Genomic DNA, 142,960 nt, shown 5'->3' with positions numbered 1-142,960 from the left:
AAGTTCATCTACAGCTTGGGTTTTAGATACTGGTGCCAGTTCTCACATTTCTTATGATATGCAGGAACTAGCAAATAGTAGCAGCTTACGTTCTCGAGATGTTAGACTCTGGATTGGCGATGGCTCAACTGTTGAAGCTTTAGCCATAGGATCTAAATCTTTTTACATGTCTGGACATGTTTTGTGTTTGAATAATATCTTATATGTACCTGATGCTTTTAAGAACATCATTTCGATATCTAGTTTGACTAGAGATAGTTATGAGTTTCAGTTCACAGTTAATCTTTGTAATATTTATTTTGGAAAAAAATATGTTGGCTCGGGTTATATGAATGATGGTCTTTATTATTTGGATAATAATAACAAATACAAATTGAATGCAAGTGATCTAAATGAATACAATGCCATGGTAAAAATCAACTCAAGTTCAAAATATATTTGACACTTAAGATTAGGTCATATTGCAGAAGATAGGATTGCAAAACTGGAAAAAATGGGGATTCTATCCTCATTGGGTTCTGAACCTACTCCAACTTGTGAATCCTACCTTCAGGGCAAAATGACTAGATCACCCTTTATTGGACAAGGGCTAAGAGCTGAAAATATTTTGAAGCTAATATATAGTGATGTATGTGGTCCATTTAAAGAAATGGCTAGAGGCGATTTTCATTATTTTATTACCTTTACTGATGATAAATCAAGGTTTGGTATTTGTATTTGATGAAATACAAACATGAATCCTTTGAAAAGTTAGAAAATCAAACAGAAAAAAGTATTAAAGCTCTTCGATCAAATCGTGGAGGTGAATACTTGAGTACTGAATTTGATGAATACTTGAAAGAGCATGGCATTATTTCCCAGCTAACTCCTCTAAGAACACCACAGCTAAATGGTGTATCTGAAAGGAGAAATAGTACCCTATTGGATATGGTACGTAGTATGATGAGCTATACTGATATGCCAATCTCCTTTTGGGATTTGCATTAGAATCAGCTTTGTATATTCTGAATAGGATTCCATCAAAATCAGTATCTTTCACACCTTATGAGATATGACATAGAAGAAAACCAAGTCTTAAGCATGTTAAGATTTGGGGTTGTCCCGCTTATATCAAAAAGCTGAACACTGATAAATTGGAAACCAGATCAGAAAAGGGTCGATTTATTGGATATTATTTTTATTTGCCTACATCACAAAATGTTGTGGTAAGTAGATATGCCACATTTCTTAAACAACAATTTGTTCAAGAAGGAGGCAAAGGAAGGCAAATAGAGTTAGAATTGGAAAATTTTGACCAACCAATAGATTAGATGGATATAGATCCATCTAGTTAACCTACACCTATTGATGTAACATCTATAGTTGTTCCTCGTAGATCAACCAGGGTATCTCACCCACCAGTGAGATATGATTTCCTTCATGAAGAAGGACAAGAGTTGTCTACTCATGATGAAGTAGATCATGGAGATGATCCACTTACCTATGAAGAAGCTATATCAGATATAGAATCTTCAAAATGGATTGATGCTATGAAATCCGATATTGATTCCATGTATAAGAATCAAGTTTGGGATCTTGTTGACCCACCTGAAGGTATTGTACTTATAGGGAACAGATGGATTTTCAAGAAGAAAATTGGTTCTTATGGAAAGATAGAGATCTATAAAGCAAGGCTAGTAACGAAAGGGTTTCGCCAAAGGCAAGGAATCGACTATAAGGAGACTTTCTCACCTGTTGCCATGCTTAAATCAATTAGGATTCTATTAGCAATAGCTGCATACTATGATTATTAGATTTGGCATATGGATGTTAAAACAACTTTTCTCAATGGATACATTGAAGAAAACATTTTTATGGAACAACCTAGGGGCTTTGAATCCCAAGTTGGTTCCAAAGTATGCAAGCTAAAGCGATCCATTTATGGGTTGAAACAAGCTTCGAGGAGCTGGAACATCTGTTTTGATGAAGCTGTTAAGTCATTTGGTTTTATCAAAATGAGGATGAGCCATGTGTATATAAGAAGGTTAGTGACAGTGCTATCACTTTCCTTGTCTTATATGTGGATGACATTTTATTGATAGGTAATGACACAAGTATGTTGACAACTGTAAAGGTATGGTTGTCAAATACATTCTCCATGAAAGACTTAGGAGAGACAACCTATATTCTTGGGATTCGCATCTATAGAGATAGAGCAAAAAGAATAATTGGTTTATCCCAAAGTCTATACTTGGAAAAGGTGTTAAAGAGGTTTAACATGTTTGATTCCAAGAGAGGATTGTTACCAGTGAGACATGGTATCCACCTTTCTAAAGAGATGTCTCCAAAGATACCTGAAGAAAGAGATAAAATGGTTAGGATTTCATATGCTTCAGCTATTGGAAGTTTGATGTATGTAATGTTGTGTACTAGGCTGGATATCGCATATGCTGTTAGTTTGACTAGCAGGTGTCAATCCAATCCAGGTTTGGAACACTGGATAGCTGTCAAGAATATCCTTAAGTACTTGAGAAGAACTAAGGATTTATTCTTGATATATGGAGGTGGTGACTTGCAATTGGTTGGTTACACTGATTCTGATTTTCAATTAGATATCGATGATAAAAAGTCTACCTCTAGATGTGTGTTCATTTGTAATGGAGGTACAGTTAGTTGGAAGAGTTCCAAACAGAGTACGACTGTAGATTCCACTATAGAGACTGAGTATATTGCTGCATTAGATGCTGCAAAAGAAGCTGTTTGGATATAAGGAACCCCGGTCTCACCAGAAATCCAAACACATAGAAAGGCGCTACCACATTATCAAAGAGATAGTTGGGCAAGGCGATGTAGTCATGCAAAAAATAGCATCAGTTGAAAATCCAGTTGATCCATTCACTAAGCCTTTGTCACAAGCACAGTTAGACCGACATCTTGAGAAGATGGATCTAAGATATTGTAATGAATGACTCTAGTGCTAGTGGGATATTGTTAGCAGTATGCCCTAGAGCATATCATTTTAGTATGTATCTTGTACATGTTTTATTAATAAAAGGCATTTTCACTTTTCCGTTTACATAATATATTTATGTGTAATAGAAAGGTCCATTGATATTTTGTTAGAAATTTTATTCTTAAGTTGTTAAGAATATAAGTGACAGTATTTTTAGCACAAAGTATCATAAATTGGTTCACAATCGTGGATACTTCACACAGGACATGACTTATCCAGAAAAATTGTATTTATGTTTGTTCCCAATGTATTTATATGAGATATAAATAAAATGGAATGGTGAGTCTCATGCCATATAACAAACATGATAGGCACTTATAAATGATAAGTAGGTCGAATCAGTAATATTTATGATAAGCACATGGAGTTTACTCATGTCAATGTATTGTCATAAATCATATTAATGCATATGATCTTTAGACCTGAAATAGCATAGTTATCTTGTATATAGGTGGTTTGAGTCTGATACTGCTTTCATACTTGTACTGTGTATGGGTATATGGGCATGTGTTGGCTCGTACTAGTTATATATGGAGGTAGGTGTTGATCAAGATGGAATCTGTTACCCTAAGTAAATAGGGATAAAATCCTATGTTCATTTAATTGTTCTTGATATTTCAAGTTCCTGGCCAAGACAAATAGATTTAATCAGAAAAGAGTTTCTGATGAGAAAATCTTTTTAATCAAGAACTGGAATTAAAAGAGAACATCATATTCATAGCAAATGGGGTTTAACATAAACCATGACTCCAGCTCGAATTGGGATTTTGTAACAGAGAGATTCTAGTGCATGGTAACATATGATTATAGGTTCATTTAAGGTAAACCTTATTACTGATTGGGTGGCCATGGCATGCTATGCTAGGTGTTAACCATGGTCTATGAGGTGTATAAAATGAGTTAGAGAAATCATTTATGGTAAGAAAGAGTTCTGATGATATTAAGAGTTGATATCATATCTCATTGCCAATTAGTGATGAGCCTAGTGAGTCACACGCATACACAAGTAATCACCAAGTTAAATGTGATTTAATTAATAGTTAAAGAGTTTAATTGATTAATTAAATAGGTTTGGTTTGCAATTAGATTGCAAAGTCCCTAGCATGGCTTGAAACCAAATCTAGGTTATTGGATGTATAGTATAAGTTAAATTTATATTTAAAATGTTTAAATATGAATTCAATTATGATAAATTAATTAATAGAGATTAATTAATTAATTTATATTTTATATAAATTGATTAGAAGAAGAGAAATAATTATTTTGGATTGAGAACTCAAAATTAAGACACAAGGGTATTTTGGTCATTTCACAGGGTGACATGTGGCACCATGAGATGTTGATATATGGCATTATACATAAACTTGCCATTTGTCTTTTAATCATGTAAGATGATCAAAGTCAAGATTAAATCTAAGTTTGACACTTGGCACAATGTGATTGGGTCAATTAAACTAAGAGTCAATCAGAAGTTGATATGTGACAAGGGTTTTAAGTGGTGACCTAGCAATATAAAGGAAAGGATGAAAGAACAAAACACAAGCTGCTGTTATTTCTTTTGTGCCGCCACTCAAAGAGCCTCTCCCCTCTCTTCTTCTTCATCTCTCACCAATTCAAAGAAAATTGTCAATATTTTCTTGAATTAAAATTGCTAGAAATCGTTTCTAGTGTAACACCCCCATTTGCATAGCCTGGTATATTTCACTATTCCGGTGACCGGTGTCGGTCCGGACAATTAAAGGGATTAGAACCATACTTAAGACAACTAAATAAGCCATAAACACAAATAATTAGTAATTGCCAATTAGTTAAGTATAAATAAGAAAAACAGAACATAAGAAGTTAAACGAGCCGAGAGTCACAACGATGAGTGACCTCCTCGGGAACAACTGCGAAGTCGTTTTAAACTCAAATTTCGAACCGTAAAAAGTGATGTTGCGATCCTTAGGACCCTTATGAACACAGTGAAAAAGAGAAAATCACGAAAAAGAACTGTTAAGCCAGTCAAATAATTAGGTCAGGAAGCCGAAAGAAATATTGGATTATTTACCAACCGGGATGAACCGGCGAGGGGCAATTTGGTCAATTGACCCCGAGAGCTAACTCCTGACCTAACTGTCAAATAAAATCGAAGAAAAGAAAATTTTGGGATCGAAAATTAAATTAAAGAACTAATAAAAAAAAAGAAAAAAGAAGGAAAATGAAAAAGGTGTAGGGAAATGACATCATGCATGACATCATGCATGATGCCATAAATCCCATAATTAATAAATTAATTAAATGGATTAATTGTTGTCTTCCATAAGGATAAAAACATAAAAGAAAAGAAAAAAAAATCATTCTTCTTCTTCAAAAACGTGCATCTCTCCTCTCTCTCTCTTTTCTCCTTAGTTTCCTCCATAGCCATGAAATTCAAGCTTTCAAAGCTTGAATCAACCCCATAAACTCCCTAAAAATTTTACTAAATTATGATTAAGCTTTGTTTGGGCTACTAGAAGAGGAGATTGAAGAAACAAGAAAGAAGAAAAAAGAGAAGAAAATTAGTGATTGGAAAATCAAACAAATGTTAGTATATAAATTTGAATTCTTTTACTAAATTTCTATGTTCTTAGTTTAATTAACTTAGAAAGTAACTTAAAATGAAACAAAAATAATTGTGAGGGATCAAAGCTGAATTTAGGCTAGCTAGGGTTTGATGTGTGTGCATGAATTTGATGGACTTAAAGGTGTATATGAGCTTGATAGAGTTAAAGAAGCATGTACATAGGCATTGAATTGGTTAAATGAAACAACTTAGTGAGTTAGGGTTAGGAGGCTAGGGTTTGTGAACCAAATTTTGGAGAAATGCATAAATGATGACTTTGGTCTATTGTGAGATGAAAAATGGTCAATAATGACCAAAAGAGATGTGTGGGAATTGTTGGAATGAAAACCAAATTCGTAGGTCAAATGGTTATGCTGCAAACCTACTTTGAAGGACCAAAACGGGAATTTTACAAGCCCAATTGATATGCCACCAATTGGGGATGAAAATAGACATAAAAGGGCACAATTTTCATTAAGGAACCATACCCAAAAACTGACCAAAATTTAGTGAAACAATTGACCAAAGTGAAATGAGAGCAGGCTGCCACTGCACCAAACTGACCAAATGAACAGTAATTGTTCATTTAGTCATAATTCGAGCTAGACAGGTCAAATTGACCTGAAATTTTACCAGCAATTAGGTAGGACATAGATCTAAAACTTTCATGAAGAACACCATCCCAAATTATGCCATTAACCCATTCAAATTATTGAGCAAAGTTGAGTTACTATACCTGCGATTCTGCAGAATTCCATTTGAGCAGTAATGTTTGAAGGGCTATAACTCTCTCTAGGAAACTCGGATTTAGGTGATTCTTGAACCGATGGAAACCTAAGACATAATAGAACATTTCATATGAAGAAAGTTAGATCAAATTATGAACTTAACTTGATCAAATTACTGAACAAAGTTAGACCAAAAATCTGCCAGAACCAAAATACCAGTATGAACAGTGCATGTGAACAATAATTGTATTTTGGCTATAACTTGAGCTACAAAACTCCGATTGGGGTGATCCAAAAATGAGAATACACTTAAGACAATAAGGAACATTTTCTATGAAGGAAGTTTTGCCAAATTCCAACAGTAGATTGACCAATGGAACAGTGCAACTTCGGAGCACCAAAACCAAAAATTGGCAATTTTGCCAAAATGACTTAAGCTTTGAGAAAATGACCAAAACCAACAAGTTTAATGGCCAAAATGTGGTATGTGGGTGAAGTTGGAGTTCCCATACCTATTAAGCCTTAAAAAGTCAATAATTTGACTTGAATAGTGCAGTGAATAGTAACCCGAAACACAAAATTTCAAGAACGTCAAATTTAGCACGTTAGAGCTAGATAAAAGTGAAGTTAAATTTATTTTTGGATTTATGTTAAATTATGGTACTGAAACACTATAAAATTATGTGTTTCAGTGGAAAAGAATACCGGGACAGAACCCGAGGAGTCGAGTCAAGGCCAACAGGCGACTCATTTGAGGTTTGTGTACAACTAACACTTTTGTTATTTTTCAATTCCAAATTGATTTGAAATAAATTTATTGTATGATTTATGATTTTTGTTGTGTTGAGAATTTTAACTTATTGAATGAAATTGTATAATTTGAATATAAATTTTCTTATGCATTTAAGGATTTATTGCATTGTTTTGAGGATTGTAAATATTAAGTTTGATGTGTTGCCAACCTTGAGCATGAATTTATGATGATTAAATATGTTGATTTGTAAATACTTTGTAAATAGAAATTGTTTTGAATATGATTTGAAACCACAGTTGACATGACAAAATATGTTGTGAATTCTAATTAGCTTGTCTAGTGAGATAACTCCTCCACTTGATGGGACGAGTTTCTTCCTCTCTGGCTTGCCAGTTGGGGAATGATGTGAATGAGTACTCATATATACTAGCTAGTCTTTGTTTCTCCCTTTTAGCCTCGGTTATAGGGAGTATGTGAAATGTCGTGGTGTACAACACGGCATCTGTTCGAATTTTGGGTCATGGGTTTGACTGTGTGTATTGTTGGCAACGCCCTTTAAACTATGCATGATTTGATAAATTGTGATTGAAATAAATAATTTGTCAGTGATTCAAAAATTTTTGTATTGTTTCGGAATTTAAAAGAAATGTAAATAAATAGTTACTATTTGATCAAAATGTTATTCAAATGAATAATTTGCATGAATGAAAATGTTGATTTCTGAAGGTCATGAATTTTGAAGAATTTAGAAATTTTAAAATTTTATTTGTTATGAATTGTCAAACATAAATTGTATTAAGTTTTAAATTATTAGTTTGTGCACCACTGAGTTCACCACTCAGCGATAGCTTGTTATGCTGTCGCAGATATAGAGACTAGAGGAACAGCAGATTGAGCTGCCGAGGACAGGGGAGCTACCTGCTAGAAGTTATCGGGTATAATTTATACTCTGACTGTAAATATTCATTTTGATGTATGTATTGCACGTAATTGTATGGACATGTAAAATCGGTCTTGAGCAGTTTGTATAAAATTTGTATAAAGTTGTAATATATATTGTAGTTTGAAATTCTCTTAATGTAAATTTTGTAATGTTGTATCTAAATTGTTTTATTTCTAATGAAATATGAATGGAACTATTTTATTTAATTTGAATGAAATGTATTGTTAGTATTTTGAGGATTATTGAATTTTGAACTGGAGAAATGGATTGAGTTTGATTGTGAAGTTGAAGTGGTTGTTGAGAAAAATTTTTAAAAGTGCTTTTTACAGGTATTTGAAGAACGGTTTTCTCAAAATACAGAGGAAACTCTGTCAAAATTTTTATAGAAATTGTGGAAAACTAAAATGGACCAAAAATATTAACTAGTTTTAATTTTAACTAAATGTTTTAAGTACTTACTAGAAAATGCTCACCACTTGTCAAAAATAAGAAAATTGTTTTAAAATCCCTTGTAGGGTACCTAATGAGTTATCGGTAGGTGAAGTTCGGTAGTTCATTAGGTATTCTACGGGATCATGTTATGCCTTACAGAGGAGTAAGGTGTGACATCTAGTGTCCTATATACATCTGTAATCTCTCTAAAGGCAAAACCTGAATTTCTAATTGATTGAAAAGGCTTGAGAAGTTGTTTAAGGGGCTGCCATTGGTGATCTTGTTGTGGACAAGCTAGAGGGACAACATCTGGTATCCTAGGTGCATCCCAAAGGTACCAAACACAACTACAGTGCATCAAAAAGGTTAGTGCACTTGTTTTTTATTTAATATAGGGTTCTAATGAACTAATCTGTTAATTCTAAAATCTTAAATGGAAAATGTAAATCCAAAAATATATTAAAAGTGTTTTAATATGCTTTTTATTATTGAAATCAAATAGATAAATAATGAATCTTGCATGATGCATGAGACTCTAGAAGAAAAAATTTTAAATTCAATGATCTAAACTTATGTTTTTCATGCTTCCGCTCCTTCATTTTTATTGCATTGACGTGTAGTTGCCAATAAAAGTGAAGTCCATCTTCAAGTCCATTAGAGGGATGACATTGATGGGGGACAAGTTCTTATTCTGGACATTGATTATCTGCACATCAACTTCTTATCTGCTCATCTTGCCATGGAACATTGTTGATGCTGTGAGATATCTACCATGACAATGATCAATAGCACACATCATGTTCTTGGCATCCCATTGTGTGAGTTCTATTATAGTGAGCACATGATATTGCTTGGATCCACAAGATGTGAGAGGTGCAAAATCAATTATAAAAAAGTGAAGAAAGAAAAGAATGAGGTTCATCATCTCGTTTGATCTCATTTTCATATCTAAGGTCCATTGTGATGCTCAAATTACTGACATGGGTGATTTTCATCGCCAACTTTGCCATTAATGAAACCACCACAACAACCATTGTTGCCTTAACCACCACAAGGTCCATCATATCCACACCTTTCAAGAAGCATCTCCATCTCCAAGGGCACCTTGACCAGCCAATCATCCAGTATTGCTAAATGGCATCTCCATCTCATGCGCATAAAATTGTTATTGTTCTAATTCTATTTTAACCTAGTGAAGCTAATTTAAAAGTGGTTGACATCCATTTGGGTCACCTTTTTTTGTTCAATTTGTATGATTTTTAATATTTTCGGTCCTTATATATTAATTTTAAAAATTTAAAGGACCCAATTGAGCTTGAACTTTTTTGAAGAGCTTAATTATGCTTTTAGTATACTTTAGAGGCTAATTTAAATCTTTGACCATTAAGGTCAAATAAAATCTTTATTGTAAAAAAAAAAAAAAAGAAATTAAAATATTATTTTTTCTAATTTTTAATAATAAAATATTAAAAATAATAATTTTAATATTAAATAATTTTTATTCATTATGTTCTTTAATTTTTTTATTTTATTTTAATTAAAAATAATAAATAATTTTAATATTAAAATTAAAAAAATATTTTAGTAGATAAAACTTTATTTAAAAAGTACATGAGCTTATTTGACCTAAAATTTAATTTTAAATTTATTTAACCAAAAACTAAAAGTATAACAATTTATTTATTTATTTTTTCAATGAAAATTATTTGACTAATAAAAAATATTAAAGAGAAAAAAATGATAATAGAACTCAAAACAAGAATTATACCACTAGATAAATATTCTTAATTTAAAATTTTTTAAATTATTTCTATTTGTCATTTACATTATACCAAACAACATAATGTTTTAAACTTGAACTATTTACTATTAATATTCTATATTTCGTAATTTTTTTAAGTTGAAATTTAAAGAGTATGTAAATTATATTTCAGTCCTTGAAATTTGACTTCAACTACAAACTCAAGTGACTTTGAAAAGTCTGAAAATGAAAATATTCAATTCGGTTGAATTTTATTTAATAAACTTTTATATTTAGAAAGTTTAAATTTGTTAGGATTAAGTTCTTTTAATTGATAAATAAATTATTTAAAAGAAATGAATTCACATCAAATATGGGATTTTGTAAAAATTTTAATTAATTTAACATTTACAATTATAAAAAAATAATAGTTTATTATTAAAAAATAATATTTTATTAAGTAATAATTTATTTAGCTTCAATTAAAAAATTTTAGTATTTATTTGATCAAAATTTGATTTTAAACTTATTTGACTCTCAAATAAAAGTACAAATATTACATATTTCCAAAACTTAATTTATTTAGACTGTAAATAATTTAATAAATAATTCATCAAGAGACTAAAACATCTTTAAACAAAATTTCTATAAACAAAAAAAAATTTTAATTTAATTTTAAATAGCTCTCTATATTAGTACTCTGTAGTATCTCTTATTTATATATTTAGATGAAAGAATAAAGTAAAAAAAAAATAACAATATTCTCTTTTATTATTTTAACCATTCAAATATATATACGTTGTATTCATTTAAACATTTGAATTTTCAATTTATTTTAAAAATTGTTTGCTCATGAATGGTTAAATATTTATTAATGTTAAAAAATAATTATATATAAAATAATGAGTAAATAATGCATACTTGATAATAAGAAATATAGAAAATTTATATTTATATATTATATTATATGGAAAGAAATTTGTGTTTTTTTTATGAGGGATTGTGCCATGAATACAGTTTATATATGATAACATTGCCCAATTTGGTTACTAAATTATAACAAAAATTCTTTCCATAATAAAATCCTAACCAATAAAATATTTTACTTATATATAAAATAATAAAGATTTTAATTAGATTCAAGAATAATTTTTCAGTCACTCATTAAATGATAAATCACTACAAGTAACAGAAAATTCAATATTTAAAAAATGATACCGAGGTTGGTAACATTTTTTTATGAGAACATTTATTTAGTATTTTAGTAAGTTATTCAACAATTGATAGTGGCAAGATATAATTTTTTTGGAGATATATTAATTTATCAAAAATAAAGTTGTAAAATTCTTATTTTTATATAGATTACAATTTTTTTTTAATTTAATTAAAATGATTTTAAAATTTTTCTTCTTTTTAAAGTTAGCTAATAATACTTATGGGACAAAACTAAAGTTGTATTAAAAATTAGCATTGAGATAGACGGTAAAACCAGTGTTATTAAACCTAATTTGATGATTTACTCGGCTAAAGAATTAAGTTCATAAGTCAATAATTTAATTAAATATATCGGTGTTTTAACTAGTGACTCATTAAAAATTAATTAAATATATAAAAATTAATATTTTTTTAATATAAGTACATAAATAAATTTAATTAATTGAATTTTAATTTTTTAAAATCAAACTTTAACATTTATTAGATTATATTTATGTATATCTTAGTAGTGTTTTTAAATTTTATATGAAGGTATTTAATATTAAGTTCACTATTAAATAGTTTTTTAAAAATTTGTAAGTGATATGCAAAAAATTTCTGTAGATTTATAAGTGACCAAGCATTAGAATTACAAAGAAAAAGTCAACAAACAATGTCGTTTAATGCTGTTCTAAACTGGCATATCATGTAAGATTTTATCCTACAATTAATATTACTATATTAGTCAAAATCAATTCCTTTAATGTGGCCAAATATTAATTGATATTTACTTTAATTAATACAAATCCTAATTATACTAGAATTACTTTAATTGAAGTAAATCATAATTCTAATTGTATAAGGATACTTGATGGACGTATCAGATTAAGTCTTATATATATATATATGAGCTGGTCCTCTCTCTACCCATAAGGTTACACATATTTTCTTTCACAAAGTCAAAGATATTAGGGTCATCTCAAGAAAGTCTTATATCGCTAAAGTCTTGTGTGTAAATCAAGAAGGGAGAAATCAGTTTGTTGAATCAAAGGTCTCTCTCAATTACTGCCATGACTCAAGTAAAACTCCGTATCATATACGCTTTCTAGATCTGTGAGAATTTATTTGTTCAAAATCCATTATTAGGGTGATAGTTGAATCTTACGTTTATGATTCATATTATGTTTATGATTGTTATGATCTATTAAGAATTTATTTTACATATGGTATCAGAGCCCTAGGTTTTGAACAATTAAATTTCTCCATTAAATTTATGGTGATGAACATAATATTAAAGATCTTACTTGTTATTAGATATGGGTAGGATTAAAGTGTAGATCGTGAAAGTTTTATGATTAATATTAATAATTAAAATAATTAAAATAATATTATTAAAATTTGACCCAATTAAATTTTGGGCATGAAGATTATTAACACGACGAAAAATCATGTTATAAAAGAATTTAAGTTTAAGATCATATTTTCTCAAAAAGAAATAAATTAAAAGAAACAAAAAAAAAAGTTTTCTACCCAATCTAATTAAGATTTATAATAAAACCTAATGAATGAATAAATATTAAGTTTATTAAGATACATAATTTATATGCATGCCTTATGATATTTGTTTTAATTTGTTAGTCACAAAAGTGGTCAAATTAAAATAAAATAAAAATAATAGTTTGTTAGTCACCAAAATGGCCGAACTATGAATGATGTTTACATGCATATAAAAATGATCAATTATCCATACTAATAGATGCCTATGATGAAAAGTGGATTAATTGATATCCATTAGTCATCAGAACTTAAGGATTTTACCCAAAAGTAAATAAATTATTCTATGATAGTGAGAATTATGAGGACAATAATATTTTATCAAATATATATTAGATGTCCAAAGATAACATGTATATTTGATGTAAGTTAATTATTGTCCAATCAAGTTTAAAGGCATTTAATTTAGGATAGTATATTATAGTATCTACCCAAAGGAGAACTATAATATACTCTAATTATTAAAGTTATCTGAATCTATTTTGAGCATATAAATATAATATTGCAGCTTTTTTCTTCATTCGCAAGCTTAATATGTTATTGTTTTAATGGGTTGAACTTCTTTGAATAGTGTGAGCAAGTCAAGTTCCATTTAGGTGTCTTGGACCTTGACTTTGCATTGTTAGAAAGTTAACTCGCTACTATTATGGATACGAGTAGTGAGGAAGAGAAGTTATATCATAAGCAATAAGAATTGGTAAACAAATTGAGCCTTATGTTTTTGCGAATGACTATTGCCAATGACATTAAGACTACAATTCCACAAACTGAAAATGCAAAACAATACCTTAAACTTATGAAAGATATATTTTATTCTGAAGCTAAGTCACTCATTGATATTCTAATGGCATAACTTATAACCATAAAGTATGATGGATCAAAGAGTATGCAAGAGCACATTATTGAAATTAGTGATATTGCAGCAAGGCTAAAGACTTTAAGGATGACGGTTGATGATTCCCTCTTGATGTAGTTTATTATGAATTCATTACCTCTTGAATATGGGCCATTTCAAATTAACTATAACACTATTGAGGATAAGTAGAATGGTAATGAATTGGCCAATAAACTAGTTTAGGAGGAAATAAGGTTGAAAAATTAGGGGACTCATTTTATCAACATTATGGGTCAAGAAGTTAATAAGGGACTTAAGTTAAAGCTTACAAGTTTAAGAAGAAAAAGAAAGGATCTTCAAATGTTACTTAAGCTAAGGAAAGGAATAAATGGTAGTATGACACTATCAAAAAGACTGCCTAAAAAATAAAGCTTGATTTGAAAAGAAATGTAATCTTTATGCTTATGTATGTTTCAAATCAAACTTATTTGAAGTTTCTAATAATACTTGATAGCTTGATTTTGATGCTACTATTTATGTCTCCAATGTGATGAAATAATTCCTTATAGTCCAAACAGAAAATCCAACTAAGACTTCCTATTTATGGGGAATCATATGAAGGCTCTAATTGAAGGCATAGAGACTTACCGTTTGGTCTAAGATAATGGCTATCAACTAGACCTATTAAAAACCTTCTATGTGCTTTCAATTTCTAGGAATGTCAAACTTGATGAATTTGGGTTTAATGTTAAGTTTGAGCATGGATGTTTCAGTTTATTTAATAATAATGATAATTCCATTATTGTTTTTGGAATTCTTACTGATGATCTATATATACTGAAACTTGGTGATAATTTTGCTGAATCCTTGCTTGTCACTTTTAGCAATATTGGATTTAAGCCTAGTAGACTGAATGAGAATTATATTTCTTGTGGCATAAGCATTTGGGTCATATATCCAAAGAAAGATTAGAAAGGTCAATAAAGAATGGGATTCTATCGAGTTTAGATATTATTGATCTTAATGTGTGTGGATTGCATTAAGAGAAAGTAAATCAAACACAATAAGAAAGAAGCCACAAGAAGCAGGAAGCTTCTTGAAATTATACACACTGATATATGTAGGCCTTTTGATACTCCATCTTTTGGTGGAGAAAAATGTTTTATTACCTTTATTGATGATTTTTTATGTTATGAACATATTTATTTGCTTAATGAAAAATCTCAATCAACAAATGCATTTGAAGTGTACATAAATGAAGTTGAGAGGCAATTAAATAGAAAAGTGAAAATAGTAAGGTCAGATAGAGGTAGTAAATACTATGGAAAACACACTGAAATGGGACAATGTCATGATCTATTTGTAAAGTTCTTAGAAAGTTGTGGCATATGTGTACAATATACTATGCAAAGTACTCCTTAATAAAATGAGGTGGCGGAAAGACAAAATCGGACTTTAATGAATATGGTTAGGAGTTTGACCCATAAATTATGGACTGAAAGGAAATCTAGTTTAAGACACCTGCATGTTTGCGGTTGTTGAGCGGAAGCAAGAATTTATAATCCACATGAAAAGAAATTAGATTCTCAAACGATAAGTGGATACTTTATTGGTTATCCAGAGAAATCTAAAGGATATAGGTTTTATATTCCAAACCATAGTCCAAGAATTGTGAAAACTGGTAATGCAAGACTCCTTGAGAATGGTGAAGTTAGTGGGAGTGTTGAGAGACAAGATGTGGATATACAAGAAAATAAAGTTGATTTTCATATGCCTATTAAAGTTCCAATATCCATTTCTGCTCATGTTGTTCCAACAGTTGTTGAAGGACCTAACAATGCTACACAACATAATGATGAAACACATCCTGAAGAAGCTAACCTATAAAAAGCTAATGAAGGTGAACCACAAGAAATGTCATTAAGAAGATCTCAAAGAAAAAGGAGATTGGAAATTGCTAATGATTACGTGGTTTACTTGCAAAAGTTAGATTTTGACATAGGAATTAATAAAGATCCAGTTTCCTTTTCACAAGCTATAGAAAGTAATGAGTCTGATAAGTGGTTAGATGCCATGAAAGATGAGTTAAAATCTATGGAAGAAAATAAAGTGTGGGATCTTTTCGAATTACCTAAAGGATCTAAACGAGTTGGGTGTAATGGGTCTTTAAGACCAAGTGTGACTCGAATGGCAGAATCCAACGATATAAAGCAAGACTTGTTGCCAAGTGTTATACTCAGAAGGATGATGTTGACTATAAAGAAATATTTTCACTAGTCTCAAAGAAAGACTCATTAAGAATTATCATAGCATTGATAGCTCATTATGACTTAGAGTTGCACCAAATAGATGTGAAAATAGCCTTTCTAAATGAAGAACTTGAAAAGGAAGTTTATATGGACCAACCTAAAGGTTTCTCAATTGAAGGAAAATGCCATTTGTTGTGTAAACTTAGGAAATCAATATACATACTTAAGTAAGCTTCTCACCAGTGGTATATTAAGTTCAATGATACCATAAAGTTTTTTATTTAAAGAAAAAGTTATTAATCGATGTATATATATATCTTAAGATCAGTGGGAGTATGTTTATTTTCTTAATTCTGCATGTTGATGATATTTTATATCTTAAGATCAGTGGGAGTATGTTTATTTTCTTAATTCTATATGTTGATGATATTTTGTTTGCAGCAAATGATTTGGGCATATTACATGAGACTAAAGATTTTCTCTTAATGAATTTTGAAATGAAAGATATGGGAGAGGCATCCTTTGTTATTAGAATAGAAATATTTCATAATAGATCACAAAGACTGTTGTGATTGTTTCAAAAAGCCTATATTGATAGAATTCTAGAGAGATTTAATATGCATAAATGTTCAGCATGAATTGTTCCCATACAAAAAGGGGACAAATTCAGTCTCAATCAATGTCTAAAGAATGATGTGGAACGTAAAGAAATAGAATTAATTCCTTATGCTTTAATTGTGAACAATTTGATGTATGCTTAAACCTATACAATTCTTTATCCTGAAATTGATAACTAGAAAGTTGCAAAGAAAGTTTTATGGTACCTACAATGAACTAAAGATTTCATGCTCACTTACAGGACATCTAATCATTTAGAAGTGATTGAATATTCAGATTCAGATTTAACTGGATGTGTTGACAATAAAAGTTTATTTCGGTTACTTGTCCTTATTAGCTGAAGGAACAATATTATGGAAAAATGTCAAAAAATAGTTTGTCATTATTTCATCCATTATGAAAGCAAAATTTATGGCATCTTTTTAAGCTATTATTCATGCATATGGATGAGGAATTTATCTTAGGACTTGAGGTAGTCGACACCATTAGCAAGCCGCTGAGAATTCATTCTGATAATTCTGTAATAGTATTTTGTTCATAAATGACAACTTTGCCAAAGGTACCAAGCACATGGAATTAAAGTATTTTATTGTTAAGGAGAAAATTCAGAAATAAAGAGTGTCTATTGAGCATAATAGTATTGATCTCATGATAGCAGATCCGTTAATTAAGGGTTCACAACCTAAGACATTTAAAGAATATTTTTTTATAATGGGTTTTGATTGTATTAATGTATAATGTATTGGCTTTGACACTCTGAGCTCATTGATGTATTTTTGTTATACGTTGAAGTGTGTCCTGTTTCTCATGATTGTGTACACATAATATTTTGAGTGAATGATAACAGAAAAAGTCTTTAAACACATTATTGTGGACTGTGATGTGATAAACATATATCCATTATGTACCTACTATGGTAAGTTGCTAGCATTGTGGTATATAGAAGGAAGCATGTAATTAAACAACATACAACCGCCATAACTCATACTTAGTAATTTATTATAGGAACATTATGGAAATGATTTGTTTATTTTATGCCTGCCTAATGTTTATATTATTAAAGTTTATATCACCTAATTATTGTACAAAGTGGGAGAATGTAAGATTTTTTTCGGTAATTAATATTACTATATTAGCCAAAATCAATTCCTTTAATGTGGCCAAATATTAATTGATATTTGCTTTAATTAATACAAATCCTAATTATACAAAGATTACTTTAATTGAAGTAAATGCTAATTCTAATTGTATAAGGATACTTGATGGACGTATCAGATTAAGTCTTATATATATATATGAGCTGATCCTCTCTCTACCCATAAGGTTACATATATTTTCCTTCATAAAGTCAGATATATTAGGATCATCTTAAGAAAGTCTTCCATTGCTAAAGTCTTGTGTGTAAATTAAGAAGGTTTGTTGAATCAAATGGTCTTTCTCAATTACTGCCATGACTCAAGAAAAACTCTGCATCAGGTACGCTATCTAGATCTGTGAGAATTTATTTGTTCGAGATCCATGATTAACCTTATGTTTATGATTATTATGATCTATTTACATATCGAGCACCACTGACTGAAGGGAGAAGTGAATCACTGTGCGAGCAATCAAGAGCTTTCCTTGTTCAGGAATGAACGTGCAACCTGTTAAATGCTAACGCTAACCCTAGGTTTTGTGAGTTCCTGTGCAATTCGAAGGCCGTGCATCCTCTTTGTTTGTGGTGGACGCGATCCCATTTTGGGCTGGAATCGAAATCGAATTAGTGGTTTTGTTCTCAAAGGCCGAGAATCCGGGACCAAGCCGAAGGGCTCTGCTCAATAATATTGGTTCGGTTTGATATTGATTTAATTTAATTTTGATTCAATTTAATAAATTTACTGGGTCATACATTTAAAATAAATAAATAAATAACACCATTTTTTTATCCTGAACTGGACTGAACTAATCAAAATTAATCCAATCCAATTTTGGTCAAATTTAAAACAGTTTTCATCAAATTTGGGTTTGATCGATTTTAATTCAAACCCGACTTGAACCAGTGTATACAAAGAAGGATTTTAATTTAGAAGAGAGAAGAGGAGGCAGAGACAAAGCGGGGTCTTGAATTTGAAATAGCAGAGATATTCAGGTTAGGTTATTAGATATTTTTTAAAAATTTTATTAAAAAAATAGTAAATAATTTTTAAATTTTAAAATATAAATTAATATTTTATTATTAAGAAATAGACAATTGTTTTTATTTAAATTTTTTTTTATCGAAAATTAAGCATATTTCATCTTAAAATAGAAAGTATAAATTAATGCGTGTGCAGATTGCAGAGCACTCAAAATCCTGCAGGAAACATAACAAGATTTCCAAGAAAACACTAGTTCATCATCCAAGTAGCTACAACAGATGCAAAAAATTAAAAGGAACGAATCATCAACGTTTGAAAAGAAAACCCAACTTGTCGAGTTTCTACCAACTCCGATCTACTTTTAACAGGGAACAATTTCGTTACATTCCTGGTTACAACTTACAACAAGGGGTAAAAACAAGGACAGCACGCAACCTTGCTACAATATAACCGTTTAATCTACCAAAACTACAGTACCAGGAATTGATGAAGGAGCAAGCTCAAAATAGCCTCTCAGGCTATCATCTTTCTTTCCCATAGCCTGGGAAGCTAAACACTGATGAGAAAATCTACCAAACTCAGCCCGTGTTATGTTAATTATACCACTTTTTAATCTTCTTGGAGCCATGTAAAATGATTCAGATCCATTGACTGGCATCAAGACTACAACTTTCACTCCGTTTTCATCATCTTTTACCACTTCTACAATGTCACATTCTCCGGCATCCTGGTCTGAAAACATCAAGTCACTATTCCAGATCTTATATATTGCCCAAATCTCACCTTGTCTAGGATAAATTTCGTATCTATTCTTCCCAATCGACTTTGCCTTAACCTGGTGAGAAAATGCAGTGACAGGAAGCACTACAGGTTTATTTTTGACTTTAAATGTCCCGCAAGCAGTCTGCACGTCTTTTCGGATTGTGTAGGCTTCAAGCATTGCCACATGCAATTTGAAACCACCAATGGCAAATTCAATCTTCTTAACCTGACCATAATTCCTGGGTATCCCATCCTTATTGCTGTGCATTGCCCAAATCTGGTCCAGTTGAAATTTATCCTCAGATTTTTCCTTCTTGAAATCATAGTGCTCTACTTCTATAACTCTACAACCAGAGGACTTTTGGCTTTTTGCGGGACTGACCGAACTTCCATCCTTCACATGTAAATGCATTTTATTATCAGGATGACGTGAGGAAGCACCTGGTTGCCCTTGTCTTTCATCTTTGTTTGTTGCAGTATGCTTGCCAGCAACTTCTGTTGTAGACTGACTTGCATCTACTCTATTGCTCAAGTCTCTAGGAGATCTTCTAGGTGTCAAGGCATATGACACAAATTTCTCCCGTTTTTTAGGGCTTCCACTCTTCTCAGTAGCCTGAAAGGAAGTACTGATTCCTTCAGGTTGAGTTAGCCTGCCGTGTCTTGCAACTTTGTTACAGTCTTCATTTTTTGCCCTTTGATCCACATCAATTTGATCATCATCCTTACATGTCCCAGTTGATTCTCCTGAAGATATTGAAAGTGCTGAAATCCCCATTTGAGGACCACTTTTGAGATTCTTAGGGGTGCAAACCTTCTCAGAACCCTTTATAGGTTGCACTTCATGTTCGGAAGACTTTGAATGGGAACCAATTGCTTCAGCATCCAGCTTCTCCTTTCCAACTTTCACATCACCAAGATCAACAAGGTTATAAAGATAGCTAGGCAGAGCAGCAGTATCAAGTTCAAAAGACCCTGCAAGGACACCTCCTTCCTGACCAGTCATTCTGCATGAGGGAATTCGGTGAGAAAATCTGTACAGTTCACTTGGTCGTATGTAAAATGAGGGAACACCGTTACAATTAGCTTGCTGATAAATACTAACAAATCCCTTCACTTTATCCAAATAAGAAACCCCAATGCCAAGATCCTCGGTAAAATTTGTCAGAATTTCCACAAATTCAAATTGGTAAGGAGGCCTATGCTTATCTGGTTCAGAACTCCATTTAATGTCCCAATCCTTAAAGAGAGCCCATGTTTCTCCCTTCTTGGGATATATCAAGTAAGTGCCTTTGCGTCCAGCATTCTTACAATACATTTGATGAGAGAACATAGGATGGTCTACAGTTTCTACAGTATCCCCATTTTCATACATACCACAAGCAGAAGGCAAACCCTCCTCACACCAAAGTTGCTCAGCATCGTTATCCGGGCTTGCCTCTAGCCAAGTTATCTGCAGCTTGAACCCAGGAGTAAGCACTTTCTTGACCCGTGCATAAAATCTGGGCATGCCATCTATTGAATCATAAATAGCCCATATTTGATTAACAGCAAAAGAGCCTTCTGCCCTATCTTTCTCAAAATTACTGAAATTTGGATCAGGACATACAAAGATCTCTGATTTTAGTGTTTCATTTGAATTTAACTTAGATGTGCCAATTTTGGAATTTTCATCATTGATCTCCAACTTTGTACCAGCCTTCTCTGACATGGATGCTTCATCTCCTTTAGCCTCAAAATCTCCCGTTTTCCTTTTCTTGTTTGATGATCTTTCTTCAAGACTGGAAGTTGCTTTTTGGTTAACCTCTTTATTGTTTCTATTCAATGCATAAGTAGCAAAACCAGCTGAAATATCTCCTCTTGGCATTCCACTACCTGCACTTGCTTCTTTTATCTCACCATCAGCCACACCAGATGACCTGCTACCCCTAGATCTTTTTGGAGGAGGGTCAACAAAGTCATCATTGCTTAAATTTTCCTCGTAAGAAATGTGCTGCTTTTGCCTTGAAGATCTCCTAGGTTGATAGCCATCACTGGGTCTAGAATTCTGGGCAGAAAGGTCACCACCATTCTCCTCAACAACAATGTTTTCTTCAATGCCAGCACTGCTGCCTTTGTCAAAATTCTCACTGGATTCCTCCATTGACTTCCTCCGTTTCTTACTACTTGCACTATCTGAAGTTAGTGATCCCTTGAATTTCTTTGCATTTGACATTGACACTGGAGCACCTCCTTTCCCAACTTCCACATGCCCATTCACTTTCTCCTGTGGTTTAGAACCCCCACCAATTCCAGAAGCATTTCCTGCCTTTGCCTCTTTGGGTTTAGAACTCCCACAAACATCTGCAGATTTTCCTACCTTAGGCATTGTGTCTGACTCTGAAAACCTACACACAAAATTCATAACAGAAGGCTTCCCTGCATCATTTTGTGGTGCCACTTCAGAGGGACCTTGATTTGGATCTCTTTTCTCATTGATGAACTGACTCCAGGAAGATCTAGAAGAGATGCCCAAATCATTAGCAATAAAAGGCTGCTGACAATTTTGACAACGTAACATTTTATTTAGAAATTCTCTGTAGTACTGGTACTTTACAGTACAAGAGGGACAGTGTGTCCAGAATGTTGTCTGTTGTGGCTGCTGACAAGTATGTGAGCTAGTGAACTGTGAATGGGGTGCATTAGAGAAATTGTTTGCAGCACCGTGCTGTTTCTTGACATAGGAGTTCTTATTTGACTGGTCAGATGCTGACTTTGGTGCAACAGATCTCAGTGCAACTCTACACTTCATGTCATACGAAGAACGTTTGGTAGGGTCTGTAAGCACTCTGTTTGCTTCACCAATCAGTTTGAAAGCAGCTTCTGCACCAGCAAACTTATTCTTGTCTGGATGAAGTGAGAGTGCAAGCTTTCTGAATTGCTTCTTGACAATAGGCTCATCTGAAAACTTCTCGATTTGGAGAATGCCATACCAATCCATTTCTGACCCATTTAGTTTGTTTTGTGCAGAACAATGAACCTCACAGACCATTAATACTTGGGAAATATTATCAAGGTCAGGATAGAGTTTCTTTGCCTTCAGTGCAATCCGGAGTGCCCCTTCAAAGTCCCCACTTTGCATTTTCTTTTCAGCAATTTCTTTTGCTCTGATGGCCTCCTCTTTGTTGCATTCCATGGTCAAATGAAACCCAATAATATCCAATAAGATGGCAACTTCTCTTCCCGTCTCACCAGAGTCACTCTCATCCAAAATCTTCACACTGCATCAACATAAGACAATCATTTTTTGCCTAAATTACCACCACTTGCGTTTAGGAACAATACATTAGAAAACAATAAAAGACCTACCATTGAAATGACAATGATCGAGAAAATCTTCAAAATGGGAACCAATATGATGCAAAATGCTAGCCCTTTACCTCTGAACCATCAGATCATCTCACTAAGGCAAGCAACAATATCCCTGACACACAATCGCACAATCATGCAGCATGGTATAGAAAAGAAAAGAAGAATAACAAGATTTAAACACGCAAGTCAAGAGAAAAACCTCAGAACCCTCAATCCCTAAAATAACATTTTGATACCTGGAATCCGCATTGAGATGTAATAAATCAAAACCATTTAACTTCTTCAAAAAAAAAATAAAAGAAAAAAAAAAGACAGAATGACCAAGCACATTCCAAGAAAAGAATCAGAAACAGAAAAAGGCCAAGAAAAATCATAAATTCCAGGTTAGACAGAGGAAGCATGCAAAGAATAGAAAACAAATCCATAAGAAATAACAGAAACACCCATCAAGCATAAAATCTCCTCAATTTTAAGAAAAAAAAAAAGTAGGAAATAAAAATCCAGCAGGATATCTTACTCTAAAATTTTTATTCAAAGTGCGCATAAATATCTGACCCACTGAGCAAGCAGTGACAGTAAATCTTAAGAAATAGCAAGTTGGAGTCTAACAGCAATTAAACATTCTCTGAGACAATAAACCAAGCGAAAAAAATTATAGCAACAAAAACTCCGAAATATCAACAATCCCCATTCCCCAACATAACAGCAGAACAAAATGCAGGGCCACATTTTAACACAAAATCCAAATACGAACCCCGTGGCATGCAGATGCAGGCAAAAAGGTCTCAAAATGAAGCCCAATTGAGTAAACAGAACAACAATGCCGGCAAATAGAAATGTAAAGGGTTTACTTACTTGAGATGTGATTATTTAGCAGTTTTAGGAACAGGAAAGCGACAGAGAGGGCACAAGAAGGAGGGAAAGAGCAGCGGGAAGAGAAAGTGAAAAAGTTTTGGGAAGGAGGGAGAAGCAGAGACCTAAAACTGAGAGAGAGCTCCCTCAGTTTGTGCGAAATTTTTGTTTGCCCCCAATATTTTTTCCTTTTTATTATATTAGAATTGCATCAGGATCCCTTTTCTTCTCTTATTTATTAATTTATTTATGGAACTGTCCTGACTCTCAAGAGGATCTCATAATCTTACGCTATATCGAGAAATTATTGGATGCTCCCGTTCACAATTATATAAGATCTATCTTTTTATATTTTAAGAATAATTATTTTTTTTTTATGAGTGAATGTAGGCTAATATTGAAAATTGAGTTTCAATTCTATACAAATTTAGATCGGATTGAATTGTATATAGAATTTCAAACTCGTTCGCAATTTAATTAGAAATTATAATTCTACTGTAATTTAATTCAATTAATTTTTTTATTAATTTTATTTTTAAAAATATAATAGATAAAAGAATTTAATATTTTTTTTAACTTTGATGATGTTCTGAAATCTTTATGATTATATATTTGTGTACAAATATTTCCAAGAGTCTAACATATAGTATTTTTTTTAACATGTGAAAATGAGTGAAATCATATAATAATTTTTTATAATTTTTCCTATTCTAAAAACTTAACATAGTATTGCTACTTAGTATTTTTTATGATTAATTGCTTAAAAAAAATCTTGAAGTTTAATAATTTTTGTAATTAAACCCTGAACTTTACATAATTATTAATTAAACTTACACATTTTGTTGATGTCTTAAATTAATCTCACTGTCAAAAAATCGTTAGCATACTTAGTAGAGTTTCACATCAATTGGCTTATTACCACTATAGAAGTCACGTTTGAAACTCCAAATTAAGATTAATTACTAAAAAAATCACGAAATTTGTTAATTTTTACAATTAAATCTTAAAGTTCGCATAATTATAATTAAACCCTCACGTTTGATTAATGTCTTAAATTGACTCAATCATCAATAAACCGTTAGAATGTGGTACTTGAAAGGTAATTGTAAAGGCTTTTGTTTTGACTATTTTCATTGAAATTTGCACTTTTATAAATTTGTTGATAGTTATGTTAATAAACAATTGATTAAAGAGAATGACTGTTCTTTCTTTTAGTGGTTTGATTCACCTTACAATGGCTTAGAGAATGAGCTACTAACACATTTGCTTCAGCAAATAAATACTCTTAAGGAGAAAGTTACAGAGTTGAAAGAAATTAACAATAAAATCATTGAAAAATTGATGTAACTTCGTGAATAGTTTGATTAAAATGATATACTAATTAATGATTTGCAGAGCATAGTTAAAAAAGATAATAAATACAAAAAATATAATAGAATTCGACTTATAATTTATTATTTATTGAAATATACTAATAATTTATTGATTATCGAATTAATTTGAGACATCAATTAAATGTGACGGTTTAATTAGTAATTATGTAAAAACTAGGGTTTAATTGTAAGAATTGATAAATTTCATATTTTTTTGACAATTAACCATAATTTGAGATTTTTTATGCGGCTTCTACGGTGAGGGTTTAATTAACAATTATGTAAATTTCAGGATTTAATTACAAAAATTACCAGACATAATAATTTTTTTGACAATTAACCTTATTTTCTATTGTAAGTAAGTTATAAATTATTTTAATAATTTTTTTGACAATTAACCTTATTTTCTATTTGTATGACCAGTATTGATCGGTGTCGCTTTGGCAGTGGGCCTCACGGATTTGTCCCTTGGGAGGTTTCGCTCCCAAAAGCGCGCTGACCAGTTTAGGCTGACCCCCACATATATGGCCCAGATTCCCTTCTCCCATTTCCGATGTGGGACGGGCGACACCTGCAGGCGTTACGTATCGCCGTCCCCACAGTCCGTTACAATTGGTATCAGAGCCGGACTCCCTCCAGTACGAGTGGGTGCGAGGACGCCCCCAGCGGAAGTTGGTGGGTTGTAACGGACTGTGGGGACGGCGATACGTAACGCCTGCAGGTGCCGCCCGTCCCACATCGGAAACGGGAGAAGGGAATCTGGGCCATATATGTGGGGGTCAGCCTAAACTGGTCAGCGTGCTTTTGGGAGCGAAACCTCCCAAGGGACAAATCCGTGAGGCTCATGGGCCAAAGCGGACAATACTGACTGGGCTGGGCTGGGTCGTTACACTATTGTAAGTAAGTTATAAATTATTTAATAGTTATCATATTAATACTACAATAAGTAGCTATTATTATAAGGCAACATACATTAATTACATATATTTATATTTATATTATATATAGATATATTTTAATTATTTTTGTTATGAAATCTTTATTAAATAGGAGTAATAAAAAAAATGAAATAAATTATAACATTATATTATGTTTATATATTAAAATTAAAAGAAAATATGATGGATGAATCATAAGATAATTTAAATCATCACGATTGGTCATCTAATTGACTGGTTCATATTAAAAAGATTAATTAAAATATATTAAAATTAGTATTTATAATTTTCAATACGACAATATTAATTTATAAACTTTTAAAGTGAAAAAAACAATAATTTTTAAATTTAAAATTTCTTATAAACTTCAAGTAATAAATAACTATATGTAAAATATTATTATGATTATTATAATCATACGAAATAATTTCTATATTTTAGGTTCTCATAATTTTTAATGAGTATATAGGTTTCCTAAAATTTTATTTTATAATGAATTATCAATCGTAATCAATAATGATTAGGGGTGTGTAAACAGTCGGTTCGGTTCCGAACCGAACTGAACAGATAAAACCGAAAATCAAAAATTAAAAATTTTAAAAACCGAACCGAACTGATAGATAAGAGAAAATCGAACCGAATCGAATCGATAAATATCGGTTCGGTTCGGTTTTAAACCGATCAAATCGAAATTTATAAAATTTCATATTTTTAACATTAAATCTAAATAATAAAAACATAAAAACAAAAAAAAATTAGAAATCAAAACTCAAAAATCTTAAGATTCGGTTCGGTTTTCTTTGATTTCGGTTCGATTTAATTTGGTTCGATTTTTTTATTTCCTATATATTAATAATTTTGGTTCGGTTCGGTTTTTTTAATTTTTTAATGAAAATAACCGAACCGAAATTTTCAAAATTATAAACCGAACCGAACCGATTAAATTTTAAAATCGAACCGATTGAACCGAATTAATCGGTTCGGTACGGTTTTTCGATTTAAACCGAAAACTGTTCTCCCCTAATAATGATAATATATTATTATTAATTATTAATTATTTAACACTAAATAAAGTATTAATAGGCATAAATATTTAAATTAATACTAAAACAATACATAGATGTCATAAAAAATAAATTATCATATTTCAAAAAAATTTATTTACAATTTTATTGTAGACATGAAAAAATTTTCTAACAATAATAAAATAATGATATGAAAATACTCAAATATCTATATTGTCACGACCCAACCTATGGGCCGGACCGGCACTAGGACCTGGGCTAGCCTAAAGCCCCCGAGGCCCGTAGGCCTAACTATTCATTAACCCAACTCTAAGGCCCATGTGGGCCCAATTTCAAGAATTCAACCGGACAGAGTCCGGCCATAAAGTGGACATTTCAACGAGAAGTTTTTGACTCACCCGACCTGCAAACACAATATATAATCAATTGGGGAGCTCAGCTCACCCTCCACATACTCAAATGTCATAAAAATAAGTGGGAGCTCAGCTCCCTCATCCAGTCCAACAAACATGCATATAATAATAGATTTACAGGCCCAACATGACAATTATATTACAGTCCTCAAAATAAATAAATATTTATAACACATGCGGAAATTCTATGAGTTAATAGAATTACACAAACATTAATAAACAACCTGTGAAGGAGAAAAGCAGGTTAACCACAATAAAAATCCTCTTGTAGCCTGAAAAATAATGAACAGGAGTGAGCATTCAACTTAGAGAGTAAAATATTAATTTTAACCATAATCTCTATAACTATCTAAAGCTAATGCACCCTGTAGAGTGAAATGCAATATTAGTAATATTTTCACATCATAATAGCAAAAATGTAATTTGGAGCACTCACACATCCAGTAATGTCAAATCATAAATATATGGGAACTGATCCCCTATGCAGCTATCTTTAATCCAACCTGTGCCAACGAATAACTCAAGCCGGACTTTCGCTTAATAAACCAAATCGGAGTCTCAGCGAATAACTCAAGCTGTGTCTACGCCGAAGGACTGGGTCCCAGCGAAGATCTCAAGCCGTGTCTACCCGTCCTATCCATAGCCAACACCACATCACACGCACGCACACTGCTCTAAATTACCACAACAACATCCATGGCACTTTAACAGTTGTGAATGCAATATAAAATGTGCCTAGAGTTTAACTACATAGATATATACATATAAGTGATGCATGAGCATGCTTGAACATATAATAATATTGAAATTACAATTAAAATTAATATTTTACTCACAGTCTTGACAACAGTCACTGTGGCGGCTGGGTGGAGGAAGAAGGCTTTCCCGGCTCATCTGACAATTTTATTACAATCATTTAATAAATTTGACTCAATACAAACTAAGAAAAAGACCAAAGACGTCATAAGTCGTGCTGAAAATCCGGTAGAGTCTCCCCTATACCTAGGACCTACCCAACCTGCAAATGGGTTTAAAACACACTTCTATATCCACCAACCATACACCCACAACTCAATCATATCACACAACCCCTCCTGGGCCCATCCAAACAGTCATCAATCACAATATGTAAAATTACAGTTTAGTCCTTATAATTGACAATTTGTGCAAAAACTACCCAAATAAACTCTAAAAATTATAAAACTTTGCCCCGCGATCCTTAGCAATATTACTAGGCTAATGCAAAAAGAATCATAATTTTTTGAGCTATCATGAATATTTTATGGATTTTTAATCCCATTTAAGCACTAGAAAATTACGAAAAAGTAAGGTTCGGGTTTACCTATGCCGATTCCGATCTCGGGAACGCGCTTGGGGCATCTACCAATGGTGGGATAGCTAAAATTTCGATCCAATTCCAAGACTTTTTTGGTAGCCGGTCAATCTGGCTGAAAATTCACAGACTCGGATAACTGTCGAATTTTCGTGAATTAAAGGTACCTACACGAAGCCCACAACACGGGGGTTAGTATAAAATTTTTACGGAATTTTCTAAGCTCATACAATGCTCAGAAAAACACTGCGAAATTTCGTGGGACCCATCGAAAAATAGTGTCGGAAAATTTTGAAATTTATATTACCGCGAAGCTCTAGACGAGTGGAGCGCTCTAGTACTCTCGGTTTTCTCGTGCGGTTTACGGTTTGCGAGAAATCTAGCCCAAAAGTCAAAATAGGCTAAAACTTCCCGGACAAAAATTGGACAAACTGCTCCATGGATTTTGGTGTTCTTGGTGTCTATGGAAAGCTCTCGAGGTGTAGATGGTGTTTGACACAAGACTCGGCCCAATCGGTGGCCGGATCTGTCGGATTTTCGGCGGGGAAGGTGAAGCGTCGCGCGCGCGCAAGGGAGTCGTTCGAGCGCTTTTTTCCGGCCACCTGGGACGACGGCCGGCCGTGGGGAGGCACCGGGGAGGTGCGCTGGCGAGGTGGGGAGGCTGGGGAGACGGTGGCGCGGCCTGAGGGTGAGGGAGGAGAGAGAAAACGGGAGGGGAAGGATGAGAGGTCGAGCACGAGAGGGAGAAGGAAGAAGAAAAAGAAAAGGGCCGGTCCGATTTGACTGGTCTGATTCGGTCCGGTTCGATTCGGCCTGTCCGATTCAAGATAGAAAATTTTGAATTTTTACTCTGCATTGGAACCGAAAACGAGGCCCAAAAATTTCGAAAAAATTATAGAAAACTCAGAAAAATTCGTAGACTTCAAATATATTTTTAGTTTTGTCACGTGGTCTTTAAATTAATTTTTAAAAATCATCAAAGTTTTATATTTTCGAGAAATCAAACCCGATTTTTAAAATCCGAAAAATCTCAAATAACTTCCTAAAATTTAAATAAAATAAAAATATTAATATTACTCACAAAATAATACATTTAAAATTTGGGGTGTTACGTATATATTATATTGTACTAATTAAATTATAATATTAATTATTGTAAGAATTTTAATATTTTAATTAAGTAATTAAATTAATATTTGTTTATTTTATACATAAATAAAATAATTACATGTTATAAATTATTTTGATTCATGTGCAACACACGTGTTTCAAATGCTAGTATTTCTAAATATGGGAATTAAAGAAAAATCATTTCAATTAAATTCTTGTAAATTTCTAACTTTCATTCTGATTATGTGAAAGTTTAATTCAATTCTTTTATTATATATTATTTATTCCAATTAAGGCCATAGTAAATTAATGTTTTAAACACTAATATTAAGCCTTATTTTTATGTTTATTTTTAATTGAGTTAAGTAAAAAATTAATTCATTAAAAATTAAGTGATTCCATTGATTTTTTAATAGTCAATAAGGAGATTTGAACCCATAATATTATAAAACACTTATAATGTTACAATCAATTGAATTGATTGAAAATTTAAATCCTTTTGTATTTTAAAATTTATCATGTAATTTTCTTATAGAATTATTGTATATCAATGAAATTATTACATATAAAATATATTAAAATTCTTATTATTTTGAAAATAAATAAAATTAATCAATGATTTCTTATATCATATAAAATTAGCCATTTTAAATCTTAAAAATTAATAAAATGTTTAAAAAATAAAATATAATTTATTTAATTTATTATTATTTAATAATTTAGTTATAAAATTTAATAGTCTATTTTTGTTATAAAATTAAAAAAATATTATTGATATATATATATATATATATATATATATATATATATATATATATATATATATATATATATATATATATATATTAAATGAGATTTAATGGAATTATTAATAATTAATAGGCTGTATAAAATACATTTTTTAAATATATTTCTAGCATTTTTAATATGAATGGAGTTGTTGAGACTTGAAAATTATCTACAATTTTTTTTGTAAAATAGAGGATTTCCCTTGATGAGCCCAATCAATTTAATTTATATTCAATATAAGCTAAAGAATAATTTAAAAAATACAAATTATTACTATAATTTTTATTGTAAATATTAGAGAAGATATCATAATTGTTGACATTTGACTTGCAATAACTATTTTTTAAAAAATGTATTCACTGATGATAAGATGTTGAAAAATGTTTGAGTTCGAATAGGGTTTCGAAGACGATTCTGATATCATTAAACTAAAACTCATTGACAATTCAACTTTTTTTAATATTAGAATTTTCACTAAAAATGATTTAATGGAAATTTGGGTTGGCTAATATGAATATTTTTTTTCTCACAAAATTAAAAATAACTATTTACCTATAGCAATATTTAAACAGCCTAGCATGAGATTGACAATATCAATATTCATTTGAAAGTTCTTCCATCAAAAGGAAATTTATTGATACAGCAAAATAATTGAACAGCTGATTGCAATACAGTGGGAAAAATATGGAAGAGATTCCATTCACTTGGAAAATTTTTCTTCTATGTATTTCTTGCCAACACATCCCTAATTAGTTGTTTTGGTGCTGCAAAAAATAGAAAAATGAAACCAAAGATCAATATAATGTAAAAGAACAAAGTAGTGATGAGTTTTAGATCATTTGTTGGGGTTCATCTTACCTGGCAAACCAGTGAATCTTTCGAACTGTACAAATGCTTGATTGATGAACATCTCTGTCCCGTAAACAATAGTGGCTCCACATTCTTGTGCTTCTCTTAAGAGCCTGGTCAATTTTGGTGTGTAGATTGCATCAAAGACCAAGGAGTAGTGTTTCAGAGCTTCCTGCAAAGAGCAGACGACTGAGATTACTAAGCGTACAGGTCGATGAAGTTCATGTAACAAAACAATTTCAAATGATGTGTGAAAATCTTTATTAGATGGAGTAAAAGACTTTCATGCCTCTCCAGATTATTCCCACACTATTCACCAAGACTGATGTTGCAGTTTTCATACATTAGTCTCATTTTCGCCCAATCATCACTGGAACGGAAACTTTGATTGTTTTAATGCATCCAGGAGAGCTGGTATGCAACATTCTTGTACTCATGCAATAGCTTAACGTCAAATGACAAAAATGTTACAGGGGCAAACCTTAGGAAGGGGGGTATCTTCAATTCTTGGTTTCATTCCGACCGACGTGGTATTTGCAAGGATCATTCCCTCTTCTGGATGGAAATCTTTCAGCTCAGCAAGAGTCATTGCTTGTCCTCCTACTTTACTGGCAAGTTCTTTGGCTTTTTCTGGTAAGAAAGGACCAAAATGATCCTTGAGTTAGCATACAATTCAAATTAAACTTCATCAATCAGAGCAATTGTATCAGAATAATAACAGAATCAGAGGTACTCACCATATGTGCGATTAGCAACAACAACTCTTGCTCCTTTCTCATACCCACCATAAGCAAGGGCCTTTCCGGCTCCACCAGCACCCATGACAACAAAGAGTTTACCAGCCAAGGGGGAAACAGAAGGAGGGGTACCATTTGATCCTGCAAGAAAATTATAGAGTCAAAGGGGAAAAATTAATTTTAAAAGAAAGTTTAAACAGAAGTTGCCACTAAAATGCACCGTAAACCTCGCAGTGCCTCTTCTATAGCTCCTATGGCTCCAAGGTAGTCAACATTATATCCCATTAGCTTCCCATCAGTTGGTCTCCTGATCATGCAACTAATAGCTCCTATTGCCTGCAAGGCCAAAAATTTAATGATATGAATGAAAAGATGGAACAAATTTCTTTGTAGTGCTAAATTGAAATGGTGATCAAAGTTCTCAGTGGAATGCTTAATTTCAATGGTGATCAAAATTCTTGGTGGTGATTGTGACAATGCTAAAATATAAATATCTCAAAGTAAATAGCTATTTAAACTACCTGCGCAATTGGATCAACCTCATCACAACACTTAAGTCCATCTTCCTTGTGAGGAATTGTATAACTGCATTTCAAATCAATCAACATTACCTCTATCCAGAAGGAATAAATGATCATAAAATCTCAAAAGATTTGAAGAATTTGTTGTATTGACTGGATGAAATATGACAAGTACATATATTCTTCAAAACACGTGGATTCAAACTTTGTGCATGATTTATCCCTTGAGCGTGTAACTCTTGAAAATCAATTTAGAACTTCCAGAGAAGGGTTACAAGCTAAGACACTTGAAACAATTCCTAAAATTTCTAGATAGTGTTCGTTTTCAGAGCTTCTGAATTTCACAAATTTAAGATAGCTTGATCATTATTCATGCATACAAGACTAAGGTACAAAACCTAGAAGTTTCCTTCAGGAAATTAAGCAATCTAAAGGCCAATGGGCTTACAGGAAAACTTATATTTCAGGCAAAACAGTAGAATATTTTCATTTTTGCAGTGTAAAACTCAAAAACTAAAGCATAATAGATGATGCATGCTACACTGAAAGGTTTTAAAGAAATTGTACCTGTATCCAACAAAGTCTGGAGATGAATATGTAGATATGTAATTTGCAACATTGTCAACCAAAAGAGGCAGATAAATTCCATTAAAACCAACTGACTTAAATGCTGCATTGTAGAGGTGAGGACTTTTGCTGTGACCAATAGGATTTCCAATAACACCATGTATTTTGGTATCAGATCCTATGAGTCTGAGATTATACAAATCCAGCAAATCTTTAATGGTTGGTTGACCAGGAGCAGATACTATTCCTGCCTCGATTGAACCAAAAGTGAGAAATCCTCCATATTTTGCTGTGAGTATCCTTGACATCAAGCCTCTCTCACCCATAACAAGTCCTATCATTGGGACCTATGATTTAACTGAAGAGTCATTCATAAAGCTTAAAAAAATTTTATCATGACAAATATGAGGAAAAATAAAAAGCAATGAATGAATTCCTTTGGGTGGTTTTATTAAAACAGAAGAAAAAACATTAGTGCAACTATGAAATAGAAGGTTAACAATTTTCAGATGACGCATTCTGACACAATGCAAGTAACACAAGTATCATTGCTGAGAGTATTTGATATGAGAAAAAATCATAAATTCATAAAGATCCATCATAGCATATCAATTACTTACTTGCGAATGCACAAGCACATGAAACATCCGTGCATTGTCTGTGATGTCTAAAGCTGTTGTTGCAATCTTCACTATATCAGCTCCTGTGGCTTGAATTCTGGCAACAAGCTCTCCAATCTCCTCAATGGATGGAGTACTTTCATAATTGTGAGAAGAAACAATAATCTTGACCTTTTCAGGTTTCTTCCCTTGAATGGAACTGAAGAACCCTTGAGCTACCTTCAAGAGGCAAAAATAAACAGTTTAATGACATGTTCATTGGTACATGAAGATAAAACAATTTCAACATTGATATAGATAATACAAAATGCAAGTAGCTCAACCTTTAGCTCAACATCAACAAAATCTGATCCCAATTCGATTGCCAGACGTAGTGCTTCTTGACGCTTGCTTTCTTGACCATCATACTCACCACCTTCCCATTTTGGCCTAAAATGTAAATTATCCATGAGAAAAACCATTAAACATCTAAATTCCATAGTTTGCATTCTAAGACAGGCATCAAGCTCAAAATAGATAGCCTAAGCATTAGGTCTCGACAACTCAATCAGTTTATGACTTGTACCTGTAAGTGATAAGAGTTGGTAAAGGGCTTTGCTTAATTAAGACCTCGAGATTCTGTCTAGGACTGAAATTTTTCAAGAAATCCACCCGAATTTCAACAAGGTCAGCCCCAAGTTCCTGGGCCTTTTTCATTTGAGTCAACATTTGATCAACTGATTCTGCAATTACTGGAGCACAGATTAGTGTGGAATTTCTTCGAGCTCCATCCACAATTTGAAGATTTGTGGAAGCCAACTGGAATCCACCAAAAAAAAAAAAAGTGAAGATCTAGGAATGATCAACAAATTCAAAATTAAAAAAAAGGGAAAAACTTGAAATGCTCTGCATAGTCCATCATTTGCGTTTTTTTTTTTCCTCGTGTTTCTCATCAACCAAGAAAAAGAAAAAAAAAAAAACAAAGAAACTTGAAGATGAATATTGATATAATTTGCTCTTTTCGATTGTAAAGGTAAATGCTAAGAAGAGAAAACAAATCAACAAACACCATTTGGTGCTAGAAAAGTAAGTAAAATGAAAACAGACCCAAGAAAGATAGATTTATTCCCAAACAGACATCTATCTAATTGCTTAACCGCTTGGATACCCAGAAACCAAAACAACATAAGGCATCAAGCCATCAACTTCTATTATATCTCTTTTCTTTCTTCACCACAGTTTCTCAGAAACGAAACAAAGAAATAGAAACTGAGCAATAAAAGAGGGTGTTACCGGGACACTGCCGAGAGTCATTGTGGGAGTAAGTGCGAAGTGGTTTGCTGGTATTGCTTGAAGCCAAAGAGTTAAGCAGATGGCAGCAGAGTAGCGCGATCAAAGAACGTAAGACAGGGTCTACATTAGGTGGGCGGGTTAGGTGTGTATAAATAGAACTAGAGCTAAGTTTGATGGCTTTTGACGCAGAGGAATGTGAATGTGAATGTGTCTTACTTTCTTGTACAAGGTTTAAAAAAGAAGACCGTTAGCTGGTTTTTTAGCTGCAACTATCTTTTCCATATTGGAATTGCAGAGCAGAGCACATCGAAATTTTATTTATTTTTCCAAGATCCGTAGGATATGAAATCGTGAATAAAATTGGGATATCGAAATGTGATAAAACGACTGTCGTTGAGTGGACCAATTTATTGTATTATCGGCTCGTTCGCGTTAGGTAAGGAGAAACACCGCATTTCTCTCAGCACTTGGGAGGGAGTTGTGGGCTTGCGGCTGCATTGTCTGACCTGCGGTTGACAGAAATTAAGGTTTAATACACTTGAGAAGGGAAAATTTTTTTTGTTTTTTAAGGATAAGTAGATATTAATAAAAAGCGAGCTATTATAATCATGGGCTTGCAAAAAACATACATAGAAGGAGAGCCTAGTCTCGAAACAAGCAGAGGCCAATCCAAACACTAAAACTAAACTGAGTCCCATATAGATCATCAGGCCAAAACCCATACAAATAAAACCATAAGACTCAAATGGTCTAGTCCATGGACACAAATCCAACGCACAAGGCCAGCCCTATTGAAGCTCAGACAGAATTACCAATGCAAGGAAGCTCAACGACAGGACCCACTCCATCCGGCACAGAGAAAACCAGATAAACCCAACCAAGACCAGTGGTCCTTTATGCAGCTGAAGCAAAAGATGGTCTCAGAGGCTCTATAGGGTAGGCGAGGCAGAGCTTTTAGCAGCTTCCCGGGCATGGAGGGACTGGGAGCTACGATAGCGCCAGTAACGCACCCATAGGTGTCAAAACCTGAGGAGCTGTGAAGTGAGACTTACTCCAGGAACAGAACAGGAGAGAAATTATATGGTACCCTCCTATTCCATGTGTATAAGCAATTACCGTCATATTTTTTTTAAATTGCTGATTAGTTGTTTGAAGCTCGAAAACCCGCGCAATGCTGCGGAATTTTTTTTTAATATTTATTTTATTAATGTATTTAATAAAAAAAAGTTTATATAAAAAATATATTCAATTTTAATTTAAAATAATATAAATATTATACTTATTTATTATAAATAAAATTATTATTTATCAATAATTATTAAAAAACTTAGTCAATTCAATTAAAATAAAATTATATTCTTTCACTTTATTACATATTAATTATGCATATATAGTTTACTTTAAGACAAACCGATGTTAATAATACAATATTTATTAATTACTTATTATAATATATCAAATAAAATATAATTTAATAATAAAAAATATTTAATTTTAAATTTAATTATGAAAGATAATAATAATAATAATAATAATAATAATAATATCGATTAAGAAAAATAAATGATTAATCTGTCTAAAAATAGCTTAATATTATTTTTATACTAATAAGTTTAATATATAAAAATAATTATATGCACATTATTTTAAAATATTTAAAAATTGATAAAAAAAATAAATTAAATATATTATAAATTTCATCAAGAATTAAAAGTAAAAAAAATTAATTATTTATTACTTATAAATCAAATTTACACATTTAATATATTAACTATTGTGGGTGAATATTGCTTAAAAAAATTTTAAGTCGATATTAATAAAAAAGTCTATAAATAATTTTTTAACATTTTCAGATAATAATAATAATAATAATATAAAAAATAGTAATATCAATTAAAATAATAATTTATTTTTATTATATTTTTATTGTAATAAAATGGAAATTTTATATTTTATTATATAATATTAATGTATGAATTAAAATATTTTATCATAAAATAAAGTAGCATATATATTTAGTTTATTATCAATTAAAAAAATTACATTTTATAAATTTGTGTTGCTAAAGTATTTATTTATGAAAAAAAGATAAAAATGTCTTTTTGCATTCAATATATAATTTTAGATTTTATTTGAATTATATGAAAATAGTTAAATAATATTATCTTTTTATATAAATATTGAATAAGCTTAATTACATAAAAAATAAAAAATAATAAAAAGCAAGATAAAAAGTCAAAGAGTCTAAAAATTTCATAAAATAAAAAATCATCTGAAAGAAAAAGGATGCTTGACAGGGTGGGGTGTCTGGTGAAATCATAGAGGGTATTGAGCAAATTGGTAGTCAATCTTGCCAAGAGAATAAATAATTTTAAAAAAATTTATTAAAAAGAAATCATTTGGATGCTATTCCTATGAATAATGTTCAGAGGCTCTTTTTCTCTCTCTCTCTATATATATATATATTATTTTGAGTTATCATGTAAAAAAATATATGATATTTCATGTAGACAGTCTATATGAAATAGCAATCCAAAGAATATTCTTAAACTTGGCAGACCCCATATGTAAACTCAGTTTTTATTTATTTATTATTTATTTTATTTATTTGAGACATAGAATAAATTTTAAAAATTTTAAAAGACTGAAATATTTTAAAATAAAAAACGACTTGAAACGTGTTATATAATTAAAAATATATATATAATAAATTCAAAAATTTAATTAAAAAAATAAAAAAATTTAAAATTTTTATACCTAAATACATCATACAATACAAAAAGATAATCAGATTATTATATGATTTACTTTATAATCATATAAATTATCATTTATTGTATGAATTGTACTATATGAAATTTATCATTTATTACGGTAAATAATTTTATAATAATAAATTAATTTAATATGCGTTTTTATATAACTTTTTAATTCTATTTATTTCACGCATAATATAATTTGTATTAAATAAAACACATAGGATCTTATGATAATATATGATAATGGATTGGTTTTTCTAAAAGATTTCCCATATCTATTTGCTATGACATTTTTTGTTACAATAAGTAATAATTACTTTTATATTTATATTATTTCAATTTCATCAAATATTATGATAAATTTTATTTGTAATGATAAATATTTTTATAATTAAAAGTAGTGACAAAATAATTTTATGATAATATCGAATTTACTTATTTGATATTAAATTTTAAAGGAAGTTTTTTTGTAATAAAATATTATAATAAATTTTATTTATATATTATATTCATATTCTTATTGAAAAAAAAATTTCTAAAAATATATTTTTATCACTAAATTTTTTTTATTGTATTTAAAGTGATATTTTTATTTTATCATAATACATATATACTTATCGTGATAAAAAAATTAGTAGTTTTGTCATAGTGAAAAATAAAAATAAATTTTACTTATTGAGAAAAATAAATTTTAATTATAAACATGAATTTTACTAAACATAAAAATAAAAATAAAAAAAAAAACATAATTTCACGGATCGTCTTTCTCCCCCCTGTTTTTCTCTCTTTATGTCAGGAGAGAGATTTCCTTGGAAAGATGATGTTGGCCAGCTTCGGCAGAATTACAAGTAAGAAACACTTGTGGACTGAGTTTCGACAGTTCAACAAAGGAGGCGAAGCCTGAGGACGACGGTTCAAGAATTGGCGAGAGGATAAGTTGTTCTATAAAGAGAGACATGACGGAGTTGATGTGTGATTTCTGAATAAGAGGAACGTGGCAGCAGAGAGATCGGTGACCATCTGGAAAATTGACACATATACTATAATTTTTCACCAGACACTAGTTTTCCACAGAATTTTGTTTACAGGAATATGAGAGAATAGAATGGAGGAGGAAGATGATGAATACTGAAATTAGGTTTATTTTATTTTTAATACTTAACAATTTGTATTGTTATGAATTTTTGTCCAAGAAAATGCTATTTCTGGTCCAGTAAGTGGCTTTACTTTTTAGTTATTGTTGGAAACTAAGCTAGGTCTTTGCTTGGCAATGAATTAAGCTGCACCAACTAGATAATGTTGAAGCTAGTTTGAACAGTTCATCAGCTTCGGTTTATTGGTAGACAACTGCAAATGACAGGGTGAGATTCCACATCACAGAAGTTTTCTTGTGTTGCGATGCTTCAGAACTTGGCTAAAACAATCTCTCGCATGAAATCTTTCGGTGCTGCCAAAAAACAGAAAGCAAAAGCAAACCAGCAAAAGTGAGATCATCTATATAATATTAGTGAACACAGAAAACAATCAGAACATGTTTGTTTTGAGGGTTCTCTGAGCACAAATGAAAGCAACTTCTTTGTTTTGGAGTATTGAGGGAGAGGGATTGCTACTAGTGAGATTTAACCCTGACATCTAATCCTAGATAACCTCAAGACACCAGTTAACAAAAAAACAATTTTGGGTCACCTGCTTTTTCACGGTGGCACGAGATGGATATCGAAATTCAATAAAATCATGAAGGACAAAACTCAGCAGCAAGTCAGGATTGAGAACAGCCATAAAACAAGTATTTTAAGCTAGCTTCCAACTTGTCCTCAAAGTTGAAGAGATACCTTCCCTGCCCGTGAAGAGGTTGAACTGGCCGATTGCTTGTCTAAGGAACATTTCAACCCCACTTACTATGATTGCTCCTGCTGCTTCGGCTTCTTTTAATAGTCTGGTTTTTCTAGGTGTATAGACAGCATCAAAGACCAGGTGATAGATCCCCAGGGTTGCCTTGAAAAAGAAAAAATTGAACAGAAGTTTTAATAACAAAAACCTGAATGGAATTTTGTTTTATCTGTGAAGCAGAAAGAACCTCAGCCACAGGAATTCTATCTGTATTTGGGTGCATTCCTAAAGGTGTTGCATTTGCCAGGATTGCTCCATCCTCTGGCTGGAAATGAACTAGATTTTCGAAAGGCTGAGCTTCACCCGAAACCCCATGTGCCAGAGACTTTGCTCTCTCTTTTTGGATAAACATTAGAGATGAAAAATAAATTTCAGATGCTCCAGTTCATTAAAATACCAATAGTGTACTGCAGCACACTGTAGAAAAGAAATGATAAAAAAATGTATATACCAAAATCAACATCGAAAATGATTATACGGGCGCCCCTACTTTTAGCACCAAATGCAAGTGCTCTTCCTGCCCCTCCAGCCCCAACTAGCACAAACTGTCTTCCTGTTAGTGCAGAGATAGGAGATGCTTTGCTATTGATGTATCCTTGTTCTGTAATATTCCAATACACAATATAACTATTTCAAAAGCTAGATTTGATTATCTATCAATGGCTATAATCAACATCAAAAAGCATTAAAATATAACACTCCAAAGGTACATAATTGAGTAGCTTATGCCATTTAGACTCATTACCTTTTAAAGCATCCTCCATAGCAGTTATTGAAGCCTCACAATCTGTATTATAACCTATCAACTTCCCATCACTAGGCCTCCTAACAATGGTGTTTGCAGCACCTATAGACTAATAAAGCGTATAAAGTTGATTATAATGAAATATAAAAAGACAAGATTACTATTATCTAGATCATGTTGATCATCAAGAATACAAATCTCAACGATGTCAACCTTTGCAAGTGGATGGACTTCATCACAAAACTTGACAACAGCTTCCTTGTACGGAAATCCAACACTACAGTTCAAACAAATGAAGCAAATGAAAAATTAAGACAACAAAGCGTAGATCAGATTATGTAGTTACCAAGATTGAAAATAAGCTGACTGGTAAAAAAAGCTATTATATATGAACCAAGCAATATGTAGCAAACAAATAGACATCATTTTATCTTGACAAATATTCTTAAATTTTATGCAAAATGGACAGGATATCAATAAAAATTACATTTCTCAAATGATGTTTTACAACAATTAACTATTTAACAAGTTTATGTTCTCTTACTTTAGATCGAAAATAAGCTTGTAAAAGCCATACCTAAAACCAGCATAGTCAGGGCTTGAGTAGACACTAAAGAATTCCTTGAGATCATCAACAAACATTGGGACATAAATTCCATTATAGTTCACACGTCTGAAGGTAGGATTATGCAATATGGGACCTTTGCTGTGGCCAACTGGTTTAGAAATTAGACCAAAAACTTTAGTTTCTGAATTTATGGACTCAACCTTATAGGCTTCTGTAAGGCTGTCTAAAGTAGGCAGACCAGGAATTGAACTTCCTTCCAGGGATCCATAGACTAAAGAACCACCAAATTTTGGAGCTAATATCTGGCTTATGATACCTCTTTCCCCCACGGAGTATGCAATTATTGGTACCTGCAGTTATCAGCACGAGCTGAAATTGAATTTCGCATGAAGTAATTTCAGATTTACTCCTGATATTTTAATCAATGAAGTGATAGGGTCTTTATTTATATAATCACTTGATAATAGTGCCATATCTAGAAAGTTAATTTTGTACTGTCCAACCATTTAATATTTTAAATTTTAGATACTAGTAAAAAGCTTTATGGTCCTACCATCATACCTGGCAATGTAAAAGCAAATGGAAAAGTGTTTCCAATTCTGTAATATTATCTGCACAGGAAACAACTTTGATAATATCTGCTTCAGTAGCTTGCATGATCCCAACCAGACGGCTAAGTTCTTCTTTTGAAGGAGTTGGACGGTTCAAATAACACGATACAATAACTTTGCTACCAGTTTGATGTGTTTTTTTCAGCTCCCCTACCAAATCAGAAGCCACCTGAATGATCCCATAACACAAGTCAGATAAAATTTAGGATTTCATATCTTCTTAAATGCTTACCTTACACTATGAAATTGATTATCAATGTCTTCCATATGGTTAGAGCAATAACCTACTAGTGTAAGGAGGCATAAGATTATTACCACAACATTGTTAAATCTGAAGTACAAGGTAAACATTTCTGCCAAGAACTAGAAGAAAAGCTACAGCTAAACTCTTCTAACAAGTTTTTAAAGGTTCAACTGCTGCATAAATTTCTGAATGTGAATTTATATATGGCAAGAGAAGAAGGGAAGCTTGTTCCTTGCTTGCATACCGAAGTAGCTCTCTTTCATGTGGGTTCTTACATACTGAAGTAACTTTATAAAACCCTTCGCAAATTTATACATTTCAATGCTGAAAATGGAATTTCAAGAACTACCTTGAGTTCAAAATCAATATAATCAGCTCCCAATTCATGAGCCAGACGAAGTGCTTCCAGTCTTCTGTGCTCATCTCCTTCATACAGGCCCCCTTCCCATTTTGGCCTGACAAATTAAATCATATTAAAGCCTTTATCCTGCTAAATTCATTGTCTAGTTCTGCAGTTTCTCATCATAACTATTACCTCTTTATTTTATTTTTTTTCCTCATACTGTAGCACTATATTTAAATTGCACTACGGAACATAAGATACTAATTCACGAGTACAGAATATCATATGCATAATCAGATCATCAGATATTCAGAAAGCTATTCTTTTGCAAAAGCTTAAGTCATGAAATGAGAATCCTTTGGAGCTTTGCCCTACTGCACTTATGAAAAAATCACAAAAAGAAAGTGGGGGCTTCACAAGTTCCACTTACATCACATCAATTTTTTACTATGAAAATGATCGAATACAGTATATAAAAATTAAAAAAGTTACCAATTAGTAGATCCCATATAGGTCCCAGAAATTGGAGTCGCAAAGCGTACTACAAAAATGCTAATCTCGAAATTCTAGCAACACCGGAAATTCTAATCACACAAGTAAAAGTTCAGAATTTTTACCGATACACAATAACCACCGGCAAAGGCTTGTTTCTGAGGATGGTTTCGAGGTCTTGGCGAGGCTGGAAGTTCTTGAGATAGTCCAACCTGACCTCAACAACGTCAGCACCCTGTGTCTTTGCGCGATGCATGTCAGTAATCATTTGCTCAACAGATTGAGCCATTAATGGAGCACAAAGCATTGGAGAACTACTTAATGCTCCAGCACGACCCATTAGTGACCAAAAATCAACAGAGACTATTAAAATGAAGATACAACAAAAGCAATGTTGATGAATATTGAATGCAAAAAAAATGGCAAGACAAGGTATTGGATTGGTGCCTATTGATGGAGAAGATTCAAATACAAACTAAGCGAAACAGAATATGGAAAGAGACAAACAACAAGCCAAAAGGGCCAAGACATGAAAAGCAATGGCAATGTCGTTGGTGGGATTGACCAAGTCAGCAAACCATTATATAGCAAGAAAATTTCAGATAAGGTTTGGTGGGCAATTCAGCGAAAAAAAAATTAAAAAAAAGGAGGCTTGGTGGGTTTTCCAACTTGAAATATTCTCTGCCTTTTATCAAAGAACTAAAGTTCCATTTTATTTCTGCAAGTTCGAAGTAAGTAGGGGTTGTGCGGTTCTCGTTCAGTTGTTTGCAAGAATCAGAATCCAAACCATTGAAACAAAAACTGAAATTGAATTTTGGTTCAATTTTGATTTGATTTTAAATACTTTGGATTTGAATTTAGTTCTAATTTTGATTCAGATTTAATTTAGTTTGGTTTAATTCTTGAATCATATACTCAAAATTAATTAATGTATTATCATTTTCACTTTAAAAGAATAATAAAATTATACATTTTTAATACCAAAATATCAATAAAATAAAAATAAATTGTAATTGAAAAAAATATTAAATATTTTTATCAATTTACAGATTTATCCTAACATTTAAATCTTGATTTTTTGTATTCTTAACTTTTGATATTATGTGTATATATAACCCGCTCTTCCATTTGAATTTGATTTGGTTACATTTTTATTTAATTTTTAATAAAAAATTAAATTAAAATTAAATTCAATTTAATTTATATAATAATAATTTTTTCATTTAATTCGATACGATTATTCAGTTCGCTTCGGAGACACTCAGAAATCATGCATTTCTTGTGAAATTGTATTCCAAGAGCAAGCAAAACTTGAATTGTGTTTGCTGTGTGAACTTGCAATAAGGTTTGGCAAAATGCCAAAAACATGGGAGAGTTAGATTTGGTGAGCCATTTCGTTAGCGAATGCATTTAGCCGCCACCTCAAAGGCCTAAGATGCGTGGGCGTTGGTTGGGTTGGTGGGCGTAGTAGGTAAGCTGTACGCGGCTGGAGTACTCGGATCGAATAAAAAAAAAAAAATCAAATTATTATGAATCGAATTTTTTTTTTTTAAATGTTAGTGTAGAAATTCAACAGCATTAAATAAAATTTATCTCACTAATTTAATTTAATTTTAATTTTTCATTAAGAATTTTTTTTAGAATCATCAATGATTATATTAGACTCATATAAAATTGAAAATCTGATTTTACTCATATATTTCTTTGATTTTTAGATAAATAAATTTTTTACATGTCAATTGCACATTATTTTATTTATGCTCATTGTTTATTTTCATAATTTAATCTTTAATTAATTTTTTTACATGATATAATATTGTTATAATATATTAATTTTTAACAACTAAATGAATTTATTCATTTATTGTCATAATACCAAATAACTTTAATAAAACTTACATTATATTTTGAATTTTGTTTATGGTAAAGTATATCTTTTTTTTCCAATACCTATTATTAAAATTTAATTTAATTGAAAATAAATAAAATAACTTGAAAACAAATAACAATATAATATATGATTTATTTAATTAAATATTTGTGTGAATTTTTTATAATTTTTTTTTTATTTTTGAATATTGAAGCAGTGCAATTTTTAAATTTATTTTAAATAAAATTTATTTATTTTTTTAATTTTATTATTAAATAAAAATTTTAATGTCTTTTGATTGAAAACTTCATGAATTCAAAAATATAAAAAACAATATGCAAATCTTGATATATTCAAAGATTAAAAAATAGTTTATCTATCCAAATATTTTCAAGTTCATAAAAATAAATAAAAAAAATTATTAAAAAATCAAAGGGAAAAGGCTATGTTAATATTGGGTTGGCATAATAATAACAATATAGCACCTTGTCTATCTATATTAAAATTTTCTACATGATTACATATTTAGTTTTTAAAATAGTGGATTTAGAATAGGAATGAAATTAATAATTTTTATTAAAAATATAAATCAACTTTAATTAAAAAGAAATGCAATTATCTTCAGTGTATTAGTTTATGGTTTTATTTTTATTATAATTATTAGACGTTTAATTTTATTATATAATTTTTATAATTTGTAAATTTTTAATTTAATTTCATTAGTTGACAAATTTTTTTAATGACAAAATGAATTTCAATGCACAATTAAGTTTTTTTAATGAAAATTATAGGTCAAGATTTGAGAATTTGGCAGAAGAGAAAATATAGGTTTAGTTTGTTTTTTAAATTAAGAATTAGTTTAATTATAATTTTTATAGCATTGAAATTTCTAATATTTTAATATTAAAATTATTAGTATAAATTTATTTTAAAATAATAATAGTAGTTACACTAAGAAATAATCCACTCATTTTAGTAATTTTTATCATAAAAATAATAAATTTTAAAATAAATAAATAATAAAAATATTGAAGTCAAAATCTTTTTCACTTTGTAATTAAGTTAATATTTTATTTACATTTAAATATTATATTAAATTTGTAACGCTCTCACTTTAGATAGTCCGTATGTTCTACTGTTCCGGTGACCAATGTTTAACCGGACAACTAGAATGTCTGAAACTATATTTAGACTAGAGTGAGGAGTCATAAATAATTGAAATAATGGTAAGAAAAATTTATGAAAAAAATTTTAGAAATGAAATACAATAAAGTTAAATGAGCCGATGTCCCGGTGATGGGTGACCTAACGGGAAGTTGCTGTCTTTACAATTAGTAACCCTAAACCCGAAAGACACCCAGTTAAATAATTTTTGGGATGCCAGAGAAGAGTTATAGTGCCCTAGGTAGCATTAGAATGCCAATAAAAGGTTATGAGAATTTTTAAGATCGGTACAGACAGTTTTGGCTCCTTAAGCCAAACAAAGGGCATTTTTGTCATTTCGCCTTCAAAGATGATTTTTGACCAACTTGTCCATTCAAGTAAGTGAGAATTATGTCCAAAAATATGAATAAATATTGATAAAAAATTAATTAAAAATAAGTAAAGAAAGAAGAAAGAAAAAGAAAACAAAAATGAGATTAAATGCTAGTTATGATATAAACTTTAAGTAAAATGATGTAATTAAAGTTTATTCCACCAATCATACTTAGACAAGCACATATAAAAAGACAAAAAAGAAACAAATAAACCAAAAATTCATTCATCTTCTTCATTTCTCAAAAGTTGGCCGAAGCTCTCACTCTTCCAAAGCTTTTCACTATTATTACTCCCTTTCAGCTTTAAATTTCCTTAAAATCTCACCATATTTCCCATAATTATCTCCATAAAAACTTAATATCTAACCTAGCTAGAGTGCTTGGAAGTGAAAGGAAGCAAGAATCTTGAAGTTGGCAAGAAAGAGACTTTACTAAATAAAGGTTACTGCTAGCTTCTCTCTTCTTTTCCTTTCTAATGTTGAAATCAAGGTTAAGTATGAGTGAATTACATGGGAAAAGTTGAAATCCATGCATGAAAAGAAAGACATAGATTTCGGCAGCCATGGGGAAAGGTTAGGATTTGATAAATTGTTTTAATTAAATTGCTTAGAAGTGGTTTATGATGAGTATATTTGAGTTGGATGTTAGTTAGCATGTGTTACATGAGATCACCAAATTAATAAGCTAGGGTTTGATATAAAAATTAGGAATTTAATGATATATTGATAAATTATTGATGTTGAGATCAATTATGGATAATTGAAGTGCATGAAATGTAAATTGTAGATGCTAGTAGTGTGGGAATGTGGTATTTGAAGTGTTATTTTTGTGAAGGGAATTCTGGACCTGTGAGTCCAGTGTGTTTAAATAAACATAAGTAGAGCTAGACAACTCCAATTGGTATGAGGCCAATTGGAGATGGAATTTAAGACCTTAAGCCACATTTTTTTATGAAGAAACCCTACCCAGAAAACTAACCTAAGTTGTCCTAAAAATTGACCTAATCCGGGTAATAAACATACTGCCTTAAAAAATTGACCAAATTTCATTTGGCCATAACTTAGTGTAGAAATGTCCAATTAATCTAAATTTTATATCAATAGAAAGCTTAGACAATTTAGAACAATTTTCATGAAGAACATAACTCCAAAATTTGACCAGAACTTAATGAAATTGTCCACCAAAGTTAGGACACCAAATCTGGTAGAACCAATTCTGTCCATAATTCTGAGTACAGGTCAATCTGGATAGTTATGGTAAAATGGCTATAACTTGAGCTATAAAACTCCAAATTGAGTAATTCAAAAAGTGAATTAAAGAATACACATAAAGGAATAACTTTCATGAAGAAAATTTTATCAAATTTTTACTGTAGCCAGATCCAATAGAACAGTGAATTTGGACCTCAAATTCTAAAAATTTGAAATAAAACCTAGGAGGTTAGGAATTGAGTTTGGCAATCAATGCCAACAAAAATAAAATAAAAAATGTGATATCTTGGTGAACTTAGGTTTAACAAATCTATTATGAATTCAAAAGTCAACCTTTGAAGGGAAATAGTCAAATGGTCAAGCGAATAGTAACCTCAATAATGTTAATGCAAATGACCAAAACTTAATTTGCAAATTATAAGTTATATAAATAGTGTAATTAATAAATGGATCATGTTAGTATATGAATGAGACATTGTTCTCATTATTGTAGAAATGAAAAGTACTTTGAGTACAATAATATAAAAGGATAATTGATGTGAATTGCAATCACATGAATGATCAAATGAATGTATAAATTATAATGAATGCATAAATTATGTAGAATTGTATTTTAGAAATTTATACTTCTGTTAGGAATAGAATTGAAATATTATAAATTATTATTGGAGCTTATAATAAAATAATGAAATAATAAAACATAATAACTTTTAATGGTACTAACGTGCCCATGTATTGCTTAGACACGTGTGTCAGATTGGATAGATTAGCATGCTAATAGAGTATTATTTTAGCAGTACTGTGTAAAGCTTTATGCCTGTATTCATGACTTTATGCCTGCACTCATGGCTTTTATGCCCGATTATATGTTATCATGGCTTTTTAGCCATTCTGACTGCATACGTGATTGACGTTCATCATTTCACGTCTCATGGTATGACGACTCGAGGCACCGTAGTATCCAGTACTGACGACCCGTTATCCAGTTTAGTCAGCCTGTCATAGGTTACTTGGGCAGTGAAATTTATTGAAATGAGTTAAGAATAATAGCAACTAAAAATATTAGCAATTAAATAAAAAAGTAAGAATATTTAAAATAAATTAGATTAGTTATTTAGTAGAAAGAATTGAAATGAATTTGAACGATATTAAAATTTAATTATTATGAAATAATCTATGATAACTTAGAAAGTATTGAATAAAATGATAAAAAGATTTGCAAAAGAGATATAGTTATATTACTACTGTGAATTTAGGAATAAATTGCTTCTTAAGAGGAATAAATTAGAACGAAAGATAGTTGACAGTAGAAGTATTATATTAAATTAGATTAAATTCCAGAGTATTCAAAGTATAATCCATTTCTTTCTTTATTTGTATATTATTTTATTTGTCATATTATTGCACCACTAAGCAGTAATGCTTAGCGCGATGGATTTGTTTCCTCGCACAGGTACTGAAGATAAAGTCCAGAGGATATTAGACTGAGATTTTGGAGTCCAGATCTGCAGAAGTGTCAGAAGTATTTAAGGTTGTTACATCCTCAGCAATACATGTAGTTATGGCCCATGTAGATCACATTATCTATTTTGTATGTAAAAATATTTCGTATGTTGTAATGTAAACTAAGAAATTGTAATTAATATTTATGTGTTGTAAATTAATAAATCGGTTAGTTAATATGTAATTAAATTATAAATCACGTAAATTTATGTAATTTGAGAATTTCTACATATGAATTGAGTATGAATGGAAAGTGTATGGATTTGAATACAGAATTGAAATATATTGATGATATTATAAATGACGAGATTTTTATTGTAAAGTATTATGTTGAATTTTTCAAGCAGGTGATAGTGAAATACGTTAAGTAAAAATAAAATAAGGGAAACTCCACTGGTTTTTTATTTGAAAAATAATTGATATTAAAATATAACAGTAACAAATTATTAAAGAAATAAAGTAAGATAAGATAGGGCGCTCTGGCACCGAGTGTGACATGCCTTGCTCGGCTACATTGTAAACTGGTAAGAGGTATTATAAAATTAATAAAAAATAATATATAATAAAAAATATATATTTTTTCTTTTTTTATACAATTGACTGAGATTTAAATTCTTGACTTTGTATTTTAAAGGATTCTAATATCATTAAATTTTTTTATATTTTAACTAATATTTAAAATTTGAAATTTAAATAGCACATTATTATCAAGTTATCCCTTATGTAAAGTAGCCAATTTAAATCTTAACCTATAAATAATAGCATTGCCACATTTAGAGATATTCCCTGTATATTCATTAGTGTAAGATGAATCTTTAATTTAGGCCTGTTTAAATAATTTCATAGTGAAATTTATTTCTACGATAGAATTCATTTATAAATGAATTTCATTATTTAATATATTATATATTAAATATAAAATTTAAAATGAATTTAATATAAATAAAAAATTTTAATTTAAAACATTTTTTAAAAATATTATTCTATATTTGTTATTGTATGAATCTTAAAATAAATTAAATTGATGTGATTTTAAATTTAAACCATCTTAGGTGCAGGAGAATTTGATATAGTGAAACAGTGATGCAATGTCAATACCTTATAAGAAATGACAGAGCAATATGATATTGATAAATATATAAATATAGTTATTAAGACTATGTTTGTTTCATGGAAAAATATCATATATTTTTTGATATTTGAGAGTACTAAGAAAAATTAATCGACGAAAAATATTTTATTGATCAAAGGAAAACTAAGTCTTTTTTTAAGAAAATAACTTCTATTTTTAGAAGAGAAAAACACTTTTCATTTTATAAATTTTAAAAATCTTATTAAAATGTAAACATACTTATACATATATAAAATAAATAAATATCATTAATTTAACATTACAATCAAATAATAAAAAATATTTTTATAGAAAATATATTTTTTAGATATATAAATCATTTTTTATAAAACAAATGAAACTTGAAATTAATAAAAAAAAAACTACCTGATGGTTGTAATTTTTTAAGATCCACTATATAAATATTAAAATTTTAATTATAAATTTTAGAGTATTTTTTTAATTTATTTCTTAAATATTTATATTTTTATTCCTACTTCAGCACTTTTATATAAAATTTTATTTATATTTTTACATTATTTAATTTTAATATTTTATATTTATATTTTTAATTAAAATTTTATTTAATATTTAATTTTTACTCCTCTAAAAATAAATTTCTTGTTGCGGCCTACCCCGGTCTAACCTAAGGGAAAGAGGAAGGTGGGAGCTATCCTAGTTGTATCCACGTCAGGACAGGAAGGCTTTAGCTTCGCATTCTCAGTTTGTGGGGTTTTGTCAAGAATCTTAGCGTTGTCACTCACTCGTCAGATGGCGTAAGGCTTTTTTGACCCTTCGCAAGGAACAGTGGCCCACGACGACCTTTTGTTGGATTTTTGCTTTCGGTGAAGCCACGACACGAAACAAGAAAAATGACTAAAACTTTTAGGAAAAATTAATTATTTATACTTAAAATAAAATAATCAAGGAAATTGTATTTTCTAATGATTGAAATATTTAAAAAAAAAACAACAGAAAATATTTATTTATTAAAAAGATTAAATTATTTTTTAAAAAATAATTTATTTTTATTTTTTTAAAATTTTATTAAATATGAAAATACTTAATTTATCATGAGAGTAATTCAATAATCATTGAAAAATTTAAAAAATATTTTTTGAAAAAAATATTATTTTAAATATTATTAAAAAATAATTTAATTATTTTAAAATTTATAATTAAAATATATTAAATTAATATTTATAATGCAAAAATTTTGGTATTTGACATCATTGAGAACAGTTCAATAATCAAGTAATTGATTTATCATGCAAAAAAAATTTGTAAGTCCGAAGAACAAGTTGATGATGGAATAAGCGACTCATTCAACTTGATACAATGGCCTAGCAGATTCATTCGTCATTCTTGAGTCTCCATGGAAGTTTGCGTCGAATCATTCTTCTCTCTCTCTCTCTCTCTCTATTTAATTTCTATGCTTCTTTTCCTAGAAAAAATGAGGAGGGAAAGCAGGGGAATGGAGTTTATGGCGCATGAGAATAAGATGGTAGAGAAGGTTTTCAGGGTAGAGACTGTGATATGGAATGGGCTGGGTTAGGTTGAAGCCTGCGTTCCCTCGCTTGGCCCACTTAATCAATAGCGGTGATGATAATAGTGGTGATTGAAGAACATTTATCACTAGATTGACAAAAAATTGAGAGCATATGCTTAAAAGAAAGGGCAATGCACACATGAGACTATCATCTTTTCCCAGAAGCAAAGCTACAATCATCTTTCCGCAGTACTGACTGATGTACTTTTATATGGGTTGATTGGGTGGTAAGTTATCTTAGGACGCTTGTTGCCACCCCGGAATTGCAACTTATCCCTCAAGATTCTGGTTTTATAGCTGTGGTTGCACCACAGGTGCAGGTGGTGGCTGAAACTTTGGGGCTAGGCATGCTAATGGTGTGGTTGTTTCCACCTTGAAGTTGTGGTTGAACGATAAGAGGAGGGGCTGGTGGAGAGCCTCTGCTGCTTTGTCACAAATCTGGATTCAAGATTGTAATATCTAAGGCCTCAACCTGCAATAAAATCCATATCCAACAAATATGATTTCCATGCAATTGAGAGCATGTGCATTTTCGTTATGACAAATTGACCAGTGATTAGGAAGCAAATGACACTGACAGGGCAAAAGAAGCATTAGACATTCTGGGTTTCTGGCAAATCCTTTGAATTCTTGGAGATCCAGGCCCCCAGGCCATTCTTGCAGTCTCCAAGTGTTTTTGCAGGATGAGTTCTGGAGGGAAATTGTCAGCAGCCCAAAATCATACTTTGAAGAGAGATTTCTAATGGATTTTTCAATCAACTCCACTAGTCTCTTTTCATTGTCAGTTTTGCAGAACACTCATCCATTGGCTTATTTTTTGTATATATCATATTGTCGCTCTTTAGCTTCAAGTTCTAGTGTTTACTTCAATTAACAATATGATTGAATCAAGGTGATTCTCTTTTGATACAAGATCTTTCAAGCTCTTCTCAATCAATTTATGCACTCCGCTCACTCCTTTTCAAGTAAACTTATTTCTGCCATTCCTGGGCATTTTAAGACCATGCAATTAGTCTTTGTGCATGATTTTTTTTTATTTAATTCCAATTAAAATTTAAAATTAATATTTTATAGTTCTAAAAAGGCTATAATATCATATTAAAGTCCATTTGTATGTTCATCGGTGATTGTGCACAATCCTGTAGGAGGAAGGGAAAGAAATCATTGATTGTGCGTTAGTAGTGACGATTGTAGTTAAAATGATTAAAATGGATTTGAGAAACTAACAATAAATTATAATATAATCCTCATAATTTTATTTGATTAACAAAATAGTTCACTGATTTAAATTTTATATTAAAAAATTATTTTTATTGATTAAAATATATTTTAATAAAACAAACAATTAAAAAATTACACAATAATAAAGTAATTACAAAATAATCAGTATAAATATTGTTTTTCAGTTATCAATTATGCAAAGTATTCACATTGTAATAAAAAATTAATTTTTTACATAATAATAGCTCATTGATTTAGGTTTATTGTTAGATACATGACAAAATCCAACCATGGCCTTCTCACACAGGCAACCCAACACCAACACCAACGAGAAAATCATGTCATCAACAATATCTTGAACTACTAAAATTCTAGTCCGCCTATGCAACATAAATTTTCCCAAAAATATTTCATTGCCACGACTTTGGACATGCTTTATAGACATTGAGCACTTCTCAAATCAGCTTCATTTTCATCTGGAAGAAATTGGGGTAAAACAAAAAAAATAATAATTTGTTGACACACATGCTTCAAGGCCTAATTTTGATCCCACATTTTGTTGTAATACACTCGTCAACCCTTTATACGAACCACAAATGAACCTGTTCACATGTTAAATTGCATCACTGCATGTGAATTGTAAGCAAATAAATGCACAAAGACATTGAATAAAATTTATAACTATGGCTTTTTAAAATGTCAATGGAAGTAAAGCTAGCAAAATTATTGTGACAAGATGACTAAATTTTCTGTCAATCATAAATATCTAAGAAGATTCAATTTACCAGAATGGAAAGCAAAAGCAAAACATAACTGTTTAATTAGGATTAGGAAAGCACAAAGAATCCGTAAGAGATATGGTAGGGGTTGGATTGCAAGATACTCGAACTCAACTTATCAACTAGGCCAAAATAAGGAAGGCCCATGGACCAGGAGTTACAGAATACCGAATTTTTGCATAATGAATGAGATATTATCAGGTGAACACTAGATTAAACACATCATTACAAAATTATGGTAGGTTAAAAAAAAGTGGAGCTTGAAAGTTGCCCAAAATAAAAGGCTCATTCAAAATTATCTGACTAAATTAAAATGAAGAAGAGCATAATGTAAAGGGAACATGTTGAAGGAGAGAGAATCCATGAAGGGTTTGCAAAAACAAATCAACAAAAAACCTTTATAAGCAGCTAATACTGACATCACATACTGACGAAGTTGCCGCTTGACAGACTCAAGGAATGAGAATACCGATCAGCCCTAGTGGACTAAATCATGACAGAATACTTGAGATTGAAGAATTTGGCCAAGCTTCTGACTGTTCAAAAGTTTATGGACCTAAATTGCAAAAAGGGAACCAGGACAGCAAAAATGAAAAGAAAGAACGAAACTAAAGGATAGATGATTATGTGACATGGTAACCTTTTTAGGAGAAGTTCAGCTATGAACAAGAGGACCATATTCTGGTGAGCAAACCATACCAAGAAACAAGGAAAAATCAAAGAACATTGTTGGAGTAAAGGCCAGATAAAAAATGTTTACAGGCACAATGAACTACAGCAGCATATGCCATTGTGGATGTGAATGAGAAGGAAGTCCAAATGCCTTTTAACAAGAAATTGAACAAGCATATCTGACCTTACACGCATGAAATGCCAACAAATAAGATCTCCTATGTGACAAGATACTTTAATAGCTTAAAAAAATTTTCAAATTGAATGTTCATATACACAATATGATGCACTGCGCAAGCTAGAAAATGGAAAAACAAAAAGAGCATTCAAAATCCAGTTACTCACATGCTAGAAGATCGGATATGTCAGCAGAAACAGCACAAGGAATTCCTAAGTTTGAAAGAGCTCCTCTTATGATACCGCAAGGGAAATAGAGATGCATGCTCATTGCTTGGGTAGCCTTGTTTTCAGCCAGTGCAGAAGGATCTTGTGATAAATCTACATTTTCAATTGACGGATCAACTGGCATCTGTGCAAGCCAACGAAACCTACTATCTTGCAATACAAAGGTGCCCTACAAGACAATCCAGAAGCCAGTTGTTCATCCACTGCAAGCACATTTTAAGCTCTATCCAGAAACAAATCCCAAAACTTACTCTATGATTTGTCTTCAAGTTGTCTATCTGCTTCTTGAAGACATCAGACCAGAAGTCTTTACAGATGAACTTTATTGCCTCCAGATGATCACTAAACCATGGCCGCTCCATGGTATACCTAACAAAAGGAAACCCTTTTTGTACGTTCTCTCTACTAATCATTTAAAATAATAATAATAATAAAAAAAAGGATGATGGTTGTTTAATATCGAAGCTTATTATTCTTCCCTACATTTTCTCAGAAACCAAACAGATGGAAATTTTAACCTAACAACATAATTCTGATTTGAGGATCCAGTCTAAAAAGCTAAAGATATAAACAAAATTAACGGAAAACGATCAAAAGCAAATGCAATTGTATATAATATGTAGACAAAATATAAGAAATCACTAATATTCATAAAAAAAAAAAAGAAAGTTAAAGCTGAAAATTTGGGGATTGGAAAGGAGAGTAGTACCGTTCCGCTAGCTGGTGGCCGACCTGATAGCCAATAGCCTCGATCCGACGGCCAGCAAGCTCAGGTTTTTTGGCGTCGAAGCGATTACAGTATGATGACACCATCTCCATGAGTAGGCTATCAATGCAACTCTCTGACACTTCTCTTCCCATCTCTCTCTCTCTCTCTCTCTGTGCGAAAAGTGAATTGGCCACAGTTAATTCTGCTCTCCCCTATCTGTGATCTCCTCCTTGACGAAAATGTGCAGGTCTTCGTCTTTTGGGCATTAGGCTAAGGCTGTATCCGATCTAAGCCCACGGGTACAATTGCTCTCTTCATTTGTTTATATTTGATGGACGGTAATATTTTTTTTTTTTTAAATTGCAAATTTCATTGCATAACAAATCTAGGAATTTACAAACGGAGGAGCCCGGAGGGCATTACAAGGTACAGTAAAATAGACATACAGCCTTCAAATAGCCTAAAAAACAATTAAAGGCCGAGTAGCCCAATACAGAGTCTACAACTTCTTATCCCTAGAAACCCATAAAGCAAGAACTACCAAGGAGCAGCGTTGCCAATCTCTCAACCCTGGAACCATAAAGCCAGGCGATAAGGGAAAATGATTTAGGCCCTGCCACCAAGATTAAACTGACAAGTCTTTACAGAAACACACAAAACAACACCCAAGAGTTTTTCAGCCAGAGCTATCAAAAGCGACCTCCATAGGGGTTGCATAAGGCAAGTCTCCACATTTCATTTTAATCTCTTTCAGCATCACGGGTCAATCACAAATAAAGTAGACATGCTCAAGACCCCACGAGGTACCAAGTGTCGTACCCAATTAAAACCTCTCCGGCTTAGTCTCTGTTTATTTTATAAAAAATAATTTATATATAAAAAATAATTTTTAATATTTTTTTATTATTTAATTATAATATTAAATTAATAATATTTATTTATTTCATATATAAATTTATTTATATTTTAATAAAATTTTTAAAAGTAAAAAAATAAAAATGATTTCTTATTTTAAAAAATAAAAGTTATTTTTTAAAAAATTAATTTAATTTTTTTAAGTAAAAAAATATTTTTTATTGATTAATTTTTTTAAACACTTTTAAATATCAAAAAATTTAAAAAATTAAATTTAAAAAAATATTTTCTATAAAACAAATAAAACTTTAATTTTATTTGCACCGCACCAGGCTGCTAGCTCCTGCCAAACAATCATCAATTAGCGAATCTTCTATGAAATCGTCCTCTCAGATGAACCACAAGATCAACAACCCAAAACCACACCATATATATATGGAGTGGGCTTGGGGAGAATGAAACACTCACCTAGATTGAAGGATGGATCATCGAAAGGGAGAACCTTCCCCTACCTTAAAGGTAAGGGAAGCTCGTGTAAAGGTAAGGGAAGCTTGTGTAAAATCCAAACTCGATTAGATAACAAGTTATAAAATTGAGAAACTTTAGAGAAAAAAATTCTCTTGTTAAAAATCTAGAAAGAATCTCGTCACACAAAAATTTTTGTTTAAGTATAAGTTTAATGTATATATATAATATCTAATATATATAATAAAACATTTATATAAATTACATTTTTATATTTTGAGCTTATAATAGTTCAAATGTAAATAAATTGTCTTTAAATATATGCTATTTTTTTTCCAAAATTTATTGTAGGATGTCGATAAATTTAATTTTATTATATTTTTATTTCATTAATATTTAATTAAAAATAATTGAAACTTATCTTTTCTATATATTTTTTTGATACTTTACTCAACTCAACTCAACTAAGCTTTTATCCCAAAAATTTGGGGTCGGCTATATGGATTCGCTTTCTCCACTCTAAACGATTTTGAGTTAAATCCTCAGAAATGTGTAATGCTTCTAGGTCATGTTGTACTACTCTCCTCCAAGTCAATTTAGGTCTACTCCTTTTTTTCTTTCTATCCTCTAACCTAATGTGCTCTACTTGTCTAACTAGAGCCTCCATATGTCTACGCTTCACATGACCAAACCACCTCAATCTCCCTTCTCTCAACTTATCTTCAATTGGCATCACTCCTACCTTTTCTCTAATACTCTCATTACGGACTTTATCTAGTCTAGTATGACCACTCATCCACCTTAATATTCTCATCTCTGTAACTCTTATCTTAGACGCATACGACTCTTTCAGTGCCCAACACTCACTACCATATAACATAGCCGGTTGTATGGCTGTACGGTAATATTTTCCTTTCAACTTTTTGGGAATCTTACGATCACATAAAACTCCAGTGGCACGTCTCCACTTCAACCATCCGGCTTTAATCCTATGACTAACATCCTCCTCACATCCCCCATCTACTTGAAGGACTGAGCCTAGATATTTAAAGTGATTACTTTGGGACAGTACCACTCCATTCAAACTAACTCATTCCCTATCACCAGTTTGGCCTTCACTGAACTTGCAATGCATGTATTCTGTCTTCATTCTACTTAACTTAAAACCCTTTGACTCTAGAGCACTTCTCCAAAGCTCTAGCTTTCTATTAACTATTTCTCGTATCTCATCTATCAGAACAATATCATTCGCAAACATCATGCACCAAGGAATACTCTCTTGTATATGTTTCGTCAATTCCTCTAAAACTAATGTAAAAAGGTAAGGGCTTATGGCTGATCCTTGGTGTAATCCAATTGAGATCGGAAAATCTCTTGTATCCCTTCCCACCGTGCGCACAATAGTAGTTGCTCCTTCATACATATCTTTCAACACTTGTATGTACCTAATAGATACCATTTTTTGTTCTAACACATTCCATAAGATATCTCTTGGAACACTATCATAAGCGTTCTCCAAATCAATAAAAACCATGTGTAGATCTTTCTTCACATCTCTATATTTCTCCATCAAGCTTCTAATGAGAAAAATCGCTTCCATAGTTGAACGACCGGGCATGAAACCAAATTGATTGAAAGAGATAGAAGTATTATGACGTAGTCGATGCTCCACAACTCTCTCCCACAACTTCATAGTATGGCTCATGAGTTTAATTCCCCTATAGTTCGAGCAACTCTGTATGCCTCCCTTATTTTTAAAAATAGATACTAAGATACTCCTCCTCCATTCATCAGACATTTTCTTTGAGTTTAGAATCTTATTAAATAATTTAGTTAACCATGCCCCTCTCATATCTCTCAAACACTTCCACACTTCAATTGGTATTTCATCGGGTCCACAGGCTTTACCCACTTTCATTCTCTTAAGTGCTTCCTTTACTTCTAAAGATCTAATCCTTCTAGTATAATTCACATTCTTTTCTATTGTTCTATAATCTATATACACGCTATTACCATTTTGACTATTGTTAAAGAGATCATTAAAATAATTTTTCCATCTTTCTTTAATTTCCTCATCTTTCACCAATATTTTTTCTTCTTTATCCTTAATGCACCTGACTTGATTGAGATCTTAACATTTCCTTTCTCTCCTCCTTGCTAATCTATAAATATCTTTCTCCCCTTTTTTAGTTTTAAGTTTTTCATATAACTTTTCAAAGGCCTGTGCTCTTACTTGACTAACTGCTTTTTTTACCTCTTTCTTTGCTATCTTGTACTGTTCATATGCCTCATTATTATTACATTTAGGTAATTTCTTATATCTTCACTGCCTTTTGTACTTCTTCATTCCACCACCATCTCTCTTTTGAGGGTGGTCCATGTCCTTTAGACTCTCCAAGTACTTTTATAGCTACTTCTCTAATCTTTAATACCATCTGTATCCACATATCATTGGTCTCCATATTCAGCTTCCATACTTCGGACTCGAGAAGCTCATTTTTGAACTTCACTTGCTTTACTCCTTTGAACTCCCACCACTTTGTTCGAGCTACACTATTTCTTCTGACCTTACTTGAATTGTTCCTAAACTTGACATCAAAGACCACCAACCGATGTTGACTTGTTAAAACCTCTCCTGGAATTTTTTTGATACTTTAAACAAAGAAAATTATATTTTATAAATTATCATTTTAGAATGAATTAGACATGATTTATAATAATGATAAAAATAACAAAACAAATGTTGTGACATTTGTAAACTTTGCATACTTCTAATATAATTGAATCTTACCCTTATCTAAATCTTTAATTTTCTTTTAGATATTTTAAACAAAGTAAAATGTTTTATTTTAGAATGAATTAGTAATAGTCTATAATAATGATAAAAATAGCAAAAACAAATGTTGTGATGTTTGCAAACTTTACATATTTTTAATATTTAATTAAAAATTAATTGAATTTTACTCTTTTCTAAAACTTTATTTTTTCTTTTGATATTTTAAATAAAGTAATCATATTTATAATTTACTATTCTAGAATGCATTAGTAATTATTTATAATAATGATAAAAATAACAAAACAAATGTTGTGATGTTTGCCATATTTTTATTATTTAATTAAAAATATTTGAATCTTACCATTTTCTAAATCTTTATTTTCTTTTTAATATTTTAAATAAAGAAAATCATATTTTATAATTTGCTATTTTAGAATAAATTAGAAATATTTTATAAAAATCATAAAAATGACAAACAAATATTGTGATGTATGCAAACTTTGTATATTTTTAATATTTAACTAAAATTAGTTAAATCTTACTCTCTTCTAAATCTTTATCTTTCTTTTTGACATTTTAAATAAATTAAATCATATTTTATAATTTACTATTCTAGAATGCATTAGTAATTATTTATAATAATGATAAAAATAACAAAACAAATGTTGTGATGTTTGCCATATTTTTATTATTTAATTAAAAATATTTGAATCTTACCATTTTCTAAATCTTTATTTTCTTTTTAATATTTTAAATAAAGAAAATCATATTTTATAATTTGCTATTTTAGAATAAATTAGAAATATTTTATAAAAATCATAAAAATGACAAACAAATATTGTGATGTATGCAAACTTTGTATATTTTTAATATTTAACTAAAATTAGTTAAATCTTACTCTCTTCTAAATCTTTATCTTTCTTTTTGACATTTTAAATAAATTAAATCATATTTTATAATTTACTATTCTAGAATGCATTAGTAATTATTTATAATAATGATAAAAATAACAAAACAAATGTTGTGATGTTTGCCATATTTTTATTATTTAATTAAAAATATTTGAATCTTACCATTTTCTAAATCTTTATTTTCTTTTTAATATTTTAAATAAAGAAAATCATATTTTATAATTTGCTATTTTAGAACAAATTAGAAATATTTTATAAAAATCATAAAAATGACAAACAAATATTGTGATGTATGCAAACTTTGTATATTTTTAATATTTAACTAAAATTAGTTAAATCTTACTCTTTTCTAAATCTTTATCATTCTTTTCGATATTTTAAATAAATTAAATCATATTTTATAATTTACTATTCTAGAATGCATTAGAAATTATTTATAATAATGATAAAAATAACAAAACAAATGTTGTGATGTTTGCCATATTTTTATTATTTAATTAAAAATATTTGAATCTTACCATTTTCTAAATCTTTATTTTCTTTTTAATATTTTAAATAAAGAAAATCATATTTTATAATTTTCTATTTTAGAATAAATTAGAAATATTTTATAAAAATCATAAAAATGACAAACAAATATTGTGATGTATGTTTTTAATATTTAACTAAAATTAATTAAATCTTACTCTCTTCTAAATCTTTATCTTTCTTTTCGATATTTTAAAAAAATTAAACCACATTTTATAATTTATTATTTTAAAATAAATTAGTAATGATTTATAACAATGATAAAGATAACAAATCGAATGGTATGATATAATTGAAACTTATCCTTTTCTAAATCATTATTTTTATCATATTTTATAATTTACTATATTTTATAAGTAATCATTTATAATAATGATGAGAATAACAAAACAAAAATTTGAGATGTTTGGAATTTTTGTATATTTTTAATATTTAATTAAAATCATTGAATTTTACTTTTTTTTTAATCTTTATTGTGCTTTTCGATATTTTATATATGTTAAATCATATTTTATAATTTATTATTTTAAAATAATAATAATAAAAATAACAAAACAATGTTGTGATGTTTGTAAACTTTGTATATTTTTTTAATATTTAATTAAAGTACCCTTTTTCAAATCTTTATTTTTCTTGTTGATATTTTAATTTTAGAACGAATAATAATGATAAAAAATAGCAAAACAAAGATGGTGAAGTTTGCAAATTTTGCACACGTAAAATTTCTTCCTCCTCTATCCAATTTTCTTCACTTTTTCCTTTTATTTGGGATTCTTTTGTTTTAATTTTTATTTTAATAATAATTATGACTCCGTTTATTTTATAAAAATATAGAAAATATTTTTTATATTTTTAACATTTGAAATACTATAGAAAATTAGTCGATTAAAAATATTTTATTGGTTAAAGTGAAAACCAAACAATTTTTAAGGAAAATAATTTTCTCTTTTTAAAAGAGCTAGTCATTTTTTTTATTTTAACAGTCTTAGTCTTAGTACGATCTCAAAATACTTATACATATATAATATAAAACACAAAATCAATAATTTAATATTACAATTAAATAATAAAAAATATTTCATGAAAAATATTTTCTTTAAAATTAATTTCTATGAAAAGTATTTTCAGAATACAAATTATTTTCCACTAAATAAGTGGAGTCTAAATATATTTTTTTGATATGTGTTAGTACTTTTTTTTTCTATGTTTTAAGAATTTATGTTTCCTTTTTATTGAGATTGTGTTTATTTTATTACTTGGTTGTTTAATTAATTGTATTGAAAAATGGGAAAAATTTTCTTATTAAAAGCAGATTTTATTTTAACAATTATCATATTAGGCTAGTAAAAAAATTATAAAGTCAAAAAATATTAAAAATTACTATCGAGTTAAGTGCACTTATCATCATTTAATTAGTATAAATATTCTATTAGTTATATATTTGGGGTTTAGGCTTATATTACATTTAGCTAGTAAAATTTTAATGTTATATAAAAAGTATTATACCTATAATTTGTACCATTTTTAAACTTTTAAAGTATTTTTTTAATAGGTTATTAAAGTCGTAGATACTCAAATCTGAATCTGTCAAGTAAGTGATTCGTCTTTAACTATTAGATCAAATCAGATTAGAAAAAAAATCTTGTTACTTATTAGTTGTGGCCTAATATTCTATAAATCTAAATCAAGTAAAAATAGCAAAATTAGGTTTATGTTAATCCATCTGGAAGGAATATTGGTAAATTTTTGTTAATATCAGAACATATTATTGATGGATGAAAATTAATTCATGTTCATATAAATTTATATTCCATTATTTTTATCAATTCCACAATATATTAATGGATGAAAGTGAATTTATGTTCACACAAATCTGTGATTAGACCCATAATTTATCAGTAAGAAACTTTAAATGATGCAAAATTTATAATTAAACTTAATGTAGAGAATTCATAGACATATGATTATCAGTTTAACACTCAATTTCAACCTTGTATTTATTAGAGAAATTCAATTTAATTTATTTTCAACGTTTTGTCTAACTAAGTTAAAAATTTTAAATTTAAACTCAATTTAGTAAAAAAAATAAAGAAAATAAAGAAATTGAGTTTCTTGATTTTTGGGTTTAAGTCGAGAAATCGAGAGAGAGAAAAAGTTTAGTAAGTTTCGAAATTTTGAAAATTTTAAGTCAATTAGAGTAAGAGATAGTGGTTTAATTATAATTATTGATAATGGTGAGACCTACGTAAAATTTATCACAATTAACTATTAAAATGAAACTATTATACATAATTCGATTTTATTTTATAATTTTTCAAGAGACAGGATCAGTAAGCTTTCAAATTTTACCAGAATTTTGGAAATCTCAAGTCAGTTCAAATCGTTGAGCAAAAAGAGAACAAAATCTCCACAGAAAATTTGAAGCAAACCAAGAGGAAGCTTAAATTTATGAGATCAAACAAAGCATACAAAATTTTGCATCACACAAAATCAAACCAGCAAAAAGCATAGTACGATTTGTTCTTAATTTTATTCAAAATGAGTGAAGGTCTTGTAACATTTTGTCCAGCTAGCAAATACACAATTATTCAGCTGCCTTTCTCTTATTATGGTTCTCTGGAGAATCAACCTATTCTTGCAAACCAATGATACCTGCACAAAGACGATTGAACAAACAGAAATCTGCTCACATACGTAGATGGTGAAGAAAAAGATCAGCTCAAATTATGAGAAATCGGATTCTTTTTTTCAATTGACAATGATTTTCTAGACACAAACAAAAATTCTCTGAAGTTTAATAATTTACCACATGCTATTCTGTCACCAGCATTTCCAGTGATTTTGCTGAGTTCATGTCCCCCTGGATGTAGAATTCAAATGAGTCATGGCATTTCTTGCTATAATAAATGTCTAAAATGCAGAAACATAAGTCTTGTTGATAAAATTGGCAATCATGGTTAAGTAGAAATTTGATAAGGCTGAGAATTCAAAGCTTACCCTTGCCAAGATCATCACGACCTTCGTGAAAAACAACTGACCTTCCTGCAATGGAATGTGGGCCAGAAAGAGGAATATGCTTGTCAACAATTGTGAAATTAGCAGTGCCTGGACCACACAATAAACACAAGTGTTAATGATCCAGAAATTAAGTATCAAACACTGTTAGGAAATATTAAAGAAAGAAAGCAACGCATACCATCATCACCAACATTGACATTTCCCAGATCACCAGCATGACGATTCTCATCCTCAGGGCCACCGTGATCTTTGCTAGCAGGGTTGAAATGTAGCCCTGCAAAAGTTGAGCATGGAGAATTTCACATAAATGGAAGCAGATTTAGTCAACTGAGCAATAAGCATGTAGAGAAGAAAATTTTCCCTGCCAGTTAACAATACCAGTCGACAAGCAGCCATTTGTTGTGTCTCCAAAGGTATGAACATGGAAACCATGAAGCCCCGGCTTAAGGCCAGAAACACTTCCAGTTACGGTGGTTGGACCTGATGAAAAATGAATTGAAGAAGATTATCCATACAGGAAATTAGCAATTCAAATTCCAGGTCCAACTGATAAGAGTGTTGAAATACCATCTCCTTCTTGGGTGAAGAAGATTTTCCCGCTAATGCCCTCACTGCTGGTAATAACAGCAACGGCCTTCAACATTGTTCTATGTGATCTAAAGATGAAAGTTAAAAAGCTGCAAATAAGGTGGAGGAGAGAGTGAGGGCAAGAGTGATGATTTTTGACAGATAATATATATAGAATATTGTGAATCATAAAATAAAGTGGGAAAAATAGGAAAAATTCAATAACACATTGTTTAGATATGTGAAAAAAGAGAAAAAAAAAAGCAATGAAAAAGAAATTGAGATTAACATTTTTCATTTGATAATGGCAGGAAAATAATGTGGGGAACAAAAATAAAATTTATTTTTCCATGTTATTTTCTCTAGAAAAGTGTATTTCATTCAATAAAATTACATATATATCTTTGTTTTTTATTATAACTTTTTAAATAATTAATAAAATTGAGTGATAAACTATGTTTTTTTTATTTTTAATTAAAAAGCAATATAAATTTTTTTTTATTTTTATAAATATTCAATTAATAATATAAGATATTAAAATGTTAAAGTTCAATGAAATTTAGAATATTAAAAATAAATATTATGAAAAGGCTGTGATTTTATCTTTAAAAATTATATAGCAAGTAAAGGTTTTTTTTTTAAAATAACAATAATATGGTTTTATGTAAGCTGTGAATGGCATTTGCTGCAATTCATTAATTTATTATTATTATTATTATTTCAGCATGAAACTGCCATCGGCTGTCAAATTAGACGGCAAGTGCCACCAACTTAGTCACGTGCTTTCTATCCACAGATTTTTTTTTTCATCAAGAACTGATGCTACGGAGAGCTAGATAATGGAATAGCAGGATGGAATAGTCAGATAACGTTGCCTTCCGGCTATTAATCCAAGTGTTTATGTCGTAGTCTTTCTCAAAATTTGAGTGTGGGTCTTGTTCTCCCTAATTCTAGTGGGGCTGTATGTACTTTTTTATTATGATTTTGGATTGCCAATCTTGAAGTTCACATGATAGGACAATTTTCTTTGAAAATCAAAGGTTGGTTGTTGTCTGATGGAAGCCAATCGCTTTGTTTGTTGCATATCAGATTAGGATGCTGTGGAAGCTCTGTCTTGTATGCCCCCTATAAAGATCGCTGTTGATAGCTCTGTTATGGCGTTTTTAAGGTTCTTTTGGCCAGCCGATTTTTAGGCTTAGTTTTGCATTTTGGAAAGGCTTGCCAATTTGATCTTTTCTCTTATTGATCGGTTGTGTAGTTCCAGGGTTGGGAAGACCGGCGTTGCTGCTTGTGGTTCTCGTCTCCTAGGGTTTCTAGTGATAAGACGCTGTGGGCTCTATTTGTTGGAGCTGGCCTGCTGGGTCTTTGGTTGTAATCTAAGCTATTAGGAGGCGTTATGTCTATAATACCCTCTGGGCCTTGTTATGCAATGAAATTTGTGTGTAAAAAAAAATTTATCAAATATTATATGAAAGAAAAAAAAACATATATATATATATATATATATATATATATATATATATATATATATATATATAACTAAAATATATAAATAGACTTATAAAGTCATGCCATATGTTAAGAAAGTAATTTAAAATTTTATTATTTGTTATTTTTTTTAGTATAGTTATCATTGACATATACATCATTTGGCAAATAATGTCACTTATTTAAACTAATTTTATTTAAAAATATAAAATATTTAAAATTTAAGTAGTATATTTAATTAACTTTTTATTCTTTTAATTATTTGTTATAAAAAAATATTTTAAATTTAAAAATAAAAAATATTTATTGAAAAAAAATATCTGATAAGGCTTAATCAAGTTGAAATTTTATTTTAATTTATTATAAATTTAATTATTAATATTAGATAGTGTTTGACTTAATAATTTTATTTTAATAATTATTAATATTAGATTAAAAAAACACAATTGCCCAAAAAAATAAGGTAATAAAAAGTTGTAGGGAATGCTTATTTCATTCACATCTCTTATTATTAATGTTCATTTTCATCCATATTCTTTATCATTCAGTAATGAATTAATGATACTAATATTCAAAATTTTAATAAAATTTAATTTATATTTAGTATAATTAAATGAAAAATTTAATATTAATAAAATTTTAATATAATTTTAAAAATATAAAATATAAAAAAAATAAATATTAAACTATATTATGAAAATAAATAAAAAATAGTTCGCATGATGCATGGCAATACGATTAATGAGTATTCAAATCATAGCACATAAACACATATTACATTTTATCCTTGTTGATTGAGAATTGTATATCTCCAATAATTGATTCTCGACCACGCCCTATAAGGATCATCGAATCAATAGCAATAAGTCGAAGAGGCTCATAAAATAATAAAACTCACCTAATAGGTTTAGCTAGGGCATTTATAACACGACCCAAATAAGCCTCACTGAGCAATTCTTCTTCCTCTTGTATCATTAAACCGTCACCAATTAATACAACCATTATTTGATTCCAAATTCGAGCAATGCCTATTGTACCCTCTTCAAATTCTACTAATATTACTTCATCAAGACCATAAATACGAGCAATGCCATATTTACAATCTTTACTTCCCTATTATATTGCTCAATACGTTTGCGGATAATATTACTAATCTCGTCGGCTCGAATAGTTACCATGAGTATTTCTTAATTTTTTTTTGAAAAAAAAAAAACCATCCATCATATTTAAAAATTTTTGAAGTAGAAAAAAAAAAGGCCTTGCTCGTTTTATAGCTCACCATCCTACGTGATCGCAATTCAAAATGATTTTGCTTCCTAATTCACATTCCAACTAAATAAATCAGAACAATATTGTATTCTTACTAAATTATTCTTAACACAAATATTGTATTCTTTAAAAATAAGAGATATTATCGTAATTTGATACTAATAAAAAAATATTGCCAATATCAAATAAAGAGAAAATCACTCTTAAAGAACCGAATGAATAATAGGTTAAAAAATGAATGAAAATTTTCAATAATAATCATCACTTTGAAGTCAGTCTATCAACCTATCAACCAGCTGATGATATGTGATAATCAAATAGTTACATGTAAAATCACAAGACCAAAACCATTCTCAATGTACTACCAACATCATCCTTCTGTCTAGTAAAGAAATTATGACATTTCTCTTTAATGTTTTCAGAAATTGAAAGAAAAAATTATCAATTTGGATCATCAAAATTTAGACTCAGCAGGTGTTCTAGAATTGGAGTCAACCTCTAGCCCTCTGCGAGACTCTTGCCATAATTGGTTCTCAATGCCTAACTTTCTCAGCTCCAATAGCCCCCTCTCAACTGTTTATGGAGTGAACCATTATTGCCAAATAAATCAAAGTCAAACTCGGAATCTGTTACACCTCCCCTTCCAAACATTCAAATGCAAAATTCAAGCTTACCATCAACTGCATCATGTGATGTGAAAGATCGATTGTTGTGGTTGTGGTTGATCCAGAACTGCAAACGTTCTTCTGCTATATCTGGTTCCAATCCATGGGCTTTTGCTCTTCTCCAGAAATATGTAAGCCATGCCTATTTGAATAATTACATCCATTAATTGCTCATTATGCTAATGGTTATATATATATATATATATATATATATATATATATATATATATATATATATATATATATATATATATATATATCATGTTTGAGATCGAAATTTATTGTGAAAATTTCATTGTACCTGCTTAAAACGCACATCTTCAGACTCCTCTTGGCTCAATTCTGAAAGCAATTTAACTTCTTATATATCATTTAACCAACACCAATCTAACTAAAAATTAAACCCAACAGTAGTGCATTGTAATAAACAGAATTCATAAAAGCAAGTGTAAGAACAAATCATAGGCATAGGAAATCAGCACGCTGCTTTGTGAGGGTCATTGCACTAAAAGAAAACTCTTTACATAATTATGAGTTGAATAATGAACTTACCAAATGCTTCAAACTGTCCTTCAGCAGGTAGCTTAATTTCATCTTCAACCGTAATCATCAGAAACCAAAATAATAAAAAAGGATCAAGAATTCAGTAAGAGCCACTTATTAATGATCAAATGAAGAACTATTTTAATAGACAAGATCAGAAACAGAAAGAAACACCACCTTGGAATGAATTAAATTTGGAAAAAAAAAAACCTAAAATGATGATTAAATAATTATTTTGTGCACATAATTAAGGTTTATTGGACAAAAAAAATCCAAAAATGGTATTCAGGATTGTAGCTAAAACTTAAAATTGTGTGTATTACAGCCAAATCATAGTTAGTTATCACAATTATAGCTAAAGGGACTAAATTGAATTTAAGAATGTTAACGGTAAATTACAATATACTCCCTGAAGTTTTATTTGATTAACAAAATATTTCATTGATTTAAACTTGTTATTTAAATATTTTTTATTTATATTTATTTTTAATTGAAAATTTATGCTAAAAATTTATTTTTATTGATTGAAACATAATTCAACATAATAAATAATTCGGCAATTACATAATTATAAAATAATAATATTATAAATTTTTTTTAATTGTCAAATACATAAAGTAATTATATTATAATAAAATAACCATTAAAGTTACAGATTGAGCATAGGCCCTACAATCAATCATCAAAATCGTTCGTAATTCTGTAAAAAAAATAACACTTAATCTTTCTAAAAACATATTAATTGCTCATTAGTTTATTATCAAGTATATCAATTTTTCTATACTGAGATTAATATGTTTTTAGAAAAATTATCTATTACTTTTATTTACAAAATTACAGACGGTTTTATGATTATTTGTATGACCTATGCCCGGTTTGTAATTTTACTGATTATTTTATTACAATGTGATTACTTTGTGTAATTGATAGCTGGAAAAAAATTTATAGTGTGATTATTTTGTGATTACTTTATTATTATTATTATTATTATTATTATTATGTAATTTTTGAATTGTTTATTATATTAAATATATTTTAACCAATAAAAATATATTTTTTTTATAATATTTCAATAAAAAAGAAATATAAATAAATTGACTATTTTGTTAATAAAATAAACTTTTAGGGACTACATTGTAATTTACCTTAAACTTTCTTGAATTCAATTTACTCCTATTAGCCACAATCGTGAAAACTAATTAAGATACTCTAATTAACCTAACAAGTATAAAACTGAAGATTAAGTAATAATAAAAAAGAAATTTACAGAGAATTGAATTCACACCTGCTTTAAGCAAATTTGGGCGTCGTTGCTGAGCCATGGCAAGTGCTACTGCATCTTCTACCTTCAAATAAAAAATAAAAAGGGATTAAAAGAGACAATAAAAACTGCTAGATAAAACTTACAAGAAACAATTACTTGAAATAATCTCACTTGTAAACATGCAACAAGTTATTTCCTTGATTAATTTACTAATGGTAGAAAAAGAAAATTGATGAGATAAAACAACAGATGACGAAGAAGTAAAAGAGAAAATCAAAGAAAAATATGAAAAAATAGTTTTGTGCAGTCCTGAACAAGTAGAGGTAAGGAGAGCACAAATGACAAAGAAGGCTAAACCTTACAGTGCTAGCAAGCGCAGAGAATCTGAAGAAGACCATCATTTAAAGGTATAATAAAATCATTTAAGATACATTTAATGTTTCAAAACTGATATTGTTGAAGATATGACATTTAAAAGGGTACAACAGAAACCTTTAATGAAGCTAGTTCCCGCAGACCTTTCTCAACTAGAAGCATGCTTTCAATGTTTCCAACTCCAGAAAGTTCATTCATGTCCCGTAAAACCTTCTCTCTTTCACTTAAATCGTTATTTGCTGCTCCATGTAGAGTAAACAAATAAAATCAAGGCATTTCCTACCCCTTTTAAATAATAAAAGAAATACTGAGATGCAAATAATATAATGAACTAAAAACACGATGTCTAAAAGGACATCTGAAACCAATTGATTCAGATGCAATCATGGAGGAAGGAAATGACAGTAGTATGCATCCAAACAAATACTTACTTGATGAGCTCTCCTCTTTAGCTCGCTGTCCAGCAGCTAGTACTACTTCAACAGGAAGAGGTGCAAAGGATGACCAGTATTCGTATTTTGCTCCAGCAAGCTCTCCATGTATACCTGGAACAAAAATGTTGTAACGTGCTTGAAAAAGTGAGACATTTGTGATAGGTTTCTTCACTGATCCATAAGTTCTATTAGAGAAAAAAAAAAAAAACTTTATGGTCTCTCATTAGCGTATTGAATTGAAATTCTGTAATGAAAATTAGTAATAGAAAGAAACATTGGATCTTCCCAATATACATGGATTGAACTCCATTATCCAGAATCATAAATTAAAACACATAGTAGTTTAGACAGAATGTCAACTGTAATTTGCGGAACTCATACAGCTAAGGAAACTTCTGTGAGGACAGCAAAATGAACCTTTTTGACCTAGATAATTTCACATTTCTTGGATGATATTAACATAGTAGCTTGAAATTTAGCCTTGGTACCCATAAGCTTATTCTTGTGCATTGTTAACCTCTACTAGAAAACACAAAAGCTAATATTTTTTCTGAATTGAATGAATCAAGCTAGACTTTGCAGAATGAAGATAAATGTATCAATAAAAAGAAACTTAGCCAAAAAAAAAAAAAGAAAAGAGTTCAAATCCAGATAAAGTATTAGGAATATTTATTCTAAAAGGTCAACAATTAAAATAACTTTACCATGTTGAACACACAAGTTCCAATACCGTGCAAGCCAACACCTCTTTAGAACAACTTCTTCCTATGGTGAAAACTGCAAATCACGTTATTTATGGCATAAAGAGTACCAAAAGAAAAAGAAAAGTCCAAATAAATAATTAACAAAAAAACCCTAAGATTGAAACAAACCATTTCCTCATCCGTCAGAATCATTCTCTGTGTTATACTCCTAAGTAATTTAACTTCAGAAACAGCTTCAAGGAGCTGCTCCATAGCAGATGTTGCCTCATCCTTAGCAGTCTAAATCATAGTTCAATAAATGCAAATAGTGTGAATTAATCAAACAACTCTTGTTATAACACGTAAAAAGTAGTAAAAGAACTTAAGGATAAAAAATATATAATTTCCCCAAACCTCAGCTTCTGTCCTAAGAGCAGCAATATCTTCAGGTTTACTAGTTTGTTCTGCAACTCTCAGAGCAGCCTGGACAGAAATTATGCTCGTAGTCCATATTTCACTATAACTATATATAAAGTAAGTGATAACAGACTTCAAACAATAATATTGTAGTAGCAAATCCCTTTCTATGTTCCCAAAAATATATGCATGGAAACATGAATAAATTAAGTACACAAGCATATGCTTTGGGAGAAAAAGGTAAAATACATAAGAATCCATACAACATATGTGTTGCAACTTGCAACTCCTTAGTAAATGTATGCATGCATACATGCATATAGCAAAAGAGATAGGAAAACTCTTAATGGTACTAACCTCCCTTTGCTGAAGAGCTGCCTCCTTTCTAAAGATCAAAACAACTATGACAAATTAGCAAATATAAGTATGATGGCATAGTAAAATGCATCTAAAAACTGACACTTGCCTGCTTAAAAGGCGAGCTTCTAATGTTACACCTTCTCCAAGAGTAGCAACCTGGAAACCACGTCATCAGACAATAAATAGCATAGGACAAGTTGGGGCGGAAGCTGGAATGTTTGAATATGCTCTTAATGTCAATGTTGGAATGTGAATAAACAAGGGTGATTACAGAATCCCATGTCTTTTTCATTTCAACAATTTTTTGATTCAAGATAGATCATAAGTGAAAATGCAAGTATATCTTATTGTATCATTCAACTTTACCACAATCTAGGATACTAGTGCATAAATTTTTGCAGTTTTCATAATCAATTACAATGCAACATGTCACTTACAATTATACTAGGTCTAAACTCATTTATTAGTTTCTTTTTTCAACTAAAAATAAAATAAAATAAAATATACCTGCTTCTCAAGCTGCCTAGCTCTTGCATCTGCTTCCTCATACCTCTCCTCTGCAAGTCGAAGCTGAATGGACACATATCATGATGGAGAACCAAAAGAAGTGCATGATAATAGCATCAATATTAAACTATCTACTATCATCTTTCTACCAGGAAAAAAAATATCTACTATCATCTTATGCCAATCCCATGGTCATCTTCTTTTGTTGAGCAGATGTAATCATCAAACATTATCAGAGAGAGACAAAATTTTATTATACATGATCAATTGAATATGACTACTGCCGCACCTTCCAAAAATGAACTCAGGGCTCCATGAACAAATTGGTTTGATTCAAACAAGTAACATACGGTTCTTAAATTGGAAAATTCATTAACTGTTGAACATTTACAAAACTGTGCAAATATAGAAGATGAAATGTTGGCCCACCTTTTCAATTAAACTATCATTTTCTTCCAGCAGCATATCAACCTGCAATAGAGTTCATAAACTAAACATGAAATCACAAAAAAGAGAAACTCTTATAAATATTTCATGCGTCATGAAATACGAGCCAAAGAAATTGAAAAAAGTTGAACATAATTTCCACAAAGAAGCCAAAGCTGATAATAACAACACCAATAACTACCAGACACCCCAAAAGTGAACATCTGTATTCATAGGCCTTTGAAGCATGCATATTAATCAGTTCGGAAAGTGGTACCTCGTCTTGTAAAGCAGAAGCTGATTGATGGCTGCCAGTATCTCTTAGATTTGTATTTCCAAAATCCATTGAAAACCTGCAACAGAAAATTGAATGTCCAAATTACATTGATTGCAAGGAATATAGCAATTAACTCAAAGTGCAAATCCTTCTTCTCAATTTTGCCTCCAAGATTGTTAAATGAAAAATAACACCAGCTGCACTAACATATACTGACGTACAGTATATGTGAAATGATGCATCAGAAAAGTAAAAATACCAACCACTAAGCATCCATATATGCTTATAATAATAAATATAGGTCTTAAAACTTCAACTGATAGAACATAAACACATCTACTCTTCATATATGGCCATTGCATATATTAACAATAATAAGGAATAAAGCATGCATATGTTTACAATAATAAGAAATAAAGCCTACGCGAAAATGCTAAATGCCAATAAAATTCTTCGTCTAACCACTCCAAGACAAATGAACCTCATCTTATTTATTGTCAGTTAGATATACTCCCTTCGTAGTATATTAGGACATAGAAGACCAGATTTAATGAGTAAAACAATCAATTTTAAGTTTAAATTTTTTTTCCCTTTTTGGGCTGATGAAATAACAAACTTCACTGACAAAAATAGGAGAAAGAAAAAGAAGACAATGATATTAAGTGAAAATTTACATATTGTAGATTCTCAAGGTACCTTTTATCTTTCCGATTGTCAACTGAACGCTCTGGTGAAATCACTGGAGAGACTGGCCTTAAAGATATAGGTACACTAGAGGGAATGGGCATTGTCTTGATGTTTGGACGGCCAGCTGAAGTAGAACGAGCAGATGGAGGTTGTTCGGTGGAGCTGGGGGATGATAGAACAGACATTGAAGAACGAACAGATAAAGGCTGTCCTAAAGAATTCATGGATGATCGCCCAACCACTAAAGAACGAGCAGACAAAGGCTCTTCCATAGTGTTTGTAACCTGAGGGGGTGGGGATACTGAACGAAATGGAATTGATGATGGTTGTTCCACAGTGTTGACAGATAGTAATGGTCTACTGCCTGCTGCTGAATGTGTAGATTGAGGTTGTTCTTGTTTGGTACGAACTACCTAATAGAGAGAATATAGGAAATATAACATATGGATCAATAAAGAGTTCCATAGAATTGAACCCCTCATTAAATGAACATTTCCACAAGTTTCACCATAAGAACCAATTTAATACCACTCCAGGAAGAGATTAATCAGTTTACTGTGACCATTAAACTATAACACTTGGATCAAATATCACATATGTAATAAATTTTCATATTACATCATAACATGTTTACTCATACCAATACTTTATCTACAAACAGTATCTTGAAAAACACAATTGCAACAAGAAATACAAGCTCATAATAGTTATAGGTGAATCACCATAGGAGAACGGGATCTCATTGACTTTCCACCAGCACGTCCAATAGTCACGGGACCAGTAACTAATCCATAATCATTCAAAAGGTCATCCTTATCATTGTCCTCATCAACTATTTGTGTTGGGGGCTGTGACTGCGGTTTCTTTTTAAGTACAGGGCTATTTGCTATTGGCATGGTCTGCACTTCATAATGCAATGTCTATATCAGAAAATACGCATTTGTAATACCCATATTTCATGTCAATATTGAAGTATCTTACGAATTCAAGGCCAAGTTTAAGCAATTATCTAAACAATCCAAAACCAATCAAAGAACTTTAAAATCTAGGATAAAGGAAGAATCACGTTACCCTTGGAGACTGTGGGCGCGGCATTTTTTTTCCACCAGCAAGGCCAATGGAGCCAATGCCACTAGCATTATTTCTATAATCAAAGGAAAGATCATCCTCTTCACTGTCATCATCATCCGCTAGTTGGTGTGACATCACCTGTGCAAGCCTTTGCGCCGCGGCTTTTGTCTGTGCTTTCCTCACGTTAGGCATGCCAGCTGATCCCGTCCGAACATGGCGATGATGTACTGGGGACATCAACGGCGATGAAGCTTGCAATGATTCTGCACTGCTTGTCTGCCTTGAATACATCAAATTCATCCTGTCATCCATACCTAAAAGGAAAAAAAATGATCAGATTACATCGAATTATAGAGTTCAGAATTTTAATTGAAAAAGGAAGAAGAAGAAGAAGAAGGAAAAAAAAAAAAGAATCGATTAACCTGGGATTGATCAGAGAAAAATCTGGATTTGATTGCTTAAATCAAACAAGAAAACCATTAATTGGTGTATGAATTGGCCATGGCTTTAAGATGGAAAGTGAATTAACGAATGATCATTGACTTCTTTCCTAGAAAATTCGCATTAACACCAAAAAATATCAATTGAAATTAGCCAATTCTAAAAGTCAAGTCAATAATCAAATCAAATTTGATGATTTTTTTTTTAAACAAAAGTAAAAAATGAATTTTTTTTCCTCTGAAATTTCTGGTTTAGATGGAAATGAAATGAATCATTTTAGCGAATGGAATGATATGATCCTATTGTCAAGGCAAAAAGGAGGGAAGGAAGGAATGAATCAGAAACAGAGGTTTTAACGGTCAATTTTGGAAAGGATTTCTTTACTAATACCTGACACTGCAATTTATTTTAATTACAAATTTGCCCTTCTTTTACCGGTAGAATTAGAAATGCAATCCAGCTTGTTTGAATTTTCTAGTGTAAAAATGATGATGAAATTGTCACAACCCAAACAATGAGCCAGACCGGCACTATAACTTGGATCAGTAGATTTTCAATACTCGTAGTAAATCTAACTATTTCAAGTTCAAACCTAAGGCCCATCACTGTAGTCTAATTTTAAAAAGACAAACGGATAGAGTTCGGCCATAAATTGAACAATGATGAGTTTTTAGCTCACTCAACCTGTAATCACAACATATATCAATTTAGGGAGCTCAGCTCACCCTCATAATCCTCAACATAGCAATTTAATCAAACGGTAGCTCAACTCCCTATTCTAAGATAAATACCTATCCCATATATCCACACATACATAAATAATAGGTTTACAATTTCAAAATAAATAAACTATTATTATCTTAAGCTAAATAAAATACTTATAGCATACGCGAAGTTTTAGATTTTTAATTAATACTATTAAATATTGATATTGCTGCTAAGAGACCTACGATGAACGAAACAGATTAATTACAATAAGGATATCCTCCTGTAACCTGGAAAAATAGGATGAATATGAGTGAGTGTTCAACTTATAGAGTAATATATTGATTTTAAATACAATTTTTATAACTAACTAAGACTAATGCATCTTTAAACATGAAATGTAACAAATACCAACATATTCAACCAAATTCAAATAATATTCGCACAAAGAATAATTTAGAGTACTCACACACCCATATGTCACATCAATATATGTATACATATGAGAGCTGATCCCTTATACAGCTCTCTTAATCCAATGCTTACCAGCGAGATCAACTCGAGCTAGACTTTCTTTTAATAATCCAAGTGCGGGAGTCAACGAGATCAACTCAAAGCCGTAATCACACCGACTTATCACAAAAATGATCAGGCCCAGCGAGACTAGCTCCAGCCAATCTGCCCGTCCTACTCATATCCAGTACCATGCCACATGTAACAACACACACGACTCTAAATTACCCTAAGGCGACAACCACAGCGATTTCATCAAATAAGAATACAACACAAGGCGTGCCTAATAATAGCTATATACATATACTCATAAATGATGCATGGGCATGCCTTGAATATATAATAATATTGAAATTATAAATAAAATCAATATTTACTTATTGATTAATCAAAAGCTACTGCGGTGGTTGAATGGAGAAGAATGACTGACCCTAATCACCTAAACAGTTATATTATAAGTTTATCAGTACTAACTTTAAAATAAGACTTTAAAGAGACAAAAGACATTATAATTTATACCAGAAATCTGACAGAATTTTCCTTGTACTTAAGACCTACTCAACCAATAAAGTGGTTCAAATCACACTTCTAAAATCACAAGTCTCAAACTCACATCTCAACAACATCACATGACTCCTCTTGGACCCTCCAAACTATTCAAAACTCACATACTCAGAAAATTCAATTATAGTCCTTAAAACTGATATTCTACAAAAATCATTCAAACTAGCTCTAAAAATTTTAAAATTTTGCCCCGCGGTCGTTAACAATGCTATAAGGCTATTGCAAAAGGAATTATAATTTTTTAGTCACCACGAATATTTTATAGAATTTTATTTTAAATCTGGCACTAGGTAATTAAGGGGACTTAAAGTGCGGATTTATATACTCTAATTCTGACGCTTGAAACGCATCCAGGGCATCTAAAAATGGTGGCAGGGACTGTAATATCGGCCTGCTTCTGAGATAATTCCGGCGGCCAGCCTGTCCGGTCTGAAAATGCTGATCCGTGAGTCAGTGAAATTTCCCAGAAAACAAAAATATCTACGTGAAGCCTACAACACCAGGAGTTCAAATATAATTTTTATTTAATTAAATAAGTTCATTAAAGGCTTTGAAAAACATTACGAAGTTCGTGAGATCTATCAGATTTCCAGTGTTGAAAAATTTTGAAATTTATATAACCGCAAAGCTCTCGTCGAGTAGAGCACGCTGGTACTCTCGGAATCTCCGTGGAGTTTCCAGTTTGTGAGAAATCTAGTAAAAAATTTGAAATGAGCTAAAACTTTATGGGCTTAAATCAGACAAACTGCTCAACGAAAATTCATGTTCTTAGTGTTTTTGGAAAGCACTCGAAGAGTAGAACGTGATTGGGATTGGACCCGATCCGATTGGTGGCCAAATCAGCCGAAATCATCCTTGGAAGTTGAAAAGGCGAGCTTTCCGTGATGAGGGATTCAAGCTCGATTTTTTCGGTGTTAGGAGTGGCGACCAGCGGTGAGGAGCCGTCCTAGTGGTGTGCCAGCAAGTGGGGGAGGGAGGAGAGGTGGTGGCTAGTGGTGGGGAGAGGAGAGGAGAGAGAAAATGAAGAGGAAGGGAGGAGAGGTCGCACGCAGGGGAGAAAGTGGTGGCCGATTCAAGTCTGTCGATTCGATTCAGGATATTCAAAATTGAATTTTTAATATGCATTGAGATTCAAAATGAGGCCCAAAAATTTAAAAAAATTTACCAAAAACTCAGAAAAATTTATAGAGTTCAAAAATATTTGTCTTTAAATTAATTTTTAAAAATCAATGAAATTTATTGTCTCAAGAAAATCTAACTCGATTTTTAAAAATTCAGAAAATTTCAATTTAATTTTCATAATATTTAATAAAATAAAATATTATAATTTACATATAAAATAATTATTTAAAAATTTGGGTGTTACATAAATCTATTTCAATTATTTTCCTTTCTTTTCATGTTAATTATTGAGAAAATATGATAATTATTTTAATTTTTGTTACTTTTATTTATTTAATTAAATTTAAACTTAATATATTCTTATTAAATTTTAAATTCATAAATTAAAATTCATTAACTAATTACTCTTATAGTGAAGTAAGATTTTATAAAATAAAACAATAAATAAAATAAAGTAATAAAAGGTAGGGTAACAAAACTTTTCCAATTCACTAATTTGATAGATTAAAAAAATAAAAATTTTAGAGATTTTAAAACCTTTCAAAATCTTACATTTTTAAAAAAATTTTCTCTCAATATTTTAAAAAATTCATTCTTTATCTCTAAAAATTTCCTCCAAATAGGCTATTACTTATTAGAGCAATTTTTTTCAAGACTATTCAACTGTTTTCAAGTTTATTTTTGCTAAATTATTGATACTTATTGCATGCATAAAATTTGATTTGTCTATTTTCTTAAAAAAAAAAGTATTTCAACATATACATGTTAAAATATAAAAGCTTTTAATTTCATTGCATATTTTTTTCCTAAAAAGTATTTTTTATTCTAAAAATTATTTTTATCATATCAGTATTTTAACTTAAAAATAAAAATAAATCACAAAAATAGACTTCAAAGCTCAATTTTTTAAAAGAAATGAAAAGGATGAAAATGGTCACTTTGTTCCTTTGCTAAAAAAATTAAATAAAATTATAAATTATAAATTTATCTTTTTTTAATTAATTAATTAATTGATTAATTAAAGGGAAAGTCTTTTTGAAGAATCCCTCACCATCCTCTCCTGTACGCGAGCTGGGAACAACCATTGCAAATTTTCTGAAACAATTTGTCATACACCAGCATTTCAAAGCCTTGTTTTAGGGTTTTCCACTCCCAATTCTTTCTAGAACAATGCAAAATCTCCATCAAGTGTCTCCAGACTCTCCGTTTTTAATCCCTATTTCACAAATACTAATTCCTTTCCCAAAGAAAGTGGCTTCCTTGGCTCAGGATTGCACAATTGGCTATTTGAGTGCCACGGGTTATTGCACAATGTCACTGTCATTTTGGCTTCTTTTGCTTTTGTACTATGCTTGGCATTACCGGTTAAAGAGAGTGTCCCGAAGTTATCCCATGGGAGATCATATATAATGAACGCTTATTATGGCTTTGCCTCCTTAGCTTGCTCAATCTTGCTTGGTGCTGCTTTCTGGTTTGTGACTTTAAATTTGAAATCCATATGGTTGGTTAGTTTATTTTGCTGTCGGATTCTTTAAAGCAGCATCTAGTTTGTATGTTTCTTGAATGTACATTTCACTCTTAACTTGGTCTTTTTAATTTTAGTTGCTTATATTGATATAGCTTGTATTTTGGATAGTTTTTCTTAGTGCATATAGCAATTTGAGGGATAAATGTGGATTCATTTTGGCATGTCTAACATTTCCTGATATCGGTGATCTATAATAGTTCATAAATATGGAAATTAGTGAATTTTAAATGAAACTGCTAGTTTTAGTTTTCTTAGTTCAGGGTTATCTAGCTTCCTTCTTTTATATAGTCCTTCTGATGTGCGTTTGTGGGCGTGAGTGCATTGTCTTCTGTTCTTTCTAAGAGCAGCATAAATGTCAAAAGTATAGATGTTCAAGTTCAAATAATGGCAGATAAAAACTTCACTTGCGACACAGAAGTTGTTTATTGTAAATACCACACATAACAGGTAGACTCAAGCCGCATGTATTGCAATATCTGCAACTATTGTTTATAATAGATACTAATCCTTCTGTTCAGAATATCTTCCAATGTGCAAGAATAATCTGATGAAATCATAGTTAAGATGGTTATGCTAATTGATTTTTCATGACGCACTGACCAAAATGTGTGTGATTGATTTAGTAGGTTGTACATCTCTATGTTTTTGGAAGGTTGCTTCTGATAACTTATCCAAGTAATCTGCAACTAATTGTAGTCATGTGGTTTATTCATGGTGCTATTGCTTCTAGCTGTTAATAACAGTTTCACCGCTTAGATTAATTGAAAATTGTCTTCCATGCATTGGGGACACTACGTTGAGTTATGCAAGTTTCAAGACTTGCTTTATGAGCTTCTTCTTGCTGCTTTTCATTCTGGCCCTTCGGCTACAATCAAGTGAAATTCTGTCTTCTCTGGCACAGGCGTGGGAGTGCACTCCTGGAAAAGAATTGACATGGAATATTTTATCTTTGTTTACAACATCTGGAATGCTGTTTCTGGAAGTAAGCTTGATTGCCTTTTTACTCGAAGGAAATTATGCAAGTGGTTTGGAAGTTTTGGCACGGACATTTGCTGTATCAGTGCTCATTGTTGGTTTGGACATACTTCTCAAGGTAATTCTCTTTTTTTAATTGAAATACTTTAAACTGTTTGATATTGACAATGGGAACTAAGATCATGTTTGTGTGATGTTGATGGAACTGCCATCCCCAAACTTGTGCATTGAAGCTAGAGGACAATAGGCAGTGGACCTTAAATTTGAAATTTTTTCTCTTACAGGCAATTTATATGTCTGGACTTGGGATCCCTTTGTTCATTGACAGCAATGAGCAGCAACATCACATGAAGTGGAGCTTGTGGGTTGTCCACAGGCTAGTGCTAACTGCAGTTTATGGCTTCATATTGTTCATGTACCATTCCAAGTGGAGGGAAAGATTACCTGGTAAGTTTACCAAATTCATGCATGTTGGCACAAGGGTTTTCTTGTCAATTTTGAAGCTGTTTGTTATAACATTATGTCTTTCTTCATATTTTGCAGCAAGGCCCGCGTTCTACAAGTACATTGTTGTTATGTTCACTTGAATGCATTAGCGTTATTTGCCTGTGGGCTAACTGGGAATGGGACTGGTTTTGGTTTCTGGTAATTTTGGATCAGATCCTCAAAGACTGCATTTAAAATTTGCAGCGACCATATGGAATGTTTTATTTTTCTCCCCTTCATCTTCTTTTGCAGGTTGTACGGCACCACAATTTTCTGCTACCATACCTTTTACCTGCCTCTGATATACATAACATTTTTAGCAGATTTTTTCCAGGTTATTATCATCATTGGATCTATTTTCTCCGTAAACTGAACTATGGTTTTACCATTTCTATTCTCAGTTTAGTCTACCTGTTTTTAACATGTAATTACTATAATCATTGTACATATTATTATGGTTCTTCTGTAGGAGGACTACTTGCATCTAGAGAATGTATGCTATTCAGAGATGAAAGATGCTGGTTTCTTTGATACTGATTGGGAATGATGAAGTGAGATCACGACTGGCTAACAATCTGTACATTCAAGTAAATATGCTTCCAGATGACAAAAATTTGCTGCACCAGAAGAGATGCTTATTCATTGCCTGCTTGACTTGTTCTTGTACAATAGATGTGCCGCTTTATGTAGAATGTATCTCTAGTATTTGGAATGCTTTGTTTGTATCAGTAGGACCCCTGGTTAATCAAGCATCGAAAGATAGCCCTGTATAATACAGAATAAGTGAAGCATGGAGGTTTCTTATGTTTCAGAGGAAATTATTACTTAAAATAACCCAATTTTAGAGCTTTTATTATATTGATGCCCAAGAGTTTCTGTTTGACTAGAGCTTTTATTCTCAGGGGCTTCAGGGGATTACGCCATATGTAAAATTAAAAACAAGTCCTAACAATCATGCTAAAATTAAGCCCTAATCAATATAAGCATGCAAGGCCTCAGTCGTATTAACACTACACCAGCATAATTTGACAAATCAGCAATTTAAGGTCTTCATAATTGAGCAATTTACCAGTTATTCTAGGTGAAACCGGCGAATACATAGTTCACAACAAGATTGCCTAGCACTACCAAAGCAGGCTAACAAAAAGCTTGAAAATAGAATTCTAATTGTAATGAGCATTTCTTCTAAGCACCCTTCTTCTCAACAAGTATCTCAATAAGATCAGCAGCATCCTGAACTGTTATGATGCTCTGGGCACTCTCTTCTTCCACATTAATACCAAATTCCTCTTCAAGTCCCATCACAATCTCAACCTACAAAGATGCCACATTCCTATAAATTAGTAACAAAGAAACAAACTAGTGGACAATAACATAGGCTACAAACAGCTGACCGAACCCAAACATGGGAAGTTTTAGCTTATGTTCCTCCTGGAGGAATTTCTATTAACAGAAAGACAAATCTTTGGAACTGAAAATACAAAGGCATGAAAGGCCATCCCCAATACATAACTATCTATTTGAGGTCGTTAATCACTTCCTGCCTTCTTCTATTCCATAATGTTCAAGAAATTTGTATTCATAAAGACCAGTAAATATTTAACTACATACACCAAATGAGAATGGAACAGAATAAATAACTAATCTGTGATTTGTTTCCCCTGCCACTTGACAAATTCATTGGAAAACAAACAATATTTACATATACAAGGCAAAAACCAATGAGTTACAGATGGTACATCAATCAACCATAAAAACTTAACCTGCAAGAGGAACACATCATCAGATCTATGAAAAAGCAAAATCATGCAGTAAAAATTGCAAAATTAGTGTACCGAAACTTCAATAGTAAATGTTACATACCGTATCAAGAGAATCTGCTCCCAGGGCTGCAAATTTTGACTCGCCAGTAACAGCAATTTCAGGTGGTAATGCCAGCTGTGTCTTCACTATTTCACACACCTTTTCCACAGTTCCTGGCTTGGCCTACTCAAGATCATTTAGTACATAAATCATTTTCTGAATTCAAGAGAGTAAATTTAACTAGCACATCTGCAAAACATTGTACATTCAACCTTAGAACTACCCATGCAAGATGGCCAATTTCCTTAGGAGATGCATTTTCATGGCATACTCTTAATATTCTTCAAATAACATCGCATCCACCTAATAAAATCTTTCTTTCTGGCCACCACATGCATTACATCATAATTTCTTGCATCGTGCAAGCGACTAAAAACAAAGGCTAATGCATGTTTCAATCAGGCATCTATACAGAGAAATTTTTCACCTCTCCAATTTACCTGAAGCCACACACACCGGAGAAAGGAAAAAATAACGCAAACTGAATTCTGTATATTCTTCATTTCTGGTTTGTCAACATGTTCACATAGCGAGATACTTTCTCAACATCATAATAACAAAAATAGATTCCGCCTAATAAAGGAAAGAACGAAGATTGTCCATGCAGCAGACAAAATATCTACAAAGATCAATTTTCTTGCAAGAACATAAAACCCTATTAATTCCACTAAAAAGACAACAAGAGAGCAAGCCAACCCAAAAATCTGAAATGAGAGTCACTGAAAGAAGAGACATACAGCACAAGAAACCTGAAGGCGAGCTGGAACTGGCCGCACCCTAAAGGACAGGAAATTTCTCTGGTTTGGAAGTGAAAAAGACCTCAGACTAGAGATTCTGGTTGCAGCCTGTTTAAAATATTCAAACACAAAAACTTCAATCAACTATCAATGACAATAAAACAAACAAACAAGAACAAAATCATAACCCAAAAAAAGAAAAAAGGAGGAAAGAAAAGCAATTGTAATATGTTTCTACCAAGACCATGATCATTGCATGTATACAACTAGGATACTTCTGATTTCTACTACTATATTCAAAATGAATAAGTCCACTAATCAAAAGATTCAAACTTTTGATAAAAAAAAAAAAAAAGTAACATTATTGTCAATTACAAATGCAGTGCATAAACATCTTATACTAACTAGACAAACTAAAAAAAAAATTCCTTGTAGGAAAAACTATGCTTATACACTATTAGCTGAAGTCATCCAGTCTCATGCAAAGAAAAAATGATCACAAATTTCCCATTTTCCAGACCCAATCGATCGTCAATAGAGCCTCAACTAATGACTACAACAAACAAATCCCAATATTCGCATTCGCAGCAGAACAAAAACTAGAAATAAACATAAATAGAAGCATTAACAGATCTATCGCAGAATCACTAAAACACAAACAAGATGAAAGAACCTACGGTTTCAGAGAAGCAATGAAGGACAGAAATGTAAATTACCACACTAGGACGAGCCTGCATAGAGACTGAAGAACCAGCGGCTGCTGCCATGGGAGGAATGATGAGGTAGAGCTTAAAGAAAGAGAGTGTATAAGCTGAAAAGAGCCGGCGAACACGTGGCAAGTTATAGCATTCTCTTTCTTTATATATATATATATATATATATATATGAAAATTAATATTAAATATTCAAGGTCCCCTACTTTTTTTTTTCGAAGGTCCCCTGCTTCTAGCAGGTGGTTGTTGGTGGTTGGGTATTAATGCATCAGTGGTTTTTCGATAATTACAAGGAAGTGCTTTATGGGATTCAAGTCAAAACTAGAAACGTGAATGTTGTGGGTTCGTTTCTCTCGCGGGATTTCTAGTGATATTAATTACAAGAAAGTGCTTTATGGGATTCAACGTGGGGACGAACCCTTCCTTGATCTGGAGTTGTGAGTTGTTTAGTTTTTGCTTGCGGGTCCCCTTCAACTTCTTTGTGAGGATTAAAACCAAAGGTCCGCCATGCTTTTGCTCCAACAATGCTTGAAGTTGACTTATATCTGTTTCTAGGTAAGCTCCGTGGGACGGTGCTCTAGTATAGCCATGAGGAATGGCATCTGTAAGGTGGGGGTGGCTACAGCTCGAATCACCGAATATAGTTTTTGAATCCTTAGCTCAGGTTCAATGCATCGTGAACCTAAACGAAATCGCTATGAAATAATTTAGAAAACAATTCTTAAATGTTAGTTTCAGTTTGGACACCGATTTAAATAATTTGAAAGGTTATTTTGAAAGAAGACTGTTAATACAATTTAGAGAACCGTGCAGTTTAGATAAAAAAAATTAAAAAAAAATTATTAATTTAAAATTAAATTATATTTAAAAAAATATTTTAACTTTTTTTTAAATCTTTCGATCAAAATAAAATAAGAAAAAAAAAATAAATTAATTTATCTTTGAAAAAAACTTAATAAGAAAAGATTTTGACTTGATTAAAAAATTAGAGATAAAATTATTTTTTTTTTAAGAAATAAAGAAAATATGTATGAATTTAATTTTGCCTATATATCAAAATTTTCAATTATTTTGCTTGCCTTTTTTTTTTTAAATTGTATGATAATTTCTAATTAAAAAAAAGTATAAAAGATAAAAAAAATTAAAATAAAGGGTGTTGAAAATTTTATTGAGGATATAAAATAATAATAAAATAACTAAAATATTATTAAAAATTTCAGTGAGTGTATAAAATAATAAAGTATGAAAATTAAGAGAATATAAAAAATAATTATTTAGAGAAATTAAATTAGTTAAAAATTAAAGAGAGTGTAAAGAATAATTATCCAGAAAATTTAAGATCTATATAAATGAATTAGGAATATAGTGAGGTATTTATTGAGTTTTTTTGTATTTAAATTATAAGATTGATTCGATTTAAAATCGTCATTTAAATTCGGTTCAGAACCGTCAATTCACGGTTCCTGAAAAATATAAACTTGAATCAAACCATAAAAAGACGATTTCAATCCATTTCAAAACCAATTCTAATTTTAACTAAATTTTAATTCGATTTTGACTAAACTGATTTTGATTTGAAACTAGACCATAGCCACCACCGCCCTAATATTGATGGTATCGACTCCCTAAGGTTACAAGCTTCAGTCTATTAGTTAAGGTTTGCTGTGATTGTGAGCTTTTGAGTTCTGTTTATTATTAGGGTTAACTTGTATGGGCCTCAATTTTTAATATTATTATTATTATTATTTTAATCTTGAACTTACTTTGTTATGAGTGTCCTTAGACCCTTGGGCCTTGTACTAATCTCTTCATATCGATTAACGAATTTCTCATCTTAAAAAAAAAAAAAAAAATCTAGAGTGTCAAGTGGCCAAGAACCTTAGATTGTATAAGCCCACTTACACTTAGATGGGTTCAAGGCCCGAAATCCAAACCCAGCCCATTATTTACAAAAATTTCTTAAATATTATTTATTATTCCATTTCCACTAGACAGGCAGATATTGGATTTAGAAATAGGGATTCAAATTAACCCTACTACTGTGGACCATTAATCATTGATCTATTTACTTTTTTTTTTTAATTTTTTAAGTGTATATGTTTTTACAAAATAAAATTCTTCAATTATTTCTTTAATTATTAGATAAAATTTAAATGTAATAAGATAAAAATAGATGAAGAATTGAATTAATAATTTTGATATCCTATTATTAATTATTGATTGCCTTTTTCTTAATTTTAATAAATGACAAATATTTTTTTCATCTAAAAAGAATTATTTATTAATCCACCAATGCACTTTGATATATATAACATATTTTAAAATTATTATAAAATTAGAATTATATATAAAGAGTATAGTGCAAAAGCATTTACATAGTATTAATTTTATAAATGAATTATTTTTTAAATAAAAATTATCTTATCAAATAATTATATAAAATCTATTTAATTTTATTAAATAATATGATAAAAATAAATTTGTGCAAAGCATGGACCATGAAATAATTTTATTTAATTTATTTAATTCGTTACGCCTGCGGTTAGTAAGATGTGCGGTTTTTGTTCGATTTAGGATTTACATAGGAATCAGAATTAAATCAAAATTTTGGTATAATTTTAGTTTGATTCTTTATTATTTTGATTCTGTTTTGATATAGTTCTTGATTCTTCGATTCTGATTCAGTTCTTAAATTTAATATATTATATAATAGAGTGGTATAAATATATCACATAATATACATTATAACTATTTATTAATTATGTAATATTTAACTATAAGATATAAAATATAATTATGAAATAAAATATATATATATATATATGTTATATTTATAATTAAAAATTATAAAGTAATTTAATGTATTTATAATTAAAATTATTTAAAAAATAGAGAAATAAAATATAACATTAAGTTAAGTTGTATTTGGTTTATAATTATATTAAAAATATATAATACATATTAAAAATCATAAAAAATATATGTATAAATTCGATTTTTGATTTGATTTGGATACGGTTTTGATTCGATTCTTAGTGATGAATCAGAATCAAACTAAAGTATCAAAATAATTTCAGTTTAATACGGTTCCTGTCAGTTTAGTATGATTTTTCAGTTCGATTTGAGATTCTCCAAAATCGTACGCAATCTTAACAGACAGGACCATAAAATATTTTTACATTTAAAGTAATAATTAATAAGAATACTCAAATTAATTGGTCCAATCCATCAATCTGATCCATTGTTAGAAAACTAAAATTAACAAAACAATGATTAACATTATTAGAATTTCAATATTGATTTCTTTACCATTGATTAAAGTAAGACCTATCTATTTTTTGGCCTAATCCTCTGGTTGCGTAGGCAGTTGGGTTGCCTTCTCAAACAGTGAGTTTCATTTAGTTGACCCAAGTCTACACGTATAGTTAGAACTACCTAGTGAAAGCCCACAATGGCTTGAAATTTCTCCGCAATAAATTCCAACTTCTGCAACTTGCAGCCTGCAATTTTAGGCATGGAAATTGCCTCGCACGTTTGCCCATTTGTTAATGCACAGTTTGCCTAACCACCACCTGCAGTGGCGGTGGTGGTCCAAGAATGAATGGCAGAGCCAGAGTAGCAGGAAAAGAGGAAGAAGCTTCATGAGAGGGTTTTTCCAGGTTTTCTTGACATGATTGGCCCAGTCCCTTTTATTTCTTGATGTCAACTAACCAGTTGGTTTTATTTCATTTTCAGGCTATTAATTCCAAAGAGTTATGTATCATATTGCTGCCTCAACAGCCAGATTTGGACTTTGTTAACCAACCTTATTTATTGTCTTTAAGAATAAAAATTCATCCTATTGAAAGAAAACGACAATTATTCTGCTTCTTAATATTTCACAAAATGTTCTAACAACTCAAGTAATGTTGTGCATTATATCAAGGAGATTTGCAAATCATTTAATTTTCATTTGTTAAAAGGGAATGCAATAGAGCTGCTCACTGGTTGACGCAAAAAGCTCTTAGAAATTCTTCTTTTTATAGTAATTTAGTGATTCAGAATCATCATTTTGTAAAAGGCCTTCCCTCTTGATTTGCAATGAATTTCATTATTAAGGATATACCTAGTAAACAGTCGATTTTGATTTGATTTTAAATATAAATTGACGATTCTAATTAATTTGGTTTTGATTTAATTTTAATTTTAATTAAATTTAATGGTTGAATATTTTTGTAAATTTTTATTTTTTAAATATAATTTGACGCAAAGCCAAATTAATCGATTTTAGTCCGATTTAATATTGATTTGACCAATGTGATTTTAAATGATTTTAATAAATTTTAATCTAAATCAATTTAATTTTGATTCAATTTTAATTTTAAATCCCTTATGCCTAAATCTAGCTAAGGAAAGCTAAAATATATAGGAAAAAAAATGAATTTTAGAAATTTTAAAATTTTTATACACATTCACATGTTCCTCTAATTATAAATGCAAATTCCAATTTAATAAATTATAGATTCTAATTTATTATTATTTTTTTAATCTATCAATGTTGTGCTGAATTACATTTTGAAAAATTTATTATTTAATCATATTATTTTCACAAAATTAATTACTTAATCTTTTATTTTAAAAAATATATTAATTAGTCTCTATATTTTTATTCTATTTACTCTTTGTCCTTCATTCATTCAGTTTAAATCAAGTTTTCCATTAATCAATATATTTAAATGAGAGAGAAATTACTAGATATTAAATAGTTCAACACTTAGAACATGGAGAGAATATGTATTTATATTTTTTAAATCATAATAAAATTCAAACTAACAACTAAAGAATAAATAAAATAAAAATATAGAGATTTTTCTCCTATTTTTTTAAATAATATCATTAAATAATTAATTTTTTTAAAATAAAAAAAATAAATAATAATTTTCTCATAATTTTTTTTATAATATAATAGTTTTCCAGTTGAGAAGTTTTTTTTCCCAATAAAAAGAATATATGCACACACTAATTAGTGACAAAAATAAATTATTATTAAAATCATAACAATTTTAATAAAGTCTGTATTCTTATATAACCTATACGTATACTTCATATCTAATATAGAATCTCGAAAGAGCAATCTATAAGCATATCTAACTCACTCGTTGACAAAAAATGACAATCACAATATTCATGTAAGCAAGTACTTCATTTCATAAAAAATAAATAAATAAATAAATAAAATTGATGTCAAATGGTTGCACCAATATGATACTTGTGGATTTGGTAGAAGAAAAAAAAACTTAATTTTACAGAATTAAAAATAAGAGAAAATTGGAGGCTTTGCATCACACTATTATATCATATCAAATAAAATTATTAATTTTAACACATTTATTTCATTAAAAATATTTTATATCATAAACATAAACTCTTAACTGATCAACCACCACCCATGATTCTTATCACTAATGGCCACTGTAAATTAAAGAGAATCATCCACCATTAATGATGCTCACCACAATCTTGTCATTCTATATATTTTTATAATTAGTACAAGTATTTTTAAAGTATTAAAATTAAAGGAAAATTAAACACTATAAAATATATTTTTCATTTTTAACAAAAAATAAATTATTTTTTAAAAATGTGGTGTTTAAAATATGTTATATCCTTTTCATATTTAAAATAACTAGTTAAGTTAGTGAGATTTTGAAAATTAATTATTAATTTTTAAATAAGTTTATTTAGTTTTAATTGATATATTTAATAACAGGTATTTTTATTATTATTATTATTAATACAGAGAGGAAGAACCGGCCATTTTTTTAAGATTAAATTATTTAATAAATATTTTATATAAATTTTTTGAAAAAAAATATTTTTATAATTAAGTTTCCATTTATTTCAAAAAAATAATATATATATATATAATATTTTTCATGAAAATTTTTTTACTATTTAATTGTAATTTTAAATTAATAATATATATTTATTTTATGTATTTATAAGTATTTTCACATTTTAATAAAATTAATAAAATTAATAAAATAAAAAATAATATTTAAAAAAAATTAATTTTTTTTAAATAACTTAAATTTTTTAAAAACGGATTAATTGTACTTTTAGCACTATAGTTATCAGATTCTCAGTTTAAGCTTCACATGATTAAGAAAATGAATTAATGGATTATCAGTGATTGTATTGATTCATTAGATAATATATATATATATATATATATATATATATATATATATATTGTATCTATTAATATTAATTAATTTAATTAATTTTTTAATTTTAAAATCATTATTTTAATATTTATTAAATTATATCTATTTACAGTTTAACGATATTCTTAATTTTTTTCATAAAAATTCAAATTAAAATATTATTAGTAAATATTTTTATTTTTTACATTTATAAATAATACAAAAACTAATAAAATATTTAAATAACATTTATAGATATTTAGATAATTACCTTTTAATATTTATAAAATATTAAATATATATTAAAAATAAAAATAAATATCTCATTTTATAAAATTTATATATATTATAATTAAATAATAATATTATTTTAATTAAACTCTTAACAAGTATTTTTTTATTTAAAATTTATATATTGACATTTTTTAATTTTACAATTTATAAATTATAAACCAAATCAATTCTTGGATCATCAAATTATATGAATTAATGAAAAATCTAGGAGAGCCAATTGAAATTTTATAAATTATTTATTTATTTTATTCAATTAAAAATTTACAATTACACATTCGAATTAATGGTTCGCCAATTCAATTTATAATTAGAAAAAAAAATAGAAAAAATATAAAAAAATATCTTATGGTTTCACATTTTGATTCCTAGAAAACATAGTTTAATTTTTATCAATTTGATATTATATGTTTTTTCATTGGCAAATATGATTCAAACCGTTAGTTATCATTAAATGATACTTATGTGGTGAACACATGATGTTGACATGATAATACATACCGTTTCACATTCACTACATAAGTGTCATATAGACGTATGCAAATATCATATTTGTCATATGTCATTATGTCAATGCTACATATTCATCATGCCAGCGTTGTTTAACAATTATTAATAATTTAAATTATATTTATTAATGAAAGAAAACACAATATATATAATTTATAAAAGTTAAATTAGAACTTCTTTTATGTTAAAGCGTAATATATATATATATATATATTTATTTATTTATTTATTAAAAAAAATCAATTTATCGAACTTCCAAATCATACAAATATGATTACCACCATTTTAGAAAAAATGAGTCACTTTTAAAATGATCATAAAATGGGTATTGAAGCATTCTAAGTTCATGGGGATTGAAGACAAAGATAATTATGAAGATTAATCAAGAATATTGAATGAAGTGGGACATACAAATACTAAAACTCAATTAAAAAGGTTCATCTATGCTCCATGGCGATGCAATTATTGTAATGGACACAGACAATGCTACGAAGTGTAGACAGATCATCTCCACAAATATATGTTGAATAGCAATTATTTAAATTAATACTGTATCTCTCTCTCAAAAGAATATTATAATTAAATCAATAGGGAAAGAGGAAACCGATAATCAAATCTACACTAAGGCCTAGTGGGAAAAAAAGAGAAGAAGATAGTAGGGAAAGGAAAAAAAAAAAAAGCAATTTTTTTTAATTTTATTAAAAAAAATATAGAGAAAAATTTAAAAATTTAATCCTTTATTTTGTTAAAAAAAATAAAAGAATTTATGTAAAAAATAAATTATTTTATTTTTCTCTTAAATTTAGTGAAAAAAAAGTAAAAAATAATTTTTATTTTTATTTTTTTTAATTTTTTCCTTCAATAATTATTTTTCAATATAATTTTATGCATACATATCAGAAAAATAGTAAAAACGTAACAATTTTTTTCTTATCACTTTTTATTAAACTATAAAAAATAAATAAATCACTTTCTCTTTTTTTAATTTATAAAAAAATTTTACATAGAGTTTCATTTTTCTATAATTTAACTCACTTTTTTCTTGGCCTTCTTTTTTATGAACGAAATGATAAATAAAATAACATTATGTTTGTATTATGGTTTCTCAAATTTTTGTATTTATACTTTATTATTTTATAATTTATAAAATTTTAATTATATAACACCTTTTAAATTATTTATATATTTAAAATATTAATAAAAATATTTTAATAATTTTTATATTTATTTTATTATATCATATTAAATTATTATGTATTATATTATTTTTCTAGACAAAATAATAATAAAATGTGATTTCATATATTAATAAATTATGTTACATTGAATGAGTTAATGTAATTATAAAATATAAAAATAAATTAATAAAAAATTATATTTAATCAGGATGTAATAATAATTCTCCCACATTTTAGCTAGTGCCGACAATCATGAAAGGTTTATTAAATTGGTAAATGGATTAGCCACCCTGAATTTTTAGTGCCGCCTGAAACATACAAGACGTGACGCCCGGAACACTGAACAGAGGAAGAGGATTACAGCTTTCTTTTTTCAATCAAAGTAATCGCCAGATTGGTTGACGGCCGGTACAACCGCTATTTCATCTTCAGACTTCAGACTAACCAACAACCTCCACTGCTCACATGAAAAGGAAAATTACTCTCTCTCTCTCTTCCAAACCGAAACGTAGCTTTCACTTCCCTTCTCTGAATCGCTGCTGCAAATATCCTAGTCTGGCGTCTCGGCTCACCAAACAATATCAGATCATCTCTCTCCCTCTCTAATTTCTAGGTTTGTTTAGGCCTTGTGTGTGGAATTTTTCGATTCCAATCACAACCGAAACGATAACGAAACGTCACTTATAAAAACCGGCACATTCACGCAATTCAACACTCTATCCTTAAATTCCTCTCTCTCTCTACAGTTCCTCCTCAGATTCGATTTATCTCTTTCACTTGTTTATGGATGATTCGCCAATAGCGACGCATCGATTCCAAACGCTGTCGTTTTGCTGGTGCTTTCTCTCTCTCATTTTTTTGAAATTGCGTACTTGTATTTGAGGCAGTGTTGAGTCTGTTTGAACTGAACTTGGGGAGAGTGAGAGCAGATTCCGGACGTCGTCGTTTCGATGTTTTGCTTTGCTTTGTTGCCTTCTTTGTGAAATTTTCGACGATCTGAACTGAAATTTGTTGCTTTCAGCTTCTTGTGGTCAAATTCGAACATTAATAGTTGGAGACTTCACAAGGTGCCGTTTCTTTGACTGATTTGGACTTTTGTGTTTGGCTTTAGATCTTTATGATTGAACTTATAGAAGACTGATTTATGTACCGTAATTTTACTCACTGATCTGGGCGTTGATTTTCATTTCATGTTCGTTGTTCTTTTAGCAGTTCGTGTTGTGAGCTGAAATGGTTCATTTATTCGATTCATTTTTAGCGACGAATGTTTTGCCTATCTATTGTGTTTTTTATTATTCTTGGTCCGATCTTATTTTTCTTTTAATGGTGTCAATGTTGAATTTCGATTGATCGCATTCTTTTTTTTTTTTTTTAATTTTCTTTAAATATGAATTCAGTGGTTTTGATGATGGTGTTATCTCTCCGGTTTATAAAATTTGTATTTGGAAATTGACTTTGTTAACATTTGGTTAAAACTGGGGTGATCATACTTTAGCTTACCCTTTGTTTGGATCTTCCTTAATTGAGCAAGGAAATTGAAGAAAATTTAAAGAGAAGGAAAGAAGAGAAAAGAAAAGAAAAAAAAAAATCTGTTTTATACTTTACTTAAATATAAGAGAAATAAAATTTTTTTCCTAATAAAATTATTTAATTGACATAAATTTATAATTTTATTATTATATAATTTTAAGAGTGTATAAGTAATTTTAATATAAATTGTATCTAATTTTCTTCATTTTTTTCCATTTTACTATAAACTGAGAGAAATATTTTGTGTTGATGGAAAAAATTAAAAAATATAATTTCCCTAATTTCTCTTCATTTCTTCTCATCTCTCTCCGTTTCCAACCAAAGGGTTAGCGTCTCGAGTCGGAGCCAATGAATAAACTGGGGTGATAATGCACCGGCTATGACATCTTAGAAAATGTTCATCCAGATTGTGATCAAGTTGAAATGATGTGAGCTTGATATTGGAAAACAAAAATGTTATATGCTTGTTTGTGGGCATGCATGCATTCATGTGGTTATGAATACGGTGTAGGGCAGCTTTCAGGATGGGAGCTCGACATGTGGGTCTTATTCATATCTTTTTTGAGTATGTGCAGAGAAATCTAGCTTTGGACGCTGAGAAGATTGGTTTTGAACTCAGTGAAAAAAGGGAACCATGAGTACACAACTTTTAGAAATCCTGCCCAGGGAACTGAAATTTATATGTGAGTATGGCCCCATATTAATCATTTCTTATTCTTGATTATTGATGTATTTATTTACTCGTATTTGTAATTGTTATTGCTGTTAAAGATAATTGATGCTTTATTTGATCAGTGAGAATTGGGCTGGGAAAAAAGAATAAAAAGATTTATGAAATTTTACATTTTTAACTTTAGCTTTTGGAAAAACATAAAGAGAAGAAAAAAGGTGGGTTAGCCTTAATAACTTTTGAAGGTACAAAACCTCAGTTGTTATAGCTTTTGTAAGTTTGAAGGAAAAAGCTTCTTTGTTTCACTTTTACAGCACTGGAAAGTATGAAAAGCATGTTTCTTTTCCCCTAATATTTTTCCTGACTCGTACTTTTAGTTACTTTGGATATAAAATTAAATAGTTGTTTTTTTTTAATTGAAATAGTTTTGATGTATTTTTTTCCTCTGTAGTTGAATTGAAGAAGCAGAGCTCATGTGCAGTAAGGCTGACCAATGTTACTCATCGCAATGTTGCTTTCAAGGTTTGAATTGCATTCCGGCTTGATTTCAATTTTCAGGACAGAAATTTTGATATATGAATTGTAGATATATAAATGATTTAGATGTGATATTGGCAGGTTAAGACTACTTCCCCTAAGAAATATTGTGTGCGACCAAATGTTGGCATTATCTTGCCAAAATCAACTTTTGAATTTACTGGTAAGCATTTTTCAATTCCATCCAAGTAATCACGACTCTTTGTGGGCATCCACTTGTACACACGTGCACACACACCCGGTTCTATATAATCATTGCATACTTCAATGTTGTGTGCAATGAAGTTTGGAGCTGCAAGTGGTGTTTAATTGAAATTGTTTTCAAGTGGTGTGTAATGAAGATTGGTTATTATCTTGTAATGTCATTACATGCGTTGTTGTTAGAAAACATAGGGTGAGGGGCATTGATTAAGCTGTTATGCTACTTGAATTACCAGATACGCAAATAAAGGCTAGTAAAGTTTGTTATAATTTGTGTGTTTTGATGATGTTCTTTGTCTTTTTCTCCTCATACCCCATTCTGCACTTCATTTATAATTTACCCTGTCCTGTGCTCCAGTTTTAACTGCATATTATTTCCTGCTGTTACTGTATTGCTGTTCTGAGCTTCTTGGGCTTGATGTTATGTAGTTACAATGCAAGCTCCAAAGGCAGGTACTGCTGAAAAGGTGTGCAAAGACAAGTTTTTAATCCAAAGCACTGTTGTTCCTGCTGGAACAACTGAGAAGGACATAACAACTGATATGGTAAGCATTTGTGGTTTTAATTTTGAATTTGACCTTCTATTTTGACTTTTTTCATTATCATTACCCTTTTCCCCCTTCCCTTTTTAATTGGCAGTTTAACAAAGACAATGGCAAGTACATTGAAGAGATCAAGCTGAAAGTGGTCCTTATCAGCCCCCCTCAGTCTCCAGTACTATCACCAATAAATGGGGTGCTTAAGCAGGAACCTCTTTTTGGAGCTTCTGTGCTGAGAGATCCTATATTGAGTAAAGTTGAGAATACCACTCCACCACACATGGTTAGAGATTTCTTCTAGCTGGACAATGCTGGAATTACCAAGCTAGTATGATATAACTTTTGAATACTATGTATTTGTTATTCTTTCATTTGTGTCAGGTTGCCAAGAATGCAGAATTCAAAATGATTTATGATCAGGAGTTCAAAAAAGAAAAGGATGTGGAGTTGAAGCCAAATAAGGATATTGATGAACAGGAGTTGAAGCCAGAAAATGATGCAGAACTGATGCCAAGTAATGATGTGGTTAATGTTGAGGCAGTAAATCTGGCGAATGATGAAGAGTTGAAGTCAGAAAATAATGCCGTCAATGATAATCTGGCAAAGGATGCACATTTATCTCCCCCAAAGAATGCAGAATTTGTAACATTAAAGGCTGTGGAGGAGTTGAATTTTGTCAATGACATTGAGGAGATGAAGTCAAAACTGAATGTACTTGAATCAAAGCTTAATGAGGTTAGTCCTTCTCTACTCTCCATGTGAATCTTATGAATGCTTTAGTTCCGACGATATAATGAACCCACTGTCATCCATTTGAATCTTCTTTCAATCTGATAACTGCATCGTTTGGTTTTTGATATTTACATTTTAGAGCTTGGCAACACATGACTTGCTTTGCCTACATAGTAAAAGAAATTATTTAATTTGTAAAAGTCTCTTTGGAAATTTTTGTAGCTGATATAGAACCAAAGAGTTATGGGGAACTAAGGGTGAGAAACAAATTCTCAAAGGGTGGAGAAACACATTCTCTGGAGAAACAAATTCTCAAATCTTATTAAATATCAGTAATAATATCATATTAACCTCTGTAAAATGCCTAAAACGCATACGGTTTGATGTTTATGAAGTAGTCCTATTAATATTAGGATTTGAAATTCTTAAACAAGAAAATCCTGATCAAATATTAATTAGGAATCCCAAACCAAAACGAAATTTATATATAACAAAATACTAAAACTAAGAGAACTCTATAAGTGTTCCTAAATAATAATATAATTCCTAAATAGTAGAAAAGAAATATAAGCTTCCTAATTCTACAACGAATATAATTCCTAAGTTGAGTTTTCTTTGGAGGAAACCTAAAATGGGAAGGATCTAAATGGGCTTTGAAACCAAATTGATTTAGAACTAGTAGAGTTACGAGGAACTAGGGATGAAAAACAAATTCTCAAATGGTAGATAAACACTTTCTCTAAAGAAACAAATTCTCAAATAAAGAAGAAATAAATTTTCAAATTTTATTCATTATCAATAATAATATCATAATAAATTCTCCCTAAAATACTTAAAACAGAGGTATGTATAATATATTAACTATTCCTATTAATACTAGGATTTGGAATCCTTGAATACGAAATCTCTAATCAAATACTAAATTAGGAATCCCAAATGAACACAAAATTCTTAAATAACAAAATATGTAACCTAATAGAACTCTATAAATATTCCTAAAGATCTAAACTTCCTAGTTCTATAATGAAATATAATATCTAGGTTGAATCTTCTTCCAATATTGCATCAACATGTTTAAATGAGACAAGCATGATGTATATATTTATCGTGTTCTATGTTTGAGGCAACTAGCAATAAGTTTATATGGGCATTTTCCAATAAAATAAAATAGTGTATCTTGGGGTCCTTGCAGGCTGAATCTACTATTTCAAAATTGTCAGAGGAGAGAAGATTAAGCATTCAGGACAGAAAAATTTTGAAGGACGAACTAGTAAGTTATCTTGCGAGAGAAAAGTTTGATTGGTTGGTGCAAACATGTTTATGATAATTTTCTCAGTTGTGGACTCATCAAAGGTCATGCTTTTTGCTTTCTAACATCAGCTTCTCATCCTTGGCAGGCCATGTTGAGGAGCAGGACAAGCACAAGAAGAGTTCAAGTGGGATTTCCTCTTCTTTTTGTTGTTATGGTTGCTCTTGTGAGTGTTTTGCTTGGATACCTTTCTCACCCATGAATATGAAGACATTACAGAGTATGTCAAAGTTTGTTATAGTTAGAACTTTAAAGGTACTAATTGAATTCTCCAAGGAATAGGAAGGGACTGTAAGTTCATCCTTTTTGGGTTTATTCAATCTAGGTTAGTATGTTGAGTGTGTAGATGATACTCTTAATGAAAATATCGAATGTAGAGTGCCTGATTCTGATAAAAAGATGAGAAAATATTATCTGAAATAGTGGATAAGAGGGTAGCTGTAATAGAATACTACTGTAATAGAATACTATCTGTCCAATGACCAATGCCTCACTGTTGTAGATACATTATTCCTGTCTTGAAACAGGTTGGTCATACATGTACACTCATATATATGCTCTTCCCTTATAAAGTTGAGTTGAGAACGAACTGTATATGCTCTTCCCTTATAAAGTTGAGTTGAGAACGAACTGTGTTCTTATTTTTATATATAAACAAGGCACAAGCTTAAGCAGAGACAGCCTAGCAATTCATGGGTTCGGAATTGCAAAGGTGATAAATGTAATGAATTGCAGTAGAAATTAATTGTCAGATGTGTTGTCCATATTGTATAACAGCAACAGCCCCAACCCAGAAAAATAAAGGATCAATAAAGTTAAATATGTCATGAGAATAGACAATGGAGATGGTACTCTGCTTCATGTTCCTCTAACAATTCCCTGAATGGGAAAGCAAAAATCGATTCTGCTGTGTGTCGGAGAACAGAAAAGGCTTCAGCCAGGATGCTATTTCCAGCAACAACTGAGGGAGCTGCTGTAACTATAGCAGAAGAGTTTGAGAAGGTATTTTCAATTCAGATGCATTTGAATATGCAAGTAAAAACTTTTGGTAAAAATAATTCTCTACCCACTAGTATACTTCTAATTTAGAAATAATTTTAAAAGAAAGAATGCAGTTGTATGATAGTGTCTTCTAAAAGAACCATCCCCAACTTCTTTTACGAAAATTGATTTCTCAATCTCCTACAGTTCTCATTTCTGTCCTTCAATGTTCTTTACTGTAAACCAAATGTTCTATAACCGGAAATCTACAATCGAACTCTGAAAATCTACGGAAACTATGTTTGGATCATAGCTCGAAATGATTTCATATTATATGATATGGCGATTCCATATGTGAGAAGATTGTTCCTAATAAATGGTGGTTTGAATTGTAAAATAATGGTTTCTAACTACCATTTTACTATAATTTTTCAATGGTTTAAAATTTTTATTTTTTCATTTTATCTCTTTGCTACATAAAATTCTAATTATATAATTTTAATGTTATATATTTATAAGGTATATTTAGTGGTTAATTACAAAATAAAATATCTCTTTAATTATTATTATTATTATTATTATAATAACATTATTTATAAATTAATATTTATTTAAATAAATATTTTTAAACTATTTATATATTTAAAATTATAATAAAAGATATTTTAATAATTGTTATATTTACTTACGATTTTATATTATTTAACTAAATAAAATTTAAAAAAAAATTATTAAACCATAGAATATCATACTCTTAATCCAAACAGGAGTACACTCCCAAACTCGCCCAGTTTCGCTATCCAATGGCAGGATCTCGAGGATTATTTTCTCTCAATCAAAACCCAATTCCAAGAGCTCGAGAAAACGTACAAAATCAATACCCAACAATGTTTTCCATCCCAAAGCGAGAACCCAAGCCATAACAAGACTTGATATTCAATCTGAAAACAAAGACTCAGAAAGCAAAACCGAAGATTGTGAAACAAATTAAATTATTCCGCTGTAAACTACATGGAAATTTTATGTTCTGTGGATAAATTTTCTGGCTTCAGTACGAGGAATTTAAGCTCAACTACAACTATGCATTGTAAGCGGATGTCAAAAATTTGAATTGCAGTGTGATAAGGAATTTCAATTCTTGCATCCATGATATACCCTCTATATATGTTCCCTAGGCCTTGATTATATGCAAAAGTTGTGCAGCACTTTGATGGAAACTGCAATATTGTTTTCATTTTGCAGACTTAATCCAGAAACTTATTGACAAAAATAAGACACCTGAGGCTCTTCCTTTCATATATGCCTTTGATTTAGTCAATAAATTCCCTCCAGTGCGTGCTGAAAATAACTGTGTCACTACCCCGACAAACTTGAAACTGCCACCTTATCATCAGGAGGCAGGCTTGTACCGGAGTGAAGATGCAAAGTCTTTCTCCCCATCATCTGTAAGAACAGCTCCTGCTGCCAGCATCACAAGTGCTTCTGAAGGCAGAGTGGGTTAGTGCTCCTTTGACAAGTCATTCAATGCAATTTTCACACATGGACAAAGCAAGCTCAGTATCAGGACGAGGTGAAGGGCAATCATTCCGATCGGAACGTTTACAATTTTGCAGGCCGCTCCCCTGTTACTGCGGCTACAACCTTGTCTGATGGCACAGTGGGTTATGTTCTCCGTTCACTGCCAATGAGTTCAGTGAGTATGGACCTATTCGATCTGCACCTCTTAACCATCACTATACTTCAACATTTGATCCTCACCGTTGGATGGCCTCAAAACATCATTCAGACCACATACGAGCACATCACTTTTACATCGTACAACCATCAGAAATGAAAACACTGGTCAATACACAAATTGGTATGGCATCTAATTCAATTTCTTGTCAATCAGTTCCTTGTATCTTTGAGAAGCGAGACCATCTGGAAAAAAATTTTTAGGCACAAACATCATTTTGTTCCTTCTATGCAATGGCAATTAAATAATAAATGTGTTCTTAGTGGCCTTGGCTTAACTCGTATGCAACAATTCCTCGCACGGCATCAAACTCAAGAATCATGAAAGATTGAATATAGCATGTCCAAGATGTCTTGCATGTTTGAATGTGCATTCCAACCAAGCTTTTTTAAACACACAAAAAACTAGCAAATCAATTATTATACAATAGAAAGCAAGCATCGGTTACGTAAACCTTCAAATCTTACAGGAAAAGGATATTACAAACATCAAATTTAATTATACAGGCAAACCAATGACAAATTAGAATAAAACTACTGTATAATACATGGCAAAACTATTTCAGTATAATCTTGGCAAAATTTTCAGCAGCAGTTTCAAATATTGTCATACTTGATAGTCTTCAAAATGCTGATAACTTTACATATTTTTACATCTTGCTTGTCCCTTTTCATTGCCATTGATTATGGGAACTCCGCTCTGTTGGTGATCCAGGAACAAAGGGTACAAAACCACGACCACCAAACACAGGACGCATAAATGCATCATCAAACTTACGCCAGTAGTAATGAACGGTATGTGTTGGGGTAGTCAGGAGTGCCCTTATGCTGCTCGGACGGGGAACCTCATGGCCTCCAAGATCATCTAATGAGTCCTGATTTTCTCCAAGGAGTGGCACGGTGACTGATTTTGGAGTAGTTGGATCTGATGATATTTGTGGTTTTGGATGTGGTAGCAAAAATCTTATAAGGGGTTTAGTCATCAAACCAAACACCTGAGCAGGAGAAAATGATTACAAAAGAATAAAGAACTCAAATTTAATGAAAATGAACTGGCAAGCAACTGCACATTCACATGTGCACACAAATAAAAATTTGTATGGCTGGTCATCTTTTTTTTTTTTTATAATCCAAAATATGTAATGCTATGTTTGGATACTAAAATTTGAAATGAAGGGATTTGCTTTTGATTTTAATATAAATTATTGATAAATCATTGATTTCAAATAACACCTTTTACTTATCAAAACTCATTTAGAGTAGATTTCAAATAACATCATTCGATAAAATATTCAAATCTACACCAAACAAGAAGTTCTTAACATTTATGATCCTAATATGAATTTATGACTCTAAACAATTGAATAAAACTCATAATTTTATCAAATTCAACTCTCAAATTTCAAATTCTCCATCCAAACACAAGTTAATATTATTTTGGTTTGAAAAAGACATCATAGAGAACAGGCAGTCATTAATGCAGCGGCCATTTGAAATTTAAGATAATTAAACACCCAAGACCACAATAATCCATAAAACTAAAGCTGGAATGCATATGTACATGGTATTCTAATTTTGATTTTTCCCTTATTGCACTGTTGTTTGTTGTGCAACCAATCCTAAGCAAATATAAACCTCGGGAAAATAAGGTTGCAAAAAATAGTTTCCTTGAGGCAATTACAGAATATATCAAGGTAGTGAAAGAATTATACTAACATACGCGACCTAGCAAGGAGATATCTTACCATAGTACTGAAAAGAACAACAGTTATGGTGCTGGTAATCATTATTGCATTCCCTCGTAAATGGGTATGGCCCAAGCTTGTAAACTGCGTTTATATAACATGAAATTATAAAATGATAATACTCATTAGTGTCAATCAATGAGGACAGAAAGCAACTTCTTTCCTAGACATCTCAATCTCAATAACCTCTCTTTGATATATGAATGAATATTAAGCCAACTTCATGAGTTGTTTATAGTCTACCTTGTTATATGCAAGAGCCATTGACACTGCACCTCTCATAAGACCAGCCCACCAAATCACAATCTGAAGATAATCAATGTTAATCAGCTTTGATAGAATTCAGAACTACAAAAAGTAAATAAATAAGCTAACAAACAAGATTAAAGAAACAGAATCATATACTTGCTGCTTGAAGCCAATCTTCTCAGTAGGTGATTTCTTAGATAAGTTGGACAAAAAGGACAAGGGGAAAACAAAAGCTGCCCTTCCAACCATAACAAGAGCTAGTAGTATTGAACTAACTGCAACCGATGTTCCAGGGCTGCAACAAGTTAAATCAAACGGCAAGCAAAAAAATTCAACAGGTTTTCCAACAGAGTATTACATTATCCACTATGTGAAATTCTGGTAGAATATAATCCAAATGGACTTTTTATAATAATTAAACATACCTATCGCTGACAAATCTCCACTTCTCAATGTCCAAGGCATCCATACCAACATAAAGGAAGATAAAAATCTCAGCAACAAATGACATGGTTGCAAAAGCATGCCTGTGATTTTTTGATAAGATTAGAAAAAGAACAGTTCCTGATTAGGGAAAACACAACAAACAACTGCCAACTGCACAAGACAAATTTTCAGATAAAACATACTTGGTTGTGACTCTAGAACTCTCAGTCACATTGTGCCATGTGTAATGGGACATCACAATCCCACAGAAAAATACAGTGAGAATACCACTCAAATAGAACAGCTGCAGGACAAATTGAAGTTGTAAGGTCAAAGTTATATAACCATCAAATGTAAACAAAGCATTTGAAGAAGGGTCTTTAGGAAAGTTAAGACAGATCTTACTTCAGCCAACATATATGAAAGGTATGCCATGAGCATCATAAGAGCAAACTCACGATCTGTTGAATGCCTGAACCATATTGGACACCGAGTTAATACAGTATCATTTTAGCGCTTCCATTCTAAAGAACAAGAACAGAAATGTCTGTGCCCGTGTCTATCTAGAAAGTAGGAACTAACAAAAGTATCTACTCGAATTAAAATCACAGTTGCACAACATTATAAACTTCTGCTGGATTACATGACTTCACCAACTCAATCACCCAGTTATCTAAACACACCTTTCCCATTTGAGGATTCATCTGGTTATCACAAATAAATTTGACTATAGCACCAAAAAAAAAAAGCCAGATTACAATGACAAAGGTGCCAACCACTTCATACCTGCCAAAATATAGCTTTTTGATGATGTAAGCACTAAGTAAACCAGTCTGCAAGAACAATAATGCATTACTCACCATACTACTTGCAAGTAAACCAATGCGTGAGAGTGTGTGTGTGTGTGTGTGTGTGTGTGTGTGTGTGTGTGTGTACATGTGAGAGAGAGAGAGAGAGAGAGAGAGAGAGAGACTTACTACAACTCCCAGCATAGTGCTTGTGAGAAACAAATATAAAAAGCTGCAAAAAAACTGCCATGCAATTCTGGGGTTGGTATTAGTCAGATCAAAGCTCTGGATTGCATTGAAAAGTACCACTGATGTAGCATCATTTACAACACCCTCCCCAAATACTAGACTATAGAGTAAAGGTGTCTCATCCTGATTCAGAACCTGCATCAGCAGATGAAACAAATTTAATGCACTGTATCTCATTTGTTCCAAGTTTAAAACATTACTATTGCTTTAATATGCAAATTGCTTTAATGTACTGTATCTCATTTATTCCAAGTTCAAAACAAATTTATCATAACATACCTGCAATGTGCAAACAGAATCTGTTGCAGCAAATATGGCACCAATTGCTGAAAATATTGAATGACAAAATAAGCTTCCAGAAAAACCAAAATTTGATAAAATAAAAAGGATAAAAACAATGAAAAAGAAGCAGTCATAAATCAAATACCTAGGTAATCCCCTATATCCAGGGGACCAATGTCTATTTTCTGAAAGGATTTTATAGCACCTGCCAGAACAGTTGTAACAATCAGTACTACGTATTTCTCTTGCCACTATAAAGCCAAGCCAAGCACACTGATTATTCGTGTCAACAAATATTGAACATCAAAGAAGTTTACTTTAAGGAATTATATTTATTCTGTTTTCCTTCTAAGGAAAAAATTTTTTGATAAGGCATTATAAGGCCAAGAAAGTGAACCAAATTCTGATTTACGTTGAGATCCTAAGCCAAATCCTCCAAGCCACAAATATAACAAATTAAGCAAAAGATAGATAAAATGAGAGCTGAAATGATTAAACCTATTCACTTCCTATCCTCAAAGCAACATACGCAAGTCAAAGATTAATAAATACCATGTTTAGATATGTAAAATGCTACTGCAGTTTTTCTCAACTTGATAAGCGGTAAGGAAAGACTCAAATATTGCAGAGGAATGATTGAGCATAATGTAGCAGTTGAATATAGAAACAAGGAATGAAAAAGAAAAAATTGTTTTAGCATGGTTCAAACAAAATTAAAAGAGAGAAGTAACTCCTGTCCCTTATGCAAGCCTATTCCACAGTGAAGAGTGCAACTTTGACAAACTTGGAGAAGTAAAGTACATATCAATACAACTCAACTCAACTCAACTAAGACTTTACCCAAAAGATTTGAGGTCGGCTATATGGATTTGCTTTCTCCACTCTAAACGATATCAATATCTAAAAAAAATGTTCATCTCAATGAAACTTCATAAGCATAGCAAACAATTAAATTAACTGCATGTGTGAAGTTCTCATTTACCTATAGATATGATACAACATGATATTAGTGTGCCAACAGCGCCGAATAGCATGATAGTGATGAAATTACGAAAGAATTGCTTCTTTTTCACCTGAAACCTAGCAAAGCAAGCAGGGTTCAAAAATCAAAGACTTAACCAGACTTTAAGAAGTCAGTCACTAAAAATTCAAATAAATCGTTAATATCACCATTATACCATAACTAAATGAAGAACAAAATGCCAATGCTGGACCAAAGATCAGTGAATCACTGCTAATTACCAAGAAAAGATTATACAAAAATCACATTTGACAGATTTGAGAATGTTCAAGGAGTTCGAGAAAGTAACCAGTTTCAAAGAAGATTAAAAGGAAGAAGAAACATACCCAGCGTTGAATATAATAGGTGGTAGAAGATATATAAAGAAAAGATCCTCGCTGAAGACTAAAAGATGAGAGCTTTTTCCGCCACTAACTAGCAGTATAACAACCCCAGTGCATAAACCCTGCCACCAACGCATACAGAAATAAACATTTTAGTATCATGCGCAATTCACATCCTAAATCAGAGAAACAAATACACTTATAGAAGAAGTAAAATCCACCAACGCGCTTTTATTCATTTCTAAAACATCAAAGCAATAAAAAACTTCAAATAGAAAAAAAGGAGTTTGCAAGAGAGAATCTCACAATCAAAAGGGCAGTAATGGATTCGTTCATCCATCGATTCTCCTCTAGAAGATGACCAACCACAATACAAGCACAAAGAAGCGCCACAAATAAGTTCATAGAGACAACGGAGGCGTGATCAGATGTGCTTAGCACTTGCAATTTGGACAAAAGTAAGGCTATATAGGTATCCATTGTATCCGCCTCTTCTCCTTAATCACGATATTAAATAACCAAATAATGATAATTAGGATATAATAAGAAATACGAAAGCTTAGATTTCTATCCAAAACCCAGAATCCACAGAATCTGTTTATGTCTACGAACTATCCATTTCAAGAGGCAGAGTTTCTTCAACCGTGGGATCTCTGCATTAAAACAAATCAACATTAAAAAAACAAATTCAAATTAACAAATAAAGCATCAATTAAGCTAATTTCCTTACAAATTGAAACTCACAGTTTCACAATTTTTTTTTTTTTCGAAACCCAAAATAAAACAACACAAATGCATGTCTGCTAGCCGCTGAAATCCATAAAAAGCAACTATCTTTAGGATGGAAACAGCAAAATTAATTTAGAAAGCTTATTCTTGTTTTGCTCAATTTCTGAACAACTAAAAGGAACAATTACCTTCACATTTTCAAGCGCAGCCAACAAATAAAGCACGGAAGGAAAAGAGGAAATTGAATTAAAATCAAAGTAGAATCCAAATCTCTATCCCCAACTCGATTTGCACAAATACAATAAAGTGAGTTCAAACAGAGAGCGAGAAAGCAGAGAAATAAATCTCTGCTTCGAATTTCTCTTGAACACGAAAAGATATCTGGAGCTCCGGCGACCAGATAGAGAGAGGAAATAGACAGGATTTAGAAGCAAAATTTGCAGCGATTTTGAAACACAGAAAGAGAAGAAGAAACTTCTGGTAAGAGAAAGAAAATGGATTGACAGGAGAGAAAAAGAGCGAGCGAGAGCCGCGCTGTGCGGGATATCAAGAGATGAATGTGAAGTTAGCGGTAATTGAGGTTAGTTGATCGCGACCGTTGATCGATTGAGTGGTGTCGTCGGAGGAGTGGTGCTTGAAGAGGTTTAGTGTGAGATTGGATGCGCCGTAATATTTTCCTTGATGGAGGGAAAGGTATAATTCATAGAAGATTGCTCATGCTCATTGGTCAGACAGTTACGTTTCTTTCTGTTCACCTTAAAAATGTAATGGACTTTTTTTTTTCAATAAATAAATAATTTTAATTTATTTTTAAAATTAAATAGTTTTAAAAATTTTTAATATTTATAAGATAAAAAGTTTCCATAATAATTTTATTTTTACATAAATTTTTAAAATAATATTTAATATTTTAATTATCAAAATATTATTTTTTTATTTATATTATTTAATAATATAATATTTATAATAGTATTTAAAGATCGAGATAAATTTATAAAAATTTATCCTCTTCAACTACTAAAAATTAAAAGAGCTTTTTAACTAAAGTTAATAAAATAATATTATTATTTTTATATTTAATAATAATTTTTATTAAATATTTTTATTTTAAATTATTATATAAAAAATTAATTACTAATAGTTAATAGCTATTAAAATAATTAATAATTATTAAAATAATTAATATTATCAAATAGAGTTATAATAAATCTTAACTTTTTATCAATGATTAATGTTAGATCATTTATTAAAATCTAATTTGATGGTGAAGCATATAAAATATAAATAAAGTGAATTGAAATAAAGTAATTATAGAAGATACATATAAAATAAATCTGTTGGTAAATGGTATTTAAATAATAAATTATAAATATTTCTTAATTAAAAAATTGAAAATAATATTAGTTTTAAATTAAGATAATATTATCCTCTAAAATAAGAAAGAAAATATTATTTTGTTAGAAATTTTATATTTCAAGCTCCCATATCATTTTGTGTAAAATAGGAAAGGAAAAACAAGAGTAGTCTGAATAAAAAAAAAATTCCCCAATACTTTTGTAGAAAAAAATATATAAAATATAGATATTCTTTAATTACAAGACTGGCTCGTAGATCAATTCTGGTCTGATTGCATACCCCATGTTTGGAAAATATAATTTTACAAGAATTAAATTAAATTTATTTATTTTTTATTAATTATTATATTTAAAATAAAAAAAAATTAATTTTTTAATTTAAAAAATAATTTATTTTAAAAGAAATAAAATTATTTTTATAAAAAAATCATTTAGTTTATATTTAATAATACAAAAGATTATAAATTAAAATTCTAATAAATTACTGTAAAATTAAGTTTATAAAAATTTTCATAATAATAATAATAATAATAATAATAAAGAAACTTGTGGAAGTTAATGGAATCCCCATGAAGGAAAAACTTTATGAAGTTAGATAGAAAGGATTGTCATCTCACGGATCAACCATTACTAAAGCAAAATATCAATTAATTTCCCATACCCATATATTAATTTCAATTTTAATAATTAATTATGTAATTTGATTTGATCTTGTGATGATATTCAAAAATAATATATAGGAATCTAATCTCCCCCATCAAAATCTTTCATCTCTTATCCCTTTGACAGAAAATTGGCAAGGCAACTTCTGTGACGTCCAACTCATTTCACTATACACTGCATGTTTTTACATTAAAAAAAAATATTTTAAATATTATTAAAAAATAATTAAAAAAATATTTTATTATTTTAATATATTTATAATTAAAATTAATTCTAAATTATTTTTTAATTTTATCTAATTAATATATTTAAAATATATATATATTTTTTTAATAACAGTGATATTAAACACAGACTTATCTGACAACCATCAATACTCTCTTGATTCTGAACCACAGAGGCTGAAACTCATTACCAGTAATATAATATTGAAAGGTGACTGGACGTGGGTGGGTTGAAAGAAGACAACGAGGAAGTGAGAGTTATCTGTTAAGAATACTATATATGATAGTAGAGGTTGGCTATGATGATAATTGATAAGCTGTAGTGTTGTGTCGGTAAAGAATCTTTTGGTTCTATTAATACCCCATGAATTTTTTTGGCTATTTTCTCATTAATAATAATAATGCCACTGCCTGTCTTGTGTTTCCTATGCTTCAACTTGGGACCAAGTTCCTCATTGGCATTATTTTCTTATAACAAGTGACATAGTTCTCACAATATATATAATTAATCTAATAATTTAAATTTTTATATAGCCTATGAACATATTTAGTCATAAGATTGATTATAAGACTCACTTGATAAAAAAGAAAAAATTTTAATTTAAGATGAGTAAACTCTATTTAATGGAATTGTTAAATATAATGATGTATATAATTATGTATTATAAATATAAATATATTCAATAATTTTACTAGTTAATAATATTATATAATTATACAGTTAATTTTTTATAACTAATCACTGTCTATGATCTACATAAAGAAATCGGATCATCTATATATATATATATATGAATTATTTACATTTAATTATAATTAATTTTTACATATGATAAAACTTAATTACAGTGAATAAAATTATATAACATTGTAATCAATTAAAATAATTACTATTCCCTAATTAGTCTGCTTTCGAACAGTTAAATTGATCTTCAATATTATAATTAATTGTAGATAGCATGAAAGTTAAGATATTTTGATAAAATTATCATGGTTTTATTAAAATATACGTGTCTTTCCTATTTCTTATGTCATATGTGTGCATATTTTTAATTAATTAAAAGGAATAACTTATTTCTTAATTAATATTTTAAAAACACTTTTTCCTTTATTTTATTTTTAGAAAAAGGAAAAAGAAAAACTTTTCCTATGCTTTAAATAAACTAAGATGGGCATTAAAACAAAATGGAACAACTTAGCTCGTTAGATTGATTCTCTAATTAAATTGGAAGTATGCAAGTTAATGCCACCAACTAAAGATTTATTGGCAACGAATAATTTGCTGTCCTTCCATTTGTTGATGAGGAATAAATTAAGGTCGTGTTTGGTACAGGTTAATAATTATTCTTATAATTTTTAATACTATTTGAATGTTTTAAAGTAAATAAGTAAATTTTTAACCTCATTAACATTTAACCTCCTTTTATGGGTTTAATGTTATATATCTCTTTTCTATTTATTCTCAATTTGTTTTATTTTTTGTTCATTTCATATTCAAAAACTCATCTCCTATAATAATAAAAATGTAAGATTTTTTTTCTTTCAATCACATGAGCAAGATTATAAATTTTATGGATGTGAAAAATATAGATTTCTATCTTATTTATTCCATTATGAGTTGCAAAAAAATTATATATATATATATATATATATATATATATATATATATATATATATATATATATATTCAAATTTCCTTTGCTTACTATGACTTAATAAAATCTATATATATAATATACAAATTGATAGAATTTTTTAAATTAAATTATTTATAAATAAAAAATAATATTATCAAAAATAAAAATAAATTTGATATTTGTTATTAAAATATAAAAATAAATGTTTATATATTTTCATGTAAGCTCAATTTTTTAACCTTGTACCAAACATTATTAATTGTTAAATCATTAATTATCTTTTACCTTCTTAATAATTACTCCCTTAAATTTTACAAGATTAACACTTAACTCTTAATTTTTTAACCTTATATCAAACGCATCCTAAGAAGTTATTTTGACTTATTATTTGAGCTGTATATATACTTATTTGATATTCTATTTGGAGGATTTAAATTATTTTTTTAATAAAAGTATTATTTTATATATTGTTAAAAAAATAATTTTAAAAAATATTTTATTATTATTATTATATTAAAATTTATTAAATTTAATTTTAAATTATTTTTTAATACTCTTTAATTAATATATTTTAAAAAATAATTTTTTAATAATAATCTCAACAATAATACTAAATAAGCCGAATGTTCATTGGGATTTTGCATCATGGGGTCGCACATGCTTGATGCTTTCCTCGAGATTTTTTTCCCTAGGGGATTAAAGAAATGGGATTCGAATTAAAATGGATTAATGATACCACGTATAAAGAAAACTTGAATAAAGAGTTCATAATATAGTAAATTAATTGAAGTCTTGGATCCAAACCATTTGTTCATCCAAAAATGTTATGCCATTTTTGTCCGTGGAATGTATCATTCCAGAAAAAGAAACGTATATTTTTGAGAAAATTATAAAAAAAGCACTTTGTGGTATTATTCATTTTCACTTGAGAGTATAGTTATTTGAGATACCGCATTGTTAGTAAAAAACAACTTGAATGCGTACATGAAACAACTTGCTGCAACTGGAGGACGTCCAGTGGCATGCATCGTTTCTAGTGTACAATTGCACAATCTGCTCACTATACATCCTGGGTAGCAGCATACAACTTTGCCTTCATCTTTATCAGCACAGAAAACCAAAAGAAAAAGGAAAAAAAAAAAAAAAACTCTGCTCAGTCGATAATTCAATCCCCCTGCAAACCAACTTTAGCTGGTATGCTGACAAATCTTATGCTGCGGCAGAATGACGACAAGCCGTTTCTTTACCTGCGTCACATGTGTGTTTGTGTCCTTATCACGTGTCCGTGATGCACAAACAATCAAATAATAATAGATAGAATATCTGCAGGGAGGAACTCAAATCTCATTTAGAGAGTTTATCATTAATCAGTCACCAGTTCTTGTCCAAACATGTCAAGATACATATTTGCAAGAAAACAAGAATTTTATTTACAAAAAGATTAACCACAAAAGCAAGCAACAAAAGACCCAGATGGAGTACTGCCATGTCTGTGACTCCTCCACAGTAGCAGTGTGACAAACAGTTACTTCAAAAGGATAATGGAGATGGGTTGATAAAACTCAAATGCAAGTCGACAGAGATGCTAATTGATCTAATATCTCTTCCAAAATTTGTTTGCAGCTAACAACTGCATGAAGCGCCTTGTTCAGAAAGCCGATCATTCTGTAATGATGGAAGACAGAAATGAGTTCAGAAGGATGTCCCACATGCACGAAATTTAAGAAAACCCGATTAAATTCAATTTCTAAGGGGAAAATATTATCATTTATCAGTAATTGCTAGTTTCCAAACAAATATAAGAATGTAAAGTTAATGAACAAATTTGATGAAAGAGTAAGTACCCTTTCTTTGTGCAATTGATTTATTGTGTTGTTAAGGTCTTTCTTCCAAATCAATTTATCGCTTTCTTCTGAATAAATTGCTTTTAGCTTTGGTGTGCTTAGGACTCCCTGGGTGAAAACACTCATCTTGGGGCAGTGTATCACCCACACTTCTACCAAAGATGGTACTGGGTAGAAGCTGGTGAGGCTTTCTAAACAATCAAGACATATACTTCCCAATTTACCGAAAATAATCTCACTTTGTTGTTGATCTTCATCTCCACCGTTCAGTATAATTTCTCTTACATTACTGCATTCACTTACATGCATCTTGGTGAGATTCACCATCCATCTAGCCGTGGACAATGTTACTATGTTTACAAATATTTCACACTGCCCCACATATAGAGTTGTAAGATTTTGGAAAGAGGCAGTGTATGGTGCCAGACTAACCAAACCGTAGCAACTCCTTATTTCTAGAGTTTCCAGATTTGGAAGAACGTGGGCTAGTGGAGATTCAGGACTCCACATATGCCCCATTTTGGGAAGTCCTTCCAGTCTTAAGTATCTTATCTGTGCAAGAGCCCTTGCATTTCTCTCTTCACAATGAACGCCATATGGGAATCGCTCTTCAAAATCAGAGAAACACACATGAAGTTTTTCCATGTTTGGGAATTTTTGAAGAAGATCAAATGGGAATGCTGAAGTATCAGGAAAGAAAAATAGGCCAAGAAATTTTAGTTTGTTAAAGAGGTCTGCAAAATGGCCTTGGCATATCATTGTGATCTCCTTGCTGCCTAATGTCAATTCCTCCAAGTTGGGAATAACCTGAAAATAAATCAAACAAAATTAACAAAATTAAAGTTGGTGTTCCATCAATGTCCATATATAGGTTCAATAGATACAAATCTATCAATTTTTTATATGCTTTTAACGAAACAAGAAAACATCAGATAGTTAGAGATGGCAATTAATTTGGAATATATATATATATATATATATCTGTAATCACATTATAAATAATTAAGGATCATGAAATTCTGATCACTCAAACTATTAAAAGCTAATTGTAATTACAATTAGATTCAGACAAAGTTAATGAATCTTTTTTTTCAATGACTTCAAATGAGACTTGAACTCGAGACCTTGCACCCTTAAAATTGACTATATGCTAGTACTATTCAGCTAGAATTCATTGTTTCGGGCAAGTTAATGATGAACAAATTTGTTTCTCACACCATCCTTATCTCACTAGTCATGATAAGTCTTACTGATACATGTTAATTGAGCTGTGTCTCAGCTATCTAATATTTAGGGATATTAAAGTGCAATCTGCTAACAAGATGTTCTTATAATTGGTTTTAATTAATAATTATGAATGATATATGTACTAGTGGGATGCATGCAAGGCCTTTTCAATTCGATGTGATATGAGATTGTGCCTATGCCTTCCCATCCAATCCTGTAGATGCTTATAATTATGAAGTAAAGCAATAGAACAAAAATAGTCGAATTGAATTTTACAGGCATGCAAATAAACATCTTATAGTACCGGCGCATACCTTTCTTAAAGGTTGAACTTGAATTTGAAGTTGGCTCTCCACGTGTGTTTCTTCCAACTCCTGACCTTGAGAAGCAAAAATCTTAAAATTGTCGCATTGAACCACTTCCAAGCGCTTCAGCATTGGACATTCTAATGCATGTATTCCAGGGTAGAAAAACTTTAATTTTTTTAAAACCCAAAGTTCCAAGGACTTTAGTTGATGAAACGCTAACTTAGGAGTTGCTTCTAATCCTTCCTCCTTTGAAACAATTTCCTCCAACCCACAATCAACAATAGAAATCCTTTCAAGTTGTGGAAGATTTCTTGCAATTGAAGGTGGGAAGAGACTATTCAGACTAGGACATATCCTAACATCCACTCAACATAGGTTTGAAAACAAGAGAGTTTTTGGAGAATCCTCATGTATATTTGATGGAAAAATTTTCAGTAACTCCTCGCAATCTTCCACCTTCAGTAATTTTAACTTGCTGAATGAATTTGTTTGGATATGATCATCCCGTATCATTTTCAACTTAGGCAAGGACATAATATGCAACTCCTCCAAGCTAGGAAATGCAACCTGGAATAAGTTCTCCATTGTGTTAATAGATAGCGTAGAAGTAAAAATACATCACTGAGTACAATAATCTATAATATAGGAAAAAAAAAATCTTCAATGCGCTGAGCTCCTACATAAGCTCAAGAAACTCTTGACATCGAATAAAGTATGGTAAAAGCTGTCAAGAAATTCAAATTCTGGACTTTTGGTTCATATTAAATTTCATATCATTTAAAAGCTTCAACTTGTAGATGGGGTGTCAAGAATAATAGTTTTATATCTCTAACAAAAGCTAAAAGGAAAGATGACTAATTACCTTCTCATCAAAAAGAAGTGAGTTTGCTTGTCCAGATTCACTGCTAGATGCCACATCTGTACTTTCAGAACTGGAAACAAATGTCCTCAATTGTGTACAATTGTCTATCACCAGAACTTTCAAAGAAGAGAATTCAATCAAGTTACCACTGAAAAAACTTGTTAGTTTTGGAAGATCACTGAGCTTTAGCAGGTCCAGTTTTGGAAATGAAATCTTGATCATTGTTTCTCCTAATCTTTGTGTAGCTATTATTTCTTCCACTGACTCACAATTGCATATTTCTAGCCTTGTGAGTTGTGCAAGACTTTCAACCACAGGAGATGGAAATACATAGTTTAAATTCTCACATCCATCAACCTTCAAGATTGTTAAACGCGGAGATAGTTGTATAAGTTGGTTGCACCATATCTTCTCCAAACTTACCGAAGACAGTTTTAGCTCTGCCAAATTGGGAAATGTAATCTGCTCGCACAATTTTGTCCATGAACAAATTATTTTTAGTCTCTGATTTGAAACGGTAAGAAAAAAAAAAAGCATAATAAAAAAATTGCATCTTAACCAAATGTTTTTAATTTTGACAATTTAGGTCAAATTTCTCAAATTATTGGCAAATGCAAATTCATCCAAAGGTGAAATTGATTTGGGGAGAGATGAAACGGTAAAGTAAATCAAATGAGTTAAAAGAAGCCACTTGTGATTAATGTTTCATGTTAGCACACAATTCTAAATAAATTTCGTCCCTTGATAAAATTGTAATAATTAGAACAATTTGGCCTAAATTGTCAAAATTGAAAACATTAATTAAAACACAAGTTTTTGACAAAATTTAGATGATTTTCATAATTAGCCAAAAAAATGCAATGATGTAAAAAATGATCAAATAAATGCTGATTTGCTAAAATTGCATTTTTTTTTGTGTGTATTTTGAAAACCTTTAGAAAGAAAATAATTATAGCCATTCTTTAAAATAGAACTACAGAAGTCATGATGGCTAAGAAAGAAAATAAAAGCTAGAGAAGAAGAGCTATCAAGTATCAACAGTACCTTTCTATTGAAAATTGGCACGAGTTTCAGGTTCATGATCTACTGACACAATTTCATCAGATGCTGCATTAGGTGTAGAAGGAACCTTGAATTGGGAGATAAAGCTTGTCAACTTAGGTAGATATTCTAGTGTTAGCGTGCATAATTGAGTCAACTCAATAAGTACATTGCCAGAATCATCTCCAATTTCCTTGGCAAAAATCGCTTCCATAAGTTTGCAATTGCTCACATTGAGTTCTTCTAGTCGTGCAAGGCCTCCAGCCATAGAGAATGAAAAGAGGTTTTTCAAACTATCACAATGTTTCACATTTAACTTTCTTAAGCTGCTAAAAGAGTTGGCCTCAAGCTCATCGCAACATATCTTCTCCAAGTTAATTAGATGGTCAAGGATCAATGATTCCAATCTGGGGAAAACAACCTGAGGTCCCAGCCTAATTGAGTCTATGATATAATGAATATCAAGACTATTTCGGATGTGCAGATGTTTCAACTCAGGAAAACCAAGCCCGTTTAATTCGCAGATGACATTTTTTACACCTTTCAGGTCATCCAAATATAGATTTTCAGTTCTCGTCAGGAGGAGTTTTATGCTTTTCAACTGAATCCTTGTATTGAGCTTGAGTTTCAATGTTCTTGAAGTTTCTTCTTCCCATGACCAATCCCATATGTCCCCGATAACTATGTTAAATCTTTCCAGCTTTTCAAAGAATAGATCTCTGGGAAGGATCTTTGCATCAATGATATGAATGTCCAAACTGACTAAGTTTGTCAAAAGCTTCAATTCAGCCAGGTTAGCATTTTCTCTTGGAGCATCATGTTCTTCACCCTCCCACTGTACAAAACTGCATCCCATATATAAGTCTTCTAATCGGGTCAAGCGTGACAAGACATCTGGTGGAATCACTTCAAGGCTTGAACAATTGGATAAATCCAATAGCCTTAGACATGTCAATTTCCCAATGTCTCTTGGCAGCTGAACAATAGTAGAGTCCAAAAGGCTGAGAATTTGTAACTTGCTTAGCTCTCCGATTGCAGATAATTCTTCCAAAACACAATAATCTAGGCATAATGTTTCAAGGTTCTGAAAAATTGAAGTGACGAAGGCAGTGCTGATAAATGAATTCCTGTCAGATCCAGGACTTTGAGTTTTTTGGTTGTACTAAAAAAGTCGTCTGGAATTTTTAGAAAGGGGTTCTTGCTGAACAGTATAAATGACTCGAGTTTCGGACATTCATATGCTGCAGGAAGCTTAGGAATCTCACATTGGCGCAAATATATTGCAGTGCACTGTTCAAGCTTATCCTTTGATGGCCATTCCAATACAGTGTCAAATGCTAAATTGAAGACATGATGATCAGTGGATGCAACTGAGATAGCAAAATTGCGAACAACATCATGCATCCTGACTTGTCCGTTATGGATGCCTTCTAGCAACAAACAAGAAGCTTTGAGATCACTAACATATTTGTAAAATCTATTTCTGGCTTCCTCTAACGTTTTGCTTCGTTTGAATAAACCCAAGCCCACTGCATATTTCAGCAAGTCCTTGACTTGATAGCTATAAAATACATTCATTCCACAAAGTAAGAACAATGACTTGATTTCCTCACCTTTCAAAGAGTTGAAACTCAACTTTAGAGCAGACGCAACTTTCTCATCTATTTCGCTCTCATCAAACCTTTTTAGTTGGTCCAAGGCATTCTTCCATTCAAACAACTGCTTATTTTTCAATGCAGTTGCAACAGCCACAATTAGAATAGGTAAACCAGTACATCTCTTTGCTACTTCAATAGCCAAATTGGGATGTTTCACATCGCCTACCTTCTTCTGAAACAAATGCCATGCCTCTTTATCTTGTAAAACTTCAAGCAGGAAAACTCTCGACACATCCATCTCCAAAAATACATTTTGATTTCTAGAGGTCATCAATATCTTACATCCTTTATTATGATCACTTCCAAATGGAATTCCTATTTTCTCCACTTTGATACTCACCCAAATATCATTCAGAATTATTAGGATTTTCTCCTGTCATCTGAGATGCTCACTCAATCAAGCTGCTCGTACGTTAACATTCTCATCAATCAATTTGCAACCTAACCACTGCAATTTCTTGTTGAATTCTTTTTATATCAACAATGTGGGTTACGGTTGCCAGAGCCACCTTTCTGAATATTCCCTCTTCCTTCAATAGAGAAGCAACCTCTTTCACTAAGGTGGTTTTACCCAGGCCTCCCATCCCGTACACCCCAATCATGTTAACTTCATCATCCTTTAAGGTCCCCACAATTCTCTTCAACACTAACATTCTCGATTCAAAGGCCTCATAATCTTTGGAAGGCCCCGTCCATTGTGGGGAGGTATAGTGAGATACTCTATCAAAATTGCCGCCTTTTTGGATTTCAACAACTACCTCTTTCATCTTCTTAGCTTTCCTACTGAGCTGGTAGCGTGTCTCCAAATTGGGACACAATCCCGTGAAGCACGTTATGCTTGCAGTGTCGTTATCCTGAAGAATATCCTCTGCCTCTAAAGTCGTCTCATCCACACTTCCGAACCACTTGTCTACCATTTCTTCAATTTCTTCCCCACGTGTTTTAGCCTCATCTACACAGTGCTTCACACTCTGTCTTTGACCTTTGAGCTTCTCAACTGCATCTTTAAGATTCTGAACATTGCTGCTGTAGGTCCACATGTAGCCGATCTGGTGCCCAATGGGTTCAACAAGCAACCCAGAAACTTTGGATACGATGGCATTCACAACTTCCAGAGCCATTTCCTGCCTTTTTTTTTTTTTAATTTTCTTTTGTTGATAACTTGATATACAGAAGGAGAAATCAACAGCAAATGACAGAAAAACAAGAAAGAATCAAGTGAAAATGTAAATGAAAGGAAATTCTTCTTCTTCTTCTTCTTCTTCTTCTTCTTCTTTTTTTAACTTGATATACAGAAGGAGAAATCAACAACACTTCTTTTCAGCGATCTAGAAGTGCTTTTCTTATATGTAATGATTTCTGAGAATGGCTGCATGACAATTGAACTATAAATTTCAATTGAAAGCCAAACTTTTCTTGTCGTTACAACAATTAATTGGTGAGTGAGTGCTGTTTTTTTTTCTCAAAAATTCCATTTACAAAAATATATTCATTTAGAGAAGAATTTATCGAACTATTTTCAAATTTAAAACGGTGATATAGAAAACTTATTTATATATGGAAAGAGGTATCAGAAATATCAAAAAATAAATAGACACAGCATAAAGGAAATAACATAAAATTATCTGTGCAAGCGCACCTCTCTTTTCTTGCAGCAGCTCGCAGAGACGCAGTTTACGAAGATGACTTTGTGAAAAATGAGTGATAAACAGAGAATGGCAGAATCCTGGACTAGAATCCCTCTCTCCTCTTACGGCTTGTTTGGATGTGCGGAAATTGGAAGGAAATTAAAAAAAAAAAGGTAGATTTTGGATTAAATATCCTTAAATTTAAAATATAATTTCTTTAAAATATAATTTAAATTAGACAATTAAGTTCATTATAGCTATAATTATAATTTGTTTAAAAACAAAATAAATTAAGTTTTAAACATCAACGACAATTATATAATTAAACAATAATGCAAATCCGTAAATAATTCGAATTAGTCAATTAGAGACGCAAGCAAATGGCTTAATCGTAAATAGAGGTTGATGTCATATTTGTAAATTTAATGAAAAGCAAGGGTAGCAACTAAGCCCTATCTTCTTCGTTCTGGCGATAGGTTTTGGAAAATCATCTCCTTTCGCCAAACTAGCCATCTGTCGTCGGTATCCGCTGAAACATGTTATAGCAGCCAACCTCAGGCCTCGTCGGGCTATATCATGGCTGAGCGACGCAGCTAGTTTTGGACAGCCTGGAACGCTTCATGACATGCGAGAGTTCGACAACCGAACGAGATAGCCATGGCAGCAGGGTCATAGGCTGCCTGCCCACGCCCCAGCACGGTGCGGGCAGCCAACACCCCCACCATTGCATGCTGGTCGTCTGGCACTTAGGGACAGCAGCCATGCTTGCTACTTTGTTGTTATTGCCTAATTTCCTCCTCTTTTTTATTTGTTGAATAATTTAAGATTGAGTTATAAAATTTCAAAATTATGAACCCAAATCGAGAGGTACAACATGAATATGACACCAATGTTGATTTTCATTTTGAAAGAGAAAAATGTGATGGCAATTTTCTTTTTTAAATACGATGGCTCTATTCCTTTGTCATATTAGAATTTATTTGATATGGGGCAAGTACAGTTACAATGGATAAGTTGAATGGGGTGGTGAAATCTGAATTATCTGGGATGCACTGGCCAGCGTTAGAGGTTAGCTATTTACTTAAGTTTTTTTGTATTCCTTGACCCTGACTGCTATCTCCTTGTTGTGTCATATATATTTAGTTGTATGAATTTTTCTGTTACTGTGCTATTTTCTTTAAAGGATTTTTTGCGAAAGTGGAAAAGCTAGGGGGAATATTTTAGTGAGAAGGGAAAATTATAAAAGTTTTTTTTTTCAATTATAATGAGAGGGAAGATTATGCCTGGGGATGTAGGACAGATTTAAAGAAAAATGGATAAGGAAATTTACTTGAGGCTTAAATTTTAATATCTTTCTAAGATATTGAAGACAGAGAGATGTGACTGCAACCAATCGTGCGGAAAGGTTAAATTTTTTAACTGGCTTTTGTCAATGTAATACTTATTATTATAGTCAATGTAGCACTTATTTTACTTTTTTTTTGGAACGGAGGCCTGTAGTAATCCTCCTTAAAACCAGAGTTGCACTTATATGTATGTGGCTTTATGATGATCTAGTATTTGCTTGAAAGGTCTAGCATAATGTTGTAAAACTATTCCTACATAAATAGCAATTTCAGTTGCATTCATTAATTAAGAACCATCTTTGATAATTTTATTTTATGTAGTCTGTGCTTAAAGGAATACCGAGAGCATATTGTCTCAAATGTTTGGTAATTAGGGTACATGATAGTAAATTCCTGCTTGTGGGGAAATATTCAACATGCATCTAATTTAGTGATAAAAAAATGTGTTGCACTAGTTTTGTCTATCCGGGAAATGGTTATTGGGTATATCATTTGTTGGTTATGTGTTTCCCCTTTATGGGCAAATATGATATTTGTCACTAGAGTGGTTTAGAAAATTTTTTTACAAAGTAACAAGTTCTTTCTCTTAGAATTGTGCTTACTGATGCTTGTATAATCTTCATTGTCTTTCATGTGGTTGTTTTGGAGTCAAACCTGAGGTTTATGATAACAACAATGCCTAGAATTAGAACATAGTCTGTATATGGTTATTCTTGTGGCAATTTGAAGGTACAGCAATCCAGAGAGCTGTTTCAATTTTTCAGTTTATTCTCTCTAATCTTTGCCCTTGTATAGGCTATTATATTTATATGTTATATATGTCGTCTTGTTTTATTATATGTTTTCAAATTTTTCTTTTTCTTGGCCACATAAGAGAATTTCATATTTCACATGTCATGCAACTTAATACATTTGTTTATTTGCTCAATACTTATAAGGCCTTGTCAGCTTGGGCGTGGTGGTGCTGGTTATGTTTGGTGAGTCTCTGAAGGAGTTCATGAGGATGAATGGAGGCATTCAGTTGCACCTATTCCTGCTGAGAAACTGGAGGGGTCCATGCAAGCTATAGAAGATGATTTGGAATTGTTGAATCTAGATGGCAGTGCTCTATCACCTTCTGAAGAGTTGAAACCTGACTTCAACAGTAATTATTCTGAAGGTGATGATGACTCTAAAGATGACACCTTTGAGAAAGAGGTAAAAAAGTGGACTGGAATGTTGATGAGAATTTCGCATAATGTCTGCTCATAACATTGAACATTCTATTATGTTTCACAGGTTGAAGCAACCTTTTTGAGGGCTGTTCATGAAAATATCAAAATTGACATAATCCTCACAATGAACTCACTCCGGTATGTTTTATTTATTTATTGTTGATATGCATATTCCTCTTAGTTTTGGTGCTTTATACTGAGTATTCAAAATCTGAAATCCTTCCTGTTAGCTTGCCTGTTCAAGGTTTAAATTTCTGTGTTTGACTTTTCTTTATTCATTTCTTTTGTGAGCTTTGTTTGTGCCAACTAATCGCTATTGCTTTAATATTCTTGGAGGGGATAAGCTGCACGCCTGTATTTTACCTAATGTCAGCTTTCCTGTCACACTTTCAGGTTGTCGTACAACATGACTTCTGCAGCCTGTGCTGGAGGAATATTTTATGCAATGATGAAGTTGGCATTAGAAACTCCACATACAGCTGCTGGTAGTTATTTTCTTTAGCCATTCTCGTATTTATACATTCATGTCAGCCTAGAGCATTCTCTTTTCTAATGATTTCATATGGACTTCTTCTGCTGGCTTTAGGAGTATGAAAATGTGATTTTTTATATCTTATGATGTAAGAAGCCATGAAAATGTGATTTCATATGAACTGGGCATGATTTCATAACTAGTTCCATCTTAGTAGAAGCATATCCAATTTTTAATCTTGTGATAACTTTTTTTATTTTTTAAAATGTATAGGATGGTGCTCTAGTTTTATTACTATTGTCACTTTTAGAGACTTGGTATTAAGTAATGCTAATGCATCTTTTTACCTCTCAGGTGAATTGTAGAAAAATGTTGCAAGTGTTGTAGCTACATGGCAAAAGCTGCTAAAGTTCTATGCAAAAGGAAAAGATGATCAGGTTTGCATTGTTGATATTATTGACTAGTTATTCTGTGTGTATCTTTGACCATTGGATTTTACGCATCATTCCTGTGATTTTAGAAAGACTGCCAAATTTGAGCTCTTTGTAGAATCCGACTTTATCTGGAAATTTTTGTTTCCTACATAATCTCCTGCTGTTAAATCCAGCTTTTGCTAGTTGTACCTATATTTACTTGTTTTACAAATTCGATTGTCTTTTTTATTATTTAACTTGCCATAACATTGGTCAAAGCTGATTTTATACTCAACTCAACTCAATTAAACCTTTATCCCAAAAATTTGGGGTCGGCTATATGGATTCTCTTTCTCCACTCTAAACGATTTTGAGTTAAATCCTCGAAAATATGTAATGCTTCTAGGTCATGTTATTCTATTCTCCTCTAAATCAGTTTAGGTCTACCCCTTCTTTTCTTTCTATTCTCTACCTTAATGTGGTCTACTTATCTAACTGGAGCCTCTGTATGTCTACAATTCACATGACCAAACTATCTCAATCTCCCTTTTCTCAACTTATCCTCAATTGACACCACTCCTACCTTTTCTCTAATACTCTCATTACGGACTTTATCTAGTCTAGTATGGTCACTCATCCACCTTAACATTCTCATCTCCGCAACTCTTATCTTAGACACATATAACTTCTTCAGTGCTCAACACTCACTACCATATAACATGGTCAGTCGTATGACTGTATGGTAAAATTTTCCTTTAAACTTATTGGGAATCTTGCGATCGCATAAAACTCTGGTAGCATGTCTCCACTTCAATCATCCGGCTTTAATCCTATGACTAACATCCTCCTCACATCCCTCATCTACTTGAAGGACTGAGCCGAGATATTTAAAGTGATTACTTTGGGACAGTATCACTCCATCCAAACTAACTCCTTCCCTATCACCAGTTCGGCCTTCACTGAACTTGCAATGCATGTATTCTGTCTTCGTTCTACTTAACTTAAAGCCCTTTGACTCTAGAGTACTTCTCCAAAGCTCTAGCTTTCTATTGACTCTTTCTTACGTCTCATCTATCAGAACTATATCATCCGCAAACATCATGCACCAAGAGATACTCTCTTGTATATGTTTCGTTAATTTATCTAAAACTGTAGAAAGAGATGATTCTCCTTAAATTTCAATTAATCTGTACATGGTTATATATATATATATAAAATTGATTCCTATAATTTTGTTCTACTAATTAGGAAGAAATCCCAAATAAGAAATTCTAAATAGGAATACAAAATACAGAATATACAGAGAAATAATATAGTGATTGACTTTCCATAACACTCTCCCTCAAGTTGGAGCATAGATGTTAATCATGCCCAACTTGTTACAAATGTAGTCAATCCTAGCTCCATTCAGAGCTTTTGTGAAAATATCTCTTAATTGCTCTCTAGTTTTGATGTGTCCTATTGAGATGATCTGTTGTTGAATCTTTTCACGAATAAAGTAACAATCAATCTCAATATGTTTGGTCCGCTCATGAAACACCGGATTAGAAGCAATATGGAGAGCAGCTTGATTATCACACCACAATTTCGCAGGCAGAGAGGTCTTAAAATCTGTCTCATCTAGTAATTGAAGTATCCACATTACCTCACATACTGATTGTGCCATGGCTCTGTATTCCGATTCAGCACTAGATCGAGAAACTACACTCTGCTTCTTACTTCTCCAAGACACCAAATTTTCTCCAACAAAAAACGCAATATCCAGTAGTTGACTTCCTGTCAACCTTAGATCCAGCCCAGTTGGCATCTGAAAAACATTCAACATTCAAGTGCCCATGATTACCAGATAACAAACCTCTTCCTGGAGCGCCCTTCAGATAACACAAGATTTGTCCCAAGGCTTCCTAATGAGCAACAGTTGGGGAAGACATAAACTGATTTTCCACACTAACGGCATAAGCAACAATTGGGGAAGACATAAACTGACTACAACACTAACGGCATAAGCAATGTCAGGACGTGTGACTGTAAGGTAGTTCAATTTTCCTACCAATCTCCTGTATCTCTCTGGATCTTCAAACAACTCACTATTCCCTGCTAACAGTTGTGAATTTGGAGTCATTGGTGCACTGCAAGGCTTAGCACCTAATTTTCCTGTCTCTGTCAATAGATCGAGGACATATTTTCTTTGAGACAAGAAAATACCCTTCTTACTTCTCATAACTTCAATACCTAAGAAATACTTTAACAATCCCAAGTCTTTGGTATGAAACTGGGTTTGGAGGAAGGTTTTAAGAGATGAAATACCTGCAGAGTTACTCTCAGTGATGACAATGTCATCCACATAGACTACCACGAGAATTAGACCAGCCTCAGATTGCCTATAAAATACTGAGTGATCACACTTACTCTTTTGCATAACAAATTCCTATACTGCTTCACTGAATCTCCCAAACCAGGCCCTAGGATTTTGTTTCAAGCCATAAAGAGACTTCCGAAGCTTACAAACTTTATCCAACTCCCCCTGAGCAACAAACCCAGTGGTTGCTCAATATACACCTCCTCCTGAAAATCATTATGAAGGAAAGTATTCTTGACATCCAATTGGTACAGGGGCCAATCATATGTAACTGCTAAAGAGATAAACAAGCAAACAGAAGTAAGTTTAACTACAGGAGAAAAAGTGTTAGAGTAATGAACCCCATATGTCTGAGCATATCTTTTTGCTACAAGGTGTGCTTTTAACCTAGCCACAGAACCATCAGGATTTACCTTTATTGTAAATACCCATTTGCAATTAATAGCTTTCTTACCAGTGGGCAAAAGCAACAGTTCCCATGTACCATTAGCATCTAAAGCCTCAATTTCCTCTTTCATAGCAGTACACCAGCCAGGATGAGACAGTGCCTCACCAACAGTATTAGGGATAGGAACAGAATCTAAAGAAGTAACAAAACACCAAGAACAAGAAGACAATTGATTATAAGAAACAAAAGAAGAGATAGGGTAAGTGCATGAACGCTTATCTTTACGAAGAGCAATGGGTAAGCCTAGGTCAGAATCATGATTAGTATGAAGTACAAGATCTCCCAACGAAGTAGCTGGTGGAGGATCTGAGTCAGGAATTTCCAATCTTCTGGAATAAACATGAACAACGGGAGAAGAAACAGGCTGTGAGAGAGGACTAGACATTGGTTGGACAGTATATATTAAGAGATCATCCTCCTCACCCTGATTCTCATACACAAATGATTGAGGAAAGAATAGAGTGGACTAAAAAAATGTGACATCTGCAGAAACAAGATATCGATTAAGAGTAGGAGAGAAACAGCGGTACCCTTTTTGGAACCGGGAGTACCCAAGGAAGACACATTTGAGAGACTTTAGATCCAATTTAGTAACCTATGGAAGAACATCACGCACAAGACAGGTACAACAAAAAATACGGGGTTCAACAGGGAACAAAGATTTTGTAGGAAACAAAGTAGTATAAGGAATATCCCCATTAAGGACAGAAGATGGCATACGATCGATCAAAAAACATGTCGTAGAAACTGCATTTGCCCAAAAGTGTTTAGGAACTTTCATATGAAAAAGAAGAGCACGAGTTACCTCAAGAAGATACCGATTTTTTCTTTCGGCCACGCCATTTTGGGATGGGGTATCAACACAGGAAGACTGATGAAGAATGTCATTTTATGTCATATAAGACTGAAATTGTGCTGAAAAATATTCTTTGGCATTGTCAGTTCTTAATATGCGCACAGAAATATTAAATTGAGTTTTGATTTTATTATAAAAGGCACAAAAGATAGAAAACAACTCAGAATGATTTTTCATTAAATATAACCAGATAACACGAGAGTAATCATTAACAAAAATAATAAAATAACGAAATCCAGTTTTAGAAGTAACAGAACAAGGACCCAAAACATTAGAAAGAACTAACTCAAAAGGGGATGAAGTCCGTTTATTAACTCTAGACACAGAAGGCAAACGATGATGTTTTGCAAATTGACATGACTCACATTCTAGTACTGATAAAGACTGAAACTGAGGATACAACTTCTTCATGGTAGACAAAGAAGGATGGCTTAATCTACAATGAGCTTCAAGAGGTGTTAAGGTATTGGAGCAAACAAGTGACCGTAGTACATGATTTTTCAGAATGTAGAGACCACCTGACTCACGTTTTCTATCAATAATCTGCTTCATCGTAAGATCTTGAAACAAACACTGGTCAGGAAAAAAAGAAACAGAACAATTTAAGGTACGAGTAAGTTTAAAAATAGAAAGTAGATTAAAAGAGAGTTTTGGTAGATACAAAACAGATGACAAAGAAATTGACAAAGTCGAGTTTGCAGTTCCAGAACCCATGACATAAGAAGTAGAACCATCAGCTAAAGTAACAGTAGAGGAAGTGAGATTAGACTGAAAAGTAGATAGAAGACTAGAATTACCTGTCATGTGATCTGTCGCGCCAGAATCAATAACCCATTTGAATGAGGAAGACACAAGGCATGTAGTAGATTTACTTGACTCAGCGTTCGCAGTGATAGGGGAATTGGTAGGCTTTAGAGATGCCTGATACTGGGAAAACTGTTCCAAATTGTAGAAAGGGATGTAAAAAGAGATGATTCTCATTGATTTCAATTAATCTGTACATGGGTATTTATATACAATTGATTCCTATAATTGTGTTATACTAATTAGGAAGAAATCCTAAATAAGAAATCCTAAATAGGAATACAGAATACAAAATATACACAGAAATAATATAATGATTGACTTTCCATAACACTCCCCCTCAAGTTGGAGCATAGATGTTAATCATGCCCAACTTGTTACAAATGTAGTCAATCCTAGCTCTATTCAGAGCTTTTGTGAAAATATCTCCTAACTGCTCTCCAGTTTTGATATGTCCTGTTGAGATGATCTGTTGTTGAATCTTTTCACGAACAAAGTGACAATCAATCTCAATATGTTTGGTCCGCTCATGAAATACCGGATTAGAAGCAATATGGAGAGCAGCTTGATTATCACACCACAATTTCGCAGGTTGGGGGGTCTTAAAACCTGTCTCATCTAGTAATTGAAATATCCACATTACCTCACATACTGATTGTGCCATGGCTCTGTATTCGGATTCAGCACTAGATCGAGAAACTACACTCTGCTTCTTGCTTTTCCAAGACACCAAATTTCATCCAAAATAAACGCAATATACAGTATTTGACCTCCTATCAACCTTAGATCCAGCCCAGTCGGCATCTGAAAAACATTCAACATTCAAATGCCCATGATTACCATATAACAAACCTCTTCCTGGAGCTCCCTTCAGATAGCACAAGATTTGTCCCAAGGCTTCCCAATGAGCAACAGTTGGGGAAGACATAAACTGACTTACCACACTAACGGCATAAGCAATATCAGGACGAGTGACAGTAAGGTAGTTCAATTTTCCTACCAATCTCCTGTATCTCTCTGGATCTTCAAACAACTCACTATCCCCTGCTAACAGTTGTAAATTTGGAGTCATTGGTGTACTACAAGGCTTAGCACCTAATTTTCCTGTCTCTGTCAATAGATCGATGACATATTTTCTTTGAGACAAGAAAATACCCTTCTTACTTCTCATAACTTCAATACCCAAAAAATACTTTAATAATCCCAAGTCTTTGGTTTGAAACTGGGTTTGGAGGAAGGTTTTAAAAGATGAAATACCTGCAGAGTCACTCCCAGTGATGATAATGTCATCCACATAGACTACCAGGAGAATTAGACCAGCCTCAGATTGCTTATAAAATACTGAGTGATCACACTTACTCTTTTGCATACCAAATTCCTGTACTGCTTCACTGAATCTCCCAAACCAGGCCCTAGGACTTTGTTTCAAGCCATAAAGAGACTTCCGAAGCCTACAAACTTTACCCAACTCCCCCTGAGCAACAAACCCAGGTGGTTGCTCCATATACACCTCCTCCTGAAGATCACCATGAAGGAAAGCATTCTTGATATCCAATTGATGCAGGGGCCAATCATATGTAGCTGCTAAAGAGATAAACAAGCGAACAGAAGTAAGTTTAGCTACAGGAGAAAAAGTGTCAGAGTAATCAACCCCATATGTCTGAGCATATCCTTTTGCTACAAGGCGTGCTTTTAACCTAGCCACAGAACCATCAGGATTTACCTTTACTGTAAATACCCATTTGCAACCAATAGCTTTCTTACCAGTGGGCAAAGGCATGATTCCCATGTACCATTAGCATCTAAAGCCTCCATTTCTTCTTTCATAGCAGCACACCAGCCAGGATGAGACAGTGCCTCACCAACAGTATTAGGGATAGGAACAGAGTCTAAAGAAGTAACAAAACACCGAGAACAAGAAGACAATTGATTATAAGAAACAAAAGAAGAGATAGGGTAAGTACATGAACGTTTACCTTTACGAAGAGCAATGGGTAAATCTAGATCAGAATCATGATCAGTATGAGGTACAGGATCTCCCAACGAAGTAGCTGGTGGAGGATCTGAGTCAGTAATCTCCAATCTCCTGGAATAAACATGAACAACGGGAGGCCGAGTAGGTCTAGAGACAGAAGAAACAGGCTGTGAGAGAGGACTAGACATTGATTGGGCAGTATATATTAAGATATCATCCTCCTCCCCCTGACTCTCATACACAGATGATTGAGAAAAAAATGGAGTGGACTCAAAAAATGTGACATCTGCAGAAACAAGATAACGATTAAGAGTAGGAGAGAAACAGCGGTACCCTTTTTGAATCTGGGAGTACCCTAGGAAGACACATTTGTGAGACTTTGGATACAATTTAGTAACATGATGACAAACATCACGTACACAACAAGTACAACTATAAATACTGTGTTCAACAGGAAACTAAGATTTTGTAGGGAACAAAGCGGTATAAGGAATATCCCCATTAAGTACAGAAGACGGCATACGATTGATCAAAAACATGTCAGAAAGCGCATCCGCCCAAAAGTGTTTAGGAACTTTCATCGAAAAAGGAGAGCACGAGTTACCTCAAGAAGATGCCGATTTTTCTTTCGCCACGCCATTTTGGGATGGGGTATCCACACAGAAGACCGATGAAGAATGCCATTTTGTGTCATGTAAGACTGAAATTGTCTTGAAAAATATTCTTTAGCATTGTCACTTCTTAATATGCGCATGAAATATTAAATTGAGTTTTGATTTCATTACAAAAGGCACAAAAGATAGAAAACAACTCGAGCGATTCTTCATTAAATATAACCAGGTAACACGAGTAATCATCAACAAAAGTAACAAAATAACGAAATCCAGTTTTAGAAGTAGCAGAACAAGGACCCCAAACATCGAATGAACTAACTCAAAAGGGGATGAAGCGTTTATTGACTCTAGACACGAGAAGGCAAGCGATGATGTTTTGCAACCGACACGACTCACATTCTAGTCTTGATAAAGACTGGCGAGGACACAACTTCTTCATGGTAGACAAAGAAGGATGACCCAATCTACAATGAGCTTCAAGAGGTGTTACGGTACTGGAGCAAACAAGCGACCGCGGTACATGATTTTCCAGAATGTAGAGACCACCTGACTCACGTCCTCTACCAATAATCTGCTTCGTCGTAAGATCCTGAAACAAACACTGATCAGGAAAAAAGGAAATAGAACAATTTAAGGTACGAGTAAGTTTACTAACAGAAAGTAGATTAAAAGAGAAATTTGGTAGACACAAAACAGATGACAAAGAAATTGACGAAGTCGGATTCGCAGTTCCAGAACCCATGACACAAGAAGTAGAACCATCAGCTAAAGTAACAGTAGAGGAAGTGGGATTAGACCAAAAGCGGATAGAAGACTAGAATTACTCATGTGATGCATTTGCACCAGAATCAATAACCCATTTGGATGAGGAAGACACAAGGCATGTAGTGGATTTACCTGACTCAGCGATCGCAGTGATAGGGGAACTGGTAGGCTTTAGAGATGCCTGATACTGGGAAAACTGTGCAAAATCCTCTGCAGATACCAAAACAGTTTTCTCAGAGGAAGATACCGTAGAATCCTCTGCTGCCATATTTGCCATCTGTGATCGCTGATTTTTCCTCTGAAGTTGCGGACAATTATATTTTGTATGGCCAGGCTCATGACAATAATAACAAATGACTCCTCTTGAGTCCTGATTAGAACTAGCCTCTCCATTACGCTGATTATACATTTGCCTGTAATTCCTCCTCTACTTCCTCTTCTATTACCCTGTTGTCCATTTGGATTACGGCTAATAAGAGCACTACTGGCAGGCTGTGAAGATTGGGTACTCTCTGTACGAAGGACCCGTGTGAATGTTTCATGCAAAGAGGAAATCTCAGAACTGGAAAGAATCTGAGATTTAGCAGTCTCATACTCTGAAGGAAGGCCTGCAAGAAAACTCATAACAGCCAGTTGCTCCCGTTGGGCCTGCTGAACTTTCACATCAGAACTAAAAGGCAACAATACATTAAGTTCCTCATATACCCGTTTAAAATCCATAAAATAAGCCGTGAGAGACTTATTCTCTTTCTCAGCACGGTAGAATGCCTTACAAACATCATAAATACGGGAGATATTCCCTTTACCAGAATACAGAAAATCTAAGTAATCCATCAATTCTTTAACAAATTCACAGTGATTAATTAAACTAATTACCTCACTGTGAATCGAGTTCCGAAGCTGCAAAAACAACCGAGCGTCCTCCCTTAGCCAAGTTTGTTGTGTATCATCAGTAGGTGGATCTTTAGTAAGGTGATCATCCTTATCAATGCTACGCAAATAGACCCTAACAGTCTTACTCCACTCCAGGTAATTTGAACCATTAAGTTTGTGTTCCGTGATCTTAGTCATCATCGGAATCACATCAGAAATAACATTCTTATTGTCTGCCATTTGTTGAGACAAAGAAACTAACCGAAACGCTAATCCAAAGTCTTGTGACAACAAAATAATCCAAAATCACAAATCAAGTAAATACCGTAATAGGATCGAGAGCCAAACCTCGAAGTCCTTTAATGGTGTAATCGATCGAACAAAGACACAGTGGTGGAATGAGGGGATTGAGGCGACGCTGGCAATGTTGATCGGAATCGAAACGGCCGGTCGGCGGCCAAGGTCTCTCCTGAGCTGGGTGGTGAGAACAAATAGTCACCCTAGATGGCCTGCTCTGATACCATGTAGAAAGGGATGTAAAAAGAGATGATTCTCATTGATTTCAATTAATCTGTACATGGGTATTTATATACAATTGATTCCTATAATTGTGTTATACTAATTAGGAAGAAATCCTAAATAAGAAATCCTAAATAGGAATACAGAATACAAAATATACACAGAAATAATATAATGATTGACTTTCCATAACACAAATCTTCTGCATACCAAAACAGTTTTCGCAGAGGAAGATATTGTAGAATCCTCCGCTGTCATATTTGCCATCTGTAATCGCTGATTTTTTTTTTCTGAAGTTGCGGACAATTATATTTTGTATGGTCAGGCTCATGGCAATAATAACAAATTACTCCTCTTGAGTTCTGATTCCCATTACGCTGATTATCTCTATTGCCTGTAATTCCTCCTCTACTTCCTCTTCTATTACCTTGTTGTCCATTTGGATTACGGCTAATAAGATCACTACTGGCAGGCTATGAAGATTGAGCACTCTCTGTACGAAGGACCCGTGTGAACGTTTCATGCAAAGAGGAAATCTCAGAACTGGAGAGAATCTGAGATTTAGCAGTCTCATACTCTGAAGGAAGGCCTGCAAGAAAACTCATAACAGCCAGTTGCTCCCGTTGGGTCTGCTGAACTTTCACATCAGAACTAAAAGGCAATAATATATTAAGTTCCTCATATACCCGTTTAAAATCCATAAAATAAGCCGTGAGAGACTTATCCTCTTTCTCAGCACGGCAGAATGCCTTACAAACATCATAAATACGGGAGATATTCCCTTTACCAAAATACAAAAAATCTAAGTAATCCATCAATTCCTTAACAAATTCACAGTAATTAATTAAACTAATTACCTCACTGTGAATCGAGTTCCAAAACTGCAAAAACAACCGAGCATCCTCCTTTAGCCAAGTTTGCCGTGTATCATCAGTAGGTGGATCTTTAGTAAGGTGATCATCCTTATCAATGCTACGCAAATAGACTCTAACAGTCTTACTCCACTCCAGGTAATTCGAACCATTAAGTTTGTGTTCCGTGATCTTAGTCATCACCGAAATCACATCAGAAATAATATTCTTATTGTCTGCCATTTGTTGAGACAAAGAAAACTAACTGAAACGCTAATCCAAAGTGCTTACAGCTGCAAAATAACCCAAAATCACAAATCAAGCAAATACCGAAATAGGATCTGAGAGCCAAACCTCAGAAGCCCTTTAATGGTGTACTGGATCAGGCAACAGCACACAATGATGGAATGAGGGGTTGAGGCGACGCCGGGGATGCTGATCGGAGTCGAATCGGCCTGTAGACGCGCCTCCACATGTCGGAGAGTGAAGAAACGGCGAGAACCTGAGTTGGGTGTGTGAGCCTCACGCGTTTGGATTTCGGCGACTGGATTAGAGGGGACGGCCGGTCGGCGGCCAAGGTCTCTCCTAAGTTTGGTGGTGAGAACAAATAGTCACCCTAGATAGATGACCTGCTCTGATACCATATAGAAAGAGATGATTCTCCTTAAATTTCAATTAATCTGCACATGGGTATATATATATATATAATTAATTCTTATAATTGTGTTCTACTAATTAGGAAGAAATTCTAAATAAGAAATCCTAAATAGGAATACAAAATATAGAATATACAGAGAAATAATATAGTGATTAACTTTCCATAGCAAAAACTAATGTAGAAAGGTAAGGGCTTACAGCTGAACCTTAGTGCAATCCAACTGAGATAGGAAAATCTCTTGTGTCCCCTCCCACTGTGCGCACAATAGTAGTTGCTCCTTCATACATGTCTTTCAACACTTGTACGTACCTAATAGATATCTCTTTTGTTCTAATACTCTCTATAAGACATCTCTTGGAACACTATCATAAGCCTTCTATAAATCTTTCCTCACATATCTATATTTCTCCATCAAGTTTCTAATGAGAAAAATCGCTTCCATAGTTGAACGACCAGGCATGATGAAGCCAAATTGATTGGGAGAGATATAAGTATCATGATGTAGTCGATGTTCTACAACTCTCTCCCACAACTTCATAGTATGACTCATGAGTTTAATTCTCCTATAGTTTGAGCAACTCTGTATGTCTCCCTTATTTTTAAAAATAGGTACTAAAATACTCCTCCTCCATTCATTAGGCATTTTCTTTGAATTTAGAATCTTATTAAACAATTTAGTTAACCATGTCACTTCCATATCTCTCAAACATTTTCACACTTCAATTGGTATTCCATCGGGTCCACAGGCTTTACCCAATTTCATTCTCTTAAGTGCTTCCTTTACTTCTAAAGATCTAATCCTTCTAGTATAATTCACATTCTTTTCTATTGCTCTGTAGTCTATATTCACGCTATTACCATTTTCACTATTATTAAAGAGATCATCAAAATAATTTCTCCATCTTTCTTTAATGTCTTCATCTTTCACCAATACTTTTCCTTCTTTATCCTTAATGCACCTAACTTGATTGAGATCTTGACATTTTTGTTCCCTTCTCCTTGCTAATCTATAAATATCTTTCTCCCCTTCTTTAGTTCCAAGTTTCTCATATAACTTTTCAAAGGCCTGTGCTCTTGATTGACTAACTGCCTTTTTTACTTCTTTTTTTGCTATCTTGTACTGTTCATATGCCTTATTATTATCACACTTAGGTAATTTCTTATACCATTCTCTCTTTCTTTTCACTGCCTTTTGTACTTCCTCATTCCACCACCATTTCTCTTTTGAGGGTGGTCCATGTCCTCTAGACTCTCCAAGTACTTTTCTAGCTACTTCTCTGATATTTGATGCCGTCTGTATCCACATATCATTGACCTCCATATCCAGCTTCCATGCTTCGGACTCGAGAAGCTCATTTTTGAACTTCACTTGCTTTACTCTTTTGAACTTCCACCACTTTGTTCGAGCTACACTATTTCTTCTAACCTTACTTGAATTGTTCATAAATTTGACATCCAAGACTACTAACCGATGTTGACTTGTTAAAGCCTCTCCCGGAATAACCTTACAATCCTTGCATAGAGTTCTATTTGTCTTCTTGGTTATACATGCAATGGATTTATTAACAGATCAATAGCACAGTATTTTCTTTATATTTCTTTCTTCTATGTATTGGTCATCAACCAATGGTGACATTTTGAATAGTTTCGTATATAACTTGAACTTTTGACTATAAAATTTATTCTATTTAGGTCAGTTATATCCTATCTGAAATTTCTTCTTCTTCTTCTTCTTCTTCTTCTTCCTCCCCAGTATTGCACTTTGACGCTAAACTTCACATCATAGAGAGATTAAATTTTCTTACTGGTTTTCACACTTACTTTGGATATGGTTGCATCACTGTCAAATAGTTGATTGAGTGAAAATTTTGAGCTTGTAACATTCCTTGCTCATTTCATACATTAGTTTTGTCAGTTGTAATTGGGTACTAACTAAATATCATTAATGGACAGATTGAAATGATATTGAAATTTGAAGAAATGTGTCTAGAGCCTGCTAAGGAGTTCTGGCCAACATTTTCCCAGGTATCTGTGTATCATCTGCAACCTATTAACCAAACGTTGTATCTGACCAATTCAGTCTTATATTTGGTCAGCACATAACGCAGTCCTGGTTTGATAGTCGGGATTATTCAAATTGTAAGCCAATAAACTGAGCCAATCTGATCCTAAAAGTTTGCTGAAATATAGTTCAACATCAAAGGGTTAGAAAGTTTGCATTACTTAATTTCTGCATCCATTGACAAAGGCAATGTCACATGTACATTTGGAGACAATACACTTGGTTTTATGACGTTACCAAAAAACACATCTTTGTGTGGCATATGATGCAAGAAAGTTGGTTAATTTGATGGTCCATCCATACTGCTTCCCTTTAGACTGGTTCAGGAAATGGAATTAAGTTAATTGAGGAGTCACACAGACTTCAAACACTCATGAGTTTTGAAAATATTTTTCATTTGTGCGCATATAATTTTTAACACAATTTTGTGCTTAACCACTTAAAGTAGAAACATAATATTGTTTACCATATAAGATGTCGTTGAGGTAAATAAAATCAGGTTGGGGAGAATTTTGTGGTAAGATGATTATAGATTCTGTTTCACGGTGGTTCTGTTTTTGTTAGTTAATTACGTTTGAATTTGGTTAATCTTTGAACCAAATGAACCAAACCTATTCCATTTCCATCTCTATTAAAAAACCTTTTTAATGCAGAAAGTGGTTGCTTCGGCATTCTCTTTAACATTTATTCTCTCATTTTCTTTTGTATGCTAGATTATTGAATGAGAAGAATTTCTGAATTTTAATCTCTAGTTTTATTTACTCCGTTGTACATGCATAGTTTTATATACTTCATTATAGGTCAGTAGCCCAGGGTATGATGTTTTCTCCTTTGTAATGCTGATTCTTTTAGCTTTATTTTCTCTTAGATTTTGCATCTTTTATATGATAGACATTTTAGAAGAGGATGCCATATTAAGATGGGCTGATGAGAAAAAGGATGCTGAAGAATAAGATAAAGTTTTTGTAAAGCAATCAGAAAAGTTTATTCAGGTAAGATTTAATGCTCATTTTCTCTAGTTCTTATATTGATTTATTAATTATTTTTTGCAAGCGTGCACCTTTGGTTGGATGCCAATCACCTGTTGGAACCCGCCATGGTCTTAAATATCAGAGAGGTGATACATGAAAATGGAGCAGTGCTTGCATACATTTTAAGATAGAAGAATTAAACATATCTACTTTTATTTCATGACTCATTTCAACTTGATGTATGATTGCATCATGGCATATATACGTTACAGTTTTTCTTTGGTGTAGTGGTTGAAAGAGGCACCCAAAGAAGAATCTGAAGAAAAAGACTAAGATTGGAGAAAGAGACCCATTTCATAATTGAGATTGTAAAGAAGCTGATTTCAGTGGTGACAATGTCAGATGGATGCTTTGAATTGAGATTTTTATGTATCATCTTTCTTGTGAGGTACTGGTTTTCAGTTATAATAATTAGCTACCCATATTAAATTCATTACAGTGATTAAGTTCTTTCCATTAATCTGCTGTTATTTTTTAACCTTTTGGGTGACATGCGCAAGATTCCATTTGTGTAGATGAAGTTAAAGCTTTGGTTCGCCACAACTCTCAATCTTGGCGATTTTAAAAAGTTGGAGGATGTTGACCAAGTCCCTTTGTATTACCTGACAGGAATCTTTTTCCTTGAAACATCTCAAGAATCTTTGACATAGATCAGGATGCTAAACTCTCACATCAGGTTATTTGTAATTCTTTTCTTTAGTGAATGATAAAACTCGGCCTTTGGTGCTAGTGTGGGAGGAAAGTTATATATGCTTTGTGTGAGCTAGAAAGGTTTCATGCTGCAGGCATTTCCATTATTGCCATAGGAGACACAAAAAAGCAATACATAGGGTTTGTTTGGTATGAGGTTAATAAGAGTTTATTGTTACTTTTGTAACTTATAATCCTATTAATGTTGTTTTGAATTCTTAAAAAGATTAGGTTAACTTTTCACCTCATTAATATTTGCGTTAGGATTAAATGTTAATCTTAGAGGAGTCTAGGTTAATTACAGTTAAAACTTATGAGGGTAATATTTAACTCTTGATTTTTTAACTTTATATCAAAAATATCATTAATTTCATTGTATACAGACAATGCTTACTTGTTTCTGCTGTAATAATTTGCATTCCTTTCCAAATTTTCAATCTCTGATTCATCTCTACACATTTTCATTGAATGAAACCTTTATTTTATTTTAGCCTTAAAACTTTGTGCCTTTAGTTGCCAAGAAGAAGAGATTGTTAATGCTTTCAAGTAAACTTCATGGAAAAACTTGATGAGCTGCGTTTCGCAATTGCAAGGATAGGAATCTTTTAGATAATTTTTAGCAAAGTTATGTTTTTCTATTGCTTTACTCATCCTACCCTCTTGTAATTATGCTTGAGTATCATCAATTTATTCTTGAGTTGCAAGGAAATGAGCTGAACTTTTTCCTCACGAAGGCTTGGTGGGGTGGCTTGCTCAGGTGAACGCAGGATTCTTAAGTAGTGGAACAAGGGAAACAAGATGGACAATCTTCTTATAAAAATGGGCTAACAATAATACAAATGATCAGACAAGCTACTCAGCAACATACAAGGAACGTAAGGTTACATGCATATCTTGATCTTGCTAATGCAATCACAACGATAAACAAATAATCAGGCAAGCGTGGCTGACAGAATTCAGAACCGAGGAGGTCCCGGAGGCGGAGGGCCAAATGGGCCTCCGGGTGGTCCGCCTGGAGGTGGACCACCAAATACTGGTCCACAACAACTCTCTAGGATGCAGCAGCAGCACAGGAAATACATACTGCCAAGGAAAAATCAGAAAACAGATACGATCAGCAAATGTAATTTTATCATAGAGGAATCTGCTTGATTCTTTTAACAACTACATGCTTAATTATGGAGTATAATAACGTGATAAAATCAGGAAAGTAGCTCACCAAGAAGATGCAATCCTGCATATGCCATTACAGAGAAAATCACAGCAGCCACAAATCCCTGGTCCTCCGGGAGGTCCTCCTGGTGGCGGTCCCCAACCTGGCGGCATCTTCCTTTTCTCTCTCTCTCAAATTATTTAGACTCTTTGATATACGCTATCACAAGAAATGCTATGAAGTTAAAGAGACAAGAACACTTGAGGAGCTATACACACACACACACACACACACACACACATATATATATATATATATATATATATATATTTACGGTGATGGACTATCAAGAAAAAGAAGGAAACAGAGAGGTAAATGATTAAGGATTCTTGAAACCTCGATGAAAACCGTGGACTAGCAAGTAGAAAAACCTTACAACAAAGTTTGTTGGGGTTTAGGATAAGCGTCTGCTGAAATCCACACTTCTTCCAAACCTAATATTCAACTCAAACCAACAATTTTGAAGTTCCTATGCTTTTTTTGAAATTACCCATTGTCCTTGGCCCATAGTAATGTATAGTGGCACAATGTGATTGGTGTGGGCATTGAAAAGGATGGAGAAGGATGACTAAAAATGGTGGAGTTACGTGGGAAAATTGGAACGTGATATGAAGGTAGGCACTTGGTGGACCTACCACATTGTCTATTTTTGGGTTTGCATAGAAATATCTAGTAGTCTGGGACTCCTGTGGATTGCCACCCAAATGTAACGTTGTGAATGGTTAATGTGTTTGGATTTTCTCGGTTTTTGATTTTTGAAGTATGGGATTGTTCATTATGGTAGAAAACTTGAATCCATATGTAACTTTCTGGGTGATAATTAACTTGGGAGTTGCTAACGACTATGAACTTTGCTTCCGCCAGCAAGAAGCTTCTCATGAGCATTGTGATTTTGAGTTTCATGGAGATGACTCATTTGTGTACTAGCTCACTAACTGATATGACTTGGGCACATATTGTGTTTTTTGTATGGCTAGCTCGCTTTGCATGATAACATTCTGTGTGGCCCCGGCCGGGTAGGGGCTCTTCTATTGAGGTTCTAAACCAGAACTCAGTTGGACTCAGTTGGACTCAGTTGAAATAGCTGAGTCTAATAGAGGATAAACAATTTTTTTTTTATAAAAAAAAAGTGGTGACATGAGAATGGTATATGGACTAAATCATTTTTAAATCAAAATCGAAACAATAAAAAAAATTAGAATTAAAATCGAGATTAAACCAATTCAACTTTAGTTAACCAATCCAATTCCAATTCATCCTGACTAGGCCTTCAACTATCCGAACCAGACCCATGGCCAGGCTACTGTGTTTTATTACTCCTCTGTGAAGTAGTTGTGTAACTTATGCTTTATTTAGACCAACTTAATTAAGTTTTTGGTTCTTAAATTAAATTAATTAACTTTTAATTCTGAATTAACTAGCGTCTTTTCTTCCATTCAATATTACTTTTAATTTCATGTATTTTCTTTATTTATATTTAAAGTTGAAATGAAATATTATTATGTAGTTTTTTTTTTTGTATTTAACAAAATTTATTATTTGATCCTTTAATTTTGAAAAATATATTAATTAATCTTTATATTTTTATTTTTTTTACTCTTTAGTCCTTTTACTTAGTTTAAATCAAAACTTTTATTAATTAATATATTTAAAAAAAGAAAAATAAACGCAAGAAGATTTAATTTGAATTTAATAAGATTAAGCAAGGAAAGGAAAACAAATTAGCCTACATAGAACAGAATCAAGATGTCCCCATACATTAAAACATTATGATCATCATATCCTCTGCCATGGAAGTGCCACCGCCACCCATAGAAAGCTATAACTATATATTACAAATAAATTATCAATACGACGTCGACCATGAAAACTCTTCCTGCATAAAATATTACAGGATGCAGCTGATCTGATCATCATGGGTGTGGTGGACCGAACGGGCCAGGTGGGCCCATTGGACCACCGAAGCAGTCTTGCAGTAACCAGCAACAGCACAAGAAGCTCAAGCTGTAAAGCACACAATCAACAAAAATACTATCAAATTAAAAAAAAAAAAAGCTAAAATTAAATTTGAGGAAAATATAACATACCAAGCAGCTATGATGTTGCAAAAGCCATGGAAAAGACCTGGTGGTGGTGGACCCCATCCTGGTGGCCCAGGTCTTCCTGGTCCCATTGCTCAATTCCTTGGATAGCTATCAAAAACAAAAGACTAATAAAGGGTTATCAAGAAGAGACTGCAAAATGATGGTAAGAGACGTAAAGAGTTTGAGGAGCTTTTTATAGGAGATTTTGCTTAGGGTAGAAGGATTGAGTAGAAGCTTCCTACATATCACCATTCACCTGTTTTTATTTTCCAATCCATTCTTACCTGCTTACAGTTTTCACCTGCTATTCTTATATATACCTAACATTCAAAGCTAGTATACTATTTAAAGAAAATTGTATAATTTTGATATAGTATTCTCGGTGCAGCTTTCACACGCTAATATTAAATCCTTATTGGGTATCAGCGTAGTATCAATTAAAACACTATCTTTTTTTTTTTTATCTTTGTTTAAATTAAGAGAATGGTTCATAAAAAGTTAGGAGTGAGTATTATTTCAAATTAAATAAATGAAATCGAACTACCTTAATTCGGTAATTCATTTCGATTTTTAATATAACTTGGTTCAGTTCAATTTTATATTATAAAATTTTTAGTTATTTCGGTTCGATTTAATTTTAAAGAGAAATAATCGATTAAACCGAACTGAACTGAATATGTTTATTAATTTTTGAATCTATTTATTTTTATGGGGAATTTATGAATTATATGTAATTATATATATAAATTATTTAATTTCATTGATTAATGGTCGTTATGTTCAAACCAAAATCAAAATCAGATCAAATAACTTAAAAATCAAGTTTAAATTAAAAAATCAATCAAAAATTAAAATTGATCAGTTTGAACCTATCCGAACCGAAATAGAACCGAAATAGAGCGGTTTGGTTTGATTTAATTTTTCATCTATTTTGATTTGATTTGATTTTTAAAATATATAATTTAATTTTTATAATTTAATTTAGTTCAGTTCGGTTCGATTCGGTTTGAACCGAATGCTCACCCTTATAAAAAGTTATCCTTCTAGTTTTAAGAGGTTAAGGGAACGCTTTAATCAAAGTTAATGAAATGATGTCACTATTTTTATTACTAATAATAAATAACTAATAAAATAACTGATAATTACTAAAATAGTTGACAAATATTAAAACAACTGATATTATCAAATAGTACTTAAATTACCCTTTTCAAGTAATTTTAAAGGTATATTTTTTTATATTAGCCTGATGTATTCAAAATAAATAATTTTAGAGTATTCCCAATAGAGTTAAACGCTGGTAATGAGTATTTTCATCATTGTCAATTGAATTAATACTATTAAGTGAGGTGCGAATTTTTTATTAAAAAAATTATTATAATAAAATAGTATAACAATTAAAAAAAAAATACTTTAGTAATTAATAGGTTGGAGAGTTAAAATACATGAAGAAAGATTCTGGTTTAAAATTTCATCTAGATAGAAAGGTTTCCATAATATTAAGATAAGTCTATGAATATTTATGTGTATTTTAAATATATAGTTTACTTTATTAGATGTGGCTTTTCATTGCAATCTAATCAAGTGCCAAATCCCATCAAGGCAAAGTTGATTAGACAAAAAAAATGTCAAATTTGGGATTTTTCAAAGTTGAAGTTGGCATGATTTATAATAAAATTTTCTTATGTTAAGTAGATTTAGATTAATAAATGGGAATAATTTAAAAATTTGCCTTTTTTATAGAGAAATTAGGAAAATTTATTTAACTTTAAATTTGTCAATTAAATATTATAATTTCAACCATTGTATCAAGTTCAATTATGTTAAATAATTGCTCTTAACAGGTGTGTATATATATATATATATATATATATATATATATATATATATAAGGATGAAAGTAATCAAATGTCTCATGGAAGGAGAGATATGATATATAAATTTTAGTAATTTTGTTTTCTCTCCCTTCCCCATAATTATTTCAAGTCTCAATTTATAACCCTAACTCTTCCATTCCCCATAGTCAATATACATGCAAATCATAAGGAGAAAGTTACTGGTTGCCTGCCTCTACGGTTTTATATATGCTACTTCTTAGTTGTTTGTAGGTTAAGAGTATTTTACTTAACTTATGAAAATTAACTTATAAGTAATAAGTTAATTTAAACTTATGAACATTTAAAATTTTAAATCAGTTAATATATTTATTAAAAAACAACTTATAGACATTTATTATAAAATAATTAAAAAAATTTTATAAATCAAATTTATAATTAAATTTTAAAAATTAAATAAAAATAATATGATAAATATTTGATTTTATATTGTTTTTCCAAAAGAAATGATATTGAGCTGTT

The 142,960-nt window shown here is 31.4% G+C and overlaps 13 protein-coding genes, 1 long non-coding RNA gene and 1 pseudogene across 33 annotated transcripts; 3 read left to right on the top strand and 12 right to left on the bottom strand.

The window, feature by feature from the left end:
• Positions 1–18,976: 18,976 nt before the first annotated feature.
• On the bottom strand, positions 18,977–23,854 carry LOC110656909 (uncharacterized). Of its 6 annotated transcripts, none has more exons than XM_058146796.1 (4): positions 23,707–23,836; positions 23,051–23,087; positions 22,849–22,963; positions 18,977–22,760 (listed from the first exon to the last, which is right to left on the bottom strand). In XM_058146796.1, exon 4 carries the CDS (start codon positions 22,673–22,675, stop codon positions 19,196–19,198), a length of 3,480 nt encoding a protein of 1,159 aa, XP_058002779.1. In that variant the 5' UTR covers positions 22,676–22,760; positions 22,849–22,963; positions 23,051–23,087; positions 23,707–23,836; the 3' UTR covers positions 18,977–19,195. The 6 variants fall into 6 exon arrangements, with proteins under 6 accessions (XP_058002779.1, XP_058002781.1, XP_058002778.1 ...); XM_058146798.1 differs by lacking the exon at positions 23,707–23,836 and adding an exon at positions 23,606–23,679; XM_058146795.1 differs by lacking the exon at positions 23,051–23,087 and having other exon boundaries at positions 23,707–23,854.
• A 7,429-nt stretch (positions 23,855–31,283) lies between these two features.
• LOC110656908 (bifunctional 3-dehydroquinate dehydratase/shikimate dehydrogenase, chloroplastic) lies at positions 31,284–35,739 on the bottom strand. Of its 3 annotated transcripts, none has more exons than XM_021813888.2 (11): positions 35,251–35,739; positions 34,544–34,776; positions 34,302–34,407; positions 33,979–34,197; positions 33,359–33,705; positions 32,792–32,855; positions 32,498–32,606; positions 32,271–32,411; positions 32,015–32,163; positions 31,543–31,705; positions 31,284–31,448 (listed from the first exon to the last, which is right to left on the bottom strand). In XM_021813888.2, the coding sequence occupies exons 1-11, from the start codon at positions 35,269–35,271 to the stop codon at positions 31,405–31,407; spliced, it is 1,596 nt and encodes a 531-aa protein (XP_021669580.2). In that variant the 5' UTR covers positions 35,272–35,739; the 3' UTR covers positions 31,284–31,404. The 3 variants fall into 3 exon arrangements, with proteins under 3 accessions (XP_021669580.2, XP_021669582.2, XP_021669581.2); XM_021813890.2 differs by having other exon boundaries at positions 34,544–34,700; positions 35,251–35,481; XM_021813889.2 differs by lacking the exon at positions 35,251–35,739 and adding an exon at positions 35,065–35,187.
• Positions 35,740–39,030: 3,291 nt separating this feature from the next.
• On the bottom strand, positions 39,031–43,459 carry LOC110656907 (bifunctional 3-dehydroquinate dehydratase/shikimate dehydrogenase, chloroplastic). Its single transcript, XM_058146801.1, has 9 exons — positions 43,028–43,459; positions 42,417–42,522; positions 41,774–41,992; positions 41,222–41,562; positions 40,858–40,921; positions 40,645–40,753; positions 40,351–40,500; positions 40,087–40,235; positions 39,031–40,004 (listed from the first exon to the last, which is right to left on the bottom strand). The coding sequence occupies exons 1-9, from the start codon at positions 43,240–43,242 to the stop codon at positions 39,801–39,803; spliced, it is 1,557 nt and encodes a 518-aa protein (XP_058002784.1). The 5' UTR covers positions 43,243–43,459; the 3' UTR covers positions 39,031–39,800.
• Positions 43,460–53,115: 9,656 nt separating this feature from the next.
• On the bottom strand, positions 53,116–56,275 carry LOC110656905 (uncharacterized). Of its 3 annotated transcripts, none has more exons than XM_021813883.2 (4): positions 55,471–56,275; positions 55,013–55,166; positions 54,702–54,930; positions 53,116–53,507 (listed from the first exon to the last, which is right to left on the bottom strand). In XM_021813883.2, the coding sequence occupies exons 1-4, from the start codon at positions 55,620–55,622 to the stop codon at positions 53,479–53,481; spliced, it is 564 nt and encodes a 187-aa protein (XP_021669575.2). In that variant the 5' UTR covers positions 55,623–56,275; the 3' UTR covers positions 53,116–53,478. The 3 variants fall into 3 exon arrangements, with proteins under 3 accessions (XP_021669575.2, XP_021669576.2, XP_021669577.2); XM_021813884.2 differs by having other exon boundaries at positions 55,013–55,163; XM_021813885.2 differs by having other exon boundaries at positions 55,013–55,130; positions 55,471–56,264.
• Positions 56,276–63,509: 7,234 nt separating this feature from the next.
• On the bottom strand, positions 63,510–64,754 carry LOC110656904 (superoxide dismutase [Cu-Zn]). Of its 2 annotated transcripts, none has more exons than XM_058146794.1 (6): positions 64,591–64,754; positions 64,385–64,503; positions 64,202–64,298; positions 64,003–64,110; positions 63,812–63,865; positions 63,510–63,657 (listed from the first exon to the last, which is right to left on the bottom strand). In XM_058146794.1, the coding sequence occupies exons 1-6, from the start codon at positions 64,664–64,666 to the stop codon at positions 63,635–63,637; spliced, it is 477 nt and encodes a 158-aa protein (XP_058002777.1). In that variant the 5' UTR covers positions 64,667–64,754; the 3' UTR covers positions 63,510–63,634. The 2 variants fall into 2 exon arrangements, with proteins under 2 accessions (XP_058002777.1, XP_021669574.1); XM_021813882.2 differs by having other exon boundaries at positions 64,202–64,297; positions 64,402–64,503; positions 64,591–64,752.
• A 2,816-nt stretch (positions 64,755–67,570) lies between these two features.
• LOC110656903 (coiled-coil domain-containing protein SCD2) lies at positions 67,571–75,831 on the bottom strand. The gene is made up of 19 exons (XM_058146793.1): positions 75,479–75,831; positions 75,057–75,370; positions 74,708–74,884; positions 73,995–74,398; positions 73,299–73,374; positions 73,025–73,066; positions 72,596–72,658; positions 72,191–72,244; positions 72,086–72,109; positions 71,726–71,794; positions 71,501–71,611; positions 71,333–71,393; positions 70,626–70,739; positions 70,312–70,433; positions 69,841–69,901; positions 68,565–68,606; positions 68,314–68,354; positions 68,022–68,154; positions 67,571–67,920 (listed from the first exon to the last, which is right to left on the bottom strand). Exons 2-19 carry the CDS (start codon positions 75,366–75,368, stop codon positions 67,802–67,804), a joined length of 2,025 nt encoding a protein of 674 aa, XP_058002776.1. The 5' UTR covers positions 75,369–75,370; positions 75,479–75,831; the 3' UTR covers positions 67,571–67,801.
• A 3,607-nt stretch (positions 75,832–79,438) lies between these two features.
• On the top strand, positions 79,439–82,246 carry LOC110656890 (protein CANDIDATE G-PROTEIN COUPLED RECEPTOR 2-like; annotated as a pseudogene).
• Positions 82,247–82,414: 168 nt separating this feature from the next.
• LOC110656902 (acyl carrier protein 1, chloroplastic) lies at positions 82,415–84,864 on the bottom strand. The gene is made up of 4 exons (XM_021813878.2): positions 84,707–84,864; positions 83,991–84,098; positions 83,254–83,376; positions 82,415–82,704 (listed from the first exon to the last, which is right to left on the bottom strand). Exons 1-4 carry the CDS (start codon positions 84,755–84,757, stop codon positions 82,576–82,578), a joined length of 411 nt encoding a protein of 136 aa, XP_021669570.2. The 5' UTR covers positions 84,758–84,864; the 3' UTR covers positions 82,415–82,575.
• Positions 84,865–93,155: 8,291 nt separating this feature from the next.
• Positions 93,156–98,974, top strand: LOC110649320 (vesicle-associated protein 2-2). Of its 4 annotated transcripts, none has more exons than XM_058146791.1 (10): positions 93,156–93,703; positions 93,889–93,934; positions 94,973–95,080; positions 95,519–95,589; positions 95,686–95,767; positions 96,235–96,350; positions 96,445–96,627; positions 96,726–97,079; positions 98,269–98,346; positions 98,474–98,974. In XM_058146791.1, exons 3-10 carry the CDS (start codon positions 95,032–95,034, stop codon positions 98,585–98,587), a joined length of 1,047 nt encoding a protein of 348 aa, XP_058002774.1. In that variant the 5' UTR covers positions 93,156–93,703; positions 93,889–93,934; positions 94,973–95,031; the 3' UTR covers positions 98,588–98,974. The 4 variants fall into 4 exon arrangements, with proteins under 4 accessions (XP_058002774.1, XP_021659532.2, XP_058002773.1 ...); XM_021803840.2 differs by adding an exon at positions 94,722–94,825 and having other exon boundaries at positions 93,156–93,934; XM_058146790.1 differs by having other exon boundaries at positions 93,156–93,934.
• Positions 98,975–101,545: 2,571 nt separating this feature from the next.
• LOC110649319 (sodium/hydrogen exchanger 2) lies at positions 101,546–107,543 on the bottom strand. Of its 2 annotated transcripts, XM_021803837.2 has the most exons (15): positions 107,101–107,543; positions 106,490–106,836; positions 106,187–106,305; positions 105,822–105,919; positions 104,985–105,044; positions 104,837–104,883; positions 104,498–104,692; positions 104,307–104,353; positions 103,926–103,992; positions 103,724–103,824; positions 103,520–103,621; positions 103,251–103,389; positions 103,089–103,151; positions 102,846–102,929; positions 101,546–102,095 (listed from the first exon to the last, which is right to left on the bottom strand). In XM_021803837.2, the coding sequence occupies exons 2-15, from the start codon at positions 106,661–106,663 to the stop codon at positions 101,772–101,774; spliced, it is 1,620 nt and encodes a 539-aa protein (XP_021659529.1). In that variant the 5' UTR covers positions 106,664–106,836; positions 107,101–107,543; the 3' UTR covers positions 101,546–101,771. The 2 variants fall into 2 exon arrangements, with proteins under 2 accessions (XP_021659529.1, XP_058002772.1); XM_058146789.1 differs by lacking the exons at positions 106,490–106,836; positions 107,101–107,543 and having other exon boundaries at positions 105,822–105,912.
• A 4,580-nt stretch (positions 107,544–112,123) lies between these two features.
• On the bottom strand, positions 112,124–119,508 carry LOC110637807 (uncharacterized). 3 transcript variants are annotated; one of them, XM_058146787.1, is made up of 6 exons: positions 119,371–119,508; positions 116,077–119,100; positions 115,033–115,536; positions 114,177–114,737; positions 112,636–113,442; positions 112,124–112,456 (listed from the first exon to the last, which is right to left on the bottom strand). In XM_058146787.1, the coding sequence occupies exons 4-6, from the start codon at positions 114,297–114,299 to the stop codon at positions 112,415–112,417; spliced, it is 972 nt and encodes a 323-aa protein (XP_058002770.1). In that variant the 5' UTR covers positions 114,300–114,737; positions 115,033–115,536; positions 116,077–119,100; positions 119,371–119,508; the 3' UTR covers positions 112,124–112,414. The 3 variants fall into 3 exon arrangements, with proteins under 3 accessions (XP_058002770.1, XP_058002768.1, XP_058002769.1); XM_058146785.1 differs by having other exon boundaries at positions 115,033–115,494; XM_058146786.1 differs by having other exon boundaries at positions 115,033–115,494; positions 116,077–118,855.
• On the bottom strand, positions 114,537–117,969 carry LOC110637777 (probable disease resistance protein At4g27220). The gene is made up of 4 exons (XM_058147656.1): positions 117,293–117,969; positions 116,243–117,200; positions 115,033–115,494; positions 114,537–114,737 (listed from the first exon to the last, which is right to left on the bottom strand). The coding sequence occupies exons 1-4, from the start codon at positions 117,967–117,969 to the stop codon at positions 114,537–114,539; spliced, it is 2,298 nt and encodes a 765-aa protein (XP_058003639.1).
• A 200-nt stretch (positions 119,509–119,708) lies between the features above and the next one.
• Positions 119,709–138,393, top strand: LOC110637801 (uncharacterized). 4 transcript variants are annotated; one of them, XR_009148799.1, is made up of 9 exons: positions 119,709–121,902; positions 121,984–122,057; positions 122,313–122,404; positions 122,746–122,828; positions 135,480–135,551; positions 136,480–136,580; positions 136,848–137,007; positions 137,135–137,295; positions 138,067–138,393. It is a non-coding gene; the product is annotated as an uncharacterized LOC110637801 (long non-coding RNA). The 4 variants fall into 4 exon arrangements; XR_002491579.2 differs by lacking the exon at positions 138,067–138,393 and having other exon boundaries at positions 119,709–120,427; positions 121,644–121,902; positions 137,135–137,348; XR_009148800.1 differs by lacking the exon at positions 138,067–138,393 and having other exon boundaries at positions 137,120–137,348.
• Positions 130,287–131,773, bottom strand: LOC131179885 (uncharacterized). Its single transcript, XM_058146788.1, has 2 exons — positions 130,758–131,773; positions 130,287–130,449 (listed from the first exon to the last, which is right to left on the bottom strand). The coding sequence occupies exon 1, from the start codon at positions 131,736–131,738 to the stop codon at positions 130,797–130,799; it is 942 nt and encodes a 313-aa protein (XP_058002771.1). The 5' UTR covers positions 131,739–131,773; the 3' UTR covers positions 130,287–130,449; positions 130,758–130,796.
• LOC110637800 (uncharacterized) lies at positions 138,100–138,773 on the bottom strand. The gene is made up of 2 exons (XM_021788130.2): positions 138,529–138,773; positions 138,100–138,392 (listed from the first exon to the last, which is right to left on the bottom strand). Exons 1-2 carry the CDS (start codon positions 138,633–138,635, stop codon positions 138,266–138,268), a joined length of 234 nt encoding a protein of 77 aa, XP_021643822.1. The 5' UTR covers positions 138,636–138,773; the 3' UTR covers positions 138,100–138,265.
• Positions 138,774–142,960: the final 4,187 nt, after the last annotated feature.

The sequence above is a fragment of the Hevea brasiliensis genome, chromosome 5, assembly GCF_030052815.1.
Source record: "Hevea brasiliensis isolate MT/VB/25A 57/8 chromosome 5, ASM3005281v1, whole genome shotgun sequence".
Lineage (NCBI taxonomy): Eukaryota > Viridiplantae > Streptophyta > Magnoliopsida > Malpighiales > Euphorbiaceae > Hevea > Hevea brasiliensis.
Note: the sequence above shows the minus strand (reverse complement) of the source record. Positions and strands in the feature narration are given on the sequence as shown.

Excerpts from the sequence above, each read along its gene's own strand:
- LOC110637777 (XM_058147656.1), bottom strand. The coding sequence starts at position 117,969 with ATGGATGTGTCGAGAGTTTTCCTGCTTGAAGTTTTACAAGATAAAGAG. Across the intron at positions 115,495-116,242 it reads TTGGAGATGATTCTGGCAAT|ATTACATTTCCCAATTTGGC; the intron begins GTACTTATTGAG and ends TTGTGCGAGCAG. Across the intron at positions 114,738-115,032 it reads CACTTCTTTTTGATGAGAAG|GTTGCATTTCCTAGCTTGGA; the intron begins GTAATTAGTCAT and ends AACTTATTCCAG.
- LOC110656907 (XM_058146801.1), bottom strand. The coding sequence starts at position 43,242 with ATGGGTCGTGCTGGAGCATTAAGTAGTTCTCCAATGCTTTGTGCTCCA. Across the intron at positions 42,523-43,027 it reads CCGGTGGTTATTGTGTATCG|GCCAAAATGGGAAGGGGGCC; the intron begins GTAAAAATTCTG and ends TTAATTTGTCAG. Across the intron at positions 40,754-40,857 it reads AAGTCCATCCACTTGCAAAG|TCTATAGGTGCTGCAAACAC; the intron begins GTTGACATCGTT and ends ACGCTTTATTAG.
- LOC110637800 (XM_021788130.2), bottom strand. The coding sequence starts at position 138,635 with ATGCCGCCAGGTTGGGGACCGCCACCAGGAGGACCTCCCGGAGGACCA. Across the intron at positions 138,393-138,528 it reads TGCAGGATTGCATCTTCTTG|TATGTATTTCCTGTGCTGCT; the intron begins GTGAGCTACTTT and ends TTTCCTTGGCAG.
- LOC110656902 (XM_021813878.2), bottom strand. The coding sequence starts at position 84,757 with ATGGCAGCAGCCGCTGGTTCTTCAGTCTCTATGCAGGCTCGTCCTAGT. Across the intron at positions 83,377-83,990 it reads GCCTTCAGGTTTCTTGTGCT|GCCAAGCCAGGAACTGTGGA; the intron begins GTATGTCTCTTC and ends GATCTTGAGTAG. Across the intron at positions 82,705-83,253 it reads GAGCAGATTCTCTTGATACG|GTTGAGATTGTGATGGGACT; the intron begins GTATGTAACATT and ends GCATCTTTGTAG.
- LOC110656904 (XM_058146794.1), bottom strand. The coding sequence starts at position 64,666 with ATGTTGAAGGCCGTTGCTGTTATTACCAGCAGTGAGGGCATTAGCGGG. Across the intron at positions 64,299-64,384 it reads CTGGTATTGTTAACTGGCAG|GGGCTACATTTCAACCCTGC; the intron begins GGAAAATTTTCT and ends TCAACTTTTGCA. Across the intron at positions 63,866-64,002 it reads TCGTGATGATCTTGGCAAGG|GGGGACATGAACTCAGCAAA; the intron begins GTAAGCTTTGAA and ends TTCTACATCCAG.
- LOC131179885 (XM_058146788.1), bottom strand. The coding sequence starts at position 131,738 with ATGGCAGACAATAAGAATGTTATTTCTGATGTGATTCCGATGATGACT.
- LOC110656909 (XM_058146795.1), bottom strand. The coding sequence starts at position 22,675 with ATGGAATGCAACAAAGAGGAGGCCATCAGAGCAAAAGAAATTGCTGAA.
- LOC110649320 (XM_058146791.1), top strand. The coding sequence starts at position 95,032 with ATGAGTACACAACTTTTAGAAATCCTGCCCAGGGAACTGAAATTTATA. Across the intron at positions 96,628-96,725 it reads ATACCACTCCACCACACATG|GTTGCCAAGAATGCAGAATT; the intron begins GTTAGAGATTTC and ends CATTTGTGTCAG. Across the intron at positions 97,080-98,268 it reads TTGAATCAAAGCTTAATGAG|GCTGAATCTACTATTTCAAA; the intron begins GTTAGTCCTTCT and ends GGGTCCTTGCAG.
- LOC110637807 (XM_058146787.1), bottom strand. The coding sequence starts at position 114,299 with ATGCTGAAGCGCTTGGAAGTGGTTCAATGCGACAATTTTAAGATTTTT. Across the intron at positions 113,443-114,176 it reads AAGTTCAACCTTTAAGAAAG|GTTATTCCCAACTTGGAGGA; the intron begins GTATGCGCCGGT and ends ATTTATTTTCAG. Across the intron at positions 112,457-112,635 it reads ATCAATTGCACAAAGAAAGG|AATGATCGGCTTTCTGAACA; the intron begins GTACTTACTCTT and ends CCATCATTACAG.
- LOC110656903 (XM_058146793.1), bottom strand. The coding sequence starts at position 75,368 with ATGGATGACAGGATGAATTTGATGTATTCAAGGCAGACAAGCAGTGCA. Across the intron at positions 71,795-72,085 it reads CAGCTCTTCAGCAAAGGGAG|GCTGCTCTGAGAGTTGCAGA; the intron begins GTTAGTACCATT and ends ATTTCTGTCCAG. Across the intron at positions 71,612-71,725 it reads CTCTTAGGACAGAAGCTGAG|ACTGCTAAGGATGAGGCAAC; the intron begins GTTTGGGGAAAT and ends ACTATGATTTAG.
- LOC110656908 (XM_021813888.2), bottom strand. The coding sequence starts at position 35,271 with ATGACTCTCGGCAGTGTCCCG. Across the intron at positions 34,198-34,301 it reads TTGTTGATGTTGAGCTAAAG|GTAGCTCAAGGGTTCTTCAG; the intron begins GTTGAGCTACTT and ends TGCCTCTTGAAG. Across the intron at positions 32,607-32,791 it reads AGGTTGATCCAATTGCGCAG|GCAATAGGAGCTATTAGTTG; the intron begins GTAGTTTAAATA and ends TTGGCCTTGCAG.
- LOC110656905 (XM_021813883.2), bottom strand. The coding sequence starts at position 55,622 with ATGGGAAGAGAAGTGTCAGAGAGTTGCATTGATAGCCTACTCATGGAG. Across the intron at positions 55,167-55,470 it reads GGCCACCAGCTAGCGGAACG|TAGAGAGAACGTACAAAAAG; the intron begins GTACTACTCTCC and ends TTAAATGATTAG. Across the intron at positions 53,508-54,701 it reads CATATCCGATCTTCTAGCAT|GTTCATTTGTGGTTCGTATA; the intron begins GTGAGTAACTGG and ends ACATGTGAACAG.
- LOC110649319 (XM_021803837.2), bottom strand. The coding sequence starts at position 106,663 with ATGGATACCTATATAGCCTTACTTTTGTCCAAATTGCAAGTGCTAAGC. Across the intron at positions 105,045-105,821 it reads ATGTTGTATCATATCTATAG|GTGCTATAAAATCCTTTCAG; the intron begins GTAAATGAGAAC and ends CTGTTCTGGCAG. Across the intron at positions 103,152-103,250 it reads AGATTGGCTTCAAGCAGCAA|ATTGTGATTTGGTGGGCTGG; the intron begins GTATATGATTCT and ends GATTATCTTCAG.